This window comes from Bombyx mori, chromosome 25 (assembly GCF_030269925.1).
Source record: "Bombyx mori chromosome 25, ASM3026992v2".
In the NCBI taxonomy this organism is placed as follows: Eukaryota; Metazoa; Arthropoda; class Insecta; order Lepidoptera; family Bombycidae; genus Bombyx; species Bombyx mori.
Window position 1 is genome coordinate 10,004,836 of NC_085131.1, and position 143,738 is coordinate 10,148,573.

General features: G+C 37.3%; 10 protein-coding genes, 3 long non-coding RNA genes and 2 other non-coding genes across 24 annotated transcripts in view; 9 read left to right on the forward strand and 6 right to left on the reverse strand.

The window, feature by feature from the left end:
• Positions 1-224: 224 nt before the first annotated feature.
• Positions 225-17,288, forward strand: LOC101741041 (uncharacterized). The gene is made up of 8 exons (XM_038020363.2): positions 225-551; positions 7,931-7,954; positions 9,301-9,506; positions 12,818-12,947; positions 13,284-13,448; positions 14,584-14,768; positions 16,205-16,311; positions 16,462-17,288. The coding sequence occupies exons 1-8, from the start codon at positions 503-505 to the stop codon at positions 16,568-16,570; spliced, it is 975 nt and encodes a 324-aa protein (XP_037876291.1). The 5' UTR covers positions 225-502; the 3' UTR covers positions 16,571-17,288.
• A 3,007-nt stretch (positions 17,289-20,295) lies between these two features.
• On the reverse strand, positions 20,296-22,440 carry LOC101739383 (uncharacterized). 2 transcript variants are annotated; one of them, XM_012689953.4, is made up of 4 exons: positions 22,125-22,368; positions 21,796-22,031; positions 20,956-21,236; positions 20,296-20,460 (listed from the first exon to the last, which is right to left on the reverse strand). In XM_012689953.4, exons 1-4 carry the CDS (start codon positions 22,182-22,184, stop codon positions 20,321-20,323), a joined length of 717 nt encoding a protein of 238 aa, XP_012545407.2. In that variant the 5' UTR covers positions 22,185-22,368; the 3' UTR covers positions 20,296-20,320. The 2 variants fall into 2 exon arrangements, with proteins under 2 accessions (XP_012545407.2, XP_062532179.1); XM_062676195.1 differs by having other exon boundaries at positions 20,412-21,236; positions 22,125-22,440.
• Positions 22,441-22,946: 506 nt separating this feature from the next.
• LOC101740898 (uncharacterized) lies at positions 22,947-24,247 on the forward strand. The gene is made up of 2 exons (XR_009976712.1): positions 22,947-23,011; positions 23,092-24,247. It is a non-coding gene; the product is annotated as an uncharacterized LOC101740898 (transcript).
• Positions 24,248-25,342: 1,095 nt separating this feature from the next.
• Positions 25,343-83,329, reverse strand: LOC101739247 (bifunctional glutamate/proline--tRNA ligase). Of its 3 annotated transcripts, none has more exons than XM_021346871.3 (29): positions 83,241-83,329; positions 82,085-82,137; positions 81,665-81,997; positions 81,417-81,567; positions 80,995-81,111; positions 80,644-80,770; positions 80,056-80,248; positions 79,670-79,841; positions 78,756-78,914; positions 78,026-78,100; positions 77,559-77,703; positions 75,950-76,197; positions 75,448-75,655; positions 68,273-68,461; positions 39,724-39,927; positions 37,431-37,634; positions 36,123-36,323; positions 34,781-34,939; positions 33,310-33,429; positions 32,481-32,613; positions 31,385-31,533; positions 30,680-30,880; positions 29,684-29,801; positions 29,026-29,165; positions 27,703-27,829; positions 27,002-27,243; positions 26,281-26,441; positions 25,846-25,989; positions 25,343-25,587 (listed from the first exon to the last, which is right to left on the reverse strand). In XM_021346871.3, the coding sequence occupies exons 1-29, from the start codon at positions 83,312-83,314 to the stop codon at positions 25,422-25,424; spliced, it is 4,713 nt and encodes a 1,570-aa protein (XP_021202546.3). In that variant the 5' UTR covers positions 83,315-83,329; the 3' UTR covers positions 25,343-25,421. The 3 variants fall into 3 exon arrangements, with proteins under 3 accessions (XP_021202546.3, XP_062532143.1, XP_021202550.3); XM_062676159.1 differs by lacking the exon at positions 83,241-83,329 and adding an exon at positions 82,225-82,263; XM_021346875.3 differs by lacking the exon at positions 39,724-39,927.
• LOC110384948 (uncharacterized) lies at positions 45,976-47,630 on the forward strand. Its single transcript, XR_002430306.3, has 2 exons — positions 45,976-46,967; positions 47,420-47,630. It is a non-coding gene; the product is annotated as an uncharacterized LOC110384948 (long non-coding RNA).
• On the forward strand, positions 54,813-66,502 carry LOC101739106 (uncharacterized protein MAL13P1.304). 5 transcript variants are annotated; one of them, XM_012689170.4, is made up of 7 exons: positions 54,813-54,934; positions 55,286-55,493; positions 62,024-62,760; positions 63,668-64,684; positions 64,768-65,024; positions 65,122-65,492; positions 65,979-66,502. In XM_012689170.4, the coding sequence occupies exons 2-7, from the start codon at positions 55,302-55,304 to the stop codon at positions 66,198-66,200; spliced, it is 2,796 nt and encodes a 931-aa protein (XP_012544624.2). In that variant the 5' UTR covers positions 54,813-54,934; positions 55,286-55,301; the 3' UTR covers positions 66,201-66,502. The 5 variants fall into 5 exon arrangements, with proteins under 5 accessions (XP_012544624.2, XP_037876156.2, XP_021202567.2 ...); XM_038020228.2 differs by having other exon boundaries at positions 54,814-54,934; positions 55,408-55,493; XM_021346892.3 differs by having other exon boundaries at positions 54,826-54,907.
• Positions 83,330-89,910: 6,581 nt separating the features above from the next.
• LOC101738960 (potassium channel subfamily K member 9) lies at positions 89,911-105,280 on the forward strand. Of its 2 annotated transcripts, none has more exons than XM_012689178.4 (8): positions 89,911-90,007; positions 90,511-90,638; positions 91,562-91,779; positions 93,414-93,588; positions 94,297-94,403; positions 95,103-95,221; positions 96,671-96,782; positions 103,388-105,280. In XM_012689178.4, exons 2-8 carry the CDS (start codon positions 90,512-90,514, stop codon positions 103,517-103,519), a joined length of 990 nt encoding a protein of 329 aa, XP_012544632.2. In that variant the 5' UTR covers positions 89,911-90,007; position 90,511; the 3' UTR covers positions 103,520-105,280. The 2 variants fall into 2 exon arrangements, with proteins under 2 accessions (XP_012544632.2, XP_021202543.2); XM_021346868.3 differs by having other exon boundaries at positions 89,984-90,096.
• On the forward strand, positions 101,001-101,193 carry LOC119630612 (U2 spliceosomal RNA). The gene has a single exon (XR_005246336.1). It is a non-coding gene; the product is annotated as a U2 spliceosomal RNA (small nuclear RNA).
• Positions 105,281-106,247: 967 nt separating the features above from the next.
• Positions 106,248-108,169, forward strand: LOC110384941 (uncharacterized). Its single transcript, XM_021346860.3, has 3 exons — positions 106,248-106,371; positions 107,316-107,429; positions 108,011-108,169. Exons 1-3 carry the CDS (start codon positions 106,251-106,253, stop codon positions 108,106-108,108), a joined length of 333 nt encoding a protein of 110 aa, XP_021202535.2. The 5' UTR covers positions 106,248-106,250; the 3' UTR covers positions 108,109-108,169.
• A 1,624-nt stretch (positions 108,170-109,793) lies between these two features.
• Rabb (small GTP-binding protein) lies at positions 109,794-114,483 on the reverse strand. The gene is given in 5 exon segments (NM_001043545.2): positions 109,794-109,986; positions 110,700-110,919; positions 112,189-112,320; positions 113,656-113,920; positions 114,370-114,483. Coding segments are annotated over 4 exon segments (609 nt in total). The 5' UTR covers positions 114,384-114,483; the 3' UTR covers positions 109,794-109,986; positions 110,700-110,721.
• Positions 114,484-116,447: 1,964 nt separating this feature from the next.
• LOC101740758 (putative uncharacterized protein DDB_G0282133) lies at positions 116,448-123,849 on the reverse strand. The gene is made up of 7 exons (XM_004921836.5): positions 123,322-123,849; positions 119,432-123,143; positions 119,066-119,257; positions 118,790-118,909; positions 117,879-118,136; positions 117,037-117,225; positions 116,448-116,623 (listed from the first exon to the last, which is right to left on the reverse strand). The coding sequence occupies exons 1-7, from the start codon at positions 123,444-123,446 to the stop codon at positions 116,546-116,548; spliced, it is 4,674 nt and encodes a 1,557-aa protein (XP_004921893.2). The 5' UTR covers positions 123,447-123,849; the 3' UTR covers positions 116,448-116,545.
• An 856-nt stretch (positions 123,850-124,705) lies between these two features.
• Positions 124,706-126,446, forward strand: LOC101738513 (DNA transposase THAP9). 2 transcript variants are annotated; one of them, XM_062676187.1, is made up of 3 exons: positions 124,706-124,866; positions 124,973-125,153; positions 125,244-126,446. In XM_062676187.1, the coding sequence occupies exons 1-3, from the start codon at positions 124,790-124,792 to the stop codon at positions 126,252-126,254; spliced, it is 1,269 nt and encodes a 422-aa protein (XP_062532171.1). In that variant the 5' UTR covers positions 124,706-124,789; the 3' UTR covers positions 126,255-126,446. The 2 variants fall into 2 exon arrangements, with proteins under 2 accessions (XP_062532171.1, XP_062532172.1); XM_062676188.1 differs by having other exon boundaries at positions 124,973-125,126.
• Positions 126,433-136,535, reverse strand: LOC101740619 (dihydrolipoyllysine-residue succinyltransferase component of 2-oxoglutarate dehydrogenase complex, mitochondrial). The gene is made up of 10 exons (XM_012688929.4): positions 136,385-136,535; positions 135,882-135,976; positions 135,432-135,560; positions 134,452-134,614; positions 133,222-133,437; positions 132,871-133,031; positions 131,397-131,555; positions 130,365-130,498; positions 129,590-129,747; positions 126,433-128,081 (listed from the first exon to the last, which is right to left on the reverse strand). Exons 1-10 carry the CDS (start codon positions 136,424-136,426, stop codon positions 127,947-127,949), a joined length of 1,392 nt encoding a protein of 463 aa, XP_012544383.2. The 5' UTR covers positions 136,427-136,535; the 3' UTR covers positions 126,433-127,946.
• Positions 132,995-140,530, forward strand: LOC110384937 (uncharacterized). Its single transcript, XR_002430299.3, has 3 exons — positions 132,995-133,456; positions 133,827-133,901; positions 140,439-140,530. It is a non-coding gene; the product is annotated as an uncharacterized LOC110384937 (long non-coding RNA).
• Positions 140,523-143,738, reverse strand: part of LOC119630565 (uncharacterized) — an 18,843-nt gene continuing 15,627 nt past the window's right edge. The window contains exon 2 of the long non-coding RNA XR_005246316.2: positions 140,523-143,738. This exon is cut by the window's right edge and continues 204 nt beyond it. This is a non-coding gene — a long non-coding RNA (uncharacterized LOC119630565).

The following is a 143,738-nucleotide window of genomic DNA, read 5'->3' on the forward strand; positions in this document are numbered from 1 at the left end:
TAGAAATATAGTATATTGCACAGAAAACATTAGAACACACTATAATTGAAATTGAGCTCTCACAACCACGGGATTTTAGAACTGAAAGCACTACAGGATATTTTCACCAACAGCCAACAGCCAACAATGTAAAAATGTGTTTTAAATTCGTTAAAGGATTCGCTTCACATTTTTTAAATCTACCTCCACTATTAAATGCTTATTACATTTGAAGGTTACTTAATAAAACCTAACATATTATATGCCAATACATACCCGTAAAAGAATAGAGAAAATAACCAATATGTGTACAGGCGTAGATATTAAATAAATGAAGTACTCAGTGTTTCCTGTTATATAACATAATAGTTTACAAATATAATAGAACGATTGTCTGCTCTCCCAAGTGTAGGTACTTGTACTTAATCAATTGAGGGGATACGCGACGCGAGCGCAGTCCGTTGTGTTGTGAGTTGGCGGTCAGTTCGCGATCACATAACAAACGTAGTGTTGAACAAGCGATATGGATTCAAAACTCGTGATTATTATTGTACTCGGCTCTTATTCGTACGGTACGTAGATTATTATTGAATTAACGTTTTGCGTTTTAGTTACAATACCGTCTCGTCTATCAACCAAAAGCAATTCTAGTAGTTTCTGTATTCTATAGTAATCGATGTGAAAGACATTGATTGTGCGGTCTATGGCCTCTTTGTTATGGATATCAATAGTGTAATAATCTTATTTAATGTGTACACAACTACTTCACTACCTTTAAGATTGATAGTATTTAGTATTTTATTTTATTAAATTCTCTTAGGCTGAGTCCTGTGAGCTCGTCTACGCATTCGGTGAAATCAACATATAACCCTTCGAAGATATTAGCAGTAGGTAGACTAAAAAAATATATTTAAATGCAAAATTATTTAGAATGTATATGTCGCAGGCAATTTGTATGATTCCGCCGTTTACAAACGGCGTCGTCATTTTAAAAACGCTCGCCATTATGTAAAATGCCGAAGGCAAAATGTATATTGCCGTGTCACTTTATAATATGCCACAACATAACATCGACAATTCAAACGCCGTTTTCATAATGCCGCGGCAAATTGAAGTATTTAGTTCATTTTTTTACCACGCGCGCCACTGTTGATCAAAACAATAACAATGGCGTCATTTTGTGTCTCAAAAAATAACTGAAAACTGCAAATATTTCGTGTGGAGAAGACATTTTAGAAGATTTTAAAGCTTTATATTATAGTGAATTAAAAAAAATATACAATTCTCAAACGGAAGCTGTAAAAAAGCTTTGGACAAATAGTAAAATTTTTGAGGTTATCCGGCACCTAAAAAAGGCTAAGGTGGCCACAGAATCTGGTTCCCGGAGGACTCCTGCAGGTCAAAAAAATTCGAGGTTATGAGCATCAGTGAATTGGACTGCCTTATTTAAAAAGGAATAGCCTTGGCAGTCCAACCGTTCGTGTAATACCGTTAGAAGAATATTACGATGTATTGTTAGAGATTCATAGAGGTTACGGACATGGTGGTCGAGACAAAATTCAGTATCCTGATAGATTGAATGAAGGATTATTATTGAGAGAAAAGCGATCGATTTATTCGTATCGTTATGTCAATTTATCTGCTTTGTAACTTAAATATTATAATGCCTTGGTGTTTTTTAGTCATGAAATGGGACATGCGCAAATAAGTAATATACATTTTTATTGTTACTTTTGTTACTTTTTATTTAAAAATAAATCAAGAAACGTTAATTTTTTAAATAATCTTCATTTACTAATTTAGGGAAATGTCTTCTAAGAATGATGAATACTTCAGACTACAAAATATGATTTTACATAAATGACCTGTTTGTTTTTATTTGAAAGTGTCATATTATCCATATAAGTTTTATTATTGTCATTTAAATTTTGTTTTGTTATTTAAATATTTTAACTAGGCCAGTACTTCAAGAGAACAAAGCACATAATTTAGTCTTACTTGAAATCTTCATTAGTACTTGATTGCGGAAATAAAGGCTGATAATTATTATAAACTACATTTTATTATGGTCACCCTAAAACTACAACCAATGTCGAAATTATAACAATTGAACGAGTTATCATTTTGCCTTCGGCATTTTACATACTGGCGAGCGTTTTTAAAATGACGACGCCGTTTGTAAACGGCGGAATCATACAAATTGCCTGCGACATATACATATCATTACCAAGTTTTATTTAACTAAACGAATCTAATCTAAGTTTTATAGTTTCATAGAGTTGTTTTTATTTTTAATAAATGCTACCTGCCTACTTTTAATTAGCTTTAAAAAATCATATTTTAAAAGTATTTGACATCCTTTTAAAGATTAAAAACGAACTATTGTATTAACGATGTAACTAATTCATATTTAGCTATTATTTCGAGCATTAAAAGAGTTTTTGAGAGACTATACCACAGACGATTTTTTGAGAGAGGTATTTTTATCGAAATTACTAGGGGAAAAGCCGGCTTGAAAAATACGTGGATTAAATTTTAATGGATTATTATTCCAGTACGTATTACATACGTGAGAACGTCACGCGCAAGTAATTCTATTGAAATACTTTTAACGAATTGTCCGTCAAAAGACAATAAAATTCATGAAGGAAAGGGCCAATTCTTTTTTTTTTCAATATAGGAAGAATATATAATAGTCACCACGTCGTAGTGATTATTTTTGGTCATTCCGATAGAGGCACCCGTCACGTGCGGACGTGCTCATCGTCCATTCGATCGCCCGGTCTTTGTTCGCCCGGCTTTTGTTAGCCCGGCCATTGTTCGCGCGGCCTGTGTTCGTGGTACATCTGCCGACTAAGTGCTCTTTCTGGAAGTTTTTATTTGTTTTGTTTCCTTTTGTTGTTTCTGTGTTCGTGGTACATCTGCCGACAAAGTGGTTTCCTGCAAGTATTTATTTGTTTTTGTTTCTTTTCGTAATTTCTGTTTTGTTGTGATTTTTCTTTGTCCTGTAGTAATCGCGCCGCATTGCCACCTGTGTTCAATAGAACCGCTCAGGTCCGAGAAGTTGGGGCCTCGCCGCAAGGCGAGTGTTTTCAAGACCCGGGGCCGCCCCACCTGGGTACTCAGCGATCATGGACGCTGTATTCGCGGAATTCCTCCGACTTCGCCACCCACAGCTCGCCTCGGAGTTTTTGGCCTTCAAGGCCAATCACACTGCGAGCCCTCTCGAGGACTCCGCCGCGCTCGCTGCTCCTGCGTCGCCTGTACCTGCGTGCAGAGCTTCTGCATTGAGCACCGCAGCCTCTGTCGTGCCTGCCGCTCCCGTGTCGCCTATACTGGCGAGAAAAGCTGCTGCGTCGTCCGCCGTGACCATCGTTTCAGCTGAGCGATCATCCGCGGCCTCCGTCGCGCCCTCTAAAACACCTACACTTGCTCGTAGGTCGCCTGCACCCGCCTCCTCGTGCTCCGACTCTGACTCGGACATGGAGGTCGACCTCGCCCCCGCCTCATCGACGGATGGATTCACCCTGGTACAGAAGGGTAAGAAGCGTGCCGCGGAGTCTCGAGCTCCCGCGGCCGCTAAAATTAGCAAAGCCGTGAACGCGTCGCGCCCCCGCCCTCAGACTCCCGTTGCGCCCCCAGCCCGTGCCACTCCGTCGCCGCGTCCGGTGGCACAAAATAAAACCCAGACCCCTCCCCCGGTTATCCTTCAGGAGAAGGCAGCTTGGGATCGAGTTTGCCTGGCCCTTAAGGCCAAAAATATAAATTTCACGAATGCCCGTAACCTCGCGAACGGCATTCAAATTAAGGTTCAAACACCCGACGACCATAGGGCCCTCTCTTCTTACCTCCGTAAGGAGCGTATAAGTTTCCATACGTATACGCTCCAGGAGGAGCGCGAACTCCGCGTTGTAATACGCGGAATCCCTAAAGAGTTAGATGTAGAGCTCGTAAAAGCCGACCTGTTAGAACAAGGCCTACCAGTGAATTCTGTGCACCGTATGCACACTGGTCGCGGTAGGGAGCCATATAATATGGTTCTAGTCGCTCTCCAGCCTACCCCCGAGGGTAAGAAAATCTTTAACACACAGACCGTCTGTAGGCTCTCTGGTATCGCTGTCGAAGCCCCCCATAAAAAAGGCACTCCTAGCCAGTGCCATAACTGTCAATTGTACGGGCACTCTTCCCGTAACTGTCACGCGCGCCCCCGATGTGTTAAGTGTTTGGGCGATCACGCCACGGCCCTCTGCGCTCGCGACCAAAAAACCGCGACGGAACCGCCTAGCTGCGTCCTGTGTCGAACACAGGGTCACCCCGCGAATTACCGTGGTTGCCCCCGAGCCCCTAAAATAAATCGCCGCGTCGCCCGCCAAAACCGCCTCCGAGCTTCCGGCCCAGACATCAAAGCCTCAGCACCCTCTGCGTCGCAGGCTAAGCCAGCGTTCGTTCCGGCGGCGGTGCCCAGTGTCTCGGCCTGGGCAAAACCGCTGCCGTACACGAACACGGCTACAACTCCCTCCTCCGCGATTCGTCCCGCCCCCGCGACTCGTCCCTCTCCCGCGACTTGCCCTCCGACCGCGTCCGACAATCTCGCTTTAGCGATCGACTTCTTTCAGTCGATCAACTTTGAGCGCGTTAACGCTTTGGGCGACGCCATTCGCGCTGCCTCCACTGCACAACACTTTATCGCCGTTGTGCAGGAATACGCCGACGTATACGCGTCATTAAATACGTACGTCCTCCCCTCACTCCGCCGGTAATCAATGGCGTATATAAGTAGAATAAAGCCCCTATCCGTAACGATAGGATTTTTTAACGCTTACGGTCTCGCAAATCAACGTGATCAGGTTTCTGACTTTTTGCGTGACCACCAAATTGATATCTTTTTAGTGCAGGAGACCCTACTTAAGCCCGCGCGCCGTGACCCTAAAATCGCGAACTATAACATGGTCAGGAACGACAGGCTCTCTGCCCGTGGTGGTGGTACCGTCATTTACTATAGAAGAGCCCTGCATTGCGTCCCGCTCGATCCTCCCGCGCTCGCTAATATCGAAGCATCAGTGTGCCGAATCTCACTGACGGGACACGCGCCGATCGTTATCGCGTCCGTTTATCTTCCACCGGATAAGATCGTTCTAAGCAGTGATATCGAGGCGCTGCTCGGTATGGGGAGCTCTGTCATTCTGGCGGGCGACCTAAATTGTAAACACATTAGGTGGAACTCACACACCACAACCCCGAATGGCAGGCGGCTTGACGCGTTAGTCGATGATCTCGCCTTCGATATCGTCGCTCCGCTAACCCCGACTCACTACCCGCTAAATATCGCGCATCGCCCGGATATACTCGACATAGCGTTATTAAAAAACGTAACTCTGCGCTTACACTCGATCGAAGTAGTTTCAGAGTTAGATTCAGACCACCGTCCCGTCGTTATGAAGCTCGGTCGCGCTCCCGATTCCGTTCCCGTCACGAGGACTGTGGTGGATTGGCACACGCTGGGCATCAGCCTGGCTGAATCTGATCCACCATCGCTCCCGTTTAACCCGGACTCTATCCCGTCTCCTCAGGATACCGCTGAAGCCATAGACATGTTAACGTCACACATCACCTCGACATTAGATAGGTCATCGAAACAAGTTGTAGCGGAGGACTTCCTTCACCGCTTCAAATTGTCCGACGATATTAGGGAACTCCTTAGAGCTAAGAATGCCTCGATACGCGCCTACGACAGGTATCCTACCGCGGAAAATCGTATTCGAATGCGTGCCCTACAACGCGACGTAAAGTCTCGCATCGCCGAAGTCCGAGATGCCAGATGGTCTGATTTCTTAGAAGGACTCGCGCCCTCCCAAAGGTCTTACTACCGCTTAGCTCGTACTCTCAAATCGGATACGGTAGTAACTATGCCCCCCCTCGTAGGCCCCTCAGGCCGACTCGCGGCGTTCGATGATGACGAAAAAGCAGAGCTGCTGGCCGATACATTGCAAACCCAGTGCACGCCCAGCACTCAATCCGTGGACCCTGTTCATGTAGAATTAGTAGACAGTGAGGTAGAACGCAGAGCCTCCTTGCCACCATCGGATGCGTTACCACCCGTCACCCCGATAGAAGTTAAAGACTTGATCAAAGACCTACGTCCTCGCAAGGCTCCCGGTTCCGACTGTATATCTAACCGCGTTATTAAACTTCTACCCGTCCAACTCATCGTGATGTTGGCATCTATTTTCAATGCCGCTATGGCGAACTGTATCTTTCCCGCGGTGTGGAAAGAAGCGGACGTTATCGGCATACATAAACCCGGTAAACCAAAAAATCATCCGACGAGCTACCGCCCGATTAGCCTCCTCATGTCTCTAGGCAAACTGTATGAGCGTCTGCTCTACAAACGCCTCAGAGACTTCGTCTCATCCAAGGGCATTCTTATCGATGAACAATTCGGATTCCGTACAAATCACTCATGCGTTCAACAGGTGCACCGCCTCACGGAGCACATTCTTGTGGGGCTTAATCGACCAAAACCGTTATACACGGGAGCTCTCTTCTTCGACGTCGCAAAAGCGTTCGACAAAGTCTGGCACAACGGTTTGATTTTCAAACTATTCAACATGGGCGTGCCGGATAGTCTCGTGCTCATCATACGGGACTTCTTGACGAACCGCTCTTTTCGATATCGAGTCGAGGGAACCCGCTCCTCCCCACGACCTCTCACAGCTGGAGTCCCGCAAGGCTCTGTCCTCTCACCCCTCCTATTTAGCTTATTCGTCAACGATATTCCCCGGTCGCCGCCGACCCATTTAGCTTTATTCGCCGACGACACGACTGTTTACTATTCTAGTAGAAATAAGTCCCTAATCGCGAAGAAGCTTCAGAGCGCAGCCCTAGCCCTAGGACAGTGGTTCCGAAAATGGCGCATAGACATCAACCCAGCGAAAAGTACTGCGGTGCTATTTCAGAGGGGAAACTCCACACGGATTTCCTCCCGGATTAGGAGGAGGAATCTCACACCCCCGATTACTCTCTTTAGACAACCCATACCCTGGGCCAGGAAGGTCAAGTACCTGGGCGTTACCCTGGATGCATCGATGACATTCCGCCCGCATATAAAATCAGTCCGTGACCGTGCCGCGTTTATTCTCGGTAGACTCTACCCCATGATCTGTAAGCGGAGTAAAATGTCCCTTCGGAACAAGGTGACACTTTACAAAACTTGCATAAGGCCCGTCATGACTTACGCGAGTGTGGTGTTCGCTCACGCGGCCCGCACACACATAGACACCCTCCAATCCCTACAATCCCGCTTTTGCAGGTTAGCTGTCGGGGCTCCGTGGTTCGTGAGGAACGTTGACCTACACGACGACCTGGGCCTCGAATCAATTCGGAAATACATGAAGTCAGCGTCGGAACGATACTTCGATAAGGCTATGCGTCATGATAATCGCCTTATCGTTGCCGCCGCTGACTACTCCCCGAATCCTGATCATGCAGGAGCCAGTCACCGTCGACGCCCTAGACACGTCCTTACGGATCCATCAGATCCAATAACCTTTGCATTAGATGCCTTCAGCTCTAATACTAGGGGCAGGCTTAGGGACCCCGGTAACCGTACTCGTCGAACTCGACAAAGAGGTCGACGTGCAACCTAACCCATGCATCAGCCCGCTGAGTTTCTCGCCGGATCTTCTCAGCGGGTCGCGATTCCGATCCGGTAGTAGATTCATTCGCGAAACAATTGCTCTTGAGTAGTTAGGTCTCCTTCGGAGGCGCTCGGGCAGTTGTTAGCAAATCCCACCCCTCTTGGCTGAGCCTTTGCTCGCCCACCTGTCCTGGTGAAACTGGAAAGGCCTTCGGGCCACCAGTAAACTTTCAATCACAAAAAAAAAAAAAAAAAGATTATTTTTGGAACATTATGGAATTCCATATAGTGAAGTCCTCCTCCTTTTTGTTTCAGGATTCCAGTACGACGGTCTCCGGGGTAAGCCAATTAATAATCATGAAATCATATTTACAAACTGTTTGTTTATAGTCATCTAGACTGTTGTGAACACAAAAGCACATCACGCGAATTCAAGATGTAACACAATCAACAAATGTCCCTATGTACATAATTATATATATCACTAAATAAATATATTGCTCGATTCTGGAAGCACACTGAGCGTATTCAAAACTAAATTAACTTCCATAAAGACAGTGTAATGTTTATAGACAGCGGTTTGATTTTCTTTTATCAAATAGCACGAAATTTTGTACGTAACTTTACGTAATAAAACTAAATTCACTTTTTGAACTAACATAACTGACCTAAAGACAGCGTAATATTTATAGAGTGACTAGCTGACCCGGCACACTTCGTAGTGCCTCAATCGATAAAAAAAAAAGACCTAAAATTCTGTGTAGAATAAACTTAAAATAAACAAAAGGAATCCGTCTGACGGGGGACACATCAAAGGAAAAACAAAATTGTTATTTTTATTTAATGCTGAGCATTTTCATATTTATTTACCTTTTAAACCTTCTCTGGCCTTCCACAAATAATTCAAGACCAAAATTAACCAAATCGGTCCAGCCGTTCTCGAGTTTTAGCGAGACTAACGAACAGCAATTCATTTTTATATAATGCTGACCCGGCAAACATTGTTTTGCCATACATAAGATTTCTAGGGAATTTCTAGTGTAGAAATAAAAACTAACTTATTGTAAGTGTGTAAGGATGTGGTAAATGAGTGAAAGAGGTATGTAGTGCTGTGAACGATGAGGGAATATATAATAAAAATAACAAAACCTCATTCAACCACATAATACCTCATTATAACAAAAAAAATGTCCACATAAAAAAAAAATGTTAGGGGTGGACAACCCTAATCACTTAGGGGTATGAAAAATAGATAGTAGCCGATTCTCAGGCTTACTGAATATGCATAAAAATTTTCATCAAAATCGGTCAAGCCGTTTCGGAGGAGTGTGGCAACGAAAACTGTGACACGAGAATTTTATATATTAGATTTAATTTTCTTTTACCAATTTTTTTTTATTGCTTAATTGGGTGGACGATGTCACAGCCCACCTGGTGTTGACTCTAGCCCATAGATAGACATTTACAACGTAAATGCGCCACCCACCTTGAGATATGAGTTCCAAGGTCTCAGTATAGTTACGACTGCCCCACCCTTCAAGCCGAAACGCATTACTGCTTCACGGCAGAAATAGGTGGGGTGGTGGTACCTACCCGTGCGGACTCACAAGAGGTCCTACCACCAGTAAAATGTAGCAACCAATTTTGTATACAACGTTACGTAATGAAACTTTGTGATTATTCAGTAAAATTCGGCTGGTCAGACGCCCTGGCGGACATCGAATACTTCTACAGCATACCGCGCACCATAAAGGATGCAGAAAATGACGGTTGGCGCAGGACTGAACCACCGCCGGGACCTATTCTCGAGTTAAGGATGTACTGTCCTCCGGGAAGGGTTGTCTGCCCACTATACGATACTTCAGGCTTCGTTGCCGGCTTGCAAATAGCTGTAAGTATTTATATCTTTTGAATCAATGAATACAGGTCTTGGTTACCAATTGACTGTCGTTCAAAAGGTTCTTCGACAGTCGTTCTGCATTTAAATACAAGATTTTATTTCGATTGTGTACCTAATAATAAAGTAACACTTTTAAAATGAAAATTATATTGGTGGTAGGGCGTTTTGTGAGTGCGCACGGGTAGGTACCACCTTCCTACCTGTTTTTGCAGTCAAGCAGTAATGCGTTCCAGGTAAAAAAAAATCGTTTCCCTACCTAGGCTGATATCAGCCCCTGAGAGGCTATTTCAATGTAACCTTATCAAGTAGGTGAGCTCACGGGGCTCAAACCGGAGTGATGCTAACACTGACCCTAGCAAGAGCAGTACTTCGCAGAATCTACCACCAGATCGGAAATGCGACCCACTGAGAAGATCCTGCGAGAAACTCTGTAGGCTCAGTTTGAATGGCGGGGTAAGCGTTGTAATATAGAACTTATGTCTCAAGATGGGTGACGGTGACGAGTTGACTTTGTTGATATCCATAGGCTAAGGTAATAAGTTAATAACAAATGAACTGGTTCACTAGACGAAAAAACAATTAAAAAAAACTACGAGAATTTTGTAATAATATATGTGAATATACAAGCCGTATACTGTGCCTGTGCACTCTTATTTATTAGTTTTGAATCTGAGCTACCCATTACCAACAACATACAAACTCGCTTATGAAAAAAAGCCCACTGGGTTTCTCGCCGGATCTTCTCAGTGGGTCGTGTTTCCGATCCGGTGGTAGATTCTGGGAAGGACTGCTCTTGCTAGGGCCAGTGTTAGCAACACACCCGGTTTGAACCCCGTGAGCTCACCTACACGACAAGGAGAAGCTGATATCTCAAGGCTAGCAGCATAGGCAGGAAACAAAATGAAATAAAATGAAAAGCGATAGTCAGTTCACTTTATGTATTTAATTTACAAACCTTAAATATAGTAAATACACTTTCTTTATAATGCCGACAACCGGGTAGGTACCACCACCCCGCTTATTTCCGCCGTGAAGCAGTAATGCGTTTCGGTTCGAAGGGTGGGGTAGCCGTTGTAACTATACTGAGACCTTAGAACTTATATCTCGAGGTGGGTAGCGCATTTACGTTGTAGATGTCTATGGGCTCCAGTAACCACTTAACATCAGGTGGGCTGTGAGCTCGTCCATCCATCTAAGCAATAAAAAAAATAAAAAAATAAAAGAAAGTTACAAAGTTTCAGCTTAATCGGACAAAATGTCATAGATCACGAATAAACAAACGCATTAGCAGTACTTTTCGTTTTTTGTTTTATATTATTATTGTATTATATATTGTATTGCACACCAAAAATATATTAAAATAAATAAAGATCATCTGTATTGAACTATTGAATTATGAGAACAAATTATGAAAGCATGAACTAATACTAATTTAAACCATAAAATGTTTACTTTACAATTACAAAACAAAAGATAAAATACAATTCTCTTCCTGGGTCTTGAGCGGTCAATTTGCATCCGTCGGTTTCGAGAAATTACGACGATTATCTAATTTATTCGAATCAAGTCTACAGGGGCTAAAGATGCCGCCAATATAACTATAGTCTGGTACGATAGAGTATGCACTTGAAAATTTTATTTCATTTTTAGAGGTTCACGGCTTGAGACTTTGCCTTACTGTTGTTCAATATTTTTTTCCTACCTTAGCTGATGGTCTAGAGAGACCATGTCAGCGTAACCTTGACTACTAGGTGAGCTCACGGGGCTCAAACCTGACGAAGTTCCTTACACGAACTCTAGCAAGAGCCGTGCTTCGCAGAATCTACCACCAGATCGGAAACGCAACCCACTGAGAAGATCCGGCGAGAAACTCAGTGGGCTGTGTCTGTGGGTATTAACCCAGTAAATTATTACCCGCCGAGCCCTTCATCGCAAGCGACGGGTTCGACGTGAACCATGACCGGTGCTTGGGGTACCTAAAAGAACCGTTACTGGATCGGGAGGATCCGAAATGACGTGTTTTGGGCAACGTCGACTGTTTACCATTTGGTCCGCAGGATCGGCTATGTAGTTTTCGGCGGCCACGATGAGAGGATTTTCGTGTCGTGCCGCTTTATCGAAGTGGACTGGTGTTAAGCAGTTCCTAGCGCCTATAAATAGACACAACAACTCTGCAACTGTCAAGACCTAAATCATGTGTTCGAATTCACTATACAGAAATAGTAGATAAAAATATATAGTATTTAAAATCGAAGTGTTTAAATGTTACATAATTTTGCATTATTGTAAACGATTATTTAAGTATTCAGGCTGAAATTCAATGACATCAGCATTTCGGGATTGAAATATTTTCTTATGGCGATAATTCCGTTTAGAAACTTGCTGCAAGGGAAGGAGAGGGAAAACTTATGTCAACGTGACATACACGATTCAAATAAATTATGGCTAGTAATGATTCGTTGTGAACAAAGCAATGATACAACAAAATCAAACAATTCAAAGGACGTATTATTATTATTATATGATATTAAATAAATATGAGGCAATTGAATCTTATTTTCATGATTGCCCAATTAAATGTTATTGAAAATTAAATAAGTAGTTTTTTAAATAAATTTAAAAAACGAATAAAGTAGTCCTTTAAGGTACCCTGGGAAGCATGGTACCAATGTATTTTATTGTATACATAAAATTACAAAATTTTGATCAACTTAAAATATAATAGGTTAGATCAGCCCTCTGAGTTTCTCACCGGATCTTCTCAGTGGGTCGCGATTCCGATCCTGTCGTAGACTCTGTGAAACACTGCTCTTGCTAGGGCTAGTGTTAGCAAAAATTCTCTCAGGTTAAGCCCGTGAGCTCACCTACCCGTCCGGGCATAGCTGGAATAGCCCCTTAGGCTACCAGCGATTAGGTAGAAAAATATACATATGAGGCCATCAGTGCAAAAGTGGCCTAACCCACATTTTTTTATAAACAAGCTTATAATTATGACGTATAATGGAATTGATTTAAAATATAATACATTTTGATGCAAAACCGGCCTATCCATAGTTTCACCCATAGATAACAGACAGCTTTGTAAACATAATTATTGCGCATATTGTTTTTTTGCCTACTCAAATTCAAATTCATGAAAACTTAAACCTCATTGCTCCTTAATAGCTATGGTAAGCTTAGGCCACTTTTGCGCTGACGGCCTCATATATAGGTTATTATCGATTTCAACGTATTTATTCATACAGTAACAATTGAAGTCACAAAAAAAAAACAATTTAATTCATGAAGAGAACCTTTGCCAGATTCCGGTCGACGAGTTTGAATCTTCTGTTATCAAGCCCGAGAAAAAGTTCGTGAAATGGTACGCTGCTCCCGCGGAAGGAGAACCCTCTAGGGACTATTGGACAGCCACTCAATACTATGTGTCAGAAGGTACTTTTCAATTTAAATTTGTTTTTTTCTTTCAAAAGCAGACGTGCTTACGGCCTGCCTGATGTTGAAGGATCACCGTCGCTCATAGAAAGCGGAAATACCATAAATACACAAGCCAAGCCTTAAAACTGGAGGCTTATTCAAGCCATGCTTAAAGAGAAAAGGGCTTTAATTCAGAATCGAATGTAGTAGCAAAAATTATGCCTCAAATACATTCAACGCAACACTTGCAGATTACCATTTGTAAGGATAGGCTAAAATAAACAGAACAAAATGATTTAAATAGCTTTTAAGCTTCCAGAGAAAGGATGGAAATGACGTAGACTGTCTTTCTAGAATCTCTGAAGGCCGGAGCCGGTCCACAAATAGAAAACGGAGCTACATTGCAGGACGGTGGAGTGTGGGTCGCCGGACCAGACGCTCACCTTCTCCGAATCCCCACTACAGAAGCTGAACTAAACAGCACTTTCTTCAAAAAACAGAATTGCATCCCTAACATGGGTACTGTAAAATTTATCTTTAGTTGAATAAACAAATGCAAATACGTCACATACTCATCAATTCATATCGAGGGGTGAAAAGCTATTGGATTTAAGTGACAGCTTTGCAACTTTACAAGGGAGTCATTTAAGGTTTAAATTTTGGAAAAAATATCATAACAAAAAAACTTATTCAGCTATTTAAATGCGGTAAACTTAATTGAAGTTCAATTAAAAACATCGAATTGTTGATACTAATACCGAATAAAATGGACCTTTAATTACAAATATAAATGTCGCATATTAAGCAAAATGTCGCTTAAATGATTCACCCCTCGATATAATTTAATATGTAGTAATGTACCAAAATTGGTACGGATTGTTCGTAAAACGTTATTCAATTATTCACTGAAAATCCATATTATTTCGAAATCGTATTTTAAAAGAACAAAAAATATCGTATTACTAATACTGAAAGTACACAATTATAACTAACTTGTTATCTTTATTAGAAAAAGCAATACGACCGTAAAACGAGTGGCCCATGAGATCAATGGCCGATTTTATGCACAGCAATAAAAATACAAAATATAAATTTAAGCTTTTGCGTCTATCTAACATTATTATAAGCGCCAAGATTAAGGATAGACTATCACACTAGTTATCTACAATGTAGATGCAGAATGCAGAGTTTTTTTTTTATTGCTTAGATGGTTGGACGAGCTCACGGCCCACCTGGTGTTAAGCGGTTACTGGAGCCCACAGACATCCAAAACGTAAATACACCACCCACCTTGAGATATAAGTTCTAAGGTCTCAAGTATAGTTAAAACGGCTGCCCCACCCTACAAACCGAAACGCATCACTACTTCACGGCAGAAAGAGGCAGGGTGATGGTACCCACCCGTGCGGACTCACAAGAGGTCCTACCACCAGTAAAAGTGTATCTATAATGTAGATCTACATTATAAGCACTAGTTTTTATTACGATTTCTTGTAGTGTGATAGTCTATCCTTAATCTTGGCGCTTAGAATAATGTCGTAGTGTCGAGAACTCGTTAAAGTTAAAATCGTGGTAATGACCGTAATGACTTGTTAAATAATAGTTCCTATATTATAAATTAGTGTTGACTTTTAAGTTCGAAACATTTTCAAAGGCACACACTATTACTACAACATGACAAGAAAAATGGACTGCGAAGAAATGCTACTGTGGTTCGCATTAATCACGGACAGCGAACTGGTTGGCACCGGCTTTCAGACCATAGGGAAACTAAACAAGAAAAATCTGAAAGATCGAAACTGGTTTGAAACAGTTCCAGGGGCCAGACGAGCAACAGAGGTAGGACAATGAGTATCATCATTCAGTATGTAGGTATTAGGTGATCAAGAGAACACGTACCTGTTGTGTTTTGAGTTAATTTAATCATGGAAATGGTCGGTCTGGGTTAGGCACGAGACAGCAATTATTAGTAGGCTATATTAGAAGTATGGCTATGTTAGAATTAGACCGGATGGCTATTGGGGCCAGAAAGTTCTTAAGTGGCGACCGCGTACCGGCAGACGTAGCGTGGGTAGGCCTCCTACAAGATGGACCGACGATCTATTGAGGACCGGTCTTTGTGGTGAGGCTTGGGGGAGGCCTATGTCCAGCAGTAGACAGTTGTGGGCTGATAAGAAGAATTTTAGAATATTTTTGAAGGCTTATGAATGGAAAATTGCGAACTAATTGCTGTAGCTTGTGGTGTCCGAGTTTGTTTAATGTTTTGCTATATACCAAAGTGAATGCTGCCTTAAGATATATAAGATTTAGGCTAGGAATCAGAATTGAACAGAATGGTGATGATGACATGAACCCTCATGTGTGCTCGGACACAATTACCCCGCCTACCACGAGCACTTAGAGCGCTATATTCTTAATTAAGTAATTCACTTCAAGGTTCCTTTGATTTAATTACACCATATAGCCGTCATGAAAGTCGTTGATAGTCTCAGACATAGTCAGACACAATTTCTCGAAACGAAAACTAATTATGACGGATACAGTACTTTTTATAAAAATCGTGGATATACGCATACGATTAGGTGGTTTTTTGTCTAATTTATAAAATCACGAGCTCAAAACGTTTAAAGATTATATAAGTTTATGTAAGCTTAAAGTTTGGTCGCATCTTAAGTGTATAATCTATGGTCGCATCTGATAAACATTAGAAGTTTTAACCATGTTTTTTTTAAGGAATTTTATGACCTGGTAACTGAGACCTTTAAGTCATGTCTTATTTTAATTTATATTCATATTTTTATGAAAAATGATATTATGGAGTGAAATGAAATGAAGATGATTAATTTGAGACATTAATCCACTGAGATGAAATTAAATGAGATGATACGGGATGAAGTATAATCTCAGTAAAATGGTGGTCATTTACTAAGATTTTTTCAGTGGACTTTTTGGAGGATCCCGAGAAGTTACGTCCAGCGGCTTTATTTCATTTTCCCACATTTGTGCACTTTCACAGATATTAAACAGTTAATAAACCACCATTATTACACATTTAAACCCGAAGAAACACGAAATAGACAAAATAAAACAAATCACACAACTTCACTCCTCGCGTTCCCGCCAAAAAGCCCTTTAACCATGTCGTCGAATAATTTACTCTACCTACAATAACGTATTAAAACATAGTTGCAACTTGCAAGTTTACGTCTTTCCTAATGAACGACGGACGCTTCAATAATGAGATGTCCCTCAATTAAACTGTAGTTTATTTGTAGCTGGCAATACCACACGCCCCTGACTGCCTACGAGATTGGACGGAAAAGTACGGCGTTATATCAATGCACATCTACTACACGAATAAACCTTGGGAAATTCGTTGCAAGTTCGTTTTCATTTGATTCACTAATAATAATAATAATTAAACTATCGATTTCATTTAAACACTTAAAACCTCTTTCTTATAATGTGCGTAATTACTGGCCGTATGGCGTCTACGCTTGCAATTTTGAACACTTAATATTCTTTCTTCCAGGTCCGGTGATTCCATAAAGCCAGGTCCACCCCTGGACAGACTGATACTCAACGGCTTGCGATACGCCAACCAAATTTCCGATGAAGTTCAAAAATTATTCAGCGGTTAACCCTAAACTACAACATTTTAATTGACTACGGGGTTTTTGAGGCCATTCTGTAAAATGAAGACGAGTAATAGAGCTGGCCATATTTAACACGACAACACTAGAAAATCACGTTCAAAAATAATTATTTCACAAAAAAAATGTAATACACTCGATTAAAAGTCGGCTAATGCGCTACCCCTATACTACAGATATGACGTTGGAGACGTATATTTATAAATTGAACAGCAAGCACTTTAAGATACCTACTATTTTATTAAATACTAGCGGCCCGCCCTCGCTTCGCTTCGGAAACATTAAATTTATATGCATAGATAGTTGAGTCCCGCGATGTTACCCGCGGTTATTGTCGAACGCGGGTGACGCCGCGCGGCGAAGCTAGTCTAAAAAAAGTAACCTAAATAACTCCTTATATCATCAGCTACCTGTCAGTGAAAGTTCCGTGAAAATCGGTCCAGCCGTTCCAGAGATTAGCCGGAACAAACAGACAGACACAGATAGACAGACAGACAAAAATTGTAAAAAATGCTATTTTGGTGTATGTACCGTATATTAAATATTCATATGCATGTAATAAAAAGCGGTTATTTCAATATTACAAACAGACACTCCAATTTTATATATAGATAAAAATATGTTTCCATGTCGGCACGAGAAACGGTTTCATTGCACCCCAGGTTTACTAAGAATATTGTGTTGTTTAATAAAGCAATTTATTTAACTTGTCTTGTTTTATTAAGTCAAAACTGGAATGGAATACCTTAAATGCTAATCTTAAAATTATGACGGTTATTTGGAGCTTATTAGACAAGAAGCTCAAAGCAATGAAGTAGGAAACCTATGGAAATGAAACGTCAACCAAAATTTCGTGCCACTGTGACGTCATCTGGCCACAAAACATGGCAGCTTTAGTGCTGTACAAAAGATTTCAATGTTATCAGGTTTTATCGATAAACGTTCTTGGCTCATTTTATTTTAAATATTGTTGAGTATTATTTATTTGTAGAATTTATACTTTAATGGGAAGTAAGTAGGTATATTGTTATGTGCAAATATGATATGATTTAGATGGGTGAAATCTAAGACAAGTTCGTCCTTCGAATTTGCCAAGTAAACGATATGATGATTTTTAAAAGTTGCTACACTGATTTTATAAAGTTGTCGTTTGTCGCAAAACATAAAGATATGGCGTAGTTCAAAGCCATCAGCCCATTACTAGCATGCTAAATGTTATCGTCTTTTGAGTACGTATTTTTCTTAGACTATAACAATCTATTTTAATTGTTTTGCTGACTCTAAAGTCCGTAACATACTACCGCAGCGCACCCCAAGGAAGGTGCGCCGCACCATTTGAATCACTTTCGCTTGAGAGTGATTCAAATTTTAAACTTATCAAGGGACCGCGTGGAAAAAAAACACCTACAGAACATTTATTCATTAATTACAAACGTCATTCCTTGTGACTTCCTCTCTAAAATCACTTAATTATTAAATATTTAACAAATTTACAATAGTGTTTTACTCACTGCGGAATTAAACTATTTTATTTAAATGGTTCCGAAGAGATTTTGTCGGTAGCCTTTTTCCCGAAATATCTAAACAGAATGTCTAAATATGTTTTGATGACATATTTTAAAGTGGTATTTATGATTAGTGTCATGATCAATAGATTCCGACCGAAAAATGGATTTTTCGGATGAGGGCTCCATAATGAATTTAAATACATATAGATAATAGTTTTAGGGCATCGACTTTCTTGAGATCCTATAAAATACGTTTTAATTATTATTTTTGTATGTTTTAAGCATGATAAATTATGAAATTTTATATAATCAATCATATTAAATCGATATCAAAGTCAATAAATAATGTACAACCCAAAACAGACGGCCGAACTGACGTGACAATGACATTTGGCGCGCTAAACATGGCGGATTTTCGGCCTCATTAGACGGAGACGGAGATATTTACGTATATTCATGTTTCATTTTATATACGCACTGAAATACTGTTATATTGTTTTCCTGCGAGTTAAAGTGCTGAGTAAGAACGAGATAGATATATGTTTATGTATGTGCCTTCAAAATGGGTGCTATTTATATAAGCAATTGTACGTATAGAACAATATGTCGTGTCCCTACTATATAGGTCTATGGCTCAAAGTAAACATACTGAATGATGCGAATGTATCTGAATCAAATTCCTGGAACCTCGATACTTGCTAATATTTTGTAATTACGTTGTTACCTGAAAAGTTTTTAGGACCGTAGAGTTGGTGGGCGCATTTTAGTTGTAATACATCAAAAGTTTATGAAAGTACTGTTTTATTGTCACTGCAGCCTATCTATTCCTTGATATATTCCTTTTTCCTATCTATTCTATTAACCTCGAGAGGTTATGCTAGATTCGCCGAGCTTGTAGATGAGCTCTCGGGGCTCAAACCTGACGACGTTGCTAACACAAACACTAGCAAGAGCCACGCTTCGCAGAATCTACCACCGGATCGGAAACGCGACCCACTGAGAAGATCCGGATCCGGATCGGTGGTAAAATCTGCGAAGCACTGCTCTTGTTTTTAAAACGACTTTTTGTTAACGACAACACTTGACATAATACGGCACAACAGATGGCCTCTAAGTTTGAAGAGAAGGGTTGGAAGTGTTGCGTTACCCACCGTAATCACCAGAAATTGCGCCGACTGACTTCTACTTCTCTAGAATATAGAGACTCGATCTATCGAAGGTTCGCGCTTAAAGGGTTATACAAATTCTTGACGGAAAAAAATGTAATATCCATCCAAGAGGCAGTCCAAATTTTTATTTTATTGCCTTTGTAGGCAGACGAGCACAAGGCCCACCTGATGGTGAGTGGTTACCATCGCCCATGGACTTCAGCAATGCCAGGGACAGAGCCAAGCCGCTGCCTACAGCTTCATACTCTCCACAAGCCTCGTTTGAAGAAGGACATGTCATAGCGCTCGGAAAACACCGTGGAGGAGAACTCACCGTCTCTCTTGCACCATGCTCCGAGAGAGACTGATGGCCGGTATATAGCGCATCCTCCGTGCTGTCATCCGCATAGCAATGCATGCCATTAATAGATAGCATGTCATTGATATATACAGGATGAAAAGCGTGGGGGAGAGCACCGAAACTTGTGGAGCGCCAGCGTTAATGGTCATGGTATCAGAACAGTCAATGTCTACAACGACCGCGATGCTCCGCCCATCCAAAAAGCTAGCGATCCACTTGCAGAGACCCTCGGGGATTCCGTAAGACGATAGCTTCGACAGAAGTGCCCTATGCCAAATCCTGTCGAAGGCCTTCGCGATATCAAGGCTCACAGCAAGAGCCTCGCCCTTGCTCTCCAAGGCTTCAGCCCACCTGTGAGTAAGGTATACAAGAAGATCACCAGCTGAGGGACCGTGACGGAAACTGTACTGTCGTAAATTACTTTGAAAACTTTGTTCGCTCCCATATACCACTCCTTCTTCACTGCGCTGGCCTATTGATAGTAATAAAAAATTCACTTTTTGTATACTGCAAAATTTCGTATGTAAACCTAATAAATTTATAATTAGTATCTGCAACTTAACTTTGAATATTAAATAAATCAAAATCTATAGGTACATAAAAATAGTGTTTAGAGCATTTTCCTGAAAAAAATTAATATATTATAAACTATTATAAATAAATTAAACTGCAAAAGTATTGAAAGAAAACACCAAATATACCTATATTTTTTTAATTTGCTTTATTTAACTCTAGCAGGTGCTCTATGTGATCGTTTCTTCATTTTTTGTTCTCTTCGCTTCAAGTGTCGCTGCACACGGCTAGTTCCTTCGTTTTTCAGACTTTCATATTGCTTAACCAAAGCTTCTACACGTAGTTCAGCTGAAAAATTAAGGAACCCAAAAAATTTAATTTATTTCTAGGTCTCATATTGTCATTTAAGCAAATGTTATTTATGAGATGAGCTATAGAAATACAAGTATGAGTAGCTAAATTGAAACTAACAGTTATATAAATAAAAAACAACAACATGGCACCAATCACTTTAGTCGTGGCCAATGAATCAATCAATTAATCAAGAAAACAGTTTTGGTATACATATAAATCACATACAAATAGATTTGTAAGTCACTTAATGCATTGCAGAAATGACTTATGTAGATCAGATATTTATTTTATTCATAATGCAATTGAAGATATTTTTTTATATTATTAGTTCAACTATTAATATAATACATTTCATTAAAATGTTGGCATATGAAGCCAACCTATAATGAATATGAAACCATACAACACTAATTACAATTTGAAATGTTGAAATCATAAATGTCTGACTTTTTACTTTTAATAAAGATAAATATAGTAACAAGTATTTACATTTGTTCTTGAAGTGTGGCTGTTTGCCCTCACGGAATTGCTTTTCAATATCATCTCTATTCTTTTGTGCAACTTCTCTGTCCAACTTGTTTCTTTTGCATGCTTTATGCTGATCATTCAATCTTTGCAATAATCTACGTAATTTTATTTGTTTCTCTGGATCAGTTGTTTCTCTCAGTTCTTGTCTAGCAGCCTTAATATCTTTCATACGAAGTTCAGACAGAAAACCATAATTCTGTGAAAATTGCTTCTTATCAAATTCTCCACATAATGGGTCAAACCTGTAACAAAAATATTTGGTACATTCTGCCTTATTTGTAACCTTAATTTCCCATATTTATTAATCTACTTTCAGTCAGAGTTGACCTTGTGTGTGACAATGTCTTTCCTAAATAACCTTTATAAGATGGTTACAATTCAAATGGGATTAAAATTTCAACCCTCACAATCCCTATCTGGATACAAACACTGTGAAAGAAAACAAGAATTATGGTTGTTTTATTTCAGAGCTTCATGTAACCAAAACTAACTCTTAAAGTCCAGAGTTTTTTTCCTATATCAAAGTACTGGCCAATGAAAACAATTTCTAAAAAACATGACAAGTTGGTTTGATCAAATCTGCACCACACTAGAAACCCCATTCCCCAAAGCCCCTCTCACGGCCAATTATCGGAAAAACTGGAAAGACAACATAAAAAATAAAATCCTGTCTGAGCATGATGGCCACATCCTCAGCAGTGAGGAAACAACACGAGGAGGAGAACTGTGATTTCCTTAAGTAATACAAGTAGTAACATGATTCTATTGTGCTGGTTTATTTATATGGGCTTCATATAGTACCTTGGGTCTCTTACTTCTTTCTTCTTCACATGTGCAACCTGAACTACTGGCACTGGTTTCTTTGAACTGATTTCTCTTGGTCTGTTTTTGTTTTCTCTTTTGAACACTTTAGGCGGAACGTTTACTTTTTCTTTAGTTCCAAACAATGCCTCTTTGTAGACTTTAGCTCCAATTTTTTCCTTCAATTGTTGAAGTACTTCAAAAGATAAGGAAGCCAATTCTGATCGTATTGACGTCTAAAAATCAGATGAACGTTAATGAAACTTCTACCTCTATTCAATAACATTTCAAAACATGTAGTTTTGTATATATACGAAACAAAATTTTACCCTTTCGTTGTCTTCAATTTCGTCCACATGAGAATCTTCATTATCTTCACTGCAGCTCATTTTTAGTAGTAGGTACTGAATTAAATCACAAGGTTTACTTTTATAATAGGGGTTATTTATTTTCGACAAGTATCTGATATTTTTATGGGATTTTATGATCTGGTAACTAAGACCTTTAAGTCATGTCTTATTTTAACATTCTTACTTTTATGAAAAATGACTATAAGATATAAATTAGATGATAAGAATATAAATTAAATTAAGATATGACCTAAAGTTGACCTTTAGTTACCAGGTCATAAAATCCCTTAAAAAATGTATGGTAATATATTCATAGTTCATAGATTATAACAGAAATGTATGTATGTAATGCAATGCAGTATTTATTAAAAAATATTATCTTCGCCTTATTTTAGTGTACAATCTATGCCTTATTGGCAAAATATTGTAAGCCTTTTGGCGGGAACGCGAGGAGTGAAGTTGTGTGATTTGTTTTATTTTGTTTATGTCGTGTTTCTTCAGGTTTAAATGTGTAATATCGGTGGTTTATTAACTGTTTAATAACTGTAAAAGTGCACATATGTGGGAAAATGAAACAAAGTCGCTGGACGTAACTTCTACGATCCTGCAAAAAGTCCACTGAAAAAATCTCCGTAAATGACCACCATTTTACTGAGATTACATTTTATACCATATCATCTCATCTCATTTCATTTCATTTCATTTCACTCCATATTATAATTTTTCATAAAAATAAATATATAAGTTAAAATAAGACATGACTTAAAAGTCTTAGTTACCAGGTAATAAAACCCCATAATAAAAATCAAAAAATTTTTTTCTTATCGCATGAAAATATTATTGTCGTAATCTTAAACCAAAAAAAGGTTAAACCGCATTATTTATTGTATTTATATGGACAGGTTCAGTGTATCAAAGTGCATAAAAAATACTTTAATATTTACAGTGGATCGGTATCTGTGAAAATAAGAAAACGATTATTTGATGATTTTGCTCTAAGTAATTCTGTCATGGAACATGAAATATTTATAACCAAGCACACTGTACAAGAAAAAACATTTTATTTAAAAGTACTTTGGAGATGGAATCCTGAAGAACTATTTTATATTTATATCAATAAAGACAATTCAAGTTGGTCTGGTGAATATTCCATTCAATCAGCAAATAAATATAGAGAAGAGTATACTGATGATTCTGAGGAAGAATTTATCGAAAATGTTAAAAGAGCATTTAGACAAAATAACAGTGACTTTGACTACGACTTTAGTTCACTTAAAGATAAATCATCTTCAAAATTTACATGGAAAAAAAGATTTGAAGGAAAAAAAGTTATACAAGGTACAGTAAATGTAGTTTGGGATGATGTACCCACAACCAGGGAGACTTTAATTGATAATTTGTTACAAGAAAACGAACAATTAAAAACAACCATTAGAAATAATAAAGTAAAAACTAAAGCTCAAGAAGAAGAATTAGAAAAGTGTAAAAACACTATAGAGAAATTTGTAGACATCAAGACAACAGTTGAAGAAACATTATATGCAAAGTTTGTCCAAATTTTGAATGAAAAGAAGAAAAGAATAAAATTGTTACAAGAATCTTTGCAAAAATTGGGAGTATCAAATGTTTATAATTCAGAAAGTGAATAATTTAATTTTTCACATTGAAAAACTATGATCATATTTTTATAATCTTAATTAAAAAAGAACTCTTAAATATTTTGAAAATCAGAAAGTTTTATATTCGACATCTTTCAATATATCATAAGTGTTTTTAATTTAATTACATATTATACATATATGAAGAACTGAAATATGCAATTATCATGAAAACTATTACATAAAGTAAACTTTATAGATATTAAATAATATTAAAATAGTGCTCTACACAGCAGCTGTGCCGTATGATTTTTTCTTTGTAGCTTAGTAATGCACCTGTTTCTTTTAGTGCAAGTCTTAATTATTACATGATTAAAAATATTTTGTATTCTTTCTGTTATAATATTTAGAAAAGAGTTAACATGAGTTTTTCATACATCCTTTCTAGTGATGAAACACTATAAAAAATTAGGGTAGTTGTGATATTATACAATTGAACTTTAACACTTAAGATTTTTATTTTACATGAGAAAAAGTCATTAATTTGGCGATTGAGATATACGACTGACCTCCATTACTTTCTCAACACTTAGCTTGTTTAAATCATCTTATCTCTTTAAATTACTTCTACTCTATTAATGTATAATAATAATAAATAATGTAGGGAGTAAAGTAAATTAGCCTGTACAGTTTTTAATTTGTTAAATAGGCAGATTTGGATAGCTTTCTTTGGATAACCAATCCATAGGCCTTGTCATGCAGGGAATGGGGGGTGGCACAAGACCCGCAGGATGGTGTCACAGTGGGAGATCCCTGAAATGAGTGCAGCAGAATGCCATAAGCAGGGACATATGCAGGGCATCGTCATACAATCATCAAATCCCGTCTTATCAGGACGGGTACCGGCAAAGGCGGACTTTCGGCGCGCACTGCGGTACCGTAGGTCTGGTGTATCCGGTGTGGTGGAGCTCGATGGGGTTTAGTCGGTAGTCGTTCTGCGGGGCAAGTGCTTCGCGCGCCTTTTTCAAGGCGTAGTCTCTTGTGAGGAATTCGGGGAGGTGGAGGACCTTGGCCCTCCTCGTCCCCCTCTTCCTCTCAGGAGGCGCCGGAGTCCGACATAACCCGGTTCGTTACCCCCCCAGACCGGGTATCCGTAAATGGATTCCCCAAAAAAAAAAAAAAAAAAGGGCTTCGTCATACAAAATAAAGCCACAATTCTTCATTTCGTAGTTTAGGTCGTAGGTTTAGTGATAATTATTGTCAATTCTAAAAAAATCTGTAAATTTATATGATCCTGAAAACATGGTTTGTAAAATGTCTTAAGTTCCTATTTGTACATATCTTGAGTGTAGCACTGGATATCACTACTCTGCCTATATTAGATGACAATGTGAAGTACTGAATTTCTGGTTTACAGACTTATTCCAGTGTTGTTTACTGTAGTAACTCGTAAAATAGAAGAAACCTGTAAATAAAGTCCCTGTAAACCTGTAAATAAAGTAAAAGTAAATAAAGTGAACAATGCAACAATGCATTGTTCACTTGCCTTGCCAGTTTTCTGTTTATAAAAAAGGATTATATATAAATAATACAATGCCATATTGAAATAAATTATATTTTATCTTTTTTGTGAAACGCTTTACTTAAAAACAATGATTCATAAATGCCACTGTTATATTCAGTAACTTCTTCCAAATAATGTAATGAACTTGGGCTTATTTTTACAAGCCGGGTGTATGCAGCGGTCAGATTCAGATAATTGTCTTGGAGGTTCAAATGGTATGCACAGTGATTTCGCACCCATGGCTGGTGCCTTGACATCAACGTTAGGGTCGTCTTCTGTCCTGTTATAAAAAAAAAAACTTAATAAACGGAAATACTATACACTAAGACAACATAAATGCTATTTTTATAAAAATGAAAGAGTAACAAAAATCAAGATTAGTAGAGTTCATTTAACATGTGCTCTAAATCTCTTTTTGAATTGGTATTCATATTAATAATACTAACATCCAAGAAATGTTTGAATTAAATGTATGTAATTGAATTTACTATTGTTAGGATCAGTGTCATAAAATTATTTTTAATATGTTTCAAAATACCTTGCACTGTCGTTCTTAATGTTATCTTCACACGATATCTCTCCACAAAATGGTGCAAGTAAAATGTTTTTTTCTTCAAGAGCAGCTGTGAAATCTTCCCATTTAGTAACAGATGATAACCGAGCATCTCGATCTTTCGTTGCCCTTAATTAAAATAGTTAATAAATTTTAAATGAAAATGTATTTTTAAATAATGAAAAATACAATTAGGTTTATAACAGCCAGATTTGACTTGAAACATGAAGCCTAAATCTCCATTACATCAGAATAGACCTCTAAATCAAACCGGAACTCACAATTACTTGGTGGCCGAAATAGGCAATATTAGATTTGGCGAACTCTTATTTGCACGTCTTGACACCAGTAAGTAAATAAGTTAGAGCGAGTATTTTTTAGGAAACATATATATCGTAAGATCTTTCAAGTTGAACTTACCTTTCAAACATTTGCGCGTGTGTTTTATCAAGGAGTTCAACAATGTCTTTTGCAACAGAATCACGTTTGAAGACCATCTTATCACCGGTGAGACGCTGTACTGCTACAACTGTACCCTTTGCTATATCCTTGGGACCTAATTCAACTCTTACTGGAACCCCCTGGAGAAAAAGTGAAATGTTTTAATTCAATGCATAGAAATCGAATATATTGTTCTCTCTTCGTGAAGTAGATGTAGTTTCAGCGAATTTTGTGTAGTTGTAATTATTTTTCGGAATTTAAAATTAATATTTCAAGTTATGTATTATTATGCATGGACAAAAATTAAACGTAGTTTCGTGCCACGTTTTATTTTCGCTATACATTAACCAAACAGTTTGAGTCGGCATAATATTTTTAATAAAAAGTATTTAACTGAGTATTAAAGTATTTAACGTCATACTGAGATCTTAGAACGTATATCTTAAGGTAGGTGGCATATTTACGTTGTAGATGTCTATAGGGCTCCAGTAACCACTTAACACCAGGCGGGCTGTGAGCTCGTCCACCAATATAAGCAAAAAAAAAAAACTAAATTAGTAGAACAAACAAAAATTTTATTTATTTATTTATTTACACTTCATGTAAAATTTACATTGGCGGATTTAATGCCTAAGGCATTCTCTACCAGTCAACCAAAAGTAGTGCAGAGTAAATAGTGTAAAAAAAATACAATAATGACCTTCAACTCCCAGTGGTTAAATTTCCAGCCAGGCGAATAGTTATCCCTGTAGTCGCCTTCGGCCCTCACTCCGGCGGCGAGCAGGTCGTTGACTAGCGCCTTGCAGGAGTCCATCAGCGCCTGGCGCTCGTCCGCCGAGCTGGACGCCGTGATGCCGCACGGAACCACCACGGCCTGTATCTCGGCGACGCGAGGGGGCAGCACTAGGCCCTTGTCGTCTCCGTGAACCAACACCATTACACCTATGATATTATTATTTTTCGTGAATAATATGTTCAATTGTCCTTTTTTTTTATTGCCCATGTAGGCAGACGAGCATACGGCCCACCTGATGGTGAGTGGTTACCGTCGCCCATGGACTTCAGCAATGCCAGGGGCAGTGCCAAGCCGCTGCCTACTGTTCTTTAGTTTTATTAAACTAAATAATGCAATGGTTAAAAAGACGAAACGTCGCGTTATGGGATGACGTTAGAATTGAACAAATAGATACTATAGAGGGCACGAATATCTTTTTTTCTTAAATTGTAGAACATAAAACAACCATACAAACATTTTAAACAATTACATTTCAATAAAAGTTCTTAAGGTAAATGTAAAAAAAAAAGAATGTTATGTTGCATTTGTGAATACTTTCGGTGATCCATTCCAGAGCCCGAACAACCTAAAAGACAATGTATCATCCATTCAATTTTCTAACATACCAATAGTTCTAGTTGTGATGCCCCACGAATTCTGATAGACGTAATTCTTCTCCAGAGTTTCGGCATCGTCGTATACAATCTCGAACATCTTCGAAAAGTTTTGACCTAGGTGATGACTCGTCGCTCCCTACGATGAATATAAAATAAAAATAAGTGAATCTATCTGGACTTTTTGCGGGAACGCGAGGAGTGAAGTTGTGTGATTTGTTTTATTTTATCTATTTAGTGTTTCTTCAGATTTAAATGCGTAATAACGTAGCTTCTCGGGATCCTCCAAAAAGTCCACTGGAAAAATCTCAGTAAATGACCACCATTTTACGAAGATTGTATTTCATCACATATCATCTTGTTTGTAAATTTAATTCGTTTTTAATCATTTGTGTTATGTCGCGATTAGTTTCCTTCGTTTTTTATTATTCATAAACTGTAAATAGTTAAAGCGACGAATTATAAAAATCTTATTACTTGACGCTGGCTAATGCACAGACCGTGCCGGAGCCAAAAAATACAAAGAAGTGTAGATTCACTTCTTCTTAATTTTTTACATGGTTCATAAATTAACGAATTTTAGTCAACTGCTGCCCAGCATTGCTGACGTCCATGAAATGAGATGGGTCGTATTTTGTTCGTCTGTCTAGAAAGGAAGGCTTGTCATTTTGTTCATCCTCCTTAATGTCACGTTACGTTATCTTGTGTTAATCCAAGCATGGTCTCAAGTACCGCTGGAATGTGATATCCGGGCGCCGGAACGAGTGGCGTCGTCTATTGTCCAAGGACCATTTCGAGATTACAGCGCTAATACGCACATTATAGCGTTACGATTATAGTGCCTTATACCCGATCCGGTGGACCGAATGGTAAACAGTCGACGTCGCCCTGAACACGTCAATACGGATCCTCCCGATCCATTAACGGTGCTTTTAGATACCTCAAGCACCGGTCACCGTCCTCGCCGAACCTATCGCTTGGGTGAACGGCTCGACGAGTAAATTAACCAAAGGACACAGCCCACTGAGTTTATCGCCAGATCTTCTCAGTGGGTCGCATTTCCGATACGGTGGTAGATTCTGTGAAGCACTGCTGTTGCTGGGGTTAGAGTTAGCAACACTCCCGGTAAGAGCCCTGTGAACTCACCTACTAGTTCGGTGAATCTAGAATAACCCCTCGAGGTTACTAGAATAGTTAGAAATACAAAATACAGTAGTAGTAGTAGTAGTAGTAGTAGTAGTAGTAGTAGTAGCAGTAGTGTAGTAGTAGTAGTAACAGTGTTCATGCCTACGGGCAATGTCAAGTAATTATTCAAAGACAGTAAGTTACTCCAACCTGAACGCCTCTGCCGCTGGCCGGTACGTAGGCTTCGACCGTGGTGGTGTAGTCGCCGCCAGCAAACTTCTCCTTCTCTGTTTTACGACCTTTGATCACCGGTATCGCTAGCAACTCTTCGTATACGCGAGCATATAAATCTGTAAACCAACCATTATCATAAGACAAGTGTATCTTCTACACAATTTAACAAATGACCATAAATGATTATTTGAATAGAATTTTTTTTTTTTAAGATTGAAGGATTACTAATAGCCCGGAGACCTTTCCAGTTTCACCAGGACACGTGGGCGAGCAAAGGCTCAGCCAGGAGGGGTGGGATTTGCTAACAACTGCCCGAGCGCCTCCGAAGGAGACCTAACAACTCAAGAGCAATTGCTTCGCGAATGAATCTACTACCGGATCGGTATCGCGACCCGCTGAGAAGGTCTAGCGAGAAACTCAGCGAGCTGATGCATGGGTTAGCCGAGTAGGTTCGTCGTGCTGTTGTGCACCTACTGACTTTTGTAACACAGGTTTTCCTAACATAAAAGTCAGGGAATATTGTTATTGTGTACCTCATAAAAAAGCCATGTATACTATTATACTAGTGTTATGAATTCTTGTACGTGTTTGTATTTTAAGAGGCTTGAATAAATATTATTATTATTATTATTACCTAATATAATTAAGACCTCTTCGGCCGCCTCCTCTTTGGTCCGGAAAGCGGTGTGTCCTTCCTGCCAGAGGAACTCGCGCGTCCTCAGGAAAGGTTGCGGTTGCTTGAACTCCCATCTCTGTAAAAACAATAAATTTTACTGAAAAAAAAGTTTTCTTTTAACTAAAAAAAATTGGGATTAATGGTGATTTGTATAATATAAAATCATTTTAAGTTTATTAAAAGTTGAGTTAATTAATGCTCTCTTGATTGCTCTTTGTAAGAAAGTTGAAATCAGTCCTAAAATGATCTATGAGAGAGGATGCGTAGCAAGAATATATTGTTGTCTCTCTTGCACACTCGTGTTATCATAGCGCGGTAACGTGAACAATCATTATGCATATTTAAGGATTTTATATTATTTCGTATCAGACTCGTAGAAGTAAATGTATGATAAAAACTGATCGCATGGATAACGTAAATATCCATTTACTAAAGTGTTGAATTCGACAAGTTAAGTATATGTATGTATATCTGGCCCTATTGCGCCGGTTTGTTGCATGTAGCGGGGCCCTGAAACTGCGACACTTTAAGGCAAATATTTTTTGTATGGGAATTAGCTTGTAGCGGATGCCCCTAAATTTATATGTTGTTAAATGTTAAGGCATTTAATTATTGTATCATTAAACACAGAAAATAAAAAAGTAATAAATCATACAAGTCTGCATTTGTTAAAGACAAATTGACTAAAATTTATCAATTTGTGGTTTCTAAAAATTTACATATACTTTAATTAAAAATAAAATATAAGATAGGTAATATGTTACTGCCATCTACAGGAGCAATGAGAAACTAATCAATCGAAGCTAAGCCATCTAGTGGCCGACACCCGTAAACATTTTTGTTGAGTGCTTAAGTTGCTTACCGATAGCTAATTTATGTGTATTATCTATGTTATGTGTATTATCTATGTTATGTGTCTTATCTATGGCGTTTAGGTTAGCGTGCGAGTCTCACAACGACGTTGTTCCACTGGTTGAGTTTGAGCGGCAGGTCCCTGTGGCTCTGGATCCACTTGGCGTAGGCGGGGTACATGACGGTCTCGGAGGTGGGGCGCACGGCGATGGGCTCGGCGAGCTCGGACGAGCCCGAGTGCGTCACCCACGCCACTTCCGGCGCGAAGTCAGCTATGTGCGTCTTCTCTCGCTCTAGCGCCGCCTGACGAACAATTGTGATGGGTAGCTATAATACAGCTGGCATTTCTTACTGGTGGTAGGACCTCTTGTGAGTTCGCACAGGTAGGTACCACCACTCTGCCTATTTCTGCCGTGAAGCAGTAATAACTTTCGGTTTGAAGGGTGGGGCAGCCGTTGTAACCGTACTGAGATAGATAGTACTGAGATAGAACTTAGATATTTCAAGGTGGGTGGCGCATTTACATTGTAGATGTCTATGGGCTTCTTTTTTTTTCCTACCTAAGCTGAGAACCTTGAGAGGCTATATCAGCGTAACCATAACTACTAGGTAAGCTCACGGGGCTCAAACCTGACTTGGGCTCCAATAACCACTTAACACCAGGTGGGCTGTGGGGACAAGGGGGCCGGGGGGACCATATAAGCAGTAAAAAAAAATCCCGTAATGCCACGTGAGCCGTGTAAGCTGGTTAACCCGTGTAACCTATAAAAAAAAATTATATTCCCAAATAAATATTATCTTGGTTACCTTCGATACGAATATAGGAAAATATCCGTCTTTGACTCCGAGCTTCCGGAATTCGGCACTGAGGAAGTGCCTTATCGTGTCCCATATACTGAACGACCACGGCCGCAGTATGTAGCAACCAGATATGTCGTAGTAGTCGATCATTTCCGCTGTAAATAATGTTTTATTTTGTACTTAATTTCTTGTCGTTTCTTACTGACCAATTTTGATAAAATACAATTTGAAAATTAAAATATGAGACTACAATAAAATTTAAAAAAAAAACGCGTGAGGCGAATATTAAATACATACAATACATATTTATGCTGACTGTCACAATGACAAAAAAAAATGGTTAAATACGACGTGGTCACGGCCCACCTGGCGTTAGGCGGTTAACGGAGCCCATGGACATCTACAATATAAATGCCGCCACCCACCTTGTGACATAAGCTCTAACGTTTCAATATAGCACAGCGCTTGCCCCACCCTTCAAACCGAAATGCATTACTGCTTCACTGCAGAAATAAGCAGGGTGGTGGTACCTACCCGTGTGGACTCACAAGACGTCCTACCACCAGTAAATTGAAACCAGTTTATTGATTGATGAAGTGCTTATTCATTGTTATTATTAACTAGATCAGACAACAACAAAATATTAAAATTTCACTTATCCAGAAGAGTTGTAGATTTTTTGTTTTTTTTTTTTTATTGCTTAGTTGTGTGGACGAGCTCACAGCCCACCTGGTGTTAAGTGGTTACTGGAGCCCATAGACATCTACAACGTAAATGCGCCACACACCTTGAGATATAGTTCTAAGGTCTCAGTATAGTCACAACGGCTGCCCCACCCTTCAAACCGAAACGCATTACTGCTTCACGGCAGAAATAGGCGGGGCGGTGGTACCTACCCGTGCGGAGTCACAAGAGGTCCTACCACCAGTGATGCTCCAGAACGCCGCGACTGACGTCTCAAGGTCGAGGTGACGTCTCATGAGGCCAATCTTATTGTATTTATAAAAGTACGATCCTTCAAACCTACCGACTAGTCGCATTAAGACCTACCACGATATTGTCCGAACTATTTTAGGATATATAACAAAAAGTCCCCGCTCACATTTCGTGATGACTTGCGAATACCATTCGGATAGATCGGTCTCCTTGCTGGCCTCCAGCCCTAGTCTCGTGACCTTCTTGACTCCGCTTGAAGATTCCTCCTTTACAGGTTTAGGTGGTTGCGTCTTCGGTACCTACAATACACAATTTCTTAGTTATGTATCGCACGCTTCTGAACTGAATCAGCACGAAATAGGAGTAATTTTAATGAAGACACGATATAAGTTTGTGTGTGATTTAGAAAATCTCGTGAGTCGATTATCCAAGTACAGTATCCCCTTATGAAACGGTACTATTATAAGTCATTTTCATATTAAGCTATTTGTCTTCCATATAACACGGGTATTCCCCCATATAACGCGGGGATTACACACGTTATATTTCTGTACTGTGAAATTCATAATGATTTTTACAGTTCATAATTAATTTCGCGTACCTTTGTACATTGTGTCAATTGTGTTGTTATAAAATTAAATTAAACTTTGAATCATTACATTTTTTATAATTTGTGTCCCTATATAGTTTTTGAATTGATAAAACATAGGTATTATATTTATATATATATACTATATTTGTACATAACGCGTTATGTGGGGTCATACATGCACGTTACGCGAGAATACTCCTACAACGCGTTACTTATAACGCGGAACCTATCTACCGTGTTATAGGTCTGTTCAGAAGTGCGAAACTATTTAATCTGGCCTACGAAAGTAGATGTTAGTAAAGTCTCTGAGGCTGAACACTGGGAGCTTGTCTACCAGTCAAGGTGAAGCCAGACTAGCCCCTCGACGCTACTGGCAGATAGGGGCACAAACAAATAAAAATACCTTAGCAGCCGGGGTCGGTTTAGCGCTCGCCTGATTGCTTTTCGCTTGATTAGGTTTCGGTGTCCAGTCGCTTCCAGTCATTGCTTTGTATTGAGCTTTGAGGTTCAACAGATTTTTGACCTGAAATACATAATTGTTATCAAGTTCACGAATGATTCAAATACAAATATCCTTATGAAATTTAAACGAATTTACTATTTACTAGTAACTTAATAGTAGACTAGATTATTAGTAAATTTTCAATATTTTTATTTTCTTTAGAGGCAATTCAACAATAATGATCAAAAGTGTTAGCTTAGAATAGCGTCACCCCCGTGGGTGTCGTAAAAGCCGATTGAGAAATTTACGAAAATTGACGGTAACATTCTCAGGGTGTTATACCAGCGTACTACGCTCGTCGACTGACATTCATTTAGTTGAACCCTTTACCTTTTAGTTGAGTCCTTCAAAACAGTTGCACGGCTACCTCGCTAAAGAATACTGGACAGAATGAAGGTGTGGCTGTGGTACAGCTGCTTCACCCTTGCGTGTTACAGATTACTGCTTCATGGCAGAAATGGGCAAGGAGGTGATACCAACCGTGCGGGCTCACAAGACGCCCTACCAATAATTATGCGAATATAATTTTTGCAGGTTTCATTTTTATTATAGGATTCTACTCCTTGACCGTTGAAGTCATTCGTGAACATTTGTTAGGTACTACGTGTCTCATTAGAAAAAAAAACCTTTTTTTTTAGTGCGGGAGCCGAACTTCCTACGAGGTCCCCGCGCCTAGGGGGCGCGCGGGGTATGTGGGACTGGTCCGCGACTGCGAGACCGCGGGCCCAAGGATGTTTTCAGGGCCCTACCCACTAAACGACTCCTCTGCACTCTTCGCCCAAGCGTCCGATCCTCTCTGATGCCAGAACCCGGATGAGGTAATGGGGTTACCGCGGTCAACAATACAACCAGACGACGCAGCTCACCCCAAGGACGTCTGGCCGACGGAGCCTTCGAGGCGAATCGAAGGCACCAAGTAATTATGGATTTCAATTTACCGCAACATAAATTAAAATAAAATGTTGAGTAATTTTTAAATTCGTAACTTAACCCCAAAGACACACGTTCCATTTTCCCGTGACAAAAAGTTGCAAATACTTTTTTTTTCCTACCTATGCTTATAGCCTTGAGAGGCTATTTCAGCTTCACCCTAACGTGTGTGGGTGAGCTCACGGGGCTCGAACCGGAGTGTTGCTAACACTGACCCTAGCAAGAGCAGTGCTTCGCAGAATCTACCACCGGATCTGAAACGCGACCCACTGAGAAGATCTGGCGAGAAACTCAGTGGGTTGTGTCTGTGGGTTAAGGCGCAGTCAATACAAAACGCAAAATTTAAACACTTGGCAAAACGTTTGAAGTTACATTTCCGTGTAGTCGGATTGAAGTTCGTTTAAAGATGAGTTAATAGACAAATATGGAAACCTTAACTCACCTCGACGTCGACGACTGATTTATCGGCTTTTTCGCTTTTGATCCTCCGAACTTTGTCACCTTGGGCTTCGATTTGCGACGCGAGTTCCGCTACGTTCGGATCGGCCGCCGGCGGAGCAGCTTGCTGCGGCGGCGCTGGTTTCGCTCCCGGTTTCCAGTCCTGAAGGAAATAAATACGAATTAAAAAAAAAAAGGTGACCTGAAAAACCGACTCCTCTTTGCCTGGCATTGAGAGCTGTCGATACAATCAATGCCAATTCATTAAGCTTTTGTATGATTCCTTGGCTGCATAAGGCGAGACTCTACTGCGTCATTGACAAGTAAGGGTCCATAAAGGTTAAAAAAATAATAACTTATTCCTAAAAAAAAAAACTAAGTTACATCTATTTTTTGTTAACGATGTATATTCGTAATTCATCCGTGCGCGCCAAGTACCATCAACAGGTGAGGCTTGAGTATTAATAAAATATGAATGTTATTAACGTATATACCATACAATTGTTTATTGTTTTTTTTAAGGGTGGACGAACTCACGTTCCACCTGACGTTAATTGGTCGCCGGAGTCCCTAGACAACAACAACGAAAACGCCGCCGCCCCCACCCTTTAAACTGAAACGCATTACTGCGTCACGGCAGAAATAGGCAGAGTGCAGCAACCGAGCAGTTGCAGAGGGCGACCTACCCGTGAGGACTCACAAGACCTCTCTACAACTAGTAAAACATACACTTAGCTGTGGTTCCAGTGTAGTAGCAAAGCGTTATCCGACTAGTGCACATGGATCTTCATTTATTTTTCAAATTTAAACTTACTATACCGTTGAATTTTTTTATTTTTTATTGCTTAGATGGGTGGACGAGCTCACAGCCCACCTGGTGTTAAGTGGTTACTGGAGCCCATAGACATCCACAACGTAAATGCGCCACCCACCTTGAGATACAAGTTCTAAGGTCTCAAGTATAGTAACGACGGCTGCCCCACACTTCAAACCGAAACGCATTACTGCTTCACGGCAGAAATAGGCAGGGTGGTGGTACCCACCCGCGCAGACTCATAAGAGTTCCTACCACCAGTAATTACGCAAATTATAATTTTGCGGGTTTCATTTTTATTACACGATGTTATTCCTTCACCGTGGAAGTCGATCGTGAACATTTGTTGAGTACGTATATCATTTGAAAAATTGGTACCCGCCTGCGGGATTCGAACACCGGTGCATCGCTTCAACACGAATGCATCGGACGTCTTATCCGTTAGGCCACGACGACTACATAATCAAACAAATTGTACAACGAGCAAAGCCATCCAAGATTGAGAGTGATTTGAAATTAGAAGTCATCTCACTTGTCCAGCGGCAGCCTTGTACTTCGCTTTCAAGTCCAGGAGTTGCTTGACGGCCTCGTCGATCTTGGCCTTGTCGGCTTTAGACGCTTTCAACGAGCGCACCAAGTCTCCCTGCGCGGTGACGTCACGATCGAGAGCGGTGACGTCATTGGACGGTGCGGGGGTGGCCATTGCTGCAGGCGCGGATCCTGGCTTCCAATCCTAAAACAAAGATATATATTTTAAAGTCGAATTTATTGTTCCATTGTACTCCTTACTGGAGAGGCTGTAAATATTGCAATTAACATGCCACTATCCAGTATGATACTTCGATATTCGACTTTAAAGTTTAAAGTCGAAGTCGGAACGTCGGAACGAAGTCGGAAGGTCGTCGAATATAAATGTCGTCCCAGCCTTCAATTCGGATCGCGCGACTGTTTTGCGGCATACACACTACTTGCGACTACAAACATCACAATACTATAGTAAAAATATATAACCGAGAATATGTTTGGGTTGAAATAGTTTGCGTGATCGCCGTACGACCGACGTTCTAAATATTATTATCATACTGTTGCGTTTGTGTGTGTTTTTGTTTTGTAAATAAATACATATTGTCTATTTTTAATGCATGAACAAAAAATTTGTACCCCTTTTTACGAAAATTGCGCGGATGGAGGAGTATGAAATTTCTCACACTTATAGAGAACATAGAGAAGGAGTGCAGAATGCTAATATTTTCTAAAGTTATGCATTAATAATATGTACATTAAATCAATAAAAAAAACATTACACACCATCATGTATTTGACACACACACATATAACTCTTTGTTTATTGTCAACCTTTTGTTAATGTTTAAAGTCTATGGTCAAATTGAAAATAGATTAATATTGTTTATCTTTAATATTATTTGTCTATAGTGTAATCTTGGCGAAGTCTGTGATTAAAGAAGTATAAATAGTCTTTGACAATAGAACCATAATAATGTTTACTTAACTTATAATTTCAATTAATTATAGTCGAATGTCGACTTTTTTATTGCTTAGATGGGTGGACGAGCTCACAGCCCACCTGGTGTTAAGTGGTTACTGGAGCCCATAGACATCTACAACGTAAATGCGCCACCCACCTTGAGATATAAGTTCTAAGGTCTCAGTATAGTTACAACGGCTGCCCCGCCCTTCAAACCGAAACGCATTACTGCATCACGGCAGCAATAGGCAGGGCGGTGGTACCTACCCGTGCGGACTCACAAGAGGTCCTACCACCAGTAAAAACGACCTACGACTACTGCGGGACGACTGGTTATTATAAATTCAGACTAACTTGTCCGGTGGCAGCCTTGTATTTGGCTTTGAGTTCCAGCAATGCCTTGACAGCCGCGTCAATTTTCGATTTTTCGGCCTTAGACGTTTTCAGGGAACGAACTAAGTCGCCTTGCTTCGTGATCTGCTGGTCTAGCGACGCTGCGTCACCGGAGGGAGATGCGGAATGTGCTGGTGCTGGTGCTGCGGTACCTGGCTTCCAGTCCTACAATATATTAGCAATTTAGTACTACGATAGATAATAAGGTTAACACATAGTAGATACAAAAATTTTTTTTGAAGAATTCGAATTTCGATCATGACGAGTTTCAAATTTAGAAAATTGAAAGTTATTTACATATTTATTATGTTTTTATTTTATTTAGGTCTCATTTGTATTTGGAATTGAAGAATTCTTTAAGATTGTTCTGATTTGAAACTTTTAAACTCGATGAAACGACAACAATCCTATCTATAGATTTACACTAATAAATAATAGTTTATAAAACTAAAAAACACGCTTTATATAAAATTGAACTAAAAAATAGAAAATAAATTTTAAATCTTAAAAAGCACCCCTAGCTTTTTGTTTTTTAGTTTTTTAAACTATTGTTTATTTTTAATTTTTTAGTAAAATTTTCTATAAAAGCGTATTTTTAAAACTATTAAGTACTTTAACATCAATTCCTGCCTTATCGACTATAGATAAAAATTATATAAATTGGCAAAAATATTTTTTGCAAATTGAATAATGGAATAGGTAATTTTGTCACATTAGTGTAATGTCATCGGTCCTCGATAAATCTACAAAGTTTGAATGAAATCTGGTAGATGGCGCTATTATTAAATATTTCAGATTTTAAAATTGAAATCTGAAAGCTTTGAAACATCAATCCGCATAAAAGTAATTTTAAAACTACAAGAAGAGGCTTGAATAAAAAGCCGAACTTAACTTAGCCTTAATTAGTATTTTCTCCGGAATTCAGTAGTAAAATTCAAGTTATTTTGATGAAATAAAAACTGAAATATTCATAACATCTTAAACAAACACCTACGAATAAATATTATTTCACAATGGTTTTATAGTTTTGGGAAGGGATTTTTTGTAACGCCGTCTCGTGAAGTTTTTCGGTATTACAAAACAAAATTGTCCCTGCAACAGTAACAATGCAAGTATGTATCTAAAATATTTAGATACTAGATGGCATTATTCTAAATTTTGTGTGCCAAGCATTTAATAATTTTGCGTAAAATCGTGTTTTTTTAAAAACCTGGTTTAGCCTGGGTGTGAATGAGATATAATATGTTTTAAGGTCTCACTTCAACCACATAGATCATAGAGCATTACCAGCATAGAGCTTAATCTACGTTGTATTTTAATTCAGTCCGATTTAATTTTCATTATTTCATTTATTGCGCGTATTTATTAGCGTCGATGGCAATTGCTCTCTTGCCTAATTTTAGCGATTATCGGCATATTTTAAGACGTTAAAGGTCTCAAATGTATGAGAAATACGACCAGCTTATCGAGAGTTTGAATTCTGAAAAGCGCGATTGCTTTGCAGCACTAACTGACAGGACGCACGGTACTTGCTCAGTAGTCAACATTAGAACTAGAACATTGGGGGAAGGAATTTCGTAATAATTTAATAACCGGTTAATGCAACGCGCCGGCACTATCATTAGTGACGTTTAATCAGAAAAGAAGCGACACCGACAGCTAGAGGCCAAGGTCGCTAGCCTGTATCTTCGGGCAAGACAGCCTTATCGTGTCTAATCGATACAACTTTCAGTTTTAATGTTGATAAAGTTAATATTTTGTAATGTAATGCAATAAAGTACTTTGTAAATAGTATGATATAATAAATAATAGATATTATAACAGACGTATTCTGAAGTAATTCTAGGATATTCAATAGGAAGTGTCACCGAAAGGCCTGGTCGAGATTCAATAGTTCAAAAACTAATTATAACATATTCGTTATAATGCTTTGTAGAAATTTCATTAAAAATAGTAAAGTAAAATCGTATGGCATATTCAAGCTAGATGATACCGTTTCGATATGCAGTGTGGAATTTCGTGTAGTTAAAATGTTAATTAATTATTATGCAATTTATCGTCTATTGTGTTACTGACGACATCACTACTACAGCATGTGTAAAATGTAGAGGTCAAGTGTCTCTGTATCTGTATTATTTTGTGGCAACTTATCACGTTTTTGCAGTAAGCTCTTTATCTTCGTCATTATTAATGTACTTTGTTTGTATGACCTAAAAAATTCATAAGTATTTAAACGAATTAAGAGGTCACTCACTTGTCCCGTGGCCGTTTTATATTTAGCCTTTAATTCTAAAAGCACTTTGACAGCTTCGTCAACTTTTGTCTTTTCGGCTTTAGCAGCTTTGAGAGATCTCACCAGATCTCCCTGTTTTGTGATCTGGTCGTTCAAATCTGACGAGGTTGGAGTCAGCGCCGCGGCCACCGGCTTGCTCGCTTGAACGCTCTGAGCTGGTTTCGGCTGAAAATTTTATGCAAATAAAATTGTTGTTGTCGTTATAATCTAGTTTTTGAGGACAGAAAGTCGTGGAGAAGCATTGTGCGTCGAGCAAATATGACATGACCTCCAGGAATGAAGAGACCGACTCAGAAGAAGAAGATAATTTAGTTTTATAAAATAGTATGAAGCGAGATCCTATTTTAAGAGGGAAGACGCTCGGTTTATCCGGTATATTGTTATTATCAAATAGTAAAACAAAATAATAAACCAGAGTAAATTTTTTTTATTGCACTTGTAGGCAGACTAATATACCTTATGGTGAGTGGTTACCGTCCCTCATGGACGTCATCAATGTCAGGGACAAAGCCAGGCCGCTATTTTTTTTTTTCTTTTTTTCCCTACCTAAGCTGATAGCCTTGAGAGGTTCTATGTCAGCGTATGAGCTCATGGGACTCAAACCTGACGCCAGGCCGCTGCCTACCCCATTTGGTGGTCAAGCTCTAAGTGTACTTCTGATCTCGTTCTACGTGTAGTGTTTCGGGTATCCATAATAAAGCAGGAGAAATATTTATAGTAATTGTGAAGTGAAGATTTTTGTGATGAACCACATTATGTGAGGGGAGAAATCACACCATTACGATACCGCGATATATTAGTACTACTTAAGACATCTACAAAACTATCCGGTACAATGAATTTTGCATAGAAAATACTTTTGCTCACTGTTCGGGTGCTCACTGATAAAAAACTTTAAGTAAACGCTACTTAAGATCGATTTTCCATCTACGTATAAACACGAAAAAATAAAAGTGCAAATTTAATATGTAGCATGGTTACCATGGCAACTTTTTGACTGTGTGGAGATGTACGAGGGCTGCACTAAAAGTATCAGGAATGGAATATTTCCACTGTTCCTGTCATATTAAAATCTTTTTAATTGAAAACTCCTTGGTTTTAAAAATCGAATACCATTTATTTATTTAAAAAAAGATTCTCAGTCTTGTCACGAGGTTTTGTCAAACTTGTTTAGTCGTTGAGAAAATGGAATTGACTCGAGAAAATTCAAGAGTGATGATTTATTATGACTTTCGAAGTGGTTTAACACAAAAACAGTGTGTTGACCGGATGATTTCTGCATTTGGTGATGAAGCCCCATCCAAAACCACAATTTATCGCTGGTTTGCTGAGTTTCAACGTGGACGTGTCAAGCTCAGTGATGATCCCCGTCAAGGTCGTCCAAAAACTGCAGTCACCCAAGAAAACGTTGATGCTGTGCGTAAGCTGATTGAGGAAGATCGACATGTGACGTACCGCGAAATTCAGGCAACTTTAGACATTGGCATGAGTCAAATACAAATAATCTTGCATGAACAATTAGGTGTAAAAAAGTTGTTTTCCCGATGGATACCGCATTCGCTCTGTGAAGAGCAAAAAGCGGCTCGCGTTACTTGGTGCGTCAGAACTCTCGAAAGATTCCACGCAGGATCCTCAAATGCTGTATACAACATTGTATCAGGTGACGAATCATGGATATACCCGTACGAACCCGAAACAAAAAACCAGTCACGAGTTTGGGTGTTCGAAAATGAGTTAAAGCCAACAAAAATTGTTCGTTCACGGAGTGTTGCAAAAAAAATGGTGGCCACGTTTGTCTCCAAAACCGGCCATGTTACGACTATTCCTCTTGAGGGACAAAGAACAGTTAATGCAGAATGGTATGCCAGCATTTGTTTGCTACAGGTCGTTTCTGAACTCCGTAAAGAGAACTGCAACCGCCGCATCATCCTCCATCATGACAATGCGAGTTCTCACACCGCGCACAGAACAAAAGAGTTTTTAGAGCAAGAAAACATAGAATTATTAGACCATCCGCCGTACAGCCCCGACCCAAGCCCTAATGATTTCTATACTTTCCCTAAAATAAAGAATAAATTGCGTGGACAGAGATTTTCATCACCTGAAGAAGCTGTGGACGCCTACAAAACGGCCATTTTGGAGACCCCAACTTCCGAATGGAATGGTTGCTTCAATGATTGGTTCCATCGTATGGAAAAATGTGTCAAATTTCGCGGAGAATACTTCGAAAAGCAATAAATACATTTTTAAATAGTGTGTCACTTCGTTAATTCCCGAAATTTTCAGTTCCGCCTAGGTATCGGATGAGTGTTACTACGCTGCTATCGACGGAAACGGTCAAGACTTCCGTTGATAATGGAATTCTCGCAAACCGTTAGATGTTGGATGAAAAACGTTACTCCAATTCGCAATTAATAATGCTGGTTAATTACAGAGAATGGAATTTTTTACTGGTGGTAGGACCTCTTGTGAGTCCGCGCGGGTAGGTACCACCACCCTGCCTATTTCTGCCGTGAAGCAGTAATGCGTTTCGGTTTGAAGGGCGGGGCAACCGTTGTAACTATACTGAGGCCTTAGAACTGATATCTCAAGGTGGGTGACGCATTTACGTCGTAGATGTCTATGGGCTCCAGTAACCACTTAACACTGGGTGGGCTGTGAGCTCATCCACCCATCTAGGCAATACAAAAAAAGATACTTAGTAGGTTTAGTGATAATTATTGTCAATTCTAAGAAAATCAGTAAATTTATTATATAAATGATCCTGAAAACATGGTTTTTAAAATGTCATATTATGTTCATGTTTGTACATTCTTCACCTCTATAAATCCGAATGCATTAAAAATACTAACTAAAAAGATATTTAAAAATGGTCAGTTGGCCATATTAAAATGGTAGCCCTAATTGTCTCCACCTAAATGAATATATTTCGTTTTTCGTTCAATTTTAATTTTAAATAACTGGGAACAAATCACGTACGGTCATTCGGCTCCAAATTAGGATAGATAGGATATGAAATATATAGGTATACAGATAATGAACACCGAGACAAAGAGCAAATAAATCTGTTCATCACACGATTGTTTGACAGATGTGGGAATCGAACCCACGATCCTTGGCGCAACAGTCAGAGGCTCTAACTAATGCACCGTCGCACCAGACAAATTATTATAAGAAAAATTTAAGAAGTAAAGGAAAATAATGAGTAAATTCGCGTTATGCCTTTGGCAACCCACACGAACCCTTTACATTTTAAACTCAAATTTTTTTTTATTTTTTTTATTGCTTAGATGCGTGGACGAGCTCACAGCCCACCTGATGTTAAGTGGTTACTGGAGCCCATAGACACCTACAACGTAAATGCGCCACCCACCTTGAGATACAAGTTCTAAGGTCTCAAGTATAGTACTCTGTTCGAAGCGAACCCCATAAAACGAACTAATTCATTTAAAATGTACTTGATATCGTTTAGACTAATAAGATCCAGTCTTAATGTCTCTATTGACCGCTTTCGGATATGTTCAGTTGACGGGTTATCAAAGTTCAAACAAGAGATAAAAAATTATCGTGCAAACAACTTTCAGTGAGCTTTAGCACAAAGAAACGACATTCAATTTAAACAGAAATGAAGTAATCGTCAATCGTCTTCGATAAATTTTCATTAACCCATTACGGACGTATAGGTAGGTACATATTATGTAAATAAGTCATAAGAATTTCAATACGTTATTAATTAGCTTATCACTTAATGTTACTACATCCATAACTTATTAATGTACTATACTGAGACCTTAAAACTCATATCTCAAGTTAGGTGGCGGCATTTACGTTTTAGATGTCTATGGGCTCCGGTAACCATTTAACATTAGGTGAGACGTGAGCTCGTCCATCCACCTATGCAATTAATAAATGTTTCAAAGATAATTACATATTAGGATTTTCACTTTTACTTCCAAGGGTGTTTTAAAGAATTTTCCCATGCCAGAATACATACGAAACGGGTTTTGTTCCAATGTACCATTTTAGGTGGCCTAAGATGTAAAGGTCTTGATAAGCTGCAGTATATTCATCATTTTATTACCTCACATAAACGAAAAAAAAAATTAGTTAAGTTACTAAAAAAAAAATACCCAAACCCAACTACTTATCAATTATTATTACTTGTTTGTGAAAGCGAGCTTTTTAAACGCTTAAAGGCGTCTTAAAGAAAACACGCCTCAGTTACAAAGCCAAGAATATATTTGGTCACAATTTTAATTGTCTTTAACGATTTCAAATATCGAAAAAAAAACATTAATTAAAACGAACCAAACTTATATAAGACTAACAACCCGCCCTCGCTTCGCTTCGGAAACATTAAATTGTATTATTGACAGGTGAGTCCCGCGATGTTACCCGCTGTTATTGTCGTACCGCGGGTAACGCCGCGGGGCAAAGCTAGTCTAAAAAAGGAATAAGTTACTCGTTGTATCATCAGCTACCTATCAGTGAAAGTCTCGTCAAAATCGGCTCAGCCCTTCCAGAGATTAGCTGTAGTATACATATTCATATGCATGTAGTAAAAAGTGGTTATTTCAATATTACAAACAGACACTCCAATTTTATTTATATGTATAGATTTCGACATAATTGATGAAGAAAGTTGGACTCAGGTGTCTTTGCATTTTAACATTGGACTGAAGCTTATTTTCTTTTAAACCCTCAATTGAAAAGAATAAACTCAGACTATTATTGGTTGGGGATTGTTTACGTTCAGGTGGGGGGTATGTCGTGCCTACAAAGTCAAAAAAAACAGTAATCTAGTTATGATAGATAAAACGTTATAAATTCAGATAGCTGTATCTATTTTTCAATGTAAATGTGACCTAAGAAAATACGATAAGAAATACAACAATTATCTCGATATTACTGTAATAAATTGTGTTTCCTTTGTGACTGAATAAACGGCGCCTACTAATCTATATATTAATACGTGAAGTAAAAACTTTGTACCCCTTTTTACGAAAATTCCGCGGACGGAGGAGTATGAAATTTCTCATACTTATAGAGAATATAGAGAAGGAGTGCACAATGCTAATAGTTTTTTTTAAAATAATGCATAAAAGATACTTTAAATCAATAAAGAAAACATTACACACACTACCATGTATTTGACACAACACATACATAAAAATATACTCTTTGTTTACTGTCAATTGGGAAACTTTTGTTATTGTTTAAAGTCTGTGGTCGAATTGAAAATAGATTTAATATTGTTTGTCTTTAATATTATTTATCTATAGTGCAGTTTTGGCGAATACTGTGATTATATTATCGAATTATAATAGTGTCTGACAATAGAACCATAATAATGTTTAAACTTATAATTTCAATTAACTGTAGTCGAATTTCGACTACTGCGGGGTCACTAGTGAAAGTAAAATATTAATTACTCGGTCTCTTTCTTTTTGCCTACCTACCGCTAGTAACTTCGAGGGGTTTTAATAACTTCATCGAACGTGTAGGCGAGAGCTCAGGGGGCTCAACCTGAAAAACTTTGCTAACACTTATTCATTTGCTTAATATTCGACGTAAACCCTTCTAAGCATGCTGGATTTTAATAAAATGTGGTTGACGTAACCTTTTACTGGTGGTAGGACCTCATGTGAGTCCGCACGGGTAGGTATCACCACCCCGCCTATTTCTGCCGTGAAGCAGTCATGCGTTTCGGCTTGAAGGGAGGGGCAGCCGTTGTAACTATACTGAGACCTTAGAACTTATATCTCAAGGTGAGTGGTGCATTTACGTTGTAAATGTCTATGGGCTCCAGTAACCACTTAACACCGGGTGGGCTGTAAGCTCGTCCACCCATCTAAGCAATAGAAAAAAGAAAAAAAAATGCTACATATATAAACTAGTAACTTCATATCGAGGGGTGAAAAGCTATTTGGTTTTATGATACATTTTTGAAACTTGAAAGGAGAGCCATTTAATGTTTTAAATTTGGAAAAAATATAATTTGACAAAAAAACTTCTTCAGCTATTTGAATGTGGTAAACATAATTGTAGTTCAATTAAAAACATCGAATTGTTGATGCTAATAAATCATAAAACGGAACTTTTTATTTATTTTTTTATTGCTTAAATGTGTGGACGAGCTCACAGCCCACCTGGTTTTAAGTGCTTACTGGAGCCCATAGACATCTACAACGTAAATGCGCCACCCACCTTGATATATAAGTTCTAAAGTTTCAGTATAGTTACAAAGTTACAAGTTACAAAATAAATGTCGCTTAAACCAAATAGCCCTCGAATATGGTCACATAAGTGACCAATCTCATTATCACCAAAATTTAGATATTGTACCAACCCAGCAGCTAGCCGCCTTATCAATAGTGAGCCTTGCCTTATTAGAGGCAATTAAAAAAAATTGCTGACAAGGGTAAATACATTACACTACATACATACCTAAAGTACAGTAGTAGTATTGTTTTTCAATTTATACATCATGCTGACGCAATCATAATATAATTAATGTTTTTTTTCAATTTATACATGATGCTGACGCAATCATAATGTAATGAATGTTTTGGACACAATACTATCCTTGTATTATATTAATCATGAATAAAATTAAAATTACTCAACCATTTAACATGTAGTACCTACAAATAAATATTTGTACACCGATTTTTGTGATAATATCTACACTATAATGTTTAATATAAAATATGAGATTCGTTAACATAATATGAAACTAAGGTTATGTTGGACCGTGAAGCTTGTAATTAAAATTATTTCAATGTGCACAAGTATCATAAATGAATGTTTACCGTAATCAATAACTATTCACTTGGTTTACAATTTACTACAAAGTACACAGAAGTTAAACATATTTTTAATACAACACACACACACCAGAATTCTGATACTGACTTGAAAACGACAACGTGGTCGTACTAGCGCTGTACTTTCTAAAAAAATATACGATAGCCGGTCGCGAGCTAAAATATCGTTTCATACTACGTTGCCACGTAACAACGACAAAGTTAAGTTTTAAACTTGTTGGCGCGAGCAATGTATGCTAGGTTCTTTTATAGAGACAGATAAGCCTATAGTCCAAGATACGTAAAAATCAGCTTTCAGAATTTACTTGAAGTTCCTAATGATTTTATGTACCTTGATTACCTGATACCTGAAAATTTGTCGTCTAAGCAAGCTACCAGGTGGGCATGCGTTCTTAGTGCATACTAACATTACGCAAGGGGCCAGATTTCGTTCGTCAGAAAATACGTGACGTCAGGTGGCCTTGGGATCTTACTCTACTAGTTCGTATTCAATCAAACTAGTATTTTGAATATCAATGTACACGTGTATGCTATGAGTGTTTTTATCTTGAATAATGCAAAATTTGAACATAAAAAACAGATTTTAATAAAATCATATGAGAATATCATCAATGTATCTTCGTGATCAATTAAATATGCATTATTAATAAGGATATCAAAAACTACTTCTATCCGATGATTTGCAAGCGAAGTAAATTGTTCCTTCGAAATAAGGTGACACTCTACAAAACTTGCATAAATCCGGTTATGGCCTATGCAGATGTAGTGTTCGCTCACGCGGCCAGCACTAACTTGAAACCCCTTCAAATTATTTAATCCCATTTTTACAGGATAGCCGTTGGAGCTAATGTGGATCTCCACGACGACATGAACCTCGAGTCCAGTGTATAGTCATGCCGCCAAGTCACATATTAACACGCCCCCTACCGCCACTGCACGAGCCAAAGCTAACGAAGGGGGGATAGTGTTAATAAAACAAGCCTTGCCAGCCATTTCTACCCACTTTCTGCTTTCTCGCAGAAATAAATGAATTTGTCGTTACGCTGCTGGTTTTTTTTTTATCGCATCATTTACTACATAATCAAATAATGAAAATTTATGAGCAACAAGAATTGTAACTATATTCATATAGAGCGAAGAGACCGCATATTTGGTATTATTTTTAATCTCACAATTTACTTCCGTTCCAATTTGCGATAACATACGCGTAACATAAATACGAGTATAACGTAGATATGTATCGCATAATTTTATTTACAATCAAAATGACAATTCTACTGGTGGTAGGACCTCTTGTGAGTCCGCACGGGTAGGTACCACCACCCTTCCTATTTCTGCCGTGAAGCAGAAATGCGTTTCGGTTTGAAGGGCGGGGCAGCCGTTGTAACTATACTTGAGACCTTAGAACTTATATCTCAAGATGGGTAGCGCATTTACGGATGTCTATGGACTTCAGTAACCACTCAACATCAGGTGGGCTGTTAGCTAATCCACCCATCTAGCAATAAACAAAAAATAAAAAAAATATTTTATAATGAATGCTGTAAATTAGATTGATTGTTTGTGCTTTAGGCCCACTTGTGTCACTAGTCCATTGGCACACTAAAGCAAATGCTACAATGTACTACGAGTACAATCAAAACGGACAACTGCTTCGTGGCCGAAGTAAGAATGGAAGGTGTTATTTATTTATTAAGCATTTCGTTTAGATGGAATGCTTTGCCATACTGGTACATATTTGACTTCGCCATGCTGTTGGTTAAATGCTATTATAGATAGATGTGATTGAAAAGAATACCAAGGCTATATGAGTTGGTCTCGAGACAAGAACATAAGAGCAAACGGTTTTTGCAAACACAACAAAATTGCAAAAGCAGGATTATTTTTTGCTGTAATAAAAAAATACCCTTTTCAGAAAGCGTCTCCTGCTAAATGGATAAAACGACCGATGTGTTTCTATTGCCTAGTGTTACCTATCGTTTGGGAAGCCTTATTGCCAATCTACGGATGCTCGAAGCGATTCGTCCGGTTATCGCTGATTGACCCGTGACCGCAGATTCTGCGAAGCACTGCTCTTGCTAGAGTTAGTGTTAGCAACGACCTCAGCTTAGGAGCCCCATGAGACCACCTACTCGCTCAGTTACGCTGGCGTAGCCTCTAAAGGCAGGGCTTATGTACAAGGAAAAAAAATTACACAAATAAGGTTAATTTGTGTAAATTTTTGTTGTGTGTGTTTGCCATGTGGAGTTGCGCAGGTACTTTTTTTTTATTGCTTAGATGGGTTGACGAGCTCACAGCCCACCTGGTGTTAAGTGGTTACTGGAGCCCATAGACATCTACAACGTAAATGCGCCTCCCACCTTGAGATATAAGTTCTAAGGTCTCAAGTATAGTTACAACAGCTGCCCTACCCTTCAAACCGAAACGCATTACTGCTTCACGGCAGAAATAGGCAGGGTGGTGGTACCCACCCGCGCGGACTCACAAGAGGAAAGTACCACCTTACCGAAGCGCATAAAAATTACAATGCGAATTATCTCCCAGTTGATCCCAGTCATGAGCCCGAGCAATAGAATTATTAGTACTGCCATCGGTTCTTAATACGTGTGCAAATTAAGTTAATCGGTCGTCTTAAAACTAGTACAAATGTACTTAGTCTGGCCATAAATACTGTTACAATAAATAATAAACAAAATATTACATTTGAATTTGGAATCTGTCATTTTTATATGATTGCTCATTGACTTTTCTCATTTTGGTGCCAATACATTGTATACAATATTTTGCGATATAAAAATGGAGTGGGGTGATAAAGAGAACCGAATCGCTGTGATTGCATTACACAAAGTAGGTATGGAGCCAAATGCAATTTTTAAAACTCTCCATACGCTTGGTATTAGTAAAATGTTTGTGTACCGGGCTATTAATAGGTGCAATGAGACCTCCTCTGTTTGTGACAGAAAAAGACCTGGCCGTCCACGTAGTGTTCGTACGAAAAAGGTGTTCAAAGCAGTAAGGGAAAGAATTCGAAGAAACCCTGTCCGAAAGCAAAAGATTTGAGCAACATTTTAACAAACAAAATGACCGTATTTATGCTCAAAGCTCTAAGGAAATTTCCCAATTAGTCGACAGAGTGCAAAGTGGGCACTATCCGACTTCAATGATGGTTTGGTGGGGTATTAGCTATGAAGGAGTGACTGAGCCATACTTTTGTGAAAAAGGTATCAAAAAATCGACACAAGTGTATCAAGACACCATTCTTGAGAAGGTAGTGAAGCCCCTTAACAACACCGTGTTCATTAATCAAGAATGGTCCTTCCAGCAAGACTCGGCGCCAGATCATAAAGCTCGGTCTACGCAGTCTTGGTTGAAAACGAACGTTTCGGACTTCATCAGAGCTGAAGACTGGCCGTCGTCTAGTCCCGATCTTAATCCGCTGGATTATGATTTATGGTCAGTTTTAGAGATAATTTGGAAAACAATCCGTACGATTGGCAGTGAAAATTTTTCCCATGGAAAGAGTGCGTGCTTATATTGATAACTGGCCTCAACGTTTAAAAGACTGTATTACAGCCAATGGAGACAGACCACTTCGAATAAGCTTTTTATACTTTAAATTGTTTTATATTTATGCATTAAACTCCGTTCCGTTTCCAAAGGACAACAGTGTACGTTATAGTGCTCCCAGTTTTTATTACATACCACAGTGAAATCCAACGAATATAAAACGTGTATCACATAACAAAAACTTGGAAAGGAAGATTGATGAAAACACAAAGAAAAACTAAAAGAAAACACACAAAAAAAAACTAAAAGAAAACACCTTTTAACATCGATTGTATTGCGGTACATATACACATTGAGATTTCCATTGAGGGTAGAAATAAATAAATATCAACTGACAACTAGATCAAACGCAGAATCTGTCACGACTTTAAAAAGTGAAAAACGTCAACGACACCCAGTGGTGCCAACGCAACGAGCAAATTACGTTCCAATCTACACAAACCAAAACAGTTGTTTACATCACGATGGCTTCGATCAAAATGTCAGAGGATATGACAAAACTATTCCAGATGATGAAATTGAAACTCGATAAACAAACTGCAACGATTACTCAGAGTGTAACCGACAGTATCATGCGCAATATAGACGACAAAATAAAACCAATATTGGAAGAAAATAAGTATCTTAAAAACGAGGTACAGAAGTTGAATGACAAAACAAGATACTTAGAAAACAAAGGTAAGAAAAACAACCTGATTCTACACGGCATAAAAGAAATAGAAAATAATCGACAAGAACTGTTTAATTTAATAAAAGAAATCATGAAACGTTTAAATGTTTATATCAACTCCTATGAGATAAATAACTACTATAGACTGGGAAAAAAGCATGATGAGGAAAAAGTGAGACCAATACTCATATCTTTTACGTCATTTCTAAAGAAACTAGAAATATTGAAAAATAAGATGAAAATGCCGAAACATGCTTATATCACACAAGTTTTTTCAAAAGAAACAATAGAATTACGCAAAAACTTACAAGAACAACTCAAACAAGAAAAACAAAATGGAAAAGAGGCATTCATTCGAAACAATAAAATTATATTAAGAGATACGTCGGATGCCGAAAAAAGAAAGTGGGAAACCTCGACATCACCTAATATCATGCATACACCTACACACACCAAAAACTCGGAACATATTATTGCACCACCAAAATTACACAAAACCAATGCATTCGAATATATGAGGGCAAGATCATCCTCTTTCAATGAAAAACAAATTAAACCATAGGAATTAACAGACACCGGTAACGAAATCCATCCAATACATATAATGAAAACCCCAATACGGCTGGTCACCGCGGGGTCACCGACCACTACCCCCAAGATCTCGAAAATTTCGACTCTAATCCAAATCCAACTAAAAACCAGACGTTAAATGAAGCAAATACAAAGGCTAGAAAACATAGAATATATATAGGAACACTAAATACTAGATCATTAAAATCGAAGGAAAAATTATTAGAACTGGAACAAGCTTTGAATCACATCAATTGGGATATCCTCGGCATAAGTGATGTCAGACGGTCGGCTGAAAAAATTGAAGAACATGATGAATACATATTATATTACAAAAATGAACAACCAGGAATATAAGACGTGGGATTCTTGGTTAAGAAATATCTTAAAAACAATATAATAGAGTTTAAAGGAGTGTCAAATAGAATAGCAATTATAAATATCACTCTTCCTGGCTACAAAAATCCAACTTCAATTGTTCAGATATACGCTCCTACAGAAACAGCAAAGAAAGAGACTAAAAACAAATTCTACAAAAGCTTAAATGAAATAATGGAGAATTCATACAAAACCATTATTGTAATGGGAGATTTTAATAGCCAAATTGGTCAGAGGAGAAAAAACGAAGATAAAATAATAGGACCCTACACAACAGGCAAACGAAATGATAATGGACAAAGGTTGATAAACTACGCGGCAGTGAATAACTTAAGTGTAATGAATAGTTTCTATAAAAGAAATTTTCTAAGAAAATGGACATGGCAATCTCCTGATGGCATAACAAGAAACGAAATTGACTTTATTACAACAAATAAACCGAAACTTTTCTTAAACGTGGAAGTTCTCAACAGATTTAATTTTAACACAGATCACAGATTACTACGAGGCCACCTTCATATGTTTCAACCAAAAAATAAAAGAAAATTTATAAAAAATAGGAAGCTGCCAATCATTCTACCAGTACCAAATCATATATTAAAATCTTTAGAAATAAAGCTACGACCAATTATTAAAGAACTGAAAACGACACAAGAAAAATATGTATAATACTCTGGAAAACGTATTAAAAGAAATCAACAAACAGCTAGAAAGAGAAAACACACCAAAAGATAGATTAGGACCAATAGCAAGGGACCTAATTAGAAAGAGGAGCCTTCTATTTAGTAATAGAAAGAAAAACAAGCAAGAGATAACAAAAATTAGTAAAAATATAAACTTAGAAATACGAAAACACAAACAAAAATTAAGAACAGAGACATTACAACTTCATATAGATAAATCAGGTGGGCTCAAGAAGGCATGGAAAGAACTCCAAGAATATACAACTTGGATAAATAACGTAACACACCACAAGACAAAAAAAACATAAATCGGAAAGAAGTGACATACTCCAAACCGCGACCGATTTCTATCGAGAGCTCTACGATGACCAATCAATAACACCTACTTTAGACAAAGAAGATGAAAAATTTTCAGAAGAACAGGTGCCTAGCATACTAATAGATGAAGTCAATAATGCCACGAAGTCACTAAATAAAAATAAAGCACCAGGGGAAGACAATATTTCTAATGAACTTCTTGTCGGAATGTACCATGCTATCTCCAATACACTAACCGACCTATTTAACGATATTCTAACAGCGGAACATATACCTCAATAATGGACTACATCAACGATTATCTTAATTCATAAGAAAGGCAGAACAGATGATATTTCGAACTATAGACCCATTTCACTAATGTCTAATATTTATAAACTTTTCTCCAAGATAGTACTAGAACGATTAACAAAGACTCTGGACGAAAATCAGCCAAAAGAACAAGCAGGGTTTAGAAGTGGCTTCTCTACTTTCGACCATATACATACTATAAAACAAATAATCCAAAAATGTAATGAATATAACATCAACTATTATTTATCGTTTATAGATTATAACAAAGCATTTGACTCGCTAAAACATCAGAAAATATGGGAAGCGCTTGCTTTAAAAGGAGTCCATAATAAGTACATCCGTCTATTGAAAAACATATACGAAAACATGAAAGCAAGAGTACGGACAGAAAAGCTAGGAGAACACTTTCACATCAAAAAAGGAGTTAGACAGGGAGACCCCCTTTCACCCAAACTTTTCTCTGCAACCCTAGAACATGTGTTTCGTCAGCTCGAATGGGACAATTACGGTATTAATATTAATGGAGTGTTATTAAATCATCTGAGATTTGCCGACGACCTCATACTTATAAGCGAAAATCCAGAAACTTAACAAAAAATGATTGAGCAACTTGTACGTGAAAGTGAAAAAGTTGGACTATCATTGAACACAAACAAAACAAAGCTGATGACAAATTACAAAAAAGTCCCTATCAAACCTTACAACACAGCTAAATTAGAATATGTAAATGAGTATACATACCTCGGCCAAATCATATCCCCAAAGACCTCACAGCAAAAGAAATCAGTAACAGAATAAATATAAGATGGAAAAGGTACTGGGCATTAAAAGATGTCATGAAGAATTCAGAAATACCTGTTAAGGCAAAGAAGAAAATATTTAATACATGCATTCTTCCAAGTATGACCTATGGATGCCAAACATGGGGATTGACAAATAAGAACATAAAATCTTTAGAAATTTGTCAACACCGAATGGAAAGAAGTATGTTAAACATGAAATTAAAAGATAAAATACGGTTAACAAAAATAAGAAAACAAACAAAGATCATAGATATAAAATACCGAATACAACAACTGAAATGGAAATGGGCTGGACATTTAATTCGAGATAAAACAGAAAAATGGGCCAAAGGAGTGACAGAATGGTGTCCTAGATATAAAAAGCGAAATAGATGAAGGCAGCAACGTAGATGGGAAGATGACATCAAAAAAGTGGCAGGAACGACTTGGATGAGAAAAACGCAGGATAGAATATTATGGAGAACCCTTGGGGAGGCCTATGCTGTACAGCAAGACGATCAAGAAACCGGTGTCGAATAATAAAACTAGATAATAAGTGTATTAAAAATGTAACTTAAATTAAATTGTTAATAAAGTCTTATATTATATTATTATATTATTATAAATGTTATTTGCAATAGATTTTTTTTTATTTTTTATTGTAACAGTATTTATGGCCAGACTAAGTATAATAGTTATAGTAATAGATGTAGTAATAGATGGACGTCAAGCTCATAAAATAATTAAAATGTGACATGTGATTAAAATGACGACAAATTTGTTAGGCTTCAAAAATCTCAAGCAAGCCCTTTAACTATATTTTGTAAGAAAGCACGATAGCTAGTGGCATCAAAATATTTTTATATATCAAAGCATTTTAATTCTCAACTACGTAAAACAATAATAAGACCCTGAACTCGGTTCCGTGAATCATTTAGACGAAATAAATAGCAATGAGCCGATAACTTCTCCCCGATTCGTTTGAATGTAATATTCGCGGTAGCTCTCGTCGCAGTGTAAGCAGCGATTTCTGGAAGAGCACACGCACCAGAAACTGCACGTACTTTTTAATTTATATTTTATGTGAGTGGAAAAATATTAACGATAATAAGTAAGCTCTGCGAGATTGTAGTTGTCATGCCGCTTTTGATTCGATAAATCGGGTCGGGTTCTTAAAAGGCCTGTTGGACTCTATTTTGAATAATTACTTGGCTGTTGTTTTTTTTTTTTGGCGTTACGAGCTTCTCTGACCAGCTATCGAATTAACTAGATTTACGTTTTACTATCTCCATATTCTCTATTGTGCGGGAAATGACACTGTTTGCAAGCATTAACAAGGAAAAAATTGAAATGCGTAAACATTCGGATGAAGTTTAATTATATTTCCTTGGGCGAAGGAGGATTTTTGCAATGAGATTGAAATTTTTTTTTTAGATTAATAGACAGCGAAATGTCGAAACGTCGCTACCAACAGCGTCATAACTGCATTACTGTAATACCTACGGATGAAAAATCTCCTACAAAGAACTTCAAAATGGACACTCTTGCTTTTACAGAAGATAACTATTTACAAGATGAAATTCTCGACGATATCAAGCAAGGAACAATCGCGCCCTGTAGCCAACCAGAAAAACAGATAAAAGTAAGTTTTGTACTTTTTTTTAACCAGATCTGACTATCTGGCGTTTCGTCTGGCATGTCGTCGTGGTCTAAAGGACAACGCACCTGGTGTAATCGTATCGAGCGATGCGACTCGAATGGTGTTCGAATCCCGCAGGCAGCTATAGATTTTTCTAAAGAAATACACACTTAAACGTTCACGAACGACTTCCACAATAAAGGAATAAGATCATATATATAAGCCCACAAAAATTATGATTTGCGTAATTGTTTGTGGCAGGGCGTGTTGTGAGCTCGCACGGGCTGATACCCCCCCACCCTGCCTATTCAGTAATGCGTTTCGATTTTAAGTGCGGGGCACTGTTGAAAGTGAGACCTTAGAACTTATGTCTCAAGCGGCTTTTACGTTATTGATGTCTATGTGGTCCGGTAATCATTAACACCGGGTAGGCCGTGAGCTCGTCCACGTAACTAAGCAATAAAAAAAAAAATTAACCTAGATCGAGAACACTGTAGATATTGCTGCCCGCCATAAGAAACGATGCCAAATTGTCAATTTCATCGGAATATAAGAACTTTAATCCCGTTTATATACGGCAGGCATAATAATCTGTTAATATGCCGCACAATGCCGATATAATGCCAATAATATGCCGATACCGAGTGCTGAATGTCTCGCAAACCGCTTCTCGTAATAAACATAATATATACGTAAGCATTTTATGTAAATGCATAATTCCCAGACGCTGCGATCATTGGTTGCCAAAATAAGCTTTTGTATATATTGAAGGACAAGCCGGTTAACTCAAAGTCAATGGATTATTGAACTTCTTTGTCTATAATCATAGTGATTACTTTGAACTTGTCTTGAAATTGAATATAACATCGACAGTTCAGTTCCAAAAAAATAAATTCAAATGAACGTTCTTATTAGAGAATTGGAAACTGGACTGATTGATTCATGATAGTTTTACCTAATCGTATGTTTTGTTATTTAGTTGTTTAGATGGATAAAAATCTGAATGAACATAATCGAAATACTTTTTATTAAAAATACTTTTTTTTTAAATACGCTTTAATATATTGATCTATATCTATCAAAATATCAAAATCCTAACCAGATCATCCAATTTCAAAAATGATTATTTTTATTTTTAGTACGGTTAATTACATTAATATACATATTTCGTTTAATTTAGCTAAATTTTAAATTTTCTTTGCTATCCCGTCCAAAAAATAATAATTCGACGTACAAAAAATGGTTGTTATAATTTTAAACTGGATTATTTTATTGGATTGTTTCACTTTGAAAATTATAGATAGGAACTACTAATTAATGGAACAATTTGTGATATTTTGTTTTTTACTAAATTTCATCTAGAATTCATTTTTATTAAGGCGCGGAGTGCACATAGCCGGCAATGACAATTTTAATTTTTTTATTTTATGTAGATGGGTGACCAAACTTGCAGCTTGATATTGATGACGTCACAATGTGAATGCTACCAGTCACTTTGAGGCATAGATAGAACTCTCACTGATATTGTAAAACGGTCGTCCCATGGACGCGGAAGTAGGAACGGGAACGCGTAACTGTTTGCGGAAGTAACAAGCAGGATGGTAGTGCCCGTGCCTACCCGTGCGGGCTTACAATACGACGCCCTACCATCAGCAAATGCCGGTTGACGATCGTATTATCACTACATAGTATAAAACAAAATCGCTTTCTCTGTCCCTGTCCTGTATGCTTAATCTTTAAAACTACGCAACGGATTTTGATGCGGTTTTTTTTAATAGAAACTGATGGAAGAGGAAGGTTTATATTATGTATAATAACATCCATTAAATAGTGTAGAAATCAATAACAAATTACAGTTTCCGAAGCGAAGCGAGGGCGGGTCGCTAGTACTTTTATAATTCGCAGACAGCTTTGTAAGTTTCGGACACGTTTTTTATGACAACGACGACAGGAGATGGGGTTCATACCAGACATCGATTTTTTATTTCTGGTAAATTTCCAGAAATTTAAGAAAATCCTTGGTCAAGTTTCCAAATCACGTACAAGGGATGCGTGGTAGTCCGGACCCTGTCTAATCCTGCTCCCCTTGTAATCCGACATGTTTTGAATATTTTTTGACAATCTTCGCTAATGTAGATAATGAATTCAGATAGGTTACAGCTTGTATGCGCCACCACTATTATACACGACGCGTAGATATTGTTTTGATTCTGATTGCTTAATTTGAATTTGACTACATACATTTTACTGGTGGTAGGACCTGTTGTGAGTCCGCGCGGGTAGGTACCATCGCCCTGCCTATTTCTGCCGTGAAGCAGTAATGCGTTTCGGTTTGAAGGGTGGGGTAGCCGTTGTAACTATACTGAGACCTTACAACTTATATCTCAAGGTGGGTGGCGCATTTACGTTGTAGATGTCTATGGGCTCCAGTAACCACTTAACATCAGGTGGGCTGTGAGCTCGTCCACCCATCTAAGCAATAAAAAAATAAAAAAATACATACATATGATAGCAGTGCGACCTAGCATGCGTTCATTATTTATTCATTGTGTATTGTGTACATATAATGTATACGTAATGTCGTTAAATGTGATATTTTGGACCGCTTAGATCGCAATGAATCTTTCAGTAGTTTAGCAAGCACATAGGGCATAGTGCATATATATAGGTTATTTGTAGGGTTAAAAAGTAATGTTTTGTAGAAAAAATCCGGAATTATACGGGGTCTTAGGCAATACTCTATAATGCGACAAATTCGTTAGTTCAACACTGCCCAGCAAAACGTTTGTCGAATTACTGCGGGTCCACTGTAATTTCAAATTATTTGCAATAGAAAGAAATGTACATCAATTTGCTTCAATTTCCATCAAACAATTATTAATTATCTCGGTTTTTTTTTATTTGTTTTAACATTCGATTTAAGCTCATATTTATCTGTTAATACTTTCAATAGGGGAAAAGCATACCATAGCGAGTATTTCTGATCTATAGGGGCTATGGTGCTGTAAAATATGTCTAATACATTTAATGATATGGAGTACTTCACAATAATATAAAAATTAATTGCTGTTCGTTAGTCTCGCTAAAACTCGAGAACGGCTGGACCGATTTGGCTAATTTTGGTCTTGAATTATTTGTGGAAGTCCAGAGAAGGTTTAAAATGTAGATATATATATGAACTCGGAATTAAATAACAATAACAATTCTATTTTTCCTTTGATGTGTCTCCCGTCGGACGGATTCCTTTTGTTTGTTTTAAGTTTATTTTATACAAAAGCTTAGGTCTTTTATTTGTCGATTGAGGCACTACGAAGTCTGCCGGGTCAGCTAGTAAACAATAATAAAATACTTAATTGCGTTTTTCTGTTATATAATGAGAAAAAATTTAAAGAACATAATCTCTTTTAAAATTAATATTAAAAATTAAACAGTAAACAGTATTAATAAACCATACAAGATTCAACAGTCCTTCATTTACGTAATTACGTAATAATGTTATGCTATCTTTTTAAATTCAACAATTCTTAATATATTCGCATCAACTCTTGATACGAGTATATCTCGTGTAATAAGACTTGTTCGACTGTATGCGCACGTCACGTCAATGCATTCCTATAATCTTTAAACATACAATAATTTTATTGTTCGATTTAAAATATATTTATTAAGATCAATGAAACTAAGGACCGTGTCGTTCTGTAAAACAAAACAGACTTATGCAGAATAATTTGAAGGTTACTAAGTCTAGTCGAATTACGTAACAGTAATGTAAGTGACCTGTGTGACGCTTTACTAATTTTATTGGTTACATTCGTTAATTCGTCTCCAAAATAATTATTGACTCTATTGTTGTTTTCAATTGCCAATTCCATCTTGATAACATTTCATCTATGAATATGATCTAGATTTTCTAGATAATGTCTCCACAACGTGGGCAGACAAGCTCACGGCCTTCTTGATATTAAGCGCTTACCGGAACCTATAGATCAATATAAATACCGTCACACAAATCAAGAGCCGAGTTTTTAACTACAAACCCTATATTCTAGTCAACAACTTGAAAAACGTGAAAAATAGAGATAAAGGGCCTAACAATATGAGTGATGGCTCATTGGATTCCCTAAAAATATGAGCGATAGCTCGTTGGAGCACCTCTAGGCTAAACGTTTTTGAAGGATTTTGGTGCAAGTAATTAATAGCAACCGTTATTAACAATAAAAGATGAAGAAACTGATAAGATGAGAAATAGTATTTAGTTTTTCGTTATTAACTCGAAAAATATTAGAATATTTAGGCAATTTTGAAAAAAGCTCGTTAAAGAGGAGGACATTTCTGATAAAGAAGTCCCAACTTTCGATACTCATCTCCATTGTTTATAATTTAAAATTTACGTTGAAAATAGGGCTCCGCGCGAATGTTACGACAGTTAAAGAAAGTTCATCATGTTTTTTTTATAATATTAAATGTTATTTCATAATAAAATTTTGAAAAAATTCTATTAGCTTCTTAACACTTGAAGGAATCGAGCCCTATAGGACAAAAAGTATTTTCACCATTTTTTTAAAGTTATTCAATTGTTAACTAACAATATCTTTCCTAATCTCCGTTGGCATAAATAATGGGATAAAAGGTATAAATAATTGGCCTATAAATTTGAAATAATATATACTATTTCTATAATTTCGTGAAGACCTTTTGATATATAATATACTTCATAAGATCCTGCGATAAATTTTCATAAAAGTTTATTAATTTGCTAATTATGATTTTTTAATAACTATTGCAAAATTAAATATTTAAAAAATGTGGATTTTTTTTCCATTAATAGTTAGCTATGCCTGTTTTCACTTTAAAAAGGGCAATAATTAACACAGGTTATGACTTTTTTACGTTATCTTTATATATAAAAATGAATTGCTGTTCGTTAGTCTCGCTAAAACTCGAGAACGGCTGGACCGATTTGGCTAATTTTGGTCTTGAATTATTTGTGGAAGTCCAGAGAAGGTTTAAAAGGTAGATAAATATGAAAATGCACGGAATTAAATAAAAATAACAATTTTGTTTTTCCTTTGATGTGTCCCCCGTCGAACGGATTAGTTTTGTTTGTTTTAAGTTTATTTTATCCAAAAGTTTAGGTCTTTTATTTATCGATTGAGGCACTACGAAGTCTGCCGGGTCAGCTAGTTTGTTTATAAAATTGTTTTAAACAAATAGAGAACATACATATTATAGAACTGCAAAAAAAATATTTGCTATTCTGTTGATTAATTTTAATTTTTAAATTTCCATTGTTTAAATCACTAATTTTTGTTAAGATATTATTATTAATTTTACCCGCGTAGAGTTAGTCCATTGGAAGTAGTAGGAACATTACTGCGATATTCTGATTACATAAAACGCACGCTTACACATAAACACAGACATAGACAGATAACAAACCTCTCAGCTATCCCATGATTAGGATACAATTAGGGGATATTATCTTGATCTTTGACTTTTTATACAAAACATCTTCTGTGAAACGATTACATTAATATTCGAATGATGTGTATTTAGAAGAATTGGTATATTTAAAATACAAAATGATATTAATAATTTATTAAAATCGAAAGAGGACAAGCAAATCGTAATTGGTCATCGTAGTTGACATCGGTATTGCCACAGGCGAATTCAAGCCGTTGGCTCTCTAATGATTTTTTTCAAGAACGAAATGTCATGTTCGTGGTATCGGAGAAACGCTGAGGAAACAAGCTATTTAGGAGAAAAAATGCTCATTGGAAACACACTGTCAGTGGCGAATTACGGTGGTAGAAACGAAAAGCTTAACTGTACTTACTAACTATGTGTAGTTTCTGGCCCTAATTTACATACAAAAATGCATAATGAGACATAAAATTTTATGTATTTTCCATATATATTTTTTTATTGCTTAGTAATGTAGACGAGCTCACAGCCCACCTGGTGTTAAGTGGTTACTGGAGCCCATAGACATCTAGGACGTAAATGCGCCACCCACCTTGAGATATCAGTTCTAAGGTCTCAGTATAGTTACAACGGCTGCCCCACCCTTCAAACCGAAACGCATTACTGCTTCACGGCAGAAATAGGCAGGGTGTTGATACCTAACTGTGCGGACTCACAAGAGGTCCTAGCACCAGTAATTACACAAATTATAATTTTGCGGGTTTGGTTTTTATTACACGATGTTATTCCTTCACCGTGGAACTCAATCGTGAACATTTGTTGAGTACGTATTTCATTAGAAAAATTGTTACCCACCTGCGGGATTCGAACACCGGTGCATCGCTCAACACAAATGCGCCGGACGTCTTATCCTTTAGGCCACGACGACTTTGTTTGCATTGATAAAGTTTATATAGCGAGTAAATGTGAGTGCATAATCCGAAAACCTAGTGGTAACTTGTGATCTTAATAAACACAATGTAAATTTTTAACTTTAGGGCTCACTTGATTGATAAATTAATCAAAGAAGAAAAATGTTGTAATTTAATATCTATTTTTTTTTGTTGTAGTTAAATCTTAAGTCTGAAAGAAAATGTGATGAAACCACAAAAACTCAAATACATTCAGAAAATACTCTCCATGGATACTGCATATTAAAAGAAAAAGGCACTCATATAACATCCAACGATATGAAACACGAAAGCAGATCATTCCATGAAGATACAAATTTCACTGATCACAAAACCAAAAGAAAAAAAACATATAACAACGATATAAACACATTAAACAACTACAAAGATGATATTTTATCACGATCAAATGAATATACAGATAGTTCGGACTCAGACTGGAACCTTAAACAAAATGTAAATGAAATTAAACAAAAATACCAATACCTTATTGAAAGAAAACATTTGCGTGAACACCAAGAAAAAATTATCAATGATTTAAAGAAAATTTACAGTGAAAATTTGGATGTCGAACTAAAAGAGAAAACAAAATCGCGAAAAAAGAAAACAAAAAAATCTAAGCGTAGACCTAAATTAATTAACGTAGTCATAAACTATTACGAAAAAGCAAGTAGTTCAAGAGAATCTAGCGACGAAATCAAGGATAAAAATTTATATATACCATCAGAACGACTCACTAACAACGATTCTTGTAGTAATCATCCTTTGCCCAACAAAAACTCAAATTCAACGAAAATGTGTGGAATAGGAAACATTCCTTCACCAATTATAAATTTGGATGAAATTAAAAGTGAATTATTATTATCTCAAGAATGTGCGAGCAACAAGCAATGCGAGTGAGTTAAAAAAATAAACTCTTAATGGGTGCCCTAGAAGCTTTTTAAGCTCAATATTATGTTATTCTAATCGAAGTTTCGTTTTAAATGTTCTAGAATCGTTTTATACCGTAAGTACCAAGGGAAGTACTCTTGGTAATTCTTTGAGAGGATTCCATTATTCCATTCCATTTTCTAGACGTTCCTGTCACATAGCACCTTTAGAATGGAAGTGGCTTAACTAAAAAAAATTATAAAAACGAGATTTATATTTCCAACGACTTCTAAACATATTTTACTCTATCAGTTCACAAAAATAAATTTTGAAAATTAAAAAAATATATTTACATTTTACTCTAGGACAGGACAAAGCACACTTTCCGCCTCTTTTAAATCAAGCGCATACTTTAAATTTTAAGGTATGCGATTTAAGGCTTAAAGTATTAAAATCTAAACTGAAAATATGTATTACAATTCTTCAATCCACATTTTGGCGTTTACCATAAAACAGAATTTTGGACTAAGCTCCTTCAATTTCAAAGGTGCGACATATTCTTCCTCGAACGAAGTTAGTAATTAGATCTGAGCAGTAGGTGTATTATTATCTGGTCGCCTCGTCACACGCTTAGGTTTCAAATTTCGTCTACATCCTTATCGTCTTCTTTAAAGCTATGATGCATATAAATAACATTGCACAAGATTCCTTTCCATTTATGTAGGTATTGAAAAGTATACAACTTATTACATTTAATGTACATACCTCTACCACCAAAACATCCATTAAAAGAGCTCGAGGTCAATTGAAGCTCATGTTATTCTCGGCACGTAGATAGCCATTACATTCCTGGTGTCACACGAAATAAATTTATAGGAAAACCTGAACATTTCTAGTGATTATTGTTTAAAACAAACGTTACGTTATTTTCAGATCATTAAAAAACTATACACCTTCAAATCAGCATAAACCAAACCGAACAGAATTATCACAGAATGTAAAAGAAGGAGAAAACGAAGAAAAAATTATTACAAAAACTGGTGAATCTGTGAATCAAGAAAGTCTTCAAGAATATGACAACAATTTTACTATTGTTATTTCAGATGAAGATTTAGATACAACATTAAATAACCAAACTGGTAAGGTTGAAGACACCAAAGAGAATGACAATAAAGATAATGTTGATGACACTGAAAAAAGTGATTATAATATAGAATTGATTGAAAAGGAATTATCTAAAATGTTTGATAATGATTCAAACAGCAGCAGTAATCACAGTTATGAAGGTTCAGTTAGTACTTTTGAAGTCATAAATAGTAGCAATTTAGAAGAAATATTAAAACTAGATTCAAATATGGAGTTGTCGAGTACCAATAAGACTACGTCACTAATATTTGATAAAAACACAGCATTACCTAAGAAATCAGAAATGGGCAAAAACACAGATCATGCAAATGAAAATAACAGAAAAATAGATAGTGGAAATAATTTTCAAAAAAATCTCGATACAAAGGAATCAGATTTAGCATATATTGAAAAAGATAAATCACATCCTTCACTTTTTGCCGATAGTGATGAAACTGTAAATAAAAGCAAACTGAATCACAATGAAATGGCTGAAAGTAGAATACTACTACTAAATGCAACACCATCAAACCATTCTGAACGCGAAAGCGAAAACCTGATAACAAACTATTACAGATCTTCTCATTCTCATACTGAAACAGATACATATTCGACCAATACACATAGAACAACAAATGTAAATTTTTCAAAGAAGTATTTTAACAATTATAACCAGAGATTGATGGATGACTTGGAAAAGAAAATGTTCGATTGTATGCATGGTAAATTTAAAGTGACGTCACTTATTCGAAATGGCCAATTTACTAAAATTTATAAAGTATGTGACCGCACCTGCGGCCGAAATTATGCAATTAAACTACCCAAGTGTGTATTTTTTACTGTTTTTTGTATTTTCTAATATGTTATTTATGATATGTTAATCTATATAAAACTATTATTTGTTCCAGAAATAACATATCCTTTAAAAATAACATGCTAGTATACAATAATAATAGAAACGATAGTGATGTCAACATTATAAACATTTATAAAAGATTTTCTTTGCGACAACAATGGTGTTCGGTAATGGAATACTACCCTAAAAATTTGATAGAAGCGTTGAAGAGACAAGGAAATGCTTTCCACATTGACCACGTTCAAATTCTAGCCAAACAGTTGGTGTCAGCCGTCACTTTTATGCGGAGCAAAAAAATAGTCCACTCCGGTATGTTTTTTTTTATTGATTTACGTGATTTTTTAAATTCATTATACATTTATTTAAAATATTTATTATTTTATTGAAATTTTTATACATTTTTCAGATATCAATCCAAGCCACGTATTATTGAACGACTCGAACCAAAAATTAAAACTGTGCGGATTCGATAGGGCGTTCATTAGTAAATCTGTTTTATTAAATCCTCATATGGGATCGACTAATTATCGAGCGCCCGAAATTATACTAGGATACCAAAGATCTGAATCTAACATTGACGTTTGGTCTACCGGGCTCGTGATTTTCGAAATGGCAACAAAATGTCAGTTATTTCATGGCGACACTAACAACAGCGTATTATATAAAATATTATGTGTCCTAGGGGGTATACCTGAAGAGATGTTATGTAAATGCGATTACAGATCAAAACACTTTAAAGGAAAGTATTTTATCAGACGAACAAGGGAACATGGAGAGGTATTTTAAATTTTATTTTATTATTATTTGGCCGTCGAGGGCGGACGAGTTTACTTCGTTTGGTGAAGAACGTTTTGTCGTAGTGGTTGGGATCGAAGAGAGGAATGTACAATACAACCTTTATGGTAAACGGGAAAAATATTTGTTGAAAGGCACTCTGAATGAATTCGATATCAGATAGAAGTATAAGCTGGTTTTTAAAATATACTAGCTGACCCGGCAGACTTCGTAGTGCCTCAATCGATAAATAAAAGATAAATAGAAGATTTATCTACCTTTTAAACCTTCTCTGGACTTCCACAAATAATTCAAGACCAAAATTAACCAAATCGGCCCAGCTAATAATAAAAGCTAAAAAAAGGTATAGATAATATATAACTGTATACTTTAACTCATCCGGGCGTAGTTGAAATAGCCCGTAGGCTACCAACGATTAGTTAGATGATAAAAGTATTTTTAAACTATTGCATCGAATTTTTATTTTAGCGTGTTTATTCAAAGTTTGAAAAAAGCCAAATAATACCGGAAACCATACAAAGCATTTATGCAAAAGAATGGAAACGAAGCAGATCTGTTCAAGAGCAAATACAGGATAATATCAAACTGAAGGGGCTTCAAGATTTCTTGGAACAAATGTTGGTCATATATCCGAAACGAAGATTACTAGTTGATTTCCTGTTGAACAATTCCTTTATGAAGTGTATTTGAGATTACGTAGCATAAGTAAATCAAATTAAAATTCATTCAATTTCAATTGTAAGCTCGCTGTCATTCGTTTTAAGAAGTTTTAGGTTTAGGTTTTGTTTTAAATATAAATTACGAATTTATTTACATAATAAACTATACTATAGTAATATTATATACTAATATAATTTCTGTAAATTAAACGGTTGTCTGGAAAAGATCGCTTTTAGCGATAAGACCGCCTATTGTGCAAATGTATCTGCTTTTTGACTGTTTTTTTTAATGTATAATTGTGTTTTGGTGTGCAATAAAGTGTATTTATTCTCTCTCTCTCTTTATAAGTTTATAAGATGTTATTATTAGGTCGTTTACTGAACGAACGGTAGAACGTCTTGTGGGACCGCGCGGGTAGGCACCACCACCCCGCCTATTTCTGCCGTGAAGCAGTAATGCGTTCCGGTTTGAAGGGTGGAGCAGCCATTGTACTATGCCTTAGAACTCATCTCAAGGTGGGTAGCGGCATTTACGTTGTCGATGTCTCTGGGCTCCAGTAACCACTTAACATCAGGCTCGTTCACCCATTTAAGCAAAAATATCATAAATACAAATCAAATATTCCGAAAAATACATTCAAATGATAACACGAATTAAACATAAATATGTCGTCTTTATTACCCTAGTGATCGTGCTTAGCACATTAAGCCAAATTAATAAATGTATTGTCATCAGTCCTTGATACGTGACTAAATTTCCAAGTCAATCAGACGTTATTGTTTGAAATTTACATTGAAATGTTCCGTTACGTAGATAAGTTGATAAATTAAAAAAGCGTATTTAAAAAACAATATCCTCAATACGTTCCCAAGCCATGATCCGATTGTGATGTAATTAGGTGCAGTTATCGTTCCAGGTAAGATTTCCATTACAGTACCGTAAACAGAAGATAGGTGGCGCAGTGATAGTAGTTTCAGGATTATTTTTTTATAGAATTAGAGTTAATGAATGAGGATTGGGACTGGATTTCACTAATTCATACAATTGTCAGCGCGAGAACAAATAGTCAAATTGTTTAAATGTTACCTTAATGCTTAAACACTTAGAGAAAAATTAAACTAGTATTTAATTAAAACTGAATCCTAGCGTAGTTTGTTAAACTTTAAGTGTAGAGCCCTACTACCCACAACTAAACTTAAGTTACGTTTCAAAAAATTATTTGTTGCCTTAGTTTATAGCTTTGACAACTTTATTTACCTAGGCTCCAAAATTAATAATACCGGATCCAGCAAAACTGAAATACCACGGTGTCTCAATATAAATATGTCAATCCTTTTTCATTACTCAAATCATTCTTCATTTTTTAAATCTAAAATACGCCGTTATCCGTGTAACTGTACTGAGACCTTAGAACTCATATCTCAAGGTGGGTGGCGGCATTTATGTTGTGGATATCTATGGGCTCCGGTAACCACTTAACACCAGGTGGGCCGTGAGATCGTCTAAGCATCTATGCAATCAAATCTGGATATATCTTTTCGATTCGAAACCGAACTTTAAGTACGTTATTTAATTTGAGACGAGAGTTTACTTTATCAACGGGATGAACATGTTTGACAGATACGAAACCCATGAACATTTTTATGGGGAAATGTTTTTTTTTGTTTTGTTCTATTGTCAAAGACTATTATATTTCTATAGTGACAGATTTCACCAAGAAAGATAAACAATTTTCTTTATTGATTTAATGTATTTTTAATGCATAATTAAAAAAATATATTAGCCTTCTGCACTTCTTCTCTATATTCTCTATAAGTGTGGGAAATTTCATACTCCTCCGTCTGCGCCATTTTCGTAAAAAGGGGTACAAAGTTTTTGCTTCACGTATTATAATATATAGATTTGTTTAAAGTGTGATCTTGGCGAAATCTGTGATTAAAGAAGTATAATAAATAGTCTTTGGCAATAGAATCATAATAATGTACAAGTTTATAATTTCAATTCATTATAATCGAATTTCGTCTAACAGGGAACAATAGTATTGTGTTAACGTGCAGTTGCAAAATTGAAATGACAGCAGTGTAGCGGATAAAGGAGCTCACCTGTCCGGGCATTTCTTTAGTGTGTCCGTCGGGAACGTGGAACAGCAGCAGGGGAGCGGGGCGGCTGGTGTGCGGGGAGGGGGGCGCGCTGGCCACGTCCACGCGGAAGAACCCGCGCCGCTGCAGCTGCACTATGTCCCCAACCTTCGCGTTGGCCAGCTCCGGCTCGCCGACCATCGGAATTTCCCACTGTTGAATGTTATAAACGAACTAGCTGTAGTCGTCCGCTTCGCTGGCCATTTAAAATTATTAGCAGTACAAATAAGTTTCCGCCGTTTTTTGTCGAAAATATAATATTTATTATGAAAGAACGGTAATTTAAATTTAATCGAAGTGTTGTCCATCACTATCAACTTCTTTTTCCCATCTCGCAGGCAGAGTTCGGATTCCACGTCTGAAGAACTCCTCGTCTTTTGAGGGTATCCATGAATCAACCAATAACATTATTATTTCTCACCCCCACAAACATTCTCATAATTAACGCCCCCGCAACTGGTGTAGGCAGTCCAACACTAATATAAATATTAGCCTATCCATTAAGTACATTTATTTTCTACGTGGATACCAAGTTTCAAGTAAATCGGATGAATGGTTCAGTAGTTATAACGGAGCATCCGTAAAAACCACTGTAGATTTATATACATATTAGTTTAGATAAACTTTTTTTTTATTGCTTAGATGCATGGATTAACTCATATTTGTGTTTATTTCGTATTTTTTATCATTGTTAATTTAAAAAAAAAAAACTGCTCCTATTTATATATCACAATATTTTCATTTTGAAGCAGGATGGATGAAATAGCGACAGGTCACGAGCACCACGTGTGACTCACATATTTCCCCTAAAAGGGAAGATGTATAAGACCTTAATAAGGCCTGCCGTCTTGTATGGATCAGCTTGTTGGACCACTAAAAAAATTCAAATATTGCGACGTGTGTGTGTGTGAATTAGTGACGAATGGATAGAATACGGAATGAATATGTTAGAGGAAGTCTGAAATTGGTACCTGTGACAGAGAAGTTTGAGAAGTGCGCGTTTGGGATGGTATGGACATGTGATGAGAAGAAATGAAAATGAGGTTGGTAAGAGAGTGTTAACTATGAATGTGGAAGGATATAGAGGAAGAATTAGACCTAACAGCCTGGCCACGGGACATTCGCCGATACGAATATTCGCGCGGTGCGAACGGCGAAGCGTCTAGCGACTAAAATAAGCGCATAGAAATGTACCTAACAAGCCACGCGCACCGGCGACCGGCGAAATGTACCGAGCGAATCGTGCGATGCGGCGGGCGAGCAAAACAAATGCATGAATACGGACGGCGCGAGCCACGGAGTCGAGCGGTAGTCGCGGCGAATAGTACAGTGATTAAATGAGTTTAGTTGTTTTCGCCGCGAAAAATTAACGCCGAAATTTTTATATTTTTTATTTATTTTTTATTTTATATTTTTAAAGTCGTCGTGGCCTAACGGACGTCCGGTGCAATATCGTGTTGAGCGAAGCACCGGTGTTCGAATATCAGGCGGGTACCAATTTTTGTAATGAAATACGTACTCAGCAAATGTTCACGATTGATATCCACGGTGAAGGAATAACATCGTGTAATAAAAATGAAATCCTCAAAATTATAATTTGCGTAATTACTGGTGGTAGGACCTCTTGTGAGTCCACACGGGTGGGTACTACCACCCTGCCTATTTCTGCCGTGTGTAGTATATTTATAATGACGTAGTGAGGGTGTCCTTAAAAATAAATCAGTATTAAACCAACTGGCGTGTGTTTCACTACATGGTGGCAGCGGTGCGTCGTTTTTAACATTAATACACGTTAAATCGAAGTAACCAAGATAAATATGGAACACGCGCGTCCTCCAGCAGAATTATCACTCGATGGCGGTCCGGCTGCACGCTCAGAGGCGTGGCGACAGTGGCGGAAGCTGTTCGAAGTATTTCTTAAAGCGTCTGGAGTGAGCAAAGAGCCTAAAGAAGTTCAGGCTAGTTTGTTGGTGAATCTCATAGGATCGGCCGGTTACGAGGTTTATACGACCTTCACTTTTAACGAAGGTGAAAGTGAGGATGATATCGACTGTGTTCTGAATAAGTTCGATAAGTACTTTGGAGCAAAACCGAATATCATAGTAAGACGGTATAAGTTCTTCACCCGTGATCAAGAAGATGGCGAAAATATTGACCAATACATAACCGCATTGAGGGTACTGAGTCAGCAATGCGAATTCCGTGAATTACACGAAAGCTTGTTACGTGATCGTATTGTATGCGGTGTCAATAACAACACGGTGAGAGATCGACTTCTTCGCACTGATGATCTTACACTAGTGAAGGCCTTACAACTCTGTCAGGCGGCCGAGATGTCTAAAGAGGACAGTAAATACATTAACTGCGCTGCGGACAGTGTGCAAGTGTCTGCAGTTCAGAACAGAAGCGGTGAACGAAGCGGACAGCGCGCGAGAGGAGTACGCGGCGCAAGAGTTGGCAGTAACGGCGGGCAGAGAACAGCTCGCAGCGCCTGTCAGCGATGTGGAAACAGCCGGTGTCTAGGCGGTGAACGTTGTCCAGCAGTTAACGCGATGTGTTTTGTGTGCGATCAGAAAGGGCATTTTTCGCGAGTATGTGTGCAAAGGAAAGCGATTCGTAAGGTATTAAATTTGAGTATGGATACTGCGAGCAGTGATAGTGAAGAAAAATGCAAAGAAATGTTCTATGTAAATACGATCGCGGGGAACAATAACATATGTAAGTCGTCTAATGAATGGGTGGAAATTGTAAAATATAAAGGAAAAAATATTATGTTAAAAATAGATACGGGGTCTATGATTAATGTAATGTCTAAAACTGATTTTTTCAATTTGGGTTTATCAATTAACAGCCTTAAGCCCTTTACAAAGCGGGTACATTCCTTTACAGGGAACAGGTTACCTATTATAGGTATTACTGAACATCTGTGTGTTACATTCAATAACAAACGTTATTTTTTGCCATTTGTTGTTGCTAATTTAAACTGTCAGAATGTACTCGGTTTAGAAAGCTGTATTTCTTTGGGATTAATTAGCAACGTTAATCTAATAAATATTGATAAGTACTCAGACTTGTTTCAAGGTCTAGGAAAATTACCTGGTAAATATAGTATTGTAATAAATAAAAAAATACAGCCTGTTGTTAGTCCAACGAGAAAAATTCCCTTAGGAATTAAAGGTAAATTGTTGGACGAGTTACGTAGAATGGAAGAGTTAGGTGTGGTTAGAAAGGTCACACACCCGACCGATTGGGTAAATGCAATTGTTTTAATCGCAAAAAAGGACGGTGGCATTCGTGTATGTTTAGACCCCCGTCCGCTGAACCGCGCGGTGCGGCGCGCCCAGTACACGTTGCCGACAGTGTCTGAGCTGGCAGCGCGCCTGCGCGGTGCCACTGTGTTCAGCGTGCTCGACGCGCGCTGTGGGTTCTGGATGGTACAGATAGACGACGCCAGCGCCGATCTGTGCACCTTCGGTACTCCGTTCGGCCGGTATCAATTTTTACGTTTACCGTATGGGATAAACTGTGCGCCTGAAGTGTTTCATGCTAAACTCAGGCAGCATTTGGAAGACTTAGATGGTGTGGAGTCTTTCATCGATGACGTCATAATATGGGGACGCACAAAGGAAGAGCATGATAGGAGGTTGGAGTGCCTTTTACAGCGTGCTAAGGAAGTAGGCATAAAGTTTAATCGCGATAAATGTAAATTCGGTGTACCCGAAATTACTTACCTAGGTCATAAGTTCGATGCGAATGGTATGCGGGCAGATGACTCAAAAGTCAAAGCTATTTTAGAAATGCCTTATCCGAAAGATAGGAAGGCGTTAGAGAGATTTTTAGGCATGGTTAATTATTTAGCTAAATTTATTTCTAATTACTCTGAGAGTGTGAATGTGTTACGGACCTTACTGAAAAAGGAATCCGAGTGGTTCTGGGAATCGCATCATTCCGAAGCTGTGGACAAGCTAAAAATGAAGCTTAGCTGTGCGCCCGTGCTGGCACTGTACAGTGAGAGTGTACCGATAGTAGTGTCGGTGGACGCATCCAGTGTGGCGCTGGGTGCCGTGCTGTTACAGGACGGTCGTCCGGTAGAGTTCGCATCACTCACGCTCACCGACACTCAGACTAGGTATGCACACATAGAAAAAGAAATGCTAGCTATTGTGTTTGGGATTGAGCGGTTCAGGCAGTATATTTACGGTAGGTCCGACGTAACCGTACATACTGATCACAAGCCCCTAGAAGCATTATTCAACAAACCACTAGTTTCGGTTCCAGCTCGGTTGCAGAGGATGATGATGAGAGTGCAAGGGTATGATTTCAAAGTTGTATATACTCCGGGTAAAAATATGTATATTGCAGATACGCTATCTCGGGCTCCTTTGAATGAAATGATGAATGATCGGGTTTCTTCTGAAGTTAACGTGCAAACGTGTTTCATGATAGAAAATATACCGTATAGTAACAAAAAGTTGGAGGTAATTAAAAAAGAAACGGAGACGGACAGTGATTGTAGGTGTTTAATTAAGTACATAAAGCATGGCTGGCCAAAAAATAGACGTGATGTAAATGAAAAAATTAAAGTGTTCTGGCCGTATCGCGAGGAACTTCATTATATAGAAGGGATTATTTTCAAGGGGGAACGTGTCTTTATACCCCGCGCTTTACGAGACGACATGTTGTTGAGGGTCCACGAGGGACATTTAGGTATCGAAAAATGCAAACGACGCGCGCGTGAAGTAATGTTTTGGCCCGGACTGTCTGAGGATGTGGAGCGAGAGGTGCGGCGGTGCGCAGCGTGTGCGTTACACGCGCCTCGACCGCGCCGGCAACCGCTTCTACAGCACCCTGTGCCCGCGCTACCCTGGCATAAACTAGCCTCCGACATTTTTAAATATAGAAAGAAAAGCTATATTATTCTAGTCGATTACTTTTCTAACTACGTAGAAGTCGGACAGTTGGCAAATATTAGCTCTAAGCATGTTATTAATTTTTTGAGGGAACAGTTCGCGCGTCACGGCATTCCAGCACAATTAGTGACTGATAATGGTCCAGCGTACAGCTCACGAGAGTTTAGAATGTTCATGCATGATTGGGAAGTACATCATGAGACGTCATCGCCTCATTACCCACAGTCGAATGGTAAAAGTGAAAGGACAGTACAGAGTGTGAAAAATCTGCTTAAAAAATGTATAGATTCAGGTCAGGATTTTTATTTGTCTTTGTTGAATTTTAGAACAACACCACGTAATGGATTGGATTCGCCTGCACAAATTCTCATGGGTAGACGTTTAAATACAAAATTGCCAACTACTGCAGAGCTATTAAGGGAAAAAGTAGATAATGAAAGGAATTACAAAGCTATAATGATGAACAGAGAGAAAATAAAAAAACATTATGATAGATCGGCTAAATTGTTAAAACCCTTGTTATCGGGTAATAAGGCGACTCTAATTGGTAACGGCGTTAGGAAACCGGTGACAATAGTGGAAGGTACATCGCAACCTCGCTCCTATATTATCGAAGATGACTGCGGCAGTCGTTTTCGGCGTACTCGAAGTCAGTTGGTTGTGCGTACAACAGACCATAATAAACGTGAAGGAAAGTCACTGAAACAACCGATTGTAAAAATTGAAAATAGCAGGACACCAACTGTGATTACGAAGACTGTTCGTAGGCGTCGACAAAAGTCAATAACTAGTAGGCAACTGGGAACCAGTATTGACAATGAGAGTGACCCACAAGCAAGTGGACAGGTCAGTCCGACACAGAGCACAACCACCAATATTCAGTCTACTCAACTTGATGTCAGTGACGATTACGATAGTCCAGCTAGCTTTAGTGATCAGTTGTGTGCGCGGTCGCCAGCGTCGCCACCCGCGGTTCCTATTACAAGGTCTAAGGAAAGAACTGCACGAATGCTAAAAGAATTCTTTTTCGAGTGTGATTAGTTATATTATGTGCTGTATTATATTATTAGTATAAACAATAGATAATAATGTAAATAAGTAAAGTAAATAAGCTTAAAAAATATTTTTTTTGTACTGTAACTTGTATTTTTTTTCTTTTTTTTTCTTGTTAAAGGAAGATGTAGTATATTTATAATGACGTAGTGAGGGTGTCCTTAAAAATAAATCAGTATTAAACCAACTGGCGTGTGTTTCACTACACCGTGAAGTAGTAATGCGTTTCGGTTTGAAGGGTGAGGCAGCCATTGTAACTATACTTGAGACCTTAGAACTTATATCTCAAGGTGGGTGGCGCATTTACGTTGTGGATGTCTATGGGCTCCAGTAACCACTTAACACAAGGTGGGCTGTGAGCTCGTCCACCCATCTAAGCAATAAAAAAAAATAGCTGAAATACTAGCTAGACCAGCTATTTGGAAGTCTAGCCACCCAAAGTATTTCTCGTACTTCTTGTGGAATTCTCCATCTATAGGTATACTCCGATTCTTATTCAAATCATGTACTTCACAATATTTTCCAAATAATAGGTCCTGAACCAAAAAACTATTAATTTGTAAGCAATATCGAGATAATTTCGATATAGACATTTCGCTGTCGGACTTCCTTACTAGTCGCGGCGGCGAACGTGAGTACCCGTGGCCTGCAAACGGTGCTGCGCGAATGGTCGCCTCGTCCACCGCTTCGCTGTTCGCACCGCCGATCCCCGTGGCCAGGCCGTAAGAAATGGATGGATTGCGTGAAAGACCATATGACGTGTAAAAGGGGAGTGAGCAAAGAAATGGTATATGATAGAGGAGTACGGAAGGAGAAAACCTGTTGTGCCGACCCCAGGTGACTGGGAGAAGGGCAGGAAAATGATGAATATTTTCATTTTAAATTTTAAATCACTATATATTATTTTTATAACAATTAATGTGACCTCATTTTCAAAGGAGACGACTGTCTTTGTTAGTTTCTCAATTTTGGCATTTCAAAAATTTGGCGCCTCTCAAATCATGCCACCCCTGATTAATACCTATGCCTGGGTCTCACAGGCCTAGCCATAAATCCATCACTGCACTCTATTCATACTCGTAAACACCTATTCACATTTTACTGATAATAGTTTAGATTAACATACACTATTTTAGCTACTCTGATCAAACACATGCCCTAGGTGTTTTCACTCACCCTAGTCTGATGGCCGATATACTGCTTGAAGTCCTCATCTTTGCCCAGCACTGCTTTAGATATGATATGATCGAAGTAAACACAATAGGTCTCTACCATTGGTGATTGTTTGCTCTCAGCGAGCCAAGTCAACTTGACGGTCTTTTTGTAGTCTTTATTATCGAGATTCGGTGTTCCATCTATACTTGTTACTGTACCATCCTTTGATCTGAAATTTCGGATAAAGTTAGAAAGGGTAAATAATTATGTATGGGATATTTCGTAACCTTTGGCTTAAACTCAATCACACATTAAATAGAATTAAAAACTTTTATATTGCTAGAGGGCGTCTTGTGAGTCCGCACGGGTGGGTACCACAACTCTGTCTATTTCTGCCGTGAAGCAGTAATGCGTTTCGGTTTGAAGGGTGGGGCGGCCATTGTACTGTAAAAACTGAGACTTTGAATTCGTGTCTCTATGTAAAGAAACGTAATCGGGTTGCAAAAACTGAAATATGATTTACCTGTGAATCTTATCGATGGTAACATTGCCATAGTTAATAAACGTGGCGTTTTCTCCTTCTTTCAAGGTCTTCGCATCAGCCTGGTCTATTAGTAACCTGGGAGCCACCCATATAGTTTTGGTACCAACATCTGGATTTTTAGGATGCAGGGGTACAGTTAAGCTGCTGTCGCTTGTGACACCCTTAAGATTCACAGGAACAGGGTTTGTTTCTAATGCTGTGTAGCGAGGAGCCACCGGATCTATGACCTGGAATCATTTGTTGCATTAAAGTTTGCCCTGCTATTTACTGTTATTGTAAGGGGGAGGAAAGTCCTCGAATGGAGTCCTCGAATGGAGTCCTCGAATGGAGACCACGGATGGGTACCAGGAGCGTGGGGCGTCCTCCAACCAGGTGGACCGACGACTTAGTGCGCACGGCGGGAAGTCGTTGGATGCGGAAGGCGGAGGGCCGTATTCTGTGAAGGCATTGGGGAAGGCCTATGTTCAGCAGTGGGCAGATAAAGGCTGACGATGATGATGTACGAAGGCCGACGAGACAGCTGTTTAATATAATACTAGCGACCCGCCCTCGCTTCGCTTCGGAAACATTAAAACACACATGAAACAAAAAAAAATTAAAAAAAATATTAAAAAAGTAGCCTATGTTCATCAGGGACAACGTCGGCTTCTAATGGAAAAAGAATTTTTTAAATCGGTCCAGTAGTTTCGGAGCCTATTCGAAACAAACAAACAAACAAATCTTTCCTCTTTATAATATTAGTATAGATATAGACTACTACAGTCCACAAAAGCGGCCATGTACCAGACTTGATAGAGATACTAGGATAATGGTTGTAGTTCTCATGTAAGTTCATATGCAAGAAAGACTGTTGCTTCTACTATATACCATCTACTGTGATATTCTGGATGGCCTGCTCATTCTTGCAGTTTTTTCTTTCATTATAAGGTAGTTCATATCGCACAAGTATCTCTATAATTTTACATACATACTAACATATGACTTACACATTATATTTTATATACTAAAATGTGCAGATCTTTAGATAAATAGATACAACAATATCTCTTCTCATCTGTTAGTTAGGTTAACGATATCAACAAAACTACATTTATGTTAATAAAAGTTTTCAGGGGCAAAATCTATTATATTATAAAATGAAAACCCAAAACTTGATATGTCCGTGCTAATAGTCCAATTTGGAGCAGTGAGGTAACACTAGTGAATTAAAAGGCTAGTTAACTAATAGTATATACATATATATATATATATTTGTGTACGTATTTGTAATTTAATATACATTTGCACCTACCACTATTTTCTCTGTACTACCTTTGGTTGACTGGTAGAGAATACCTTAGGCATTAAGTCCGCCAATGTAAATTTTACATGAAGTGTAATAAATAAATAAATCACAATTCCTAACATCACAACTGATCGTTTTTATATTGGCCCCAAATGACGTCCCACGTAACACGAAATTGAGTTCAGAAATATTTGAGAAATAAACCGGAATTAAAAAAAAAGCTTACTCTGATCGCTCATTACCAAAAATATTCTTTCGAAAGTATTTGTAAGTATGCAGTACTTCAAAGTTAATTTCACATACCTTCTTATTGATTGCCCAAATTTTATCCCATTCCATGAACACCACGGACCTGCTGGAGCCTTGAGCGTGAATAAACTGACGTAGCGCTTCCACGGTCATACCGCGTCGCAGCACTCCACGTACTGTTGGCATACGAGGGTCATCCCTGCACAAAAGATATGTTATTCATAAATCTACAGTGATTTTTATGGATGTTCCGTTATAACTACTGAACCGTGCATCCGATTGACTTGAAACTTGGTATCCATATAGAAAATAAATGTACTTAATGGATAGGCTAATATTTATATGAGTGTTGGACTGCCTACACCAGTTGTGGGGGCGTTAATTATGAGAATCTTTGTGGGGGTGAAAAATAATAATGTTAATTTCAAATGCCCAGCAAAGCAGACAGGTACAGCTAGTTTATATATAATTTAAATTTATTGTGCTGCTTCTTGAGATTTGGTAATTTGATACGAACTTACCATCCATCTACAAGTCCTTGTTCCACAAACCAAGTTAGTTTCCTTTTCGACAGTACAGTGTTTGTCATGCTCAATCTGAAATAAGACCATGTATCCTCAATTTAAATTAAACAGGATTTAATGTCACAAAATGTGAATCGCATATATACCGTGGAAGATTGTCTTTAGTTCCCTACAGAAATGGCGGTTCACTCTAATTTGTCTTGTAACTATGGAGGGTAGAGTCGGTAGAGGTAAGGAGAGCCGTCTCATATGGGAGAAGCTTGAAAAAGTGTCTCACTTTCAGTACGAAATAACAGTTCAAAAATTCTCCAGAATGGCGCTAGCATAGGCACAGGATATGATATGAATTGAGCAGTTGTTAACTGATTGAAGAAGTATGCTGAGTTAGAAAATTTAATATATTTAATGACTAGAGTAGTTAGTGACAGTGTAATATATACAAGACCTCACATGTTTACGTAGTCCAAAATAATTTCGTCAATATAACCTAAAATTATTGCTGTGGTAAAACGTGGAGACATCGATTGCATTTTCTTATCAGCTTTTAATAAAATACTTTTTGTGATTTTGTAGTGCTTACAGTTACTTCGTCATTTTTGATTTCTCTATCTTATTCTAATAACTATCAGCGCCTTTTTTAAATTTACCCGGTTGCTACTGTAGCGCCACCCTTATTTAGCAGATTTTAACTCTTTTTTGCTATTTAAAGAAGTAATCTAAGCCTCACCTACTATACTCCCAAATATAAGGTTTTCTAATACCAAGTGCCTCTATGAACCAGTAGAACTGCGGGTCTCGATCATGATACTCCATCGTTCGCAGGACGTGAGTTACCCCTTCTATGGAATCCACGATTGGACACGCGAAGTCGTAGGTCGGATAAACTCTGTAAAACGAAATTATATTTACTATCAAATCATATTTCTTGAAAAATAAGCAGCCATACACTAAACAGAAAAAAATCAAACAAGTAGATACATAAGAGGGCAATAAGCTTTTGGACTATGGCCGAACTGGTACCAGAGTGGAAACTGAAACCTAAATTAAAAAAAAAAACTGGTGTGGCAAGAATTACAATACCCACTAAGGCGCGCGTACGCGGAATAAAAGACTAATTTTCAAATTTTTTTTTTTTTTATTGCTCTTATAGGCAGACGAGCACACGGCCCACCTGATGGTGAGTGGTTACCGTCGCTCATGGACTTCAGCAATGCCAGGGGCAGAGCCAAGCCGCTGCCTACCGCTTAATACTCTCCATAAGCCTCGTTTGAAGAAGGACATGTCATAGCGCTCGGGAAACACCGTGGAGGGGAGCTCATTCCATAGCCGGATGGTACGTGGCAAAAAAGATCTCTGGAAGCGCACTGTGGATGACCGCAGTGGCTCCAGGTAGGCAATTAAGAGGCAAGTGTCTATATATTAAAAACAGTTCCAGTATTTTGCAAATCTATCTCTTTTTTCAATAGGCAATAACCATATTCGATGCGCAATTTCTAGGTTTATTAAAATCATTTCAATCCTACAGCCGGATTCGTTAAAATATTTATTTTTTCAGGTATTTCAACTTTAAATTAGTCTACTGTAAAGTTCACGCATTGTCGCTTAGTCACGTTTGCCTTTCAAGCGTCGATATGTACTCACTTATATTGTGTGCCGGTTCTTGGGTGTTCTTCAGGCTTGCACCTGTAAATGGTGGGATCACGCAGGCAACCATTTGCTGACTGCATGTCTATTTTAGCTCGTACACAACATTGGACACCAATATTACTGCCTTTCTTCATCTCTTCCCACAGTTGCAGGTTCCTTTCTACGGCTGTATGCCAAGAATGTAATATAGTTAGAATGTATTTTGATCTTTATTGCATTTCAATTTGGTCTACTTATTTTGATTCATGAGAAATGAAACATATATGAATTAAATAATCATCAAATCATCCTTATGGATTATGGATGTGGTATAAATGTTAATTGGGAGAAGGTAATATAAAATTTTATTTTTAAAAGAATGGATGGTCTAGCATTCTTACAATTGTTTCTATTTTTGCTTTCAATTTTCTGTTCTCTCTCAGTTTTCATTTGTTCAGCAGGAGTATCATCCACAAAAGCTTTGTTTTCACGGATGAGTTTCTCACAATACTCCATCATTAAATCAAAGTATTGGGACGTGTGTGTGAACATATCTGGTTTTATTTCGAGCATTGCTACATCCTCTAAAATAACCTGAAAAATAAGAATAAGGGAAGATTTCTTGTAGTATTTTTTGTGGTGAACCATTTAATATCTAAGTCTTCATCCTATGTTTTGGGACAATAGGGTGGTGAAGAGTGTTGATCTTACTAAACAATCCCACCATTTACCATTAAATTTACACGCAAACAAATTTTTCACATATCCCTTAATTCTTGCCTTTCTACACCTTGCAGACTGATATATCAGTCTGTCTTTTTAAAGTTACATCTAATTAATGTATCTAATGTTATCTCATTAATGAAATATAAGCGCATTTAGACCACATTTATCTAAAAATTGATAAATACATCACCTAAAATACTAAAGCCCATATTAGTTCCATATTAGAACTACATTAGTTCCATGTGATGCTATCAGTGGCTTACCTTTTCAAAATCTGCATTTTCTTTAGCTGGATTTGTGTCATCAAATCTCATGACCAATTTGCCATGAAAGGCTTGCTGGTAATATTGATTAAGAAGAGCCGCTTTTGCATGACCAATATGAAGATATCTGTATACATAAAAATAGTTTAGAACAGGATGATGTCTAAAAACAAGTATTTTATCTTTAGACATTAATTTTTACAATTAATGAAGCTATCCTTAATTATACAAGTAATTGGATTCTAGTCCCTAACATAAAATATACCTAATATTGTATACTGATGGTAGAACATGTTCCAGAACATCAAAATTATCAAATTAACAAAATTAAGCTTCAGAATCATCACTCACCCTGAAGCTTCAGGTGGAAATCTTACAACAACTTTTCCCATTTCAGCATGAGGGAGTTCAATGAACTTTCCTTCCTGTTGTCTACCTCCTGATTCAGCATTTGTTGGTGGTGATTTCCTATAATAAAAAATAATAATGTTTTTGCTATCTCTAATAATCATCTTACATCAAGAAGCTCATTTATAAGATGTGGCCTAAAAGATAAACATCATGATTTGAACAATTGCATAGAACTATTACTTGATAGAAGTGCACTGGACATCTTGTCCTTTGGGCTACAATAACTTGTGCTTTGGGATTTGTAGAAGTCACCTCAGAAAATTACTTGGGGACCTCACAGGATATTACAGCACTAGATGGCGCCTATTTTGTTACTTAGACAGTTAAATTAATTATATGTTTATTATTTTATAGTATTTTACCTGGAGGAAACTTTGGTAAGTTTGTCAAGGGCATCAGACGGCAGAGCCTTTATAGCTGTTTGGACTTGCGGTTGAGCTTCTACCAATTTCATCCAGCGTCTTATGTTTTGAGAAGGAATCACTTTTGAAATTTCTTTGAATTTACTTGATACTGCAATTATATAAAAAAAATCAATACTTATATTTATTTCAAATTGCTACTAAGCTGTACCTAAAATTGTCAACAATAATGACGTTTGATAACTTACCGTAAAGAACACTGAAGACCGCAAAGTCTGATACAGATAAAGTTTCACCAACCAAATAGGTTAGTGGCCCTAGTGTTTTATCTAAATACTCAACAGACTTGGGTATTTCATCTTCCAATATAAGACTGAAAGACAACCAATGATTCATTGTGACTTTCTCAAGTGGACTCACAGACTTGTTAAAGGTATTTTCAAGAATTCTAATCAAATCATTGCTAGTCCCAAATGGCACTGGTTTGGTGGAATTTGGAAGAATAATAACTGAGTCATTCTCCCAAACGATGTCTATTTCTTTTGCCGACGATCTGTAAAATTCTACAGCCATCAAACCACCTGAAATTAATAAAAATAGCTATTTTAATAAAACCCGTGGCCGCGAAAGCAACGTGCGACAATTTTGTCTAAATATAGTAGTATTACCTAAAGGCGGGTTAGATCTATTGCAAGATACCCGCATCATTGAATATTTGGATCTAAAATAAAAATGTTATTTATTTATTTTAATTAATGAGACAATCAAAAATTTCAACGAAATTTCAATTTTTTTCTCGCCGACAAACCTTTGACGTTTGACCACGTTTGACTTTGAAATATATTTTTTTATGGGATTTTATGACCTGGTAACTAAGATCCTTAGGTCATATCTTATTTTAATTTACATTCTTAATTTTATGAAAAATAATAATATGAAATGAAATAAAAATAAGATGATTAATTTGATACATTAATTAACTGGGATGAAATTAAATGAAATGAGATGAGATGATTGTGGCGGGTAGCCATCATACAACGCAAGATAATTGACAGATGCCTGAATCTCGCTTACGACATTTTCAAGATAAAGCACATATGTATATACAAGTTCCGAACAACAACATCTGGACCGTCGGTCTACCGAGCAAATATCACCCGCTCGGTGGAAGATCTTCCCTCCGTCGTATATCTCCCAAACTGGTGACCTGCGACGGAACAACTGCAGCCTTCATCATCAGCGCATCAAGAACTTCGGCTACCACAATCCCCGCATTCTCGCAGATAAAAGCAAGTCATCGACAGTCGTCCCACAGCAAGCCAGCATCGCAGCCTCAACAGGACCATCGCAGCCGACTCACCGCGCTTCCTGGTCCTACGGCACGTACCTACACTGCCTCATCGCGCAGCATTCAAGCTCAGTCTCGACCCACTGCAGACTTCGAGCAGCACTGGCGACAATCACGCAGAATTCAAGCTCAGTCTCAACCCACCGCAGACTTCGAGCAGCACTGGCACTTGCAAGCTAATCTCATCACGGACAATGCTAACTAAATGACACGACCTCCGGTCTCGGAGGGGAGTGATGTGGCGGGTAGCCATCATACAACGCAAGATAATTGACAGATGCGTGAATCTCGCTTACGACATTTTCAAGATAAAGCACATATATACAAGTTCCGAACAACAACATCTGGACCGTCGGTCTACCGAGCAAATATCACCCGCTCGGTGGAAGATCTTCCCTTTCGTCGTTAAGCCTTCCCCAAATTGGGATTTGGGATTTGGGATGAAATATAATCTCAGTAAAATGGTCGTTATTTACTGAAATTTTTTCAGTAGATTTTTTGGAGGATCCCGAGAAGATACGTCCAGTGGCTTTGTTTTATTTTCCCACATTTCTGCACTTTCACAGATATTAAATAATTAATAAACCACCGTTATTAAATATTTAAACCTGAAGAAACACTAAATAGAAAAAATAAAACAAATCACACAACTTCACTCCTCGCGTTCCCGCCAATAAGACCACTTTGATATATGAATGTGATGACATAAATTTCTGCCTAAACTCTATGAAAGGTAGAGGTTAGGAGAACCGTCTCTGTGTTTGAAAAGTGTCTGTTAAAATCTGACCGGTCACCGTTCTCGTCGAACCCATCGCTTGCGACGAAGGGCTCGACGAGTAATTAACCCTCAGACACAGCCCACTGAGTTTCTCGCCGGATCTTCTCAGTGGGTCGCGTTTCCGATCCGGTGGTAGATTCTGCGAAGCACGGCTCTTGCTGTTGGAAGGTCGTGATGCTGTCCACGTATAATTGTCTATGCTGCACTATATTTAAATTTGTATTATGTTCCTTTTTACTTTTGATGTGCGGTGTCATTCTGAATTATATTTTCTCTTATACAAGTCAACACAATGTTTTCAAGTATTTAATTTACGTTTTAATTAATTGCTATAGCCGCTAGTCCACCCTATCAGTGGTAGCAGAGCGTGGTTACATAAATATCTAGTGGCAAATGGAAGAAGCATATTAAAATTTAAAATAGTAAGTAAATGAGAAAAAAAAAAAAAAAAAATTAAAATGAGCTCGAGTATCAGAAACATACAACCGCTGACAAAATCAAACTATGATACCTGGTGCTTACAAGCACAGGCGATTCTCGTAAGATACGATTTATGGGAATACGCTAGTGGTGCAAAAGCGTTAGCGGCAACTACGACTGCCGAAGAAAAGAGTGCGTTCCTAAAGGAAGACTTAAAGGCAAGGTCAGAGCTAATTTTACTTATATCTCCACCAGAACTGAAACAAGTTAAAGGGTGTAATACATCCAAGGAGGTATGGGACAAACTTAAGTCTATTCACCAAAGTTCAGGGCCGGCAAGAAAGGCTACGTTGTTAAAGCAGCTAGTATTAAAGAAAATGACTCCACAAGAAGATGTGAGAGACCATCTCAGTAATTTTATGGATGTAGTAGGTAAATTAGAAGACATGGATGTCAAAATTCATCCAGAGTTATTAAGTATAATGATGTTGTACAGTTTACCTACAAATTTCGAAAGCTTCCGAACGGCAATTGAGTCGAGAGATGTTCTACCAAGTCCTGACAGTTTAAAAATAAAAATCGTAGAAGAATACGAAGCAAGAAGGCAAACCGAAGATAGTGAACCTCAGGCTTCAGAAGCTTTCTACACAAAGACGAAGAAAAAGGTACAATTTTGTAAGGATTGCAATAAGAAAGGGCATTCCACAGAAGCTTGTTGGTCAAAGAAGAAACCCAATAACCCCAATAAAACTAAAGGTCAAGAAAAGACATTTAACATCTGTTTAACAACAGGAACATCGAAATGTAAAGGCAATTTATGGTGTCTTGACAGTGGCTGTACGTCACATATGACGGGTGATAAAAGTATACTCCATAATTTAATCCCCGCGACTGACACTCTAAAGCTAGCTTCAGATAAACATACGACCGAAGTTAAAGGGAAAGGAAAAGCCGAACTTTATACAAAGGATCGACGCTATAAAATTAGTCTTTCTGACACATTATATGTACCTGATTTATCGAATAATCTAATTTCTGCAAGCAAAATTACGGATCATGGCTATAAGGTTCTATTTGAAAAAGAACAAGCCAGTGTCATAAAAGGCGGGAAAACTGTATTAAAAGCTAACAGAAGAAATGGATTATACTATCTTGAATTTGATAAACCGGAAGAGACAGCAAACTTCGCACCTAGTGATGAAAGCGAAATTATGAAATGGCACAAGAAATTAGGTCACATCAATGAAAGAGACCTAAAAGAAATGGTTAAAAATAAAATGATGCGAGGACTCGACTTTAAAGATAAAACTTTGGGTACCTGTGAGACTTGTATCAAAGGAAAATTTTCCACTCTACCATTCCAAAGCCATGGACAAATAATCTCTACCGAAGTGCTCCAGATAATTCACAGTGACGTGTGTGGCCCATTTGAGAACGAATCAATGGCCGGATCAAAGTATTTCGTAACATTTATTGACGATTATACAAGATACTGCTGTGTATATTTCTTAAAAGAAAAGAGCGAAGTAATCGATAAATTCAAGGAATATAAAAACTTTGTTGAACTGTTTCATAAGAAGAAAATTCAAAATCTACAAACTGATAATGGAGGCGAATACAGGTCTAAAGCGTTTGATAAATTCCTCAAAGATAACGGTATAAGCCGAAGACTATCTGCACCTTATACCCCCCAGCAAAACGGCATGAGTGAAAAAAAAAAATCGGTCGCTGATGGATAAAGCTAGATGTCTGATGATAGATGCCAATATTCCTGCAAAACTTTGGGCAGAAGCAGTAAACACTGCAAACTATTTAATAAATAGAAGCCCAGCAAGAGCTCTCAAAGGCAATTCCCCATATGAGAAATGGGTACAACGAACACCATCAGGAAATCACCTACACGTATTCGGAAATAGAGCGTTTGTGATGAACAAAAACCGAAGAGGAAAATTCACAGCCAAAGCGACAGAAGGAGTATTCTTGGGATATGCGGAATATACAAAAGGTTTTAGAATATATATACCCGAAAGGAATGATGTTGTTATCAGCAGAGATGTAAAAGTAGTCGAAAAGATGCATTATAGCGGTACTCCTGCTGAGAAACGCGAAGGTCTTACTCCAGAACCTGAAACAGAACAAATTGAAATTCCAGAAAAAAGAAACAACATTAATGAGAACTTACCTTTTCAGGAACCTAACCCCCTTTATTCCAGCTCTAGTCAAGATCATGTTGATGAACCATCTCCCTCAAGTGGAAGACCACAAAGGGACGTGAGACCACCAGCATGGACCAAAGATTATGAGTTAAGTCGCTGCGTGACCATGTTTACGTCAGAAAATAATGACGACTATGACTGCTCTTTACTAACATACAAAGAAGCTGTGACTGGCACCGACAGACGAAATTGGGAGAAGGCGATACAATCTGAAATGGAATCATTACAGAAAAATAACACCTGGGTATTAGTAGACAAGTCAGAAGCCAAAGGACACAAAATACTGTCGAACAAATGGGTATTTCGGATTAAAGATGACGGTACGTACAAGGCTAGATTAGTCGTACGTGGATGCGAGCAGAAAGGAAACCTGGATTTCGAAGACATTTATAGCCCAGTAGTAAGTCAATCTGCATTAAAAACTTTATTAGCAATTGCCGCATCTAAATCTTACTACTTCATGACATTTGACATCAAGACAGCTTTCTTATACGGAGAGTTATCAGATGAAGTTTATATGAAATTGCCTGTTGGCTATGAGACTAACTGCAATACTACTGAAGTAGTTTGCCGATTAAAAAAATCTTTGTACGGATTAAAACAAGCTCCATTTACATGGAACAAAACTTTTACCCAAGCGATGTTTGATTTGGGATTCAAGACAATCAAAACAGATCGATGCGTTTTCATAAACGAAGATAAATCAATAATAATCGGACTATTCGTTGATGATGGACTTGTCATAGGAAAAGATAAGAAAAAGATCGAAGCTATTTTGAAGAAACTTGAAACCAAATTTCAAATGAAAAAGAATGAAAATCCAAGTACTTATCTGGGTATGGAAATAAAAAACTCAAAAGAAGGAATCATTCTTACTCAGAGATCCTACATAAATGACGTACTGGAAAAATACAACATGAAAAATGCCAAACCTTGTGACACGCCCGCAAGTAGCGATTCAAAGTCGATACAGGAAACTGCCCAGGAGAAGGAATATCCCTATAGGGAAGCAGTGGGAAGTTTACTGTACCTGTCTACCAGAACCAGACCAGATATCGCACAAGCGGTCAATCTAGTTAGCAGGAAGGTCGAAAACCCCACTAGAGAAGACGTTACAAAATTGAAGAAAATATTCAAATATTTAGTGGGAACCAAACATAAAGGCATTTTATTCAAACGAAACAAACCGATAGAGAGCATCGATGCTTACAGCGACTCGGATTATGCTGGAGACCCATTGACGCGAAGAAGCACTTCTGGTTCCGTGCTAATGATAGCCGATGGACCAATATCATGGGCATCTAAGAGGCAGCCTATAGTAGCGCTATCGTCGACTGAAGCCGAGTACATAGCCGCAGCCGACTGTTGCAAAGAGGCATTGTATCTCAAATCTCTATTACAGGAAATAACCGGTATGGACATAAAAATAAATCTACATGTTGATAACCAAAGTTCGATTCAACTTGTGAAGTCTGGATCCTTCAACAAAAGGTCTAAGCACATAGACGTGCGGTACCATTTTATACATGAACACTTCGTGCATGGATTAATAAATATTAGCTACTGTCCCACAGAAATTCAGTTAGCTGACGTAATGACAAAACCATTGTCAAAAGTAAAATTTGAAAGACACTGTGCAAGATTAATGCATGTATAGAAACGTGTCTCGGCAACATGAGTGAACATCAGGAGAAGGTGTTGGAAGGTCGTGATGCTGTCCACGTATAATTGTCTATGCTGCACTATATTTAAATTTGTATTATGTTCCTTTTTACTTTTGATGTGCGGTGTCATTCTGAATTATATTTTCTCTTATACAAGTCAACACAATGTTTTCAAGTATTTAATTTACGTTTTAATTAATTGCTATAGCCGCTAGTCCACCCTATCACTTGCTAGGGTTCGTATTAGCAACGTCGTCAGGTTTGAGCCCCGTGAGATCACCTACTAGTTAAGGTTACGCTGATATAGCCTCTCAAGGCTATCAGCTTAGGTAGGAAAAATAATAATAATTAAAATCTGCTAAATAAGGGTGGCGCTACAGTAGCAGCCGGGTAAATTTTAAAAAAGGCGCTGAAAGTAATTAGAATAAGATAGAGAAATAAAAAAGGACGAAAAAAATTGTAAGCACTATAAAATCATAAAAAGTATTTTATTTAAAGCTGATAAGAAAATGCAATCGATGCCTCTACGATTTGGATCCTCCAAAAAGTCAACTGAAAAAGTCTCAGTAAATGACCACCATTTTACGGAGATTAAATTTCATTTCATTTCATATCATCTCATTTCATTTCATATCATCTCATTTCATTTCATTTCATTTCATAATATCATTTTTCATACAAAAAGGTTACATTAAAATTAAAATTAGACTTGACCTAAAAGTCTTAGTTACCTGGTCACAATATCACTAAAAATAAAATAAAAGTGCATGGGTGGCAGCGTGACCAGATTTAGTAGATTTCTACTTTTTTGGTAGATTTTGAAGTACTGGTAACAGAATTAAGTATGTAAAAATTATTTGGTATATTTTAGTAGAATTCACGCTTTTCAGTTATTCTAGTACTTTTTTGGCATAACGGACAAATTTGGGATATTCCCCCTTTCATCGAATGGATTGTAACTATTTTATTTTCATTCTTTTCTTGGTGCCTTGTGCATAGTGTGATAAACCAGTGAGAATTCCTTCATTGAGAATTTTTATAATCGAGCTTAAAATGAAACACAATTATTATACACAAGGATATCTCATATCACGATATCCTTGTAGTTGCAACAGAAAACATGCAAATTGTTGACAAAGAATAAAGGGAATTAAAATTAGATGTTTCCGTGTCTAATTTATTGTCAACTTCTAGTTCAATGTCTGAAACTTTTATGGTAGATAAATTTTGGAGTGCAGACAGCCAAATCTGTGATGCGAATAGCAAACCAAGCTATGGCAATTTGTCCCGATTTGTGAAGCAAATGACGATACTACCTTTGTCAAACGCCAAAGTAGAAAGAATAATTTCTAATATTCATAGGATTAAAAATCAAGATCGAAATCGATTTAATACTATGAATGTTGCTGCAATCATGCATGGAAAAGAGGGGCTACGACAGTTGATGACGCACATTTGATCCTGACAGAACTATTATCAAGTTATTGGACTCAAAACAACTTTATGAAAATGTTACCCAACATAAAGAGAAGAATTTTAAGTTAAAGTTTCATTTTATTATTTTTATTTTGTAATTATATTTTTATTTAGAATTTAATTTAAAAAAAAGAACATTGGTCTCTTTAATTAATTGTGGTTTCTTTTTATTATTTTATTGATTAATCAAGAAGATTCATGTTTTTACATTTTACTTTACTGGTGGTAATTTATTTTACTGGTGGTAGGACCTCTTGTGAGTCCGCGCGGGTAGGTACCACCACCCTGCCTATTTCTGCCGTGAAGCAGTAATGCGTTTTGGTTTGAAGGGTAGGGCAGCCGTTGTAACTATAACGAGATCTTAGAACTTATATCTCAAGGTGGGTGGCGCATTTACGTTGTAGATGTCCATGGGCTCCAGTAACCACTTTACACCAGGTGGGCTGTGAGCTCGTCCACCGACCTAAGCAATAAAAAATAAATAAAAAAATAACACGACAGCAAAAAAAGTATAATAGATTTTGAGTATTTTTCGTTCTCTTTTGGTAGAATGTAGTAGATTTTAACCTCCACAAGCAGTAGATTCGTCAAATAAAATCTGGTCACACTGATAGGTGGGACCATAGATTATACACAATAATATTTGAGACCACTTTATTTAAACGAGTAATTTTAAATGAAATTAAGAGGCAAGTTTGTGATCTGATCAGTACTTTTTTTAAGCTAATTGGCTTACATTAATTTATTGTTGTTTATGAGTAGGCGCTGTTTATTTATGGTATCAACAACTCTTATCTTTCATTTTAGAAAAAAAAATAGCCGTACGCCCGCTTCGCTGGGCATTTAAAATTAACATTATTATTTATTGTCATTATTATAGGGAGTCCAAAACTCTTAAAAATATTAGCCTATCCATTAAGTACATGTATTTTCTACATGGATACCAAGTTTCAAGTCAATCGGACGCATGGTTCAGTAGTTCTAACGGAACATCCGTAAAAACCACTGTAGATTTTTAAATTAATATAGATATCAGACCTATATCAAGTTAATTACAAAATAGGTATATTTGTAACAAATATACGATAAGATTTAATAATGCTATAAATACTTACAGGCAAGAAAACATCTTGAATAAAATGCACTGACATACATATCCCTGCACTATAAAATGTAAACATTTTTTTTGTAGCATGAAGCGGCAGAATGTACGAACATTGTCACTTGTGGTTTGCACTTTTACGTATCTTCTCATCGGAGCAGCGGTCTTTGATGCATTGGAGTCAGACACCGAAAGTAAAAGATTAGAGGTGCTGTCAGGTAAAATCCTGCACTCACACATTTAAGTATGTTATTTTAAGTCCAATGATTTGAATAGGATTAGAAACTGACACCACGAGATTTAGATTTACTTAATGCATAACATTTTTCTCTTTTGTTTTGTTACTGGCATTTGAAATTTTAATTTACTATTGAAAATAACATGTTTAAAAAAATATAATAATGATAACTTTTATATCTGCTGTTATATAACTGTTATATTTGTTTATATGTGTTAATCTGCAATCAATTTTTACACTACAAGCAGATAAGCTGATGCAAAAGACTGGATTTAAAAGTTAATTGTGCAATTGTGAAGTCTATAAACAAAGATCAATATTTATATTTTTAAAAATTTGATTTTACTGGTGGTAGGTGGTAGGTGGTAGGACTTGTGAGTCCGCACGGGTAGGTACCACCACCCCGCCTATTTCTGCCGTGAAGCAGTAATGCGTTTCGGTTTGACTAAACTGAGACCTTAGAGCTTATATCTCAAGGTGGGTGGCGCATTTGCATTGTAGATGTCTATGGGCTCCAGTAACCATTTAACACCAGGTGGGCTGTGAGCTCGTCCACCCATCTAAGCAATAAAAAAAAAACTAAGAGTTGAGTACGGCTTGATGTATAGTTTGCAACTTCTTTGCAGAAGATAGTGTGCCAGGTTGTTTGGTTGATTGTTAAATCGCCATTTGTCTTTGCCACTGGAACCCATAGACACACCAAAAAACTGCCCACCTTGAAAAATGAAGTCAAAGAATATCATTAGAATGATTATTCTACTCATAAAGTTGTAATATTCTGGGGCACACAGTTTGGGGCCATAATTGTCAATATTGCACTAATAGTAACAATGTATGTATGTATTTCAGTTTTCTTTATTTCAATTACATGTTTCTGCTATAATTTTTTGTATGCCATTCCAGACATGAAAAATGGCTTATTACGCAAATATAATATAAGTGCTGAAGACTACCATGTGATAGAAATAGTATTGATAGAGAATAAGCCCCACAAAGCTGGTCCACAGTGGAAGTTCGCAGGAGCATTCTATTTTGCCACTGTCGTTTTAGCTATGATTGGCTATGGACATTCCACACCTGTTACTGTAGGAGGAAAGGCTTTTTGTATGGCCTATGCCATGGTAAGATTTCAGATATAAAGTTAAAACATTTTTCCAATATAAATGAATGCTAATTAATAGTTGGTCTTTTAAAGATGAGCTTCAATTGATATTTTGATCTCATCTCAAAACAACATTCAATTTTAACATCTAGTACTCTTTTCTAATGTAAGGGTAACATGCAAGACAAGAACAATTACAGTCCAACATATTTTTGACATAGATAGTGACTGCAACCATGTGAACCTGGACTGTTTGGTATTATAGTCAGAATCACTAACCACACAGACTAAAAGGAATATTCATAATTTAGTAGCTATGGGCTCTAGTAAACAATTGTAGATTTATGAGAGCTAAAATGCAAATCTTTAGTTTTTTTTATTGCCTGATGGTGAATTGTCATTGGTGCTTATAGATAAAAGAAATGCCAAGGGCACAGCTAAGTTGCTGCCCTTAAAATTACTTTAAATTATTATTTTCTCCACACCTATGCTGATAGCCTTGAGAGGCTATTTCAGCTTCTCCTTGACATGTAGGTGAGCTCACGGGGCTCTAAACGGGAGTGTTGCTAATACTGGCCCTAGCAAGAGCAGTGCTTCGCAGAATTTACCACCGGATCGGAAACGCGACCCTTTGAGAAGATCCGGTGAGAAACTCAGTGGGCTTTATTATATCACAAATCCTTGTTACTTATATACTGATTACTTATTTGATCGCCCGTATTCTAACAATTTAAGAAAAAGCCGTAATTACATATTATCACTTTGCTGTCCGCATGTTTCGTAAAAATATATTCGTTTGACACCACTGTGGTGTGACCAGAATTTAGCCATTGTCTGGCGCACGACAGTGACACGACTGTGGTGTTGCCGGGTGGCAGTGTTATTATTGCAGCTCCACTTTGTTAATTCTTGTTAATTCTCCACTGGTGCATTCGTATGAAGCGATGCACCGATGTTCGAATCCCGCAGGCGGGTACCAATTTTTCTAATGAAATACGTAGGTACTCAACAAATGTTCACGATTGACTTCCACGGTGAAGGAATAACATCGTGTAATAAAAATCAAACCCGCAAAATTATAATTTTCGTAATCACTAGTGGTAGGACCTCTTGGGAGTCCACACGGGTAGGTACCACCACCCTGCCTATTTCCGCCGTGAAGCAGTAATGCGTTTCGGTTCGAAGGGTGGGGTAGCCGTTGTAACTATACTGAGACCTTAGAACTTATATTTCGAGGTGGGTGGCGCATTTACGTTGTAGATGTCTATTGGCTCCAGTAACCACTTAACATCAGGTGGGCTGTTAGCTCGTCCATCCATCTAAGCAATAAAAAAAAATCCTAATGGAATTAGGTTCAATTAGGAATCAATTTTATTTTACTACAATTGCTTTATCGCAGCGTTTGTTATTCCTTCCCTGTAGAAGTCAACCTTGAATATTTGTGAAGTGCGTACCTAATTAGAAAAATTGGTGTCGCCTGCCTCCGGGATTCGAACACCGTTGCATCGCTTAATATACGTACACCGGACGTCTTGTCCTTTAGGCCACGACGACTCCGAATGATGTGAAAATGTTGAAACGCAGCCTTTTATTACATGATAAAAACAACAAATAATATTCTGAACTGATATTCGTTTGTTTCTTCCTTCACAGGTGGGTATACCCCTAGGGCTGGTGATGTTCCAGAGTATCGGGGAACGGTTAAATAAGTTCGCTTCAGTTGTGATTCGTAGAGCGAAATGTTATCTGCGTTGTAATACCACTGAAGCAACCGAAATGAATCTGATGTTTGCTACTGGAATGCTCTCATCAATCATAATAACTACAGGCAGGTATTCCTTATCTGTGGGTAGTAAAAAATCCATTCAATTTACGTATGCACTCCAATGTTCATATGTCGTAATAATTTGAGAAGTTAATCGTTTTTTCTGAAGCTTGCTCGCTTTTTCCTGGTGGTAGGACCTCTTGTGAGTCCGCGCGGGTAGGTACCACCACCCTGCCTATTTCTGCCGTGAAGCAGTAATGCGTTTCGGTTTGAAGGGTGGGGCAGCCGTTGTGATTATACTTGAGGCCTTAGAACTTATATCTCAAGGCGGGTGGCGCATTTACGTCGTAGATGTCTATGGGCTCCGGTAACCACTTAACACCAGGTGGGCTGTGAGATCGTCCACATATCTAAGCAATAAAAATAAAAAAAACTTCAATTTATGTATGCACTTCAATGTTCATATATCGTAATAATTTGAGAAGTTAATCGTTTTCTCAGAAGCTTGCTCGCTTTTTACTGGTGGTAGGACCTCTTGTGAGTCCGCGCGGGTAAGTACTACCACCCTGCCTATTTCTGCCGTGAAGCCGTAATTGTGTTTCGGTTTGAAGGGTGGGGAAGCCGGTGTAACTATACTTGAGACCTTAGAATTTATGTCTCAAGGTGGGTGGCGCACTTAACACCAGGTGGGCTGTGAGCTCGCCCACCCATCTAAGCAATAAAAAAGCACAGAAAGTATGGATAAAGTTGTTTTTTACGTGTTTTGTTTAGGAGCCGCCGTATTCTCTCGGTACGAAGGCTGGAGCTACTTCGATAGTTTCTATTACTGCTTCGTGACGCTGACCACCATCGGCTTCGGAGACTACGTCGCTCTGCAAGTGAGGAATTACGTATTTGAATAATTTATAATTATTTAAAACCTAGTGTGAAAAGAAACTTAAACGTCAATAAATGACTGATAGAGATCAGAATACGCTCTGCTGTACCTATATCTACATGTACACATGGCGGAGTGAAAAGCTATTTGGTTTAAGCGACATTTACCTTTCTAATTAAAGGACTATTTTTTGTATTAGCATCAACAATTCGATGTTTTTAATTGAACTTCAATTAAGTTTACTCCGCTCCAATGAACGAATCAAACCACAGCCAATAAACTTTTCCTTTCCTTTAATATAATCCCATTTGATTAATCTCAAATTACTGTACGTCATCTTATTTCGCTTCACATATTTTTAATATTATAACAGAATAAAGAGATATAAAACTTGGCTTAAAGGTCTCGATACCAGGCCATAAAATCTTCACAAAAAAGCCATATTTATAAAAAGAAGAACAAGAACAGCAGCTATTGACATCGTTTCCTGCTTCACCGGATAGGGATGTGCAAGCGAATCGATTAACAACAAACAAAAACAATAAAGTAAAAACATGTTTTTTTGGTCAAGTTTTAAATAAATTAGAATTAATTAACTGTAAATCTACAGTTTACATAAATCGTTTACCAATAATACTTTTAACCCGCATCTACATTACTACATATATTTATATATATTATTATATTTCTGTTTTCCCAGAACGATCAAGCCTTGACCAGTAAACCCGGATATGTGGCCTTGAGTCTCGTCTTCATATTGTTCGGGCTGGCCGTTGTCGCCGCCAGCATCAACTTACTCGTTCTCAGATTCATGACCATGTAAGTACCCTGCCTGTATTGGAACCGTTATCGAAGCCGAAACAGGACGACTACCAATGGTTTGTATGGAAAGGCAAGCATTACGGCTGCATGGACTCGGTTAAGGTCACAGCGGGCCTTAATCGATTTTTTGGGCTAGTAACTTATTCCCATCTTAAATTGAGGACCACCTCCTCCTTGCATCGATAATCCTCAATGCTGATGGTCGTGGTCTCATGAGACTTTCTTGGGAAAACACACATAGTGGGTTCCCGCGTTTTTCCACAGCAGTGCTTTTGGAAGAGATTTAGTTCTTCCGCTGAAGTCATATTTGGGTCCGGCTAAATATATTAAATTATTCAAACCAGCGCACTTCATTCTGTTTAAAATTGCTTTACTCACATCATTTACATTTCCTACACTAGCGCTAACTATTTCGGTGAATCTTCCAACATTAACTTGTCCCCTATAAAGGCCATAGATAATACACATAAAAGGCAATCCTCCTTACTTCTACTTTTGAAAGTTTTTTACTATTTACATTTGACAGATTTTAATACCGATCACAAGATATAATGTCATTTGTGGCAAAGGGTTGTATTTTTTTTATATATTTTTTTTATTGCTTAGTTGGGTGGACGAGCTCGCAGCCCACCTGGTGTTAAGTGGTTACTGGAGCCCATAGACATCCAACGTAAATGCACCACCACCTTGAGATATAAGTTCTTAGGTCTCAAGTATAGTTACAACGGCTGCCCCACCCTTCAAACCGAAACGCATTACTGCTTCACGGCAGAAATAGGCAGGGTAGTGGTACCCACCCACCACCCTCAAGAGGTTCTACCACCAGTAATTACGCAAATTATAATTTTGCGGGTTTCATTTTTATTACACGATGTGATTCCTTCACCGTGGAAATCAATCGTGAACATTTGTTGAGTACGTATTTCATTAGAAAAATTGGTACCCGCCTGAGATTCGAACACCGGTGCATCGCTCAACACGAATGCACTGGACGTCTTATCCGTTAGGCCATGACGACTTCAAAATACTGTATAGTAGTGTATATTTTATGGTTCGGTTGTTATGCTTTAAGTTATACCCATAGCATGGTTACCGTCGCCGTAATGATTTTCTTGTTCTTTGCCTAACTTAAATATGCACTATGTAGGTAGTTAGAAAAAAACAACTAAACTTCGACGAAAATACGTGTATGTTGAGGTAATGTGCTATAATGTAATTATCAAACAGCTTAATACATGATGATGATGGTATTATTGATCTGGTGGAATATAGTGACGTAGTAATAGTAATTTCTGAGATAATTAGTTTAAACAGTTACATTAATATTCGATAAATATTATGGTTGTCTTTAAAAAAATGTAGTAAACTAAGCAATCTACTGAGGCTCTCAAAATGTGATTGGATCAGCAGTTTGATGGCTAAAGTTGATTTAATTTAATTGAACAGGCAAGCCGAAGAGAACGCTCGAGACGAAGACAAAGAAGGTTCTAGAACATTGCTACCGATAGAGGGACACGGCATCGCGGCCCGGCAGCGTTCACACGACGACCAGGCGTCTGTAAGTTATCAGTTTGAGGATAAACCCACTTTGGCTTTCAAGCACTCCAGAACGCTCGAGACGAAGGCACCTCTCGCCGTCGGAGCAGAGTTCATCCATATCATCTGGAACCGTTGCGTTCATCGACAGTGCGTTTCCAGAGATCTTTTTTGCCACGTACCATCCGGTTTTGGAATGAGCTCCCCTCCACGGTGTTTCCCAAGCGCTATAACATGTCCTTCTTTAAAAGAGGCTTGTGGAGAGTATTATGCGGTAGGCAGCGGCTTGGCTCTGCCCCTGGGATTGCTGAAGTCCGTGGGCGACGGTAACCACTCACCATCAGGTGGGCCGTATTCTCGTCTGCCTACAAGGGCATTAAAAAAAAACATTACACCGTATCATCCAACTTTCCTGCCGCCACGCTCTGCTGGGTTTTTTTTTGCAACGAAGCTACTTAATGGGTCTTACGGTAGAAGTTGATTGATAGAAAATGTCACTTAGTGAAAAAGTCGCCATACCTCCTCTAGGTTTTTTTTTTTTTTTTATTATACATAGTCAGGTCATAAATTCTGTCACATGTTTAATGTAAAATAATTGAAACAAGTTTATTCATTATGTAACCATTCATATACCAAAATGAACTTAACAAAACATAGATTCTTATGACACTAAAGTTTATTCAAAATGACCTCCGTGATTTTGAATACAGGCCTTCAATCTGCGCGGCCAGTCGTCTATCGCAGCACGAACGAGGTCCATGTCAATATCGGCGGCTGCCTTAATCAAGGATGTCTTGAGTGACTCCAAATTGGGATGAGGCTTTGAGCACACCTTTTCCTCCAAGTGTTGCCATATCTTGTAATCTAACGGATTCAAATCTGGACTGGAGGAGGGCCAGTCTTCGTACCGGATGAAGTCGATTTCACGCGCCGCCAGCCAGTCTTGTGTGCTCTTCGCTCTATGAACTGGCGCCGAATTTTGTTGGAATACCCAGTGCCTGTTATTGAACATGGTATGAGAAACAGGTACCACAAGGTTCGTTAGGACTGTATTTTGATACACAACTGCATTCGTTTTTACACCTTTCTCACAAAAATGTACCTCTGTTAAGCCCCAATAAGAAACTCCCAACCATACCATGAGCGAGGATGGAAAATGACCTCGTTGGACACGCGGAATACGGTTGCTCGCTTCTTCACTACTGTGTGCGTACACCTTATCATTTTGTTTGTTGTGGCTCTCTTCTACAGTAAAAATTTTTTCATCCGAAAAAAGAATTTCCCGATATTTTTTTCCCTTTTTTTTTTTTTTTTTTTTTCCTACCTAAGCTGATAGCCCTAGCGGCTATTTCAGCGTAACCCTAACTTTAGTAGGTGAGCTCACGGGGCTCAAACCTGACGATGTTGCTAACACGAACCCTAGCAAGAGTCGTGCTTCGCAGAATCTACCACCGGATCGGAAACGCGACCCACTGAGAAGATCCGGCGAGAAACTCAGTGGGCTGTGTCTGAGAGTTAATTTACTCGTCGAGCCCTTCGTCGCAAGCGACGGGTTCGACGAGAACGGTGACCGGTGCTTGAAGTACCTAAAAGCACCGTTAGTGGATCAGGAGGATCCGAGATGACGTGTTTAGGGCGACGTCGACTGCTTTCCATTCTGTCCGCAGGATCGGGAATGTAGTTACCGGCGGCCACGATGAGAGGGTTCTCGTGTCGTGCCGCTTTATCGAAGTGGCGCATGGACGCCGACTGCAGATACTTACTGATGGACTCTAAGTCCAGGTCGTCATGGAGGTCGACGTTCCTGACGAACCACGGGGCTCCGACGGCTATCCTGCAAAAACGGGATTGAATAATTTGAAAGGATTTTAAGTGTATGCGGGCCGCGTGAGCGAACACTACACTTGCATAGGTCATGACGGGGCGTATGCAAGTTTTGTAGAGTGTCACCTTATTTCTAAGGGACATTTTACTTCGCCTACATATCATCGGGTAGAGACGTCCTAGGATGAAGGCGGCACGATCGCGTACCGTCTTGATGTGGGGGCGGAATGTCATCCTACTGTCGAGGGTGACGCCTAAATATTTGACCTTCGGGGCCCACGGTATGGGCTGGTCGTACATCGTGATTGGGCGAACGGCGGGGGCGGGGGTGTTGACGCGCCTAGTCGGGAGAGGGATGCTCAGCGTGGTGTTCGGAGGGCGACCCCTTTTGAAGAGCACCGCTGTGCTTTTCGTGGGGTTAATGTCGATGCGCCACTTCCGGAACCACTGTCCCATGGTGGTAGCTGCGGTCTGAAGTCGTCGATGAAGCAACGCCTTCTTCCTACACGAGTAGTAGATGGCGGTGTCATCGGCGAAGAGCGCCAGATGGGTCTCCGGAGACCGGGGTATATCGTTGATATACAAACTGAATAGTAACGGGGAGAGGGCGGAGCCTTGCGGGACTCCGGCTGTGACGTGACGGGGCCGGGAACGCGTTCCCTCGACTCGATATCGGAACGAACGGTTCGACAAGTAGTCTCGTATGATGAGCACGAGTCTGTCTGGCACTCCCATGTTATACAGTTTGTATATCAAACCGTTGTGCCAGACTTTGTCGAACGCCTTCGCTATATCGAAGAAGAGGGCTCCTGTCGGAATGGGTTTCCGCCTGTTCAGCCCTAGTAAGATGTGCTCCGTGAGGCGGTGCACTTGATGGACGCACGAGTGTCTGGCGCGGAATCCAAACTGCTCGTCTATAAGAATTTTATTCGCGGATACGAAGTCCCAGAGGCGTTTACGAAGGAGTTTTTTTTCCCGCGTACCGCTTCAACAAAGCGCGGCATCTCTTCAGTCTCAGGTCCATTAGACGAGCATTCAAACGATTTCCTGTTTTTCTTCGATATGCCCGAAGCCCTAAGTCTTCATTTAACACCCTTTTCACCGTGGTTCTGCTTAACCCCATCTGAAGGGCCAACAGTTTCTGCTTACGTTTGGGATTTCTTTGAATTCGCGCCTTCACAGCTTTTATCACTGCTGGAGTCCTAACAGACCGAGGGCGACCACTTCTTGACCTGTCATCTACACTAGAGTCTTCATTGTATCGTTTGATGGTACGATAAACGAATCTTTTGGTTATATTCAAGTTTTTCAGTATGTTAAAAATTTGAATTGGCGCGTAACCGCAACGATGCAACGCAATAACTGCAACACGGTCTTTTTTAAGCGTCCACTCCATATTTAAAAATGAGTAAAATTCTAAATGTATACTATTTTTATTTTCATGAACAATTCGAAATTCGGGTTCAATAAACTTTTTTGTGGCCAGCATTCTAAAAGAAAAGTTTTTACTGTGTGACAATACTTATGACCTGACTAGGTATAAGTGGGTGTGTGTGTGCGCGTGATGGTATCAAGTTTCGAGGAGGTGATTTGCGCGACCGGCTGTATTGTATGTAGGTGTGTTGTGTTGTATGTACCGAATGTGTCGAATTTTCTTCAGTATTTTTTTTAAATATATTGTATTCAGCGTTGGCCTATAAAAAAATATGAAGACCGGTGTATGTCGTGTCGCGTGGTGTATAACGATGTTCAAATCCCGAAGACAGGCACCATTTTTCTAATGAAACTCGAACTACTTTAAGCTTCCTGTGGACGAGCTCATGACCCGCCTGATGTTAAGTGGTTACCGGAGCTCATAGACATCAAAAACGTAAATGCCGCCACCCACCTTGAGACATAAGTTCTAAGGTCTCACTTTTAACAGTGCCTCGCTCTTAAAATCGAAACGCTTGGTATTTTCCTGCGAGATTCGAACACTTGATCTATTATGTTTTCGATATATCAAAACATAAAGATTTAATCTCGCAAACTTTCAATTAGCTTAGCCCTAAACTAAATTTCGTATTATTTTTTTGGAACATATCTTCTTATCATTCACAATCATCGTTATTTATATAAAGCTTCATCAGCAGGAGAGTAACAAAATGAATCTTAATATTTAAAGTGCCTTAATGAACACTTCTTTCGTTAAGGCCTATTATTTTATTTATTTATGTACACACAACAAAGAAGACATAGTACAATATATAAAACCAATAATAATTAAATGAACCAAAATTTATGCGAAATGTAAACATTAATACTATTTACGAAGTGTACCGCTAGATGTCGCTGTTCGTTTTCTTTTCAATTCCTAACTCGCGATGACGAGATGCACCGCGTTCGAATGACCTTTCCCGAGTATTTCTGTAAAGGTATCGCTTCTCGGCCTTTTGGCTAAGATCAAAGTGTAGTATCTGTTCTTTTCAGCTTAATATCTGAAAGTTCCCGCATTGCGGGACCAGTATATTAAACTGATTTTTGCAAAATGACGGGAAGTTCGGGGCTCGCTCCACTCCTGTCACGGGTCGGCCTGGCATTGCAGTGCCGCCGGGATCGGCCCTCAGAAGAGTATATAATAATACCACAGGTCAGTAATGGACCTGTGTCGATCAATCGTTTTCCATGACCCGGGTCGATCGTGACCCATTCGTATAGTGATCGGGTCATAAAGATTCAATCATTTCGGTCACAACTCACATCTATTTAACATAAAAATGACCGAAGGATTGCGCGATCGATCTCGTTCTCACGTTAGAACGAGAATAAGGACTATGCGTAAGACTCCAAAAAGGACAGTTTTTATTTTTTTCGTAATCTGTATTGCTAATTGTTATAAAAAAGTAACTATACAATTATTATTTTTAAGATTTATTATCGTCACTTAAAATATTTTAGTAAAAGTGCAAACAACATACTAGGTATCGGGAATATACCGAAACGCTATCGCAAGTCAGTAGTCAGAGTCACCGATGCAATGATTAATTCATTCATTCTCAAAATTCAAATTTACTCCCGCGATTGACAAGTCGCGTGCGACCCGAAAGATCCCGCGCAATCCGGTTTATTTTGGATACAATCATGCAACGCACAACAAACAACAAGATTAATTCAAGGACATTCTGGTTATGTTCAGTATAGTACGCTATTTTTTACAATAAAATATATTTTCTATTTTTTAGTTGAATTTTATATAAAGCGTATTTTGTTAGTTTTCTGAAACTATTATGAATTTTTAATTTTTTAGCTGATATTCAATTTTGTTTTTTCTCAATTTTTTTTAAATATTAATTGTCGTCGATCTTTAATAAGTTTCGTTCGAGTTAATCCGACATTTTGAAGGGGGTCAAAATCATGTTCAAAGATTCCGTTACATACTAACGTACATACGTCTGAAGCTAATAAAAGCGTATTAATTAAAACTACATAACATCTAGTGAACTCGGGACCTTGTTGTCCACACCTAGTCTATAAAAGTAAAAAAAAAAACACGTTTATGCGTAATAATATATTTTCTTTTATTCCTGTTTGGTACCGGTTTGGATATTATTTTTCTTTTTTCTTTTTTATTGCTTCGATGGGTGGACGAGCTCACAGCCCACCTGATGTTAAGTGGTTACTGGAGCCCATGGACATCTACAACGTAAATGCGCCACCCACCTTGAGATATAAGTTCTAAGATCTCAGTATAGTTACAACGGCTGCCCCACCTTTCAAACCGAAACGCATTACTGCTTAACGGCAGATATAGGCAGGGCGGCATTTTTAGCGCGATGTTATACAATTACTGTATTGTCATCGGTCCTAGATGCGTGTGAAAATTGTCAAGTCAATCGGACATTATAAGTCATTAAAAATGACGTTCAAGGATTCTGTTACATATAAACATAGACACCAAGCAGATAAAAGTGTGTTCATAACTTTATAGAAAAAGTTCGTAGCTCGCGTTATCGTCATTAAAAATAATAATATAACGAAATGAATTAATTATGCTTTAAAAGTCTGCTTTGTTATAATCGCATTGAAACTGCCTTTTTGGGTTTGGTCTTAACGTGACTGACGTATATACTTTGAGAGCAAAACTATTTTGTTGTCAGGTTCTCTAAGATCCTCCAGCCTTACTTCAAGCCAATCTGATTGAAAACAAACTTATTTAGAATAATTTCTATAAACAAAATCTCAACCTAAAATTGACATCAGCATTAACCGCCTTTTAAGTCAAGTTTTTAGTTAACCTGATTACTACATCACGGGGTCCGTGTTTGAGGTCCGGTCGTAATCTATACATTTGGTGAAGTTGTTGATTTTTGAGCCGCTCCGGCTCCGCTCGGGACTTTAACAAAAATTTCAACGAGATATGACGTTGTTTTATTTTTTTAAATAAAAGAACACTTATTGCGGCATAACTACAATAGTTAGACATATGCTGTCGCGACACTTTTTGTAAATAATAAAGTCTTCTACAAAGTCGTAGTACATTATTTTATTCTATCATCAATAGTTTTCGCAGGGCACGCGATGTAAAGAATACTTTTGGGTAATTTTATTACACCTTGGGTTACATTATTGGACTTTTAGTAAGGATCCCTAATTTTTTTTAAAAATTTATAGCTTATGTCACTCGGGAATAGTGTAGCTTCCAAACAGTGAAAGAATTTTTCAAATCGGTTCGGTAGTTTCGGAGCCTATTCAATACAAACAGACAAATCTTTCCTCTTTATAATATTAGTATAGGAGATCACTAAAATCAGTATTTTCTTTCAGGTATGCTCGTGCAACTGTTTGGGCAATAAGCAGTGTGAGAGCGGAGCTTTACTCGAAGCTCCTACCCGACCTTATCGTCTGCGAGCGCGGGCGTCTCTCACCCAAGACATCATCGAACGAGCTTCCGTTTAAGTCAAGTTTACTTCTTAATAATAAATTACAAAATCTATCTTTTAACATTATGAACTAGCCAAAGAAATTTGTTTGTTGGTGAGATTGCTATAGTTACGCGGAGCAGCTCATATCTGGTGTCCAAAGTTGATCAGATTAGAGATGAGTCGGATTTATTAGAACAGATCCGAGTATTAGGTATTTTACGAGATTAGGCTGCACCTAATCCCATTTTGTCAATGAGTATAATCAACCTGTTCCACCTAATCTTTGTATTCTTAAAACGTAAAATAGAATGTTCAGCATACGTTCCCACCTGTTCCTGCGCTATCTACTCACTTACTCGGTGCAACGTATCTCACAATTCTTAAATGCCTAATCCTAATCTTTCAAATAATGATCCAACGATCACATTAATCAAATATTAATAACGAACTAGGAACTTGAGATTAGGAATAGGCAGATAGAGATTGCTTGCTAAGTAAAGTATTGGTTGTGAATGAGATTAGGAAGATTATGTGGATTAGGTATTTCTTAAGATTAGGAACAGGTGGACCTAATATCTGATTTACCTAGTACGACCCAACTCTAGACCAGATATCACAGACCCCAGGATTTACGTCAGTCGCCTTGAGACACGAGTCAAAATCTGCCTTGTATTAAAACGTATCAGCTAGTGCGTAGCTGGTATAGACTTCTAGGCTACCAGCGAATTGGGGGGGAAAAAAATTGTGTCGATATATTTATTATATATATGTATTGAATATACTACTTATCAAAAGTTATTTCTAGTCGTTAAAGTTTAATTCCAAATACAACTTTATTAATTATTAAAATAAACTACGATAACTATGAACTTTGAACATATAAAATATAATAAAGAAATATTACTAAATAATAATGACATAATACACAAAAATATTTCAATAATACAATAATTAATAATGTATAAATATTGTAATAATACAACATGCTGTTATACAAATTGATGTATATTATTATGTATTTAGAAAAATTGCAACAGATTAAAATGTATGTGTACTCTAAAATCCACCTGTTCAATCATTATGATCTATCCAGTGAATATAATCAAACATTATATAGATTCAAAGAGACAAATTAGATTCAATTTCCAAGCATTATGGCTTTATTCGTAAGTTATCGAAGCTTTATAAGACAACTAAAAATGATATTCAGAATGAAAATGAATATGACTGTTACTGTTACTATAATTTTTAATTTATAAGTAAAAATGCTTCTTGTGTCAAAACTCATGTGTGTGCCAATGACTTATTGTCAGTGATCAAAAATCGATAGGATGGAGTATGTTGTATACTGTTTGATTGGCGATTTATATACTTCTAATATTTGTAGATGTGTAAAACGCGGTCAAGTCTATTTAAAAAAAAATCGCTTTGATACGGATTCATGTGTCATTTTTTTTTATTGTTAGAGAGTCTTTAAGGAAAAATATGAACGTTTTATTATAAAAGTTGGAGATAAAAACAGCCGACCTTTTGTTGAAATTTAACTTTAAAATGTATTTGTTATTGAATTAATTTTTTTGTATCATATTTTTTTGCACATAATGGTGCATAATGATTTACTGTGATAAAGTGATCTCATTTTTATAAGATAAATAATTACCTTTTACAAGTATTAAATTTATCGTACATTTTTATTTACACTTGATTGATAATTTTAATTGTCAAACAAAATACTTAGTCCGTATGTTCGTATGGGTTAATAAACTTTCCAAATAAACTATATTGTAAAAATATATAACCATGATTTATTTCCTTTAATAATATATTTAATTTAAAATTTTAAAAAAATGCTTAAATATCAAATCGAACTAACAATTAATTACATTTTTTTTATACCGTAGATGCTGATCTGGAAATTAGAGCGAAGTTATAAAATTATTGTATTGTCATCGGTCCTTGATGCTTGGGCAAATTTTCAAGTTAATTTAACGTATTAAAGTAGGTCAAGATGACATTCACAGGCTCCATTACACACAAACATACACATATCAAGCTAATAATATCGTGTAAAAAATTATCTGTATAATTGATTTTACATATAGATTGGCATATTTGTAAACCTTGCACGGGCAGATAACATAATTATGCCCATTTCTGTTGGCAAGCAGTCCTGCGTTCCGGTTTGAAAGAGGAGACGCCTGGTAATAAAATTGACATCGTGGCTCTGATAACAACTTAGCACTAGGCGGGCCGTGAGCTCGTACGCCCAACTACAGACTAAAGGAGAGGAATGATAGTACAATCAACAGTCTAACATTATTTGTGACTAGCTGTACCCGTCCGCTTCGCTGGGCATATAAAATTAACATTATTATTTCTCACCCCCACAAAGATTCTCATCATTAACGCCCCCGCAACTGGTGTAGGGAGTCCAATACTCAATATAAATATTAGCCTATCCATTAAGTACAGGTATTTTCTACATGGATACCAAGTTTCAATTCAATCGGATGCATGGTTCAGTAGTTATAACGGAACATCCGTAAAAACCACTGTAGATTTATATATTAGTATAGATTTAAGACAGTGAACTAGGTACCCAAAAGTTCAGTGAACTTCTTTAATTACTTCATTCCAGTCAAACGCTAATGAGGGTCAGTTCCTAAAAATTACTGTCACTGACCTACGACTAATTAGCTACGTACCTAACTAATACAAACCTCACATATATATTTAAACGGACACGCTCTGATAGCATTCACAAAATGGATATCGGAAGGATAGGTCAAGGATTTTTGTTAGCCTGTCTCCTGCTTCACATCAATGCACTGTTCGTCAAGAATTCTGTGAATACTGGAATTGAGGCAGTAAGGAAAGCACCTCGATGTGAGTATTTATTTCCACGTATCTCAAGCACGTACCGTACTGGAATATGTTAAGTAAATTTTGGTATTGAAAGATTAAGTTCACCCTATCCTAAGAACAGTGACGTAAAATTACAGATAGCAATAACTTTTTATAGTTCTGAAACGGGAAGAACCCGAGAAGCCACGTCCAGCGGCTTTGTTTCATTTTCCCACATTTTTACAGTATCACAGATGCTAAACAGTTAATAAACCACCGTTATTACACATTTAAGAAGAAATAATAAGTAAAGAAAATGAAACTTCGCACAACTTCGCTTCTCGCGTTCCCAACAAAAAGCTTTTATGCTTATTCTAGGGAAAACAGCCATATATAGATAAGCGACCAGCAGTAGTTTTTAGACATTTATCTCCTCGTGTACCTCACATCCAGTACCGAGTCACCTGAAGGCAAATACTAGTTAGCCTCAAGAATGGTGGTTGTTCTTAGCAGATCCTAACTCTCACTCAAGACGTCACATGCGGTGTTGAATGCGAAATATCAATTGCATCTGTTTAACTCCATATAGCGATCACTCATCTCTGGTATTGAACCCTATGTCCTGTCTCTGTGCAGCACCAGTTTTCTTGCTAAAGCAATAAAAAATAACTAAACGCTTAAGAATGACGATATAACAAAATTATGATCGTCGACGCTGACTTAGTATGGCGTTATTACTATGCAATTAATTTTATTCAATAAAACTCCTAATAGATCTTAGCCTGACTGCGGCAGCTTCTTTTTCAACATCTAACAACATCAACAACGGAACCATAAGATTTTTGAGCGAACTTAAATATTATACCATTTTAAAGTGTACTTACAAACAATCGCGCCCTAAATAGCAAAGGTTATTCGGGATTTTTCACCTTCAAATAAATAGTTCAACAAAACGATAATATTAATTTAAATGAATTAAATTTTAGGGAATTTACCTTGGCTCTGGATCGGTATGTGGTGTAATGGGTGTCCTCCTAGAGGCTGCGAAGACGATGAAGCTATCATTCATGGCTACTGTTGTGGTTGTGCATATCCTTTAGGTGAGCGAGTTATTATGATCATACAGAGAAACTTGGAAGTTTACTTCTTAACCACCCATCCTCGTCCTTAATTTGGTCAGAGAATTTGGAATGTTCCGCTTCTTATTTGATTCGAGATGGTATTTTTACTATAATAACATCATTCATTCCTAGTAGATCTGACTGACACAATTCAAAGTACTTTTAAGGCTTAATATGACATTTATTATTACACAGGCTGAAAGTGATTTTCTTATCGCCTTCTTAGGCAGACGAAGATATGGGCTTGATGGTGACGGTGAATGGTCACCGATGCTCATAGATATACCGCTGAAGACATTAGTCTTGCTTGAAGAAATGAATGTAGAATGAAGTTCGTTCTAAGCCCATGGCAAAATAGATCTGTGGAAACGCACCATACAATGAATGGATTGGTTCTAGATAGCAACTCATGTCTCTCAATTTCCTTCAGGTCACTTACCCCCCCCTCCCTCGACCGGGTATCCGTAAACGGATTCCCTAGGGTTCAAAAAGGCCACTTTTCTCCGAAGTTCAAACGAATATCATGATACAATTTTAATGTATTTGTTATCCTCCTACAGATCAACTGCCAATAATCTGTCCCTCGTTCCTGCAGTGCCCACTCAATCTCCACGGTCTCTGTCACGACTACGAGTACATGATGAGATGCTGCTGTTAATTTCTTTTAATTATGATTTAATGTGTAAAGATAAACCTAAAATAAAACATCCTTTTCATAGCATACTGTTTTAATTTCTAATGAACCCTCGATACAGAAATTACAGGGGCCAGCGGACTCGACATTAAGTAAACTTAACCTTGATGTAATAATAGTATAAAAATAACGAATTATTACAGAAATAGACCGGAGTTAAATAAAATAATTTATATATTTAATAATAAAATCCCCACATCACAAATTGTTGTTTCATTCAGACGTTTAAATCAGTTTACAAAACTTAAAAAAATCTGATTCAACAATTAATAATGTAAAGCTTTGCAAGTAGGCAATAAAAAAAAAATAACTATCACATAGCCGTGATATTGAATATGTCTTTTAATTAATACTATATTACCTTCGATCAACAGTTCAAAATGGTGCTCAAATAAATATCGGAGTTACATTCAATTTGCAACTAAATCACATTAAACTTTATAAAGCAACAGGGATTTGTAGACTTTTTTTTTTAAACTGTTCATCGAAGCGTTAACTGCTTTTAAACTGCTACAAATTTACTGTGTTTATGTGTGTGTCTAAATCTAGGGGCGTTTAGCTATATCTACAATTCCGTGATCATCATTCGGATGAACACAAAATTTTCAACATAGCACAAAGGTTTACAGGCTTCGACATAACATTATTACAATGTAAATATTAAAACACCCAGTGCATATTTATATTAGTACCTCGAGTGATCATAAAATAAAAAACTTAACACAAGCTGGAATATAATAATATTGATAAAAAAAAATCTATAATTAGCCTATGCGTAATGGACAGTATAAGAAAGACAGATTTTTTTTTTAATTCTTCACTTAAGTTTTTTTTATGATGGTCACACACTGTCACAATGCTACTGTGGTATCACTGATTCTATAATCACACGTGTACATGGCCGTCGGAGAATTGTCGAAACACAGGTTTAGGTATATTGCTTTTTAATTAAATGTTCGTTATTCAATGAAATTCTGCTTGGTCCCTCACGGCGATCCAAACATTTTATATAAATTATCGATAGCCACAGACAAATCTGGCACGACTCCTATCGGGCCACTAAGCTCGACGAATCTATTAAATATTCGCCTTATACGATCGAAACAAAATCGAACTTTGTATCTATTACAATTAGGTTGGTTTTCGCTCGATCACATGTGCATGGAGTTACAAATACTATAATACATACATAGCGTATGACGCCCCAAGTCCCAGTGTGCGACCACCGGAACATTAGCTAATTCCTTACGAATATGGTACAAGGCCCGTTCCTATACAATGTTAGGCCGCTTTCAGACTATGCTATAATATAATATAGTATATAGCTCATAGCACAACAATATCGCGCCCCATACATTGTTATGGACACGTTCACACTGTACTATATATTATTGGCTTACTATATGCTGGTATACTATATGGCAGTATACTATATCGTAGTCTGAAAGCAGCTTTATACCTGTGTTTCCAACCATCGCACTGCGCACACACATCCTAACGTCGCTCAGTTATCGAATCATAATTTCTTACCGGAAACAGCACAAAATTAACCTAAGATATTCATTATATATATAAACACGTGTACGAACATACGTTCATACACTACACCGTTTTTTTTGTAAATATTTTTTTAATCGTTTTTTTTTTCATTCTAAATTTTAACCTGACAGCAACTAAATAACGTTAGCGGTGGACGAGCGGGCGTCACACAAAATTGTTTAAATTTATTTATTTATAATCGTAATGTTGCGATATTTTTTTGTTGTAATTTCATTGTTGTAGTGTCGCGGGTGTGACCGGAACTGTCCTCGTCTGTCTCTATCCTCGCGTCACGCACGCACGCTGCCAATAGGGAATTGTTTAAAGCAAATAAAAACACGAGTGGTTGACATAAAGAGGTTAATAGGTTTTTTTTCATTGCTTAGATGGGTGGACGAGCTCACAGCACACCTGGTGTTTAAGTGGTTACTGGAGCTCATAGACATCTACAACGTAAATGCGCCACCCACCTTGAGATATAAGTTCTAAGGTCTCAGTATAGTTACAACGGCTGCTTCGCCCTTCAAACCGAAACCCATTACTGCTTCACGGCAGAAATAGGCAGGGTGGTGGTACCTACCCGTGCGGACTCACAAGAGGTCCTACCACCGGTAAATAAGCAAATTATAATTTTGGATTTTTATTATACGACGCTATTCCTTCACCGTGGAAGTCAATCGAGAACATTTGTCAAGTACGTTTAGTAAAAGCCTATCTCTTATCGATCAACATTTATGAAGTGATAAGAGCAGTTGTAAATGGCAGATGGTGGTTACTTTTTTTTTATGATTGAAGTATTACTGGTGGCGCGGAGGCCTTTCCAGTTTCACCAGGACAGGTGGGCGAGCAAGGCTCAGCCAGGAGGGGTGGGATTTGCTAACAACCGCCCGAGCGCCTCCGAAGGAGACCTAACAACTCAAGAGCAATTGCTTCGCGAATGAATCTACTACCGGATCGGGATCGTGACCCGCTGAGAAGATCCAGTGAGAAACTCAGCGGGCTGATGCGGTGGTTACCTCGTGAGTAAGCAGGCAGTATTCAGCAGCACGAGGACTTGCCGGTGTCAATGGGCTGTCCCTGATCGATCTTGACGTGGCCGGCAGGCGCGGCGCCGGTGGAGGGCGGGCCCACGCGCGCCTTGATCTCCGCCGCCATCGTCATGAACGCCTGCTCAACGTTCGTAGAGTTCTTCGCTGACGTCTCGAGGAACGGAATGCCCAGCTGTTCCGCATATTGCTGCCATATTTAAAACCACATATTAGATAATTTTGTAGGCAGCGCGCTTGGCTCTGCCCCTGGCATTGCTGAAGTCCATGGGCGACGGTAACCACTCACCATCAGGTGGGCCGTATGCTCGTCGGCCTACAAGGGCAATAAAAAAAAAGATAACTGGCTGTACCCGTCCGCTTCGCTGGGCATTTAAAATTAACATTATTATTTCTCACCCCCCCCCCCCACAAAAATTCTCATCATTAACGCCCCCGCAACTGGTGTACGTAGTCCAACACTCATATAAATATTAGCCTATCCATTAAGTACACGTATTTTCTACATGGATACCATGTTTCAAGTCGATCAGCTGCATGGTTCAGTAGTTATAATGGAACATCCGTAAAAACCATTGTAGATTTATATATTAGTATAGATATTTAAAAAAAGAACATTTACATGGATCCATATTGTTACGACGATAAGAGTAACGCCATCTATCGCCGAAACGAATATCAAAGGATTTAATAACATCTAGAATGCTCGAGAAGTACAACACCATTTATTTTCAGATAGCGGAAACACAAATCGAAAATATTCGACCTGTGAGGAATGTTCTCGACAATTCTAAGGATGTCGTATCGACTATAAAAGCGTTGCAAAGATGGCACGCAGTCAATCAGTAATCGGAACTACCCGAAGCGAACCAGCGAACGGATCCCTGAAGCGAAGCGGAAGCTATAATTTTTATACCAAATTTAAAAGAGATGAGCTTGCATGACACCCCTATTGATAAATATTTGTGCTTTGTGAAATAACATCAGCTATCAGTTTTAGCAATGATGTTTACACAAGTGGAACACATTGTTGTACTATGAATTGACCGAAATGCTGTTGATTGGGAGATTCTTTAGATCTTTTATTACATATGTTTCTTTATGTTAACAACTAGTCTACAGGTTACCAGATCATAAAATACAAATGTCACTCAATTTCACAATGAAACATGCTTCTCTTAAATTTTATTAAAACACAAACAAAAATTGCACACAAAGTAAATGATCCAGACAAAGAATCAAAGACAACATGTAGAGTACTACTCATTAATTATTGATTAGGTATTGTGCAATAAGCATTACATCAGTAGCAATATACATACATATACATATGTAGTGACAAACAAAGCTCAAATGTGAATGTGTATTCATACAGTAGCTAGCTTCAACCACTTTCAGTCATCTAAAATAATTGGTTACAAAGTTACTTTACAGACGTATTTATTCATTCATAACTTACCTTAGCTGTACTAAAGTCGACAACCTTTTTAGTGGTTAAGTCACACTTGTTACCGACGAGCAGTTTGTTCACATTGTCACAAGCGTAACGATCAATCTCCTCTAACCACTGTTTCACATTGCTGAATGAATCCTGTAATGGAATATATATTTTTTTAGAAAGTTTTTCTTTGATTTAAAAAAAGGGTAATCCTGATATATGACCCATGAAATAAAACTAACTAGTTAGTAAGCTGTCACTTTAGAAAGTTTGGTCACAATATTGAACACTTTAGAGATCTTGGTTACAAATAAACTTACACTTTTGCTTGTAATCTATTGTTTGACTGTTTTATATATATATATTACAATTACATAAATCAATCAATCAATACAAAAAATTATAATGCTTCAATTTAAATAATATTAAACGCAAGGTTATAATAATGTTGTCTTCACATTATATTTTTATGTTAATAATACTTTTTTCCAAATGAATAAAAGATGAGTTTTTTTAGTAAAATTTGATGTGCCAAACTACTAATCATTGACCTTAACTATTATATTTTGATGTACTCTACAGCTTCTGTAAATCTCTTAAATAGTTCACAATGAATTTTCAAATGATGAGCATCTTTTTTAATAGGACACTATTACTAGATTTTCTCACAGAAAAATTCAAAAATTTAATCTTATTTGAATAATAGTCATATTAATCTTAATGTGTGCAAATTTATTTATATATTACCATACATTGATATGGTATCATTGCTCTAATCTAATGAACTTGCAAATTATCTTAATAAATACCATTCATAGAGCATATATATTTTTTTTTAAACTATATATTATTTTCAACCATGAAATGTCTTTTTCTAAATGTGTAATAGTTATAATAGTTGTAGTAAGGAAATAAAAAGTTATAAGAAATACAAAACGTAAAGTCAACTGTGTCTAATAGTTAAAAAATCCAGTTCCATATTTTTAATATTAGTTCAAATTTTACAAGTGAAGCAAATTGTAATTTTTTATCAACACCAAAAATATTGAACAGTATAGATATAGAGAGGTAGGAGGAGAGGTATAGATTAATATGATTCACTGCATTGATTGTTTACACTTCAGTGTTTTGTTTGGAGAACTGGATCAATGCCAATTTTTTTTATTTTCTCATTTATTGTTTGCATAAACAATTTTCTAATTTATTTAGAAATTTTACTATGTACTCCAAATGAAAATACTAGATTTTGTAATTATTAATAATGGTTTAGTTTACATTTGAATTTGTGAATCTTCTTTGTGCAATTTAGATGTGTCAAATGTTGGTTCTTTGTTTTCTTTGTTTAAAACCATAATCTTTCGAGATTTTTTATAAAATACTTATTTTAAACATTTATTTTAGTATAAAAAAGAAAATAAACAATGTTTTTTTTGTTCTTAAGATGTGATATTTTATTCTGAAAATATTAGTGTAGGATCATATAATTACCTGGTCTGTGCAATCATATACAATGATGATTCCATGTGCTCCTCTGTAGTATGATGAGGTGATGGTTCTAAACCGCTCCTGTCCAGCTGTGTCCCATATTTGTAACTTTATTGTCTTGCCATTTAAGTCTACAGTCCTAATTTTAAAGTCCACGCCAATAGTACTGATGTAGCTCTCGGTGTACGTATCATCAGCGAATCTTAGCAACAGACATGATTTCCCAACTCCAGAGTCACCAATCAGGAGTAGTTTGAATAAGTAGTCGCTGTAATCAATAATTGAAATATACTTTAAAACAAATACTGTGCGTGTCAAGGGCAAATCATGCAGTTTGTACTGGAAGAATTATTGATGTCCTTAGGAGGCGTAACTTCTGTATCCTCAAACAAAGGAACGTCGTATATTTTTTGACAGAAGTGTACAAGCTGTAATTGAAATCCAGGAAATGCGATGATAAAATTTTAGATCAAATACGCCATTCACGATACGAATGACTACGTTTTCACTATTACTATAGTACCTACCACGAACACAATGACTCACCCCCTTCATCACAATATAGCTATTACTGTAAATTAAAAAACTATATCTTATGGTGTGAATGTAGTTCGTAATATTGTAAAAAATGAAGCAAATTTTATAATGAGGATACAGAGACGTGATATTTGCCCATCCTTGTTCATGAAATCGCCATGTTACAGATGTAATACTCACTATTCTGGATTCATTTTTTTAATTTTGTACTAGTAATTGTTTTTCACACAATTTAGTTGTCGAATTTATCGAAAGCACTTAAGTTCTTTGTTTCTAGTACTAAATAGCGAAAAAAAATTAATTCTACGTAGGATAATGGCCGCCGAACGAAACACCCACTGACGTAAGTCAGATTTAAACAGGAGTGCCACTTGGCAAGAATTAATTTGCGTTCAAAAACTATTTTTTTTAGGAATCGACTAATCCTTTAGTCGATTTTTTGTTTCTTTTTGCGTAGGGCAGTCAGTGCTCATATTTAGCAAAATGTAGACCACGGAAATGTACATAAGGTAAAGGCCCCAATTTTAACCACTTACTCTAAAATGTAAAGTTCTTATAAAATTGTTAATAAAATGAATGTATGTTGGTTGAAATATTACTGTTTCAATTATTATACTATTCATTTTTATATTTTTCAAGTTTTGTCGAAGTATGTTAATTGATTTTCTTGGTGAGAATGGGTTATTTATTTCACGTCAACAATTCACCATAAGTTTAGGCTTGAAATTTATTAGTCGTCGTGGCCCAAACAATAAGACGTCCGGTGCATTCGTATCTACTGATGCAACGATGTTCGAATCCCGCATGCGGGTATCAGTTTTTTTAATGAAATACATACTTAACAAATGTTCACTATTGACTTCCACGGTGAGGGAATAGCATCGTGTAATAAAAGTCAAGCCCGCAGAAATATAATTTGCATAGTTACTAGTGGTAAGGACCCCTTGTGAGTCCGCAGGGGCAGGTACCACCACCTTGCCTATTTCTGCCGTGAAGCAGTAATGCGTTTCGATTCGAAGGAAAGGGCAGCCGTTGTAACTATACTGAGACCTTAGAACTAATATCTCAAGGTGGGTGGCACATTTACGATGTAGATGTCTATGGGCTCTAGTAACCACTTAACACCAGGTAAACTGTAAGCTCATCCACCCATCTAAGCAATAAAAAACTAAAATAATAATTAATTATTAATTGACTAAAATCCAACATTGTGCTCCAAAGATTGCCTTATTTTTTATCGAAATGTTTTTCCCAGGGTATTTACAATATTTACAAAAAGCATACATTAAACGAATTGAGTTTAATAAATTATCCATTACATATAGAAGCAGTTTATGAGCACTATTGTTTTTTTTCGATTAGGTGGGTGGACGAGCTCACGAGCGCACAGCCTTTAGGCCATGACATGACTAATATATCATGAGTTATAATTTGTAATTAAATAATAAGTTAATCATTATAAACCGTTATATTAGAAACGGGTTTAGTCATCATTCATCGTAGACACCAAATATAAAAAAAATACTATAAGTTTCACATATTTTATTGAATATACCACTTTTCAAACATTTATTCAATATCTTACCAAAAAGCTTGCTTTTGTTTTTTCTCAGAAATTATCATCATAGGTAGGTACCTAAAATTTGGTTTTACATTATGACTGCACAACAAAATGCTTAAATGCTTTCAATGCCACATTTATAACTATAGTGGTTAATGGACAATCGTTAATTATTTCTACATAATACGATTGTAACAGGGAACAGTGTTTCCTAATATTTGGACGCTTTAGGGCCGAGTCACACCGGAATGGCAGCGGCCGGCGGCGATGCCAGCGGCTCCCGGCGTCGCCGCTGGCAGCCTCTCGACTGCACGCGCCTAGTCTCCTCTTGACTAGTTTAGTTTCTTCATTCGGCAATAATACTCGTGTGTTTGTAGTGAACGTGATGGAATTGGTTATTATATATGACGGCGGTGCCGCGAGCGGCCTGTGTCACCGCTGGCAGCCGCGGGCAGAACGACCGACAAGACGCACGTGGCGCGCGGCTGCTCGCTTCACCGCAGGCAGGCGGCGGCTGTGTCGCGACCTTTCCTGACTTTTCAAGCGATACTGATCTTTTCAGTATACAGATAAAGTTTAAAATTATTTCACACTGAAAGTGCTCGCCGCGAAGCTGCCGGCCGCTGCCATTCCGGTGTGACTCAGCCCTTAGGGCTGAATTAATGAGAAAACAGCTTTTGAAAGTAAATACTCTGGAAAATATATATATTTTTTATTTACAGAAAAAAATCTTTACATTTATGAATAACAACTACAACTAAAGGTGAGAAAATCTATTAACATTCAGGTAGGTATTCATAAAATCATTTCCTTTAGTATATTTAAAGGTATCTTCCATATATACAATCCTCTATCTTTATAGCCCGCGATTATCTGGAATTAAAAAAAATTAGATTTTATAATATTTGGTTTCCACAATGTAGGCATAAGATTGTTTAATAAAAATTAACCAGTAAAAGAATTATAAATTTAGAAATTACTATAACTTATTTCTGCCGTGATATGGGCATGGGTTATGGATCGCCAGTGGCATCTGCGTTATGGCATCAATAAGTTTCGGTTTGGTGAGGAGTGAGCTCGCTCACCCACCTAGTTAGTAACCACATATGATCCATTATAAAACAAATTATATGTAATTTGAAACCATAAAAATTAAATGTAGAAAGATAATGTGTAAAAATATTCTCTAATTAATTTTGGTACGTTCAGATGGTTTAATATTTACTTAATAAAAAGCCACTATAGCAAAGGGTTAATTGTATTAATTATATATAAATGTATGTTACCTTGCTGCCAACAATAGCCAGAGACAGTAACATAAGGCTGGGGCCACGTAACTGCGCGAGGGGTCTAGTCTCTCCCTCGCGGTACACATACACGCAGCCATCGTAGCAGCCCGCGAACACCAACCCGCCCGTCGCTCGCAGGCACACCGCGCCTTTACCGCCTTCGTGTGAACCAACGTGGCTGCCAGTCTGATAAATTATCAATAGGGTAAAACTACACAATATTTAACAGTAAACAATTGCTGTATATTTATAACTATTAGCAGTTCTGTATTTGGCCAAATTGTACTATTTTTATTTAAAAAGCAGGGCACTATAATACATTTTATATTGCACTGTTTCCGAAAATGAATACAAGTGCCGCTGAACCCTTTGAAATTACAGTACTAAAAATGACGTTTCAGATAATTAGTTTATTCGAATATTTAAGTAATGTTTTGTTTTCATTAATGTATGCTACCAGTTTATTGACAATTTGATTTCAAGAACCGACACCATCTACCGTGTATGAAGATTACATGTCTTTTAAAATAAAACCATCTGAATTATATTATTTAATTGAATTATATAATTATAATAAATAGTTAAATGAACTTATGATCTGCCATATAGGGTTACTGGACCCCATAGACACCAAACGTAAAACCCACCTTGAAACATGAGTTAGAAGTTTCCATGTTATAGTACAACTGCTGTTTCACTCTTCGAGTGCAGGGCCGACTTTATGATTAAACGTGAGTGGCAGCAGCCATGTTATGGTATCTGTGGGGCTCTGGTAACCACTTACAATAGTATTACATTCTTATTATAAGATAAATATGAAGTGAAATTGTGGCACTCACACTATAATCGAATACATGTATCTGATGACTGCTCGTTCCACAGTACACTTTGCCATCTTCAAATAATAAAGTGTAGACAGTCATTTTTGGACCCACTAAGGACCTTAGCAGCAGTCCTGTTTGTGCGTCCTTAATTGTCACATTCTCTGAACGCGCTGCCACAAGTAGAACCTTCCTTGGGCCTTCTTTCATAGCTCGCAGAGCCAAGATTGACTGATCCGAAAATTTCACAGTGCTGACTGGAATGAGCATGTTGTTCTGCAGAAAATAACAATTATTAGTAAATATGATTCATTATAATTTTTTATAAGTGTATCTGATAATTAGTAAGGTAGAATTATTATCTCACTATACTATACTATACTATAGTCTATTATATTTAATTCATATTCTATTATTTTCTATCAGATACAAGGTGTCCCAAAACGTAACGATAACCTGGAATCGCGGGAAAGGTCCTGTTATGATGGGTCAGTAAAAAAACTCAGTGTTCTTAACCCAACAGTACTCAAGTACCAAACATTGAAAAATTAAAAATATACTAACTGGAGAGGAGTTTCGACATTATTATTATTATACTAATTTTGAATTGTTTATAGATTTTAATATTGTTTTGGCTTCTCAAATAACCGTATTTTTAGAAAAAAATTACTTAATATGTATTTAAATAAAGATTCTATGTTTATCCCTTATCTCTTCTTGAACCATTAATCTGATTGAAAGCAAACTTGGTAGAGTTGTGGTTTCTCGTCCAGGAAATGTTTGTATCATAGGATGTTTGTTTCTATGACACAAACATTTTCAACTCAACAATTCAGTGGAAGGCATTGGGGAAGGCCTATGTCCAGCAGTGGGCGGGTAAAGGCTGATGATGATGATAGGAACACGCTTTATATAAATATATTTCTCACTTTGCATTCAAATTGCAGCACAAAACCAGTTCTTGTACCGACGAATATAGTGTCCCAGGCGCGATCCATAGTCTGGATTGGACTAAGAACATTGCACTCCGGGCCCTTTTCCACTCCTGTCTGAAATAGGTTGACAGGAAATGTGAAACATTGTTTACGGCAATAGTCATTTCTTTAGTATTTATTAGTGCACAATGTTTATACGTAAATCTATACACAAATTATCAGTGTCAAAAAATACCTAGTAAAAATTTTTACTTTATTTGAATTGATTACCTCTAAATCGTAATATCGTATCCTAGAATCCAGCGAACCAGTATAGACTGTCGTCCCATATTTTTCTTTTACTATAGTAATGCAGGTAACTGCTAAATTAGAGCCCCTTAAAGTATTCAGCAGTTGGCCATCACTGTTGAAGTGATAGACATTACCATCTAGACAAGCCGCAATGAAGTTGTTTTCTATGCACTGGAACATACAAAGCACAATTAAATCATTATTACTTACAGAAATCAAGGTAATTAAAAAAGCATGTAATAGGTGAACTAAAAGAGTGTTGGTTTTCTAATTAGACATTTAGTATTATGAATTTTTTTTACATTTAGCTTTAGTATAAGTCTTGGTAGTCGGGAAACTACGTACCTCAATAGCAAGGACTGCATCAGCGTTCCCAGTAACTGTAATTGCATCTCGGCGTAGATTCTCATCAGTAGAGTAATCATAGGTTTTGCATTCTGGTTCATTTTGTGCAAACTCCGATATCGCGTTGTCACATGAAGACTGACTGTTATCTAGTATTATATCTTCACTGATAGGTACATCTATTCTATCAGTGTCCCTAGATTTAATCTCACAATTGTCCCCGATAACTATGTCCTCTGAAACATCTAGCATGTCAAACTGTATGTCATTGACATCTGTTTCTTCTATAACTTCCATTTGTTGATTGAGTGTTTCTGAGGGTAGTTCTAGGGTGTCATTAGAGAATAGATAAATGGGTGACTTATGGCCAGCTATAGCCTCATCACATTCAGAAGGTTCTTCACATAATAATTCTAAATAAGGACTTATATCTAGAGGTTGTAAAACAACTGAGCATTCTTTGATATTATGCTGTGATAGATTAATAGAAGTGCTTGAGGGTTTCATTTTCTTCGATACTTTTCTAGCTTTTGGTGTGTGAGTTCTTTGTGATTTCTTTTTATTCACTTTCGATGGTACATTTTCAAGTTCGTCAAGTACGATTATATCTTCAAGAGGCCTGTCATCAGTTATGATTTGCTCCAAGAGTGATATGTTAAGCGGTTTTCCTTTCCTATTACTTCTTTTAAGTGATGAAGGACTTAAGGCAGAAACATTTTGTTCCACTTGTTTTTGACTGTGTCTTCTTAATCTTCTTTCTTGTGTTGGTTCAGTTTCTTCAACTGTCTCTAAGGCTATTTGTTCAAGCTCTTCAACAGGTATGTTGCTGAAATCATCGACAATAGAGTCTTCTGATAAATCACCTTCAATAATTATTTCAGCAGATTCAGTTCCATCTCCTCTATTTACTGGCACTACATTTAATACTGTCATGCCAAGAGTTTGTTCATTAACCGGACAAGTATTCTTTGACTCAAATGAATTATAGAGCTTAAACTTCTCTTGCAGGAGTACTTGTATTTCTAGGTCAATCTCTTTCATTCTCTCAAAAACATCAGTTGATTTTGTAGTTTCTTTCTGCACCGAGATTGGGTCTGTTTGTATTGATTTAGTATTAAATTTCTTCCTTTCAGTTTGACTACTTTTAGTATTGAATGTGCTTTTGTTTATTGTTTGAGTTTCCTTTGAAATTAACTTTTTAATACTATTTTCTTTATGACTTACACCGGTTTGTTTGTTTGGGCTATGTTTTCCTATTGGATTTCCATTTTTACTAGGAGCTATGGATGTATTTCTATGTGCTTGATGTAAATTTGATTTTTTGGGCTGATCCATAAACATGTCAATTGTTTTTAATTTCGTTTTAGTATCAATTCTGTTAGAACTTTGATTATTGCTACTAGTGCTAATATCTACAGGACTTGTATTATCATCTTTAGATATTATGGAATGACTATAGTTAGTATTATTATGTTTTTTCATTGGTGTTGTATGTCTATGTTTTTTTGTATATTCTTTCCTTTTGACATATTTATCTGAGTATCCCTTGTCTCCAGTTTCTAACCTTTTAGCATCTTTGGATGGATGTTTATTATTCTCATTCTTTGATAAGAACAAATTAAACAATGGTTTTGGAACATCTTCAGAATTCTCAACATTTTTTGAGGTGCCACTATTTACATTTTTATTTGTGTTTTTATTACTATTATGTTTGTTGGAATCGTAAAGTCCTGGATCACTTTTTTTACGTTTTTCTTTTCGATGATACGGTCTTTGGTCAATTGATCTTTTACGAGAACTTGTAGGTACAATCTCTTTGTTTGTAATTAAATCTTTTTCTGAAATTTTTTTTTCAACATATTTAGGTACTGGATTTATTTCTTCTTTTATCTCAGTGCTTGTAAAATGTTTTTTCATTGTTTCTGAATAAGATTGCATTGATGCATTCTGAACTGGGCTCTCTACCGAACATGTTAAATCATTTGTAATGATTTCACTTATTACATTTGGATCTTGCTCAAGAAAAGTGTTTTCTAGTTTTATACATAAATCTGAGTTATTTTTGATTTGTATCTCATTTTTTATCTGTTCAGAATGATTTGGAATATCATCTAATGAGGGTTTTTCAGTTTTAGGTGAAACAAACTCATTGGCTGACTTTGATGTTGAAGTGGACGGATTTATGCAGTCCTCACTTTCTAGAAAAGTGTGGTCAACTGGAACATGGTATTGCCTGTCTAATTCAGCAAAAGGATCTTCATCTTCAGAGCTCTGTTCTCTGTGTGTTTCAAACAAGGGCTTTATTTCAGGAATTACCTGTTGGTTGGTATTGTTTCTTTTATTTTCTGTACTTTTAAAACTCTCTGAGCTTCGTCTTCTATACAGATTATTAGGGTGACTTTGAATGGGATGTTTCATCTCATCCTGTTCATCAAATTTTGGTACCTCACCACCGTGGAAATCAGTATAATCATCAATTTCATCTTGATTTAAATATCTTTCTTGTGCATAATTATCGTTATATATATTTTCACTATGATAATCATAATCAACATGTTCTGCACTATAAGTGTTATCTTCAGTTTCTGCAATCTCATACACCTGTTGCACATTATTTAATTTCAAAATCTTACTAAGTTCAGCCAAAACAAGTGGTTTTATGTCTTCAAGTAAAACTGTATCTTGCGGATCTAAGATACACTGCATCTGCTTCATGAATGTGTCTTCATAAATAGTATTATTGTCGTTGTGAATAAAGTCATGACTGGAACTACTGAGAGATTTCTCGGCTAATGATCTCATGTGACGATTCAAGCTGTTCTGAGATTCTGTTATAAAACTGTTTATTGCATATTCAAATTTTGTTGATGAATTAGGGTTGTCCATCAATTTATGTATTTTGTCTTTGTCCATTTTGAATAACTGTTTCACAATATTGTTTTTCATTTTGTCACAGTTCGATTTTTCTATTTGTCTTTGTCTCTGCACTCTTCTCTTTACAGGCTGCTCTTGTTGAGGATTCTCATATGGAATTGATGATGTGTTGATTGTAGTCATTTGATTTTCATTTGGATCATCACAAGATGGACTTGGAGGCTCATTCCTGTTTAAAAGTCGCTTTCTAACAATATCTACAGTATCATCTATAGACCTGCTGAATGATATATCATTATTTGTGTTTTCTAAATCAGGAGTGGTACTGTAGTGATCAGAAGCAGGGGGTCTGTGTCCTGGATAGTTTGGTTGACTGTTTTTATTTTCGATATTTTCATTGTACTTTAAATGATGTTTTTGAGGGCTTTTATTTTGGTATGATTTGCAATCAAAATGAGGGTTTACCCAAGGACTGTGATTTAAAAGTCTTTCTTGAGCAAGTGAATTGTTAGCAACAATTCTGTGGTCGACATCACCCATGCTGTTTATATGGTATGCTTGTGATTTATTGTTATCATAACATTTAATATTTGAAATTTGAGTTTCAAGTGTTCTTGTTTGTTGGAGGTATGGAAGTATTTGCCTTTGGCCTCCTCCTCTATTTTGGTAATGACCTCTATGTCTAGAATTAAGGGAGCTATTGCGCTGAGGACTGTTATGGTTTCTGTAAGTGTGTCTCTCATAATGGTCAGTATAGTCATCATAATGCTGGTCTCCTCTATTAGGATAATTTCCAAAATGAGGCGGTCTGTGTAGTCTAGGCCCTGGATGTGGGAACCTAAAATTTATAAAATTATTTGATTACAAAAACAATTTTAAAACACTAACAGACATTACTAGGATCAATAAATTAAATTAAATAATGCTTTGAAACGAATATTTTCTCATTTTGTCCAATACATACTCAAGATACTTCTGATATCAAAATTATAATGAGCGCCGCAAATTTTTCTAACCTGTTAGGATTGTGAAGATTATACGGTCTGGGAGGCCTGAAGCGTGGGTTTCCTGGGTTTCTAGGCCTATGTTGTCTGGGATTTTCAGTCCGCCAACCGCCTGAACTTAAGTGACCTCGCCTCATATTGAAGGTGTTAAAACATATCTCAGGAAAACTGACACTCTTTTAATGATTTGCAGAAAGAATTTTTACTCAATACGATTTTTAAATGATCACACACTTTAATAACTTTAGTTTTTAATGAAATATTTAGCGCGGAATTAAACAAAATAATATTTATTTGACATTTCTGATCAATGTTGACATTTCAAAATAAACATGGCTGATTTTTCGTTCAGTACTTATGAAAAGAACGCGTTATTGCATTCATATAATTATAGCGACTGGATTTTGAAACAATAGGAAACAATAAGAACATATACAAGAAGCATTTCTCCAAGATGTCCTTCGAATCTCCACGTAGCAGATGTCAATGCATTCATCACATTTACCAAAATTAAACTTTCGTCTCTCTTGAACATTAATTTTCTCGGATGTAAATCTATGACAATAAAACGGAACAATATTGCCGGATAAAACATGGCTTACCCGTTTCTTACAAAAAAATATTTGAAGTATGTGGCAGGACTTTCGGCGCGTACTGCGGTGCCGTAAGTTTTGTGAAGTCGGTGTAGTGGAGCTCGATGGCGTTTAGTCGGTAGTCGGTTCAGCGGGGCTAGTGCCTCGCGCACCTATTTCAAGGCGTAGTCTCCTGTGAGAAATTAGGGGAGGTGGAGGACCTCAGTCCTTCTCTTCTCCTCCTCTTCCTTTCAGGAGACGCCGGAGTCAGATATAACCCGGTCCGTAACCCCTCTCGACCGGGTATCCGTAAATGGATTCCCCAGTGTTAAAAAAATTAAAAAGGGCAGATGTTAGCAAAGACACGCAGGCTGAGGCCGTGAGCTCGCCTAAGCGTTAAATAAAGTTATCAGTAATTTTACTTTATTTTAGCAAGACTATTTTTAAAGGTTTCTGTAATTATTTGACTTCTTTGCTAATAATCCCATGGACAAAGCTAAAAAAAATTAAGAAGAAAGCAGTCACGTCAAGCAGTTTTTGTCACTGAATTTTTGGCGGGAATTCGAGAAGCGAAGTTGTGTGAATTGTTTTACTTTATTAATAATTTAGTGTATGTTAGGGTTAAATGTGTAATAATTGGTGTTTTATTAACTGTTTAGTATCTGTGAAAATGAAATAAATCAATTCCAATTAACCAACCTAATTTCATTTTGCTTCATATCATCTTTCATAAAACAGAAAATACAAAAGGCTGTACGGGGCAATACCTTTGGCTTTCTAGTCGGAAAATGGAAACCACTACTTTACTGTCATCATATGTTATTGTCATGTCACCCGTTTAGTCAACAGTACAGACTAGTCTACACACAGAGTGTCACAGAGTACTATGAGTCTATAAACAAAAGAAAATGCCGTCTTGTGTTATAAAAAATTGCAGAAATAAATCATCATTACATACGAAACATGCTGGAGTGTCTTTTCACAAGTCAGTAATCACGTAAAGATTAACCTTAATTCTTAATTACTTGTAAAACTAAGTCAGGCGAAGTCAAATTTATTTTGTAAAACATTAATTTCAAATTATTTTACAGATTTCCGAGGGATCGTGTTATAAAGCACAAATGGACAACAATAATAAGAAAGAGTAGAAACGACGAAAAATGGGTCCCTTCAAAGTTTAGTACTGTATGCTCTGCACATTTTGAGGAAAAGGATTTGTACTTTACAGATAATGGCCTTCAAAGGGTAAGAAAAAATGTTGTACCTAAAAAGGTTTGTACCTATTACTAATTCGCTATTATTCTTAATTTGGTTAATCTTAATTAAGACACAAAAAAAAATTATATTTCACTTCTTTACCAGAACATAAGTCGCTCTCAGTTATCTGAAAGCATTCTCCAGTCCAGTCCAGATAGTCCGGGTAGTCAAGAATGTCCAAGCCAAGATTCTGAAAACTCAAGGTCATCAGATTCTACGGCCACATCTAAATTAGAACCTGCCATTCAAATACTGATACCAGAGCCCAGTGAACTAGCTGGTACTAGTGAAATGTCTGAATGCAATGAACTGCCTACTAGTCATGAAACAAGTGAGTGCAATAAGTTACAAAGTTCAAATGAATCAAATGAGTTACCTGATGAAAATTCAGTATCAGAATCTGAGATTGATTCTGTAATTGAGGGGTCTTATCGAGTGTGCTTAGAAAAAGAACTTCGTAAACATAAAAGAATTAAATTAGAGAATAATAGAAAAATTAAAACACTCAATCAAAAGGTTCGCCGACTCAAAAGAAAAAACAAATCATTGAAAACAATATTGAAAGGAATAAAAGACAAATATTTAATTGATCCTAAAATCGAAAAAGTGCCAACATTAAATGAAGTACCCCTGGAGTTATTTCGAAATATATATGTAAACCGTAAAAAGAAAATACATTATTCGCTTGCAATTAGAAAGTTCTGCCTAACATTGAATTCCTACTCTTCTAAAGCTTATGAATATGTACGTGAAGTATTAAATTCAAGTCTACCTCATCCCAAAACCTTACCAAAATGGAATGATATTATTATTAGTGAAACAGGTACCACACCATGTGCAAACAAAGAAAAACAAAAAGAACCAGATGATTTCTCTTCAGAAGATGATTATACCACAGAGATACCTGAGCACTACCTTCCGGAACATCAGTACACCACAATAAAACAAACTTCTTACTCTACAGTACAACACAACCTATATCCTCCTATACAGGAGAACTACCCTAATGATCAACAGGTCCAGTATACTACCGAGCAACAACACTATTCTTCAAAGCCTCATGAAGAATATCCTTCAAAACGGTATGATTATCCCACAGCACAACCAGTTCCATAGTTTCAGTTGAGACTTATTGTTATTGGGCATTTACATATTTGTTTTCTAGTGTCTTAAATTTTGTATTGTAAATAACTATTTATAATTAGGTTAGGTTTAGGTAATAAATGTTACGTTGTTTAAGTTTTTTATACTACTGAATTTTTTTGAAGAGTTTAAATAAAATAAAAAATATCCATTACACTCATCAAACATTTATTAAGTGTAATACCTATTTACAGTAATAAAAGCATTTCTATGAAGATGATTAAGTACACTTCCCCTACTGTGAAAAATTAATCAATAGTTTCCTATTTAGCTTAGCTTGATGCTGACAAGAATAATTATTTTGTGGTTATTTTTAAATGACTATCGACTTTTCACTACATACAAGTGGTTTTACTTTTGTAATCATCTTACGTTATTCAAATTCAAGAACGTAATATGTAACAAAACATTCGAAAAGAAGTGATACATTTACAAAGCTAAACGCGAAATCATGTATCTACTAAAGATAAGAGATTAGAGTAATTCAAAACCGCCTGATTTAAATGATTATAACTTTTTTAACTACCTATTCGCTGGTAGCTTTTGGGGCTATTCCAGCTACGCGCGAATGGGCAGGTAAGCTCACGGGCTCAACCTGAGCGATCATGAATTATCGCACCCAGACTCTAAATTTTATAATTCTACCTCATTAGGTTAACTGTCTGAGCACTGGTATAAGTCGCGCCAATATAGAAACGAATCTAAAATGGCGGCGGCGATGATGCGCTCTCACTCTAAACTATTGCTGTCTTTAGTCGCACACGGCGCGTACTGCATGCAAAAAAAATATCATTTCTGCCTTTGTTGTTGAGTTCGAGTTTTTCCACTTTAGAGTTGTGCGACTTAGATGACTGGCAGCAAAAGTGTCTACGCAAGTTGCATCCCAGATGAGACACCTCTCCCTCTGCCAGGGTATAAAGTAAAGTATATTCCCATTTGTTTTTTTATATTTTTTTACAATAAACAAATTTTCTTTCTATCTTTCTTTTTATTTGTTGACCCTACAATCTGTCAGTGCAGGTATGTAGACGCCATTTTCAATTCGTTTCTTTATTGTTATATGTAAGAAATATAGATTTTCGTGACGATCTGGCTCTAACACTAGCAGCAGTCGCAGCACATATCATCATACTAGTCGAAGACTTCCGACGAGTCATTTAGCTCATCGAATTTCTTGTCAGATCTGATAAGGTTGGTAACCGGTGGTGGATGTATCCACGAAGCAGCTGGCCTAGAGCTGATAGGCCTTCAAAGGCGTTTGCGTAGTGGTTAGTAAACTTTCTCTCCCGGTTGCCGGTACCTTCGATAGGCTTCCGGACCTATAGAAATTTCTTCAGTTCGAAAAGGTTTCTTGTTACACTGTACAATATCAGATTTGAAGCAATATCTACAAACCGGTACTTACAAGGGAACAATAGTTCTTTTGAAGACATATTAAAACTTTGTTTATGGCGTTTGTAGTTTAGGTATGTACCTATTGTATTTATTACAATGCGCTTCACCTAACCGCTTCCAAAATATTTATAGCCTCAAAATGGGTCTTGTTGACCTTCATTTCACGACGTTTCATGCGTTTTTCTTCTTGGCTCATTAAAACAATATTGGTAAAGACAAGGCTTATAACTTGAACGTGAATATTTATAGTACATTACATATTTGTATGTTTTAAATTCCAGCTAAAATAGATGTAGGGTCTTCGACACCAGATTTAACTTTTCGCAAAAACAGTACAGCTTCACGTCCGTCGATTAATCTATGATCATAAGTTAATGCCAAGTACATCATGGGCCTTATTTCCACCTGAAAACCAAAACGCGTGGAGTTAATACGCTAAAAATGTCAAATCTTTAAAACTACTCATTTTTTCGCAGACTGTAGGTCTTTAGATGTACCTATGTGTTTGTTGCTTTTTACTTTCATCGATGCTATAATCACAAAAGTGCTAGAGAAGTGCTCACTTCAACACGTTTGCGGTTCACACGCGGTATAATCAAAACCTTCGAGGTGTTGTATCTTATACCCAATACCGTCTTTACCATAAGGGCACACGGGGCCCGACAATTTCTCTTACACATTTATTCTCAAAACATTTTTGTCGGGCACATTACACGTTTCAGTAATCTTATCAGAATGTATATACAAGGCATATACTACGCCATTATATCGATGGCTGCGCCTATTCCTACTGTACTAATATGGAGGGTAGAGGTAAGAACCGTCTCTGTGTGTAAAAAGTGTTCGTTAAAATCTGCTAAATAAGGGTGACGCTACAGTAGCAACCGGGTAAATTTAAAAAAGGCGCTGAAAGTTATTACAAAAAGATAAAGAAATAAAAAATGACGAAAGAACTGCAAGCACTACAAAATCACAAAACGTACCTAATAGGTAATAAGTAGGTAATAATTTTAGGTTATATTGATGAAATTCGTTTGGAAGTCGTTATCGTAATGGTAACCAAAAAACCAGCAACATTCTAATATCATTAATGACAAATTTTATCATACTGTATTTGATTACCTTTATTAAATGGTCATAGTTAGTAAAAAAATGTTATTATAATTCGCTTTTTTTTACTTTCCAAATGGGCTTCAAATTCTTGTGTGCCCAAGGGCCCCAGCCTAGTTTAAGACGTCCCCGCTTATACCTACTAAATCCTATAGACTAGTAATCGGCAACCTTAGCAACCAAGAGCCAAATATACAGGAAACTTTTTTTTTAACATGAATTTTTATAGCCTTATTTGTTCAAAAATGTTTAATCGTTTCATACAAGGCAAGATACTAAAGTAATAATCCGTCTAAACTAAACATCAGTGGAAGAGCCGCAGCCGCAGCGACTCCTCGCATGTGGTTCGCCAGCCGCAAGTTGCCGGCCATTGATATAGATCTACATATATGTACATATATTATGTCCTATATATGTTCTTTTTTAGTGTCACTTTTCCTTCACTAATCAAGGTGCTATCATAATGGTAGGCACTTAAAACAGTTTTATTTGGTCAATACGGCCGTGCCACGGAATCCCTGATCGATCTTGCTCGGTGTCGGTTTCAAATTAAATCTATTAAATGTTATATTATGACATTATGTTTTAAACTTAAATGTTATAAAACATACTTGTCGAACATCAATACCTAGCCAATTTCTTTGTTAATCTCTTTAACATTCGAAGCCTAGATGTACCTACCTACTTATCCTTGTTTTCCGATTTTCATAAACAAGGAGAGAATCATAGCTCAGAGAATTTAATGTTTATTTATCATATCACCCAAACAACAGTTATACTTTGTTGAATATGTTACAATTTACCTTGCCGTTTATTGCGACCGGTCGTTGGAATATAGCGTGCATGCCCAGTATTGCTGATTGTGGTAAATTGATGATCGGCATTGAGAGTAGAGAGCCGAAAACGCCTCCGTTGCTAATCGTGAATGTGCCGCCTTGCATGTCAGCCGGTGTTAGCTTACCTTTATAAAATAAAATAAAAAAAACAAATTTAAAAAGTAAAAAAGAAATTAATGTTGCTATATTGATTATGATAATGTTAATATGTCGAATTTGGTCCTAGAACGCTGATTCGATTATTGGTGTTTAGACATTCATTTTTAGAAATTTAAGAAAATTGAGACCGCAAAGGTCGCATACACATAATAGAAATAATAACAATATAAACATTCTATTTTTAAAAGTTTTATATACAATGAATTACTACAGTTTCTAATGTCGGGAATTTTTATACGAAATACAAATAAATTACTAAATCAAACCAAAAGCTTCAATGTATTAAAAATACTAATTACAAAGTTGAAAACAAGATATGTTGGTGAGGTGTTGCCAAATCGTATTGTACTAATTTATGACCATTAAAATTAGTGTTCATTTAATGATAAAAATTCCACAGCAATCCAATATATTGTTATTCATTTCACGTACCTACTACGTTTTTTTTAGAAAAATAAATAAAATGTTTGACAAACGAGAGGAAAAATGATAAATAACTCTTTGCTTTGATTGTTTATATCAACAAAGATCCGATCGATCTGATTTTTAATAAAGTAAATGCTATTTTAAATGTAGAAATTACCGGTTCTAGCCTTTTCAGCGAGAGCACCCATAGCAAGCTCAATACGTGGATAGTCCATCGACTCTACATTACGAAGTACGGGCACGACTAGACCTCGAGGAGTCGCAACCGCCACAGAAATATCCACATAGTCTCTGTTATTTAAATAAGATTTAAATTAGGTAAATAAAAGAAGATTTTAAGATTTTTCTGGAAGAGATAAGATGATGCTATTCTAGGCCACTAGAGGGAGGACACTATACAGACCAATGCATCAATAATATTTCCCATTTAAATTAATTTTATATTTAGTGGTAGAGTTTTTTTTTATTCCATAGTTGGGTGGACGAGCTCACCGCCCTTCTGGTGTTAAGTGGTTACTGGAGCCCTATATCTATATTCTAATCTAGAGAATCTATATTCTACAACGTAAATGTGCCACCCACCTTGAGATATAATTTCTAAGGTCTCAGTATAGTTACAACGGCTGTCCCACCCTTGAAACCGAAACGCATTACTGCTTCACGGCAGAAAAAGGCAGGGTGGTGGTACCTACCCGTGCGGACTCACAACAGGTACTACCCTCAGTAATTACGCAAATTATAATTTTGCGGGTTTGATTTTTATTACACGATGTTATTCCTTCACCGTGGAAGTCAATCGTGAACATTTGTTAAGTACGTATTTCATTAGAAAAATTGGTACCCGCCTGGGATTCGAACACCGGTGCATCGCTTCAACACGAATGCACCGGATTTTTTAACTTTTAGGCTACGACGACTTTTATTTCGACTTCTATTACAATATATCGTATAGCTCTATATCCTGAATTGTATCAGTAAATGAAGAAGCGCTCTAATACGTTTGCATAAGCCAGGACATACACAGGAAGACGTGGCGAAGTAAAGTGCATGGAGTTGTCAACATTTCAAACTAGACACGAGCTTCAGCAATGAAGAGACCGACTCAGAAAAAGATAAACATGTAAAAAATCATATCATAAGATTAATGTGATAAAAACACTACTTTTGGTGGATTGTTAATGAAAATTACCTATAAATTATATTATCTCCAATAATAACACCGTTTACAACTGGCTGATCCATCAGGGCATTAGCAGATGCCTTCAAGAAAGGTGACATGAAAGATAACTTGACTCCGTACTTTTTTGTGAAAGCTTCGAGGTTCGCTTTGCGGAACGCCATTAATTTACTAAAAAAAGAAGATAAGTTTAAAATTTAGTCTTCGAGAATTACAAAATTATTCAGTTTCAGCTGACCATATGATTTAAACATATGTTAATATATCTATCTGTTCGACTATAATTCAGAACATTATGACAATGCGTGTGTAGCGGTCAACATGCAGACAATAGTCATCCTTTTTTTTGTTACCTAAGCTGATGGTCTAGAGCAGGGGTTCCCAAACTTATTTTGTGTAGGTACCTACTGCCCACTTTGAGAATAAATAATTTTTTAGCGCTCCCATTTTTTCACATACTTAAAAACCACTGTAGCGAGAGCTCAGTCGGCGTGTAAGAGTCCTCCTAGATGAAATTACAAATCACCTCCCAAGCTTCTACAAAACGCTCCCATTTTTTTCTGGGTCTGTTACCGCCCCCTTTTAGGCCTGTAGCGCCCACAAGGGGGCGTTATTGCCCACTTTGGGAAAGGCTGGTCTAGAGAGTCCATATCAGCGTCACCGGGCTAGTTGGTCATGGCACAGCGGCCAACATGCAGCAATGTCTCTCGCCCAGTCAAAACCTTTATACTAAATTCTTACTATCCGTCTTCGCAGGGCTTCATTTTTTTTTTATTGTGTATGATGTGATATTGATCTTTTTTATTTTATTGCCCTTGTAGGCAGACGACGAGCATACGGCCCACATAATGGTGAGTGGTTACCGTCGCCCATGGACTTCAGCAATGCCAGGAGCAGAGCCAAGCCGCTGCCTACCGCTAAAACAGGACACACATGGCATCTGGTGTTACGGAGTTCCAGTAGTCGTAGACATCACAAAGAGAATACCGCCGCCTATCTTGACATGAGCATTTAATTTCGACTGTCAATAGAACGACTTATGTTACTTATGACGACGCTTGTAGCTAAAAGTAAGTATTGTACTTTTTGACGAAGCATGTTGCTGATAACTCTATTTCTGTAATCTGACGAAGCGTGTTGCGGATAATAACATGTAGGTACTTTTAGGTTAGAAATATTGTTCTTTTTTTATAATAAATAAAGTTTAACTTTTTTTAAAAAATATTTTATGAATAGAACGACTGTTCCACTCTTCAGTTAGAACGTATTACTGATTACTGCTTTGTGTCAGAAATAAGAAACGGAAACTACGCGTGCGGATTTACAAGATGCCTAACCATAATTAACGATCGTCCAAGTCAAATTGGAAACTGTAGTTGTGGTATCAGCCGATCAACCATAGCGGTAATGAAAGGACTGGTTACCCGAAAGACTTTCAGTATCACCAGGACAAGTGGAACCCTGTATTAGTTGAAGGTGTACGCACCTCATATCGCATTCGTTGAATGTAGTAAGCATTGCAGTCGTGTTCTGTGCTTCCTTTAATCGTTCAGAGATACGTTTCCGCATCTTGTTCATTGGCACCGGGTGTTCGGTTCTGGTCCCCGATATCGTCTTTGTTGGATCACCGATCCTTTGTGTCGCTAGCTGATTAAAAAACATTATGTTTACTGAATTAAATTTATAGATAGGATATCATTTGGCCTTCAGGAAACCGGCAACTGTGCAATGGCATAACTGATTAATGAATCAGTTCGTTTATTCATAATGAACCCTCGGAATTGTTTTACAAATAGATTGTAATGAATAAATTATTTATGCTTTCAGTTTAACTCACTGTGGGTCCAGTCGGTTTTTTAGCTGCTGCAGGTTTAGCTGTAGGTGGCTTAGTAACAGCAGCCTTAGTAGTGGTGGGGGTTGTAGCTGGGGCCTTAGCTGCCGCTGGCGCAGGGGCAGCGGCAGGAGTGGGAGCAGTGGCAGCGGCAGGAACTGGAGCTGCGGCTGGAGCGGCCGCAGGAGCAGCTTTAGATGGAGCTTCTCCAGTAACATCAACCTGCACACAAGCTGAGCAAGTAAATACCGAATACTATGAATATAATTTAACATTAACAACACTTAGCAGTAAAATGTAATAATTTGATATTCGGTTTGAAGGGTGGGGCAGCCGTTGTAACTATACTGAGACCTTAGAACTTATATCTCAAGGTGGGTGGCGTATTTACGTTGTAGATGTCTATGGGCTCCAGTAACCACTCAACATCAGGTGGGCTGTGAGATCGTTCACCCATCTAACCAATATAAAAAAAAAGTACGAAGTCGGCAAATTTTTAAATTATAGGTACCTTCACTTCATGATGGGCATAGGGGAAAGTGACTGGGTTTATAAAAGTCAATACGTTCTAGATTTCGAAAAGACCGAACTAAATTCGATGAAATTTTCAGGATATCTTCATATTGGCCTGAAGTACAACCCTATGAAGTTTGGTAGTGGTGGGATTGAAGTCAAATCAAAGAACGGTGAGCAAAACGGGCTGGGTCTGTTAATCTGGTGGTATGGTACGTGACAAAAAAGATATCTGGAAATGTAATGTCGATGAAAGCAGTGGTTCCATGGGTGGTGCATTTACGTGCTAGATGTATATGGGCTAAAGTAACCACTTAACACCTGGTGGGCTGTGAGCTCGTCAACCCATCTAGGGAATAAAAATAATAATTTCAGCTGTTATTCAAGCTTACGGTAATCACTTTAGGCCAAGGTAAAAAATCCTGAAAAATAACTTGATATTTGTTACATAATCTTACATACATAATCTTAGATTTACCAATTTTACTTGTAGCTACAATTTACTACTGCTAATGCTTAGCATAAAGTGGAAGAAAAGAGGCCTATGGGGCGTAGTCCCATGCGCTGGTCCGATCAGATGACTTTGGAATCCAGCATCAATGTCGCTATCCACTGCGCGGAGGACAGGAGGGAATGGAGGAACATAGTCCTAACAAAAGTGCTCCCGTAAAGGTCACGACCCTCAGCACTGAGGAATACGACGCACGGAGGAGGATAATTTACCTGGAACAAGGGTTGTTGAGATTTTACAGATTCTCCTTCTTTGACCAGCATCTTTACGATTTTTCCGTTACCGGGCGACATGACCGGGAGGGCCGTTTTGTCCGTCTCGATTTCCAGGACCACCTCGTCCATAGCCACGGCGTCGCCTTCTTTCTTTACCAACCTTGAAGTGGAAATAGCTCTGAATATCTGGCTTCTTAAATTTACCTTCCGCAAAGTAACTGGTGGTAATTTTTCACTGGTGGTAGTACCTCTTGTGAGTCCGCACGGGTACATACCACCACCCTACCTATTTCTGCTGTGAAGCAGTAATGCGTTTCGGTTTGAAGGGTGGAGCAGCCGTTGTAACTATACCGAGACCTTAGAACTTATCTCAAGGTGGGTGGCGCATTTACGTTGTAGATGTCTATGGGCTCCAGTAACTTAACACCAGGTGGGCTGTGAGCTCGTCCACCCACCTAAACAATTGCAACAAAAAACAAAGTTTGCGATCTCTGCGATTGTCAGCACGTACAGAAGCGTATCCAATAGAATTCATGGTTTCCAGATTTTATAATTTGCTTTTGTATTACTGCAATGGTAGATCGGTAGTTTATTCACGGGAGCCCGTATTCACGTAGGTATGCTACGTGAATATATTGTTCCACTACTTTCAAGGCCTCCTACTCCGAAAAATTGTCTTTTCGCAGCAGAAACAGGCCAGACGCTGATTGTAAGAGATACAGTGAGATACAAGTGATTGGCGACGATGTCATTGTGACGTTTAAGGCTTCAGGTAGGAAGAGGACAATGAGCTTGTATGCAAATCTAGAGTATCCACTATAGGTTTTATTTATCAAGCTATTTAATGAATTATATAACGGATTTGGCGAGTATTTTGTCTCTGTCTTTCTTTGTTTTAAGTCTTCACTTACATATAGTAAACTTTTTTTTTTAAACTTAAATTCAATGAACAGGCCAGAGTTTCTCGACTAACATACTTGACATCTCCGCTGGAGACAGAGTCCGGAAAGGTTGGTGCTTTAACTTCTTCTACCCCTAAAAGCTGTCTACCAGTATGAAAGTCCTGGCTGATTGGGATATGAATTACTATAACTTCTTTTATTGTCCTGCGAAGAAATAAATAAGCTTATATAAGTTTCGTTTTACGTTTGAGTGTTATTTTTTTTATTGATTTTGTAGGCAGACGAGCATACGGCCCACTTGATGGTAAGTGGTTATTGTCGCTAATGGAGGTCAGCAGTGCCAGGGATACAGCCAAGCCACTGCCTACCTCTCTACCACTCACCATCGACCACAGATACAATAAAGCACGCGGGAATGCAGTACTGTTTTTTTTTAAAGATAAATACAAAATACAGTCTCTTATGATTATTATCGGGTATCGGATCATCAAGTGGTAGTTACAAATTTGAAAAAAATCCATTTACCTATTCGTAAAATTCTTAAAATGCGGTAGAGTATAATTTCGGATATTGGAATTACTTGAATATTGAAGTATTCTAATATGTCTTCCCTGGGATATCTGAAATAAAATACAACATACCTTACTTAAGCATTGGCGAAACAAGTTGAAAAACCCAAAAAGTTAATGTTCGCAATCTTTTTTCCCACATATAAATATGTAGTTACTTTAAACATTGACCGATACGAACTCTTAAGATATATAGTGAGATAAATTATTGACAACAAAATCTTGAAGTCTTTTTCTATAAACGCTTCCAGTAAGTGGACATTTTCTAGACTTGGTTACGGAAATGTATATGTATAATTTAATGTGGATTTAAATGTATGATCGTATTATATGGTTACAAAGTAATTGGGTACTAACATTAAATGTTCCTGTCATGGAAATAATATTAACCTTAACCTTAACTTTAAAGTTGCCAAAGGATAAATGGGAAATGCTCGACATGCAGTTGTAGGTACTTACGAAGCGTATTATCCGACGTCTGATCATTTTGAGAATTAGCATTAATATCAGGTGAAAACCATCATATCTTTTTATATAGGTATAGTATTCCCTATCACACAAAAAATCTATTATACTGACAGTTTTATTTTTCTTTTTGGTGACTAGAAGAGTTAGCTCGAAAGTAGTTTTTAGTTTATTTACAAATTTAATCGTATTTCCAGTATGAGCACTGCATATGGTAGTATATTAATTCGTTTGCATGTTTTTTTAATATTAATATTCAAACAAACTAATTAAATAATTTTATATATTTTATCAAATCTTTCATCAGAAGCCTCTAAAAAGATTTTTTTTTTTCTGATAGCGCTATTTGACAAGAGATGTCTATTTCTAAATCTCTCCTATTCAACCATAGATGGCCACTAAAAAGTTTTACTTCTCACCACTAGAGGACAGCACTACTTAAAATATATATTGGACGCTAGGTGGCCTCGTTAGCAGTCCAATGTGTTTTATTCAGTTCTAAAATATATCTTTTTAGAAATATTTTTTCGTATTTGCAATTTGAATCGATTTTCATAAAAACGGATAATCGCCGATAGGTAATTATGCAACACTTGGCGTAGACAAAACTACTTATACGGTTTAATCTCGCGTTTTTTAAATCTTATTACATGATTAATCAATTGCTACCTTAAGCAAATGTCGAAAAAAAATTCCTTAGTCACATATGTAACTACGATAACTGTAAAGTAATCGAAACTTCAAAAAGAATATAATTACAATATAATTAATTACATCTGCGATTTGCGAAAGCCGAAAAATATCTCTACTCAATTTTAAATTTTACAGCTACAAAATAGCATCTTTACAACGCTCTATCTACACTGTACAGATTATGCTCACTGATGAGCTAGCCTTAAAGTTTTGGAAACGTTGGAAATCAAAATAATGACAATAAAAATCCGAGACTAAACCGTAAAATCAGTTTTAATTATGTCCATGACTCACGAAAACTGAAGCAAATACTAACAACTAGCATTATATTAATTAACGCAGCCATTTATACCTCGACTGGTGGTCACCAGTTTAAGCGGGTTGCTTTTAATTCATCAACCGTAAATGAATTGAACTTTCGGCAAGGGGTCCCCGGAGTGGTTATGATATAACCAAGTCTATGAGAAGGGACATTAGTAAAGGACGCACAAGACAGTTATGCCCTTCTTGAGTCTAATAGGGCTGGCAATAATATTAAAAGTAGGAAATAGTTTTTTTATTTATGGGCAGTTCGTTCTAAAGCTATTTTATGATTATCTGGTTTATGTTAAAAAAAAAACAAAAAAAACGATTATTTAAAATATAATATATATAAATAAGAAATATGCTATCAACAATTTAATAAATTTAATTTAATTCATTATTTAATAAAATCTGTGGTGTGTTTCAAGCTGGTTGACGGAACTAAAATTTACAGATAACACCACGATCGAACAAATTTGTATTAGATTGTTTTCGGATCGTTTGAAACCTCTGGGTCTGCGGAGGGACTTCGCTTCTCTTTGTATTTGCTACAGTATGTTCCATGAGGAGTGCCCTGAGGAATTGCTTGAGACGACCTCATCATCTCGTTTTTACCATCGCACCGCCCGCTACCGGAGTAGAGTTCATCCATACTACCTGGAGCTATTGCGTTCATCCACAGTGCGCTTCCAGAGATCTTTTTTGTCAAGCACCATCTGGCTTTGGAATGAGCTCCCCTCCACGGTGTTTCCCGAGCGCTATGACATGTCCTTCTTCAAACGAGGCTTGTGGGGAGTAGTTAACAGTAGGCAGCGACTTGGCTCTGCCCCTGGCATTGCTGAAGACCATTGGCGACGGTAGCCACTCACCATCAGGTGGGCCGTAAGCTCATATGCCCGCATATATAATATATATACTTGAATACTTTTTTTTAGTAATGTGCTTTTTAATACATTAAATAGCCTAAAGTACCTACCTACCTATGTATTTCGCTTAATAACGCATGGAATGCGAAGGTTGCCTATATCGCGTCTATATGTTCCATTGTTGTTGGTTCTCATTAGGGCGTTTGTCTAATCTTTTAATGTAAGCGTTAATATAACGATTTTACTTGGTCACACTAAAAAAGTGTAAAATCCCCATTTGCGCCATTCCTTAATGGATTTTTAGTTTATTAATACTATTTTTAGGGATGACTATGTCTATGTTCCTTCTTTCCTTGCAACGTGTTTCTAAGTGCTGTGACACAATTGCAAAAACATATCTATTACATATCAATAACGTTTGACTTATAATTCATCCAAATTTTAAAAATAAAGATTGTCCGATTAAATTTTTGCTAAAAGTGTCACCCCTACGCAAGTAGGGACATCTTCCCCATTAATTTGCTAAGATTCGGGCGGCCCGCATCAATGATTAGTAATCTGCGACCCCAGACGTGCGCTTCCTTCGAGTATCGACTGCTCATTTATGCACATACATATCTTGTTAGATATCTATTCATATTGGGTTTGCTATTTGCGGGGTTTGCGGGAGGTTAAAGGTTCATAATGTCTATGAAAGTACATTTGGATGTGTGAAATTATGTGTCAATGAAAGGTAAATTGTTTGTTTGATGATAAGCCCGGGTTTACCTTGCTCACAACATTTGTGATTCATTTTATGATTCTGTTGTTTTCGATCGCTTAATTAATCTCGTTCTTAAGGAGTCAGTCTTCTTGTTAAAGATATATAGGGTTGTAGGTTTGGATGTTCTCGTCCTATTTGTGTGTTTCGGAACCCATATGTAGCACAGGAGAAAATCAAGATTTGATGCTGTTCAACTTTTGAAATAGTAGCCTTGATGGTTACGGAGTTCATTTATGAATGACATTGTGCTAAATTGTGTTAAACTATAGAAAATTTTCATGTTTATGCAACTATGGCGGTGTCCTATTTCCGCAGAGAGTTTACTAATTCAAACAAATACATATGTATGTAAAATGCGTTGTCGAATGACTTCTACTATTAACGAATAGTAGTAATTAATATGCAAGATTAGTATTAAGCGGTAGGCAGCGGCTTGGCTCTGCCCCTGGCATTGCTGAAGTCCATGGGCGACGGTAACCACTCACCATTAGGTGGGCCGTATGCTCGTCTGCCTACAAGGTCAATAAAAAATAATAATAATAAAATGTTCGTGTTTACTGGTGGCACTATATCGAATAAAGATCTCTGGACTAAATGTCACCAAACCTCCATCGCGCAAGACATTGACCATCAGAAATAGCGTTGGATAGGACATACTATACCGCGCAGCGGAGTCAACGCAGCATCTATCGCGTTTGAGTGGCAACCGCTTGGTAGGAGACGACCTGGTCGCCGTGTACACACTAGGCGACGCACTGTGGAGTGCGAGACGGGGACTGCCAACGTGACCTGGAGTGATGTCAAGTAGCAAGTGCAAGACAGGGTCAAGTGGAGATAACTTGTGAGGGTCCTATGTAGCAGCGGGATACCTTAGGACATGAACAACTGGTGGCATGATGTATTGTGAGCCCGGTTGGGTGGGTATCTCCATCCTGCATATTTTTACCACGAAGCGGTAGTTTGAAGGGGGGACAATACAGACTGAGGCTAATACTTCAAGATGGATGGTTTTTGTATTTTTTTTATTGCTTAGATGAGTGGACGAACTCGCAACCCACCTGGTGTTAAGTGGTTACTGGAGCGCATGAACATCTACAACGTAAATGCGCCAGCCAACTTGAGATATAAGTTCTAAGGTCTCAGTACAGTTACAATGGCTGCCCCACCCTTCAAATCGAAACGCATTACTGCTTCACGGCAGAAATAGGTAGGGCAGTGGTACCTACCCGTGAGGAATCACAAGAGGTCCTACCACCAGTAAAAAATCCAATGGTATCCCTTTTGCGATGGCTAAACGTCTGGTGGGTGTAAAAGTGTAGGTTTGTCTTCGGCTACCATACGCCTGTCAGTTCGGTCCGGCGGCCAGCTGGTCGTTAAGTTACGAAGTCTTAGAGTTGTTAATACTTCGGAGTTTTGTTCACAGCCGCGGCAAACCCTGGCTTACAGCGACCGAACGACGTTTTGGAAAAAGGGGCAATTGAAAAGTTGTAAATAAATTAAACTATCAGTTCATAAGTGCATTTTATTTCAAAGTTTTTGATTTTATATTTGTGTAATTTATACATATATCTACATTTAGCATTTAAAATACAAAGTTTGTTTTTACGGTTTTTTTTGGGTCCAAACACCGATGAAATTTTTGTGTTTGTTACAAATATGAAATCGAAAAAATTTAACACGTGCAATAAAAAGAATTAAGTTCCATCAAAACAAGTATTATTGCCAAATTAATAAAATACTTTTTACAAAAACCGCTTTCGTAGATTATTACACGAATTTGTAGAAAAGCAAGCACTTTTTTCTTAGGTTCTCGACTTCTAGACACGAATTACTTGAGCAACTCCTTCAAACAATCTTACTTCATGAGTTCTTAATACATTAGAACCAATTCCAGTTTCAAATGCTCAATCTGAGAGGCTTAAATCATAGATTTATAACATCAAACCTTAGCCTTACATGAGTTTTTAACTTTCACTACTTAGATGTAACGAGTCGATATTTATCTATTTATTTAGATATTACTTAATTAAAACATGCCATAATAAGCATCAATACTTAATATTCATTCGAAAGCTCCAGTTTATAATATTCTAATGAAAATATTGTTTTTTTTTTTAATTTCTTCGCTTCGTGTAGATTTTTTTGAATGAATAAAAAGTTTAATGTAATTTTTTTTATTGCCCTTGTAGGCAGACGAGCTTACGGCCCACCTGATGGTGAGTGGTTACCGTCGCCCATGGACTTCAGCAATGCCAGGGGCAGAGCCAAGCCGCTACCTACCGCTTAATACTCTCCAGAAGCCTCTTTTAAAGAAGAACATGTCATAGCGCTCGGGAAACACCGTGGAGGGGAGCTCATTCCATAGCCGGATGGTACCTGGCAAAAACTTAGAGAAGTGATGTCAGTTAGAACATTATTCGTTTGGACTGTGTAGAGTTTCCAGCAAGTTTTGCGATCTCAGGTAATAAGTAAGCTACAATTTCAGCTTAAATACGGCGTTCAGAAACACCCGCTAGTGATTATCACACTTACATAATATATCGATTACTATACTCTATATTCGATCATTCGTTTAAAATTAGTAACGATCGATAGGTTTACTAGCGGCTGTACTATCTTTCTTTTTTTGCATAGATAGGTGGACGAGCTCACAGCCCACCTGGTGTTAAGTGGTTACTGGAGCCCATGGACATCTACAACGTAAATGCGCCACCCAACTTGAGATATAAGTTCTAAGGTCTCAGTATAGTTACAATGGCTGCCCCGTCCTTCAAACCGAAACGTATTACTGCTTCACGGCAGAAATAGGCGGGGTGGTGGTACCTACTCACACAGACTCTCAAGAGGTCCTACCACCAGTAAGCAGAAATAGGCGGGGTGGTGGTACCTACCCGCGCAGACTCTCAAGAGGTCCTCCCACCAGTAAATCATTGTAATAAAGAATTTGTAATGGTTTTGTTCAGTTATATTTACTGCGCAATATCTACGTTTAGAGCATTCAATAGTGTGATTTGTGATTTCACGCAAATAGTCTTTTACATAACATTATTAAATATTAAGATGAAAATTACTGATGTATCCATTAAATTGGGTACTGTTAATATATTCAAATAAACGCCCCGCTTCTCTCATTTGAAATCTATTGATTGAAACAAAAAGCAATTTAAAACTTTTTATATTTATCGATATTAAAAATAAACGGTAACTACACATCACTATCGAACTATTATGGTCAGCGGGAGTCCTAGTTTAATTTCTTGGTCCGTAAGTCCGGTGTTCCGAAGTTGGCAACTTGTCGATTTATTGTATTAACAACAAAGCAATAACTCAATAGTATAACTGATCGTAGTTTATCTTGGACAATGAGCGAATAAGCGCTATTCTCTAGTTTCGGTAACTGTTTAACTTGGAGAATCCTTGAAATGTCCGGCATTTCGAATTGTAATAACGTTATTTCAAACAGATTCGATCTGTGAAAAACCCGTTTTCAATTATTATTATTATTATTCCATTATTTGCGGTCAGTGGTGTAATTTCTATTACACTTCAGTCCACAGAGTTTCTCGCCGGATCTTCTTGGTGGGTCGCGTTTCCGATCCGGTGGTAGATTCTGCGAAGCACGGCTTTTGCTAGGGTCCGTGTTAGCAACGTCGTCAGGTTTGAGCCCCGTGAGCTCACCTAATAGTTAAGGTTACGCTGGAATAGCCTCTCAAGGCTACCAGCTTAGGTAGGAAAAACAAAATTACACTTCAACGCGCAAGTGTACAACTTTCAAACATACAAGAACTCGCTGCAGAACTTCCGAAGCTTATTCATCTTATAATTCATTTACCTTGACGGTTTAATCTGGATTTAATTTAAGGAAACATTTTAGTCGTCGGTTCACGTAAAAATATTCTCCATCTATTTTTGCCGTGAAGCAGTAATGCGTTTCGGCTTGAAGGGTGGGGCAGCCGTTGTAACTATACTGAGACCTTAGAACTTATATATAAAAGTGGGTGGTGCTTTTACGTTGTAGACGTCTACGGGCTCCCGTAACCACTTAACACCAGGTGGGTTGTGAGCTCGTCCACCCATCTAAGCAATGAAAAAAAACTAGAAACTATTCGAAACTTCTGAATTGATACCTACATATTATGACATAATAGCAATGAAAATCTTAGAATAAAATCGTAAAAGTAATTTTAGTTACGGTGTGCGAGTGCCAAAAAGCTCATTGATTTCGTTTTAAAATAATTGGGCCGGTAACTGTAATACCCAATATTTTTATATAAAAATAGTTATGTAGACATCTAATGTATTTATCTATACTAGAGGTCCCGCAGTAGTCGAAAATATAATTAATTGGAATTGTAAGTTTTTACACAATTATGATTATATTTTATACTGCTATAATCCCAAATTTCGCCAAGACTACACTATAAAAAATATTAACAAAGACAAACAATATTTAATCTCTTCTCAATTTGACAACAGACGTCAAGAACAAAAGTTTGACAATAAATAGTATGCATGCGTGTGTGCGTCAAATACATGGTATGTAGTGTGTGTAATGTTTTCTTTATTGATTTAATGTATCTTTTACGCATTATTTAAAAAAAATATTAGCATTGTGCACTTCTTCTCTATATTCTCTATGTGTGGAAAATTTCATACTCCTTCGTCCGCCCAATTTTCGTAAAAAGGGATACAAAGTTTTTGCTTCACGTATTAATATATAGAT

What these genes read in the sequence shown, in the direction of transcription:
- LOC101741041 (XM_038020363.2), top strand. Translation starts at nt 503, where the DNA reads ATGGATTCAAAACTCGTGATTATTATTGTACTCGGCTCTTATTCGTAC. An exon ending in CCAGTACGACGGTCTCCGGG is followed by an intron (nt 7,955 to 9,300) that starts GTAAGCCAATTA and finishes GTGATTATTCAG; the next exon opens with TAAAATTCGGCTGGTCAGAC. An exon ending in GGGCCAGACGAGCAACAGAG is followed by an intron (nt 14,769 to 16,204) that starts GTAGGACAATGA and finishes GTTTATTTGTAG; the next exon opens with CTGGCAATACCACACGCCCC.
- LOC101739383 (XM_062676195.1), bottom strand. Translation starts at nt 22,184, where the DNA reads ATGAGCTGCAGTGAAGATAATGAAGATTCTCATGTGGACGAAATTGAA. An exon ending in AAATTGAAGACAACGAAAGG is followed by an intron (nt 22,032 to 22,124) that starts GTAAAATTTTGT and finishes TCTGATTTTTAG; the next exon opens with ACGTCAATACGATCAGAATT. An exon ending in AAAGAAGTAAGAGACCCAAG is followed by an intron (nt 21,237 to 21,795) that starts GTACTATATGAA and finishes TTTTTGTTACAG; the next exon opens with GTTTGACCCATTATGTGGAG.
- LOC101739106 (XM_012689170.4), top strand. Translation starts at nt 55,302, where the DNA reads ATGTCGAAACGTCGCTACCAACAGCGTCATAACTGCATTACTGTAATA. An exon ending in GCGAGCAACAAGCAATGCGA is followed by an intron (nt 62,761 to 63,667) that starts GTGAGTTAAAAA and finishes CGTTATTTTCAG; the next exon opens with ATCATTAAAAAACTATACAC. An exon ending in GAACAAGGGAACATGGAGAG is followed by an intron (nt 65,493 to 65,978) that starts GTATTTTAAATT and finishes TTTTTATTTTAG; the next exon opens with CGTGTTTATTCAAAGTTTGA.
- LOC101739247 (XM_021346871.3), bottom strand. Translation starts at nt 83,314, where the DNA reads ATGTGGGAAAATAAAACAAAGCCACTGGACGTATCTTCTCGGGATCCT. An exon ending in ATATCGGCCATCAGACTAGG is followed by an intron (nt 68,462 to 75,447) that starts GTGAGTGAAAAC and finishes AACATTCAACAG; the next exon opens with TGGGAAATTCCGATGGTCGG. An exon ending in ACAAGGCTGCCACCGGACAA is followed by an intron (nt 36,324 to 37,430) that starts GTTAGTCTGAAT and finishes TCTTTGTTTTAG; the next exon opens with GATTGGAAGCCAGGATCCGC.
- LOC101738960 (XM_012689178.4), top strand. Translation starts at nt 90,512, where the DNA reads ATGAAGCGGCAGAATGTACGAACATTGTCACTTGTGGTTTGCACTTTT. An exon ending in ATCAATCATAATAACTACAG is followed by an intron (nt 93,589 to 94,296) that starts GCAGGTATTCCT and finishes TGTTTTGTTTAG; the next exon opens with GAGCCGCCGTATTCTCTCGG. An exon ending in CACACGACGACCAGGCGTCT is followed by an intron (nt 96,783 to 103,387) that starts GTAAGTTATCAG and finishes ATTTTCTTTCAG; the next exon opens with GTATGCTCGTGCAACTGTTT.
- LOC110384941 (XM_021346860.3), top strand. Translation starts at nt 106,251, where the DNA reads ATGGATATCGGAAGGATAGGTCAAGGATTTTTGTTAGCCTGTCTCCTG. An exon ending in AGTAAGGAAAGCACCTCGAT is followed by an intron (nt 106,372 to 107,315) that starts GTGAGTATTTAT and finishes ATTAAATTTTAG; the next exon opens with GGAATTTACCTTGGCTCTGG. An exon ending in TGGTTGTGCATATCCTTTAG is followed by an intron (nt 107,430 to 108,010) that starts GTGAGCGAGTTA and finishes ATCCTCCTACAG; the next exon opens with ATCAACTGCCAATAATCTGT.
- LOC101740758 (XM_004921836.5), bottom strand. Translation starts at nt 123,446, where the DNA reads ATGAGGCGAGGTCACTTAAGTTCAGGCGGTTGGCGGACTGAAAATCCC. An exon ending in TGCTGCAATTTGAATGCAAA is followed by an intron (nt 118,137 to 118,789) that starts GTGAGAAATATA and finishes TATTTTCTGCAG; the next exon opens with AACAACATGCTCATTCCAGT. An exon ending in TGGCTATTGTTGGCAGCAAG is followed by an intron (nt 116,624 to 117,036) that starts GTAACATACATT and finishes TTTTAATTCCAG; the next exon opens with ATAATCGCGGGCTATAAAGA.
- LOC101738513 (XM_062676187.1), top strand. Translation starts at nt 124,790, where the DNA reads ATGCCGTCTTGTGTTATAAAAAATTGCAGAAATAAATCATCATTACAT. An exon ending in GCTGGAGTGTCTTTTCACAA is followed by an intron (nt 124,867 to 124,972) that starts GTCAGTAATCAC and finishes ATTATTTTACAG; the next exon opens with ATTTCCGAGGGATCGTGTTA. An exon ending in AAAATGTTGTACCTAAAAAG is followed by an intron (nt 125,154 to 125,243) that starts GTTTGTACCTAT and finishes CTTCTTTACCAG; the next exon opens with AACATAAGTCGCTCTCAGTT.
- LOC101740619 (XM_012688929.4), bottom strand. Translation starts at nt 136,426, where the DNA reads ATGCTAATTCTCAAAATGATCAGACGTCGGATAATACGCTTC. An exon ending in GACGTCGGATAATACGCTTC is followed by an intron (nt 135,977 to 136,384) that starts GTAAGTACCTAC and finishes ATTTTATTTCAG; the next exon opens with ATATCCCAGGGAAGACATAT. An exon ending in CGCTGAAAAGGCTAGAACCG is followed by an intron (nt 129,748 to 130,364) that starts GTAATTTCTACA and finishes TATTTTATAAAG; the next exon opens with GTAAGCTAACACCGGCTGAC.